Source organism: Antennarius striatus, chromosome 5, assembly GCF_040054535.1.
Source record: "Antennarius striatus isolate MH-2024 chromosome 5, ASM4005453v1, whole genome shotgun sequence".
Classification (NCBI taxonomy): Eukaryota; Metazoa; Chordata; class Actinopteri; order Lophiiformes; family Antennariidae; genus Antennarius; species Antennarius striatus.
In genome coordinates this window covers 14,680,557-14,807,750 of record NC_090780.1, presented here as the reverse complement: position 1 = coordinate 14,807,750, position 127,194 = coordinate 14,680,557, and the positions used below count along the sequence as shown (strand labels likewise).

Here is a 127,194-nt window from a genome sequence, read left to right as displayed (position 1 = left end):
AGGTCGTAACCCCTGGTCTTCCTGACCAAACACATAGTTTGGGGTGAATAACCTAACACACACAGTCTCATGCCCCGGATGTCAGTTGCCAACAGGTGTGTTTCCTTGATGGAGACTTTGTGTAGAATGACAGGCCCAGTAGTAGGTAGTAATGTGACCACAATAAATGAATGACATATGAGGGCCAACATTTTCTCATTGCCTTTTGTTCAAACACCGACAGAAAGATCTCTGTTCCCTAACTGGCTTCAAGGCTTCTAAGCTGATACATCATATCACCTTACCGCTCCATTATTTCTGACACAATATTTTGAAGCTTCGAATAACATACTCACATGTCTGTGTTATCCGTATTTCACAAAGGATGAAAACACAGAAAAAGTAAGAAAAGGAGAGAGAGATTAGGGAAGCTACCTGTGATGCATCCATCACAAATAAACAACTTGCACAGATAGATCAGCTGAGAAAAGCTCCATGTCCCTGATCAAAGCATTTCTGTGACACATTATAATTACTAGAAAGGTATTTTCTAATATTTCTAGTATTTTCGGCCTCCCAAATGAAAAAAGATGCTCTGTTGTTTTAAGGACAGCTGGTGACAGTGTCCTAATTGGTGTCAGTGGACAATTCTTACTGCCTTTGAATATTACCCTAAACCTCCAATAAAATCTTACTTTTTTACTTGGACTGTTTAAAAGTTTTAGCTCTAAATTATTAAGTAGCCATAACAAATTAACAAACTCTCTTAGCTCTTACTCTGCAGTACAATAGCTGAATTAACTGAAGATGTTCCTCATGGATCTTTTTGATTGCAAATAGTACATATTGAATCTTTAAAAAACAGCCCTAAAACATCTTAGCAGGACAGTGTCTTGGCTTTAAAATGCCACCACAACTGGTTCCTATTCAGTTTTTGAAGGAAACCACAAATTACTGATTCTCAGTTTTTCACTAAAACAGATTATTTCTGAAACAATATAAAAGACTGATGAGAGCATGTGAGCCACCCATTAAATAAAAACAGGAAAGAGGACAAGAGAGTTATCATACCTTGTGATGTCTCGATAAACTTTTGCGTCTTTACATCCAACTGCAAAGGGAGAATCAGCCATGTGCTGCATGAATTCAGCTCCTTTTTAAGGCCGACACTGGAGGGCAGGCTGTAACAACATGCCATATCTTAACAGGTGTAACCTGGGATGAAGGGTGGAGGCAAAGAAAGAAGAAGGGCTGGATTGCATTTGGTGTGGGGGTTATTACAGATCCTGCTTTTCCAAAAACGGGTGGTCATACAACACCAAGCCTTACTTTCCATTGTTCAAACATTTTCATTCAGTGTCTTTTTTCCCTATATCTGAACATGCTGCATGTTGTTTCTGTCACCGGAGGATAATTTAAAGGCCTAAAAATGAAATGAAGGCTTAATCCCCAATTTAAAAACCATTGAATATATATATAGTCTGTGGCTGCTGCAGATAATGTAGGTGAGCATAAGTTTACAATGAATTTGCTCTGATCACCTACGGAACTGAGGACATCAAATGACCTGAGTGAGTGCTATAGATACCTTCTTAAAATAAATTTTCTTCTGAGTGTATCCTGACTTTGGAGGGGCTCTTTATCTTTTTTATTGTTACACCATGCTAATGTATATTCGTCGATAAATAATTAGTTATTTCTGTATCTGTGATAAACTAGATTTGTACAGGGTGCGCTCACTGTGTTATCTGGGATAGACTCCAGCCTCTTGGAAACCCTTCACTGCATAAGTGGCAATGGGTGGATGGATGGATGGATGGATGGATGGATGGATGGAGATGAATGGATTTACAGTTTATGTTTTTCTACCCTTATGATGAACCTTGAAAAGATTTTGAAAAATTATCCATGACTAAAATTATAATTAATATTTTTTATTATTGTGGTGGCGCAGTGGGTAGTGCTGTTGCCGCGCAGCAAGGAGGTTCCCGGTTTGAGTCCAGGCCCAAGCCCGTCTGCGCGAGAAAACTCCTCTCTTGATGGATAAACGACGTACATCCTGAGGTGAAGATTAGTATGTCCAACACAAAGTGTTGGACATCTCGCTCAGTTGTTGTACGATCAAAACAAGTGTTTATATTCAGTCAAAGAAAAACAGACGAAACTGTGGTTGTGTTTCATTTTTACATTGGTCCATGCTACCATTAGCCATTTCTTCTCCATGAGAGGGACGTGTAACAGGTGCTGACAGACAGACCTCATTGGTATTTGACGGTGGAGGCCTGAAACAGGCTGTTCTCAGTAGATCTAACTTTTTAACAGCTGATATTTGGGAACACAGATCACTTTGGGGCAAAACATTTCAAATACAGTGTAGTTGGACCTCAGACAGCTGTGGGAAATTGATTGAAGAAACAGAAAATGAATAGAAGAAAACAGACACTGAACAGATGTACCGTGGACTTTGTTTCAAAACATACTCATTCATGTTCTTAAAGACGAGACAATCGTAGTCTTCTCATCTTCAGCCCTTTATCCAAGATATGTTTGACAGATTATGCTGAAGCCTATGTTAGCTGACTACTTATGGTAGGTGTGGGGTACACCCTGGATGAGTCACCAATTAATCTAAGGCCGCACAGACCTATGGATATTTTTTTTCTGGATTGATTCACCAAAGTTTGTTTTTGGTGGTGGGAGAACTCACACAGACAAGGGAGAACATAAAACTCTGACCAGAAAGATGTCATTGATGTAAAAAGCTCCACTAATCACAGAGAACCGACTGGAACTCTTGCGATGACTTCCTGGTAGTGAGTCTCATTGGTCTCTGATTTTAAGGACTTGGGCGCCCCCTGCTGTTAGCTTCCTTTATGGTCAGTTGATATTGTGCGCGCTATTTTCAAAACACTGCACTGTCACAGCAACTGGTTTTTAATTTAATCTTGCTTTTAGTTTTAAGTGTATGTTATTTTTGGGAGCCGAGTGTTTGTTTACAACAAAACGACAGTCCTCCAGGTGAGGTCCCTTCACTGTTTGTCACCAGTTCATTTATTACATGTTTTAGGTGGGAAAGCAGAGGGAAACACATGCAAACCCCAGATAAATAAGTGCTTCTGGGAAAAAAACAATACTTCAAATACAAATGTAAATACTTCAATACTTTTATGTACTCTTATATATAAACTTAATTATTTCAAACAGTTTACACTTCCAAAAAAGCTGATTATGATATGCCTGTAAACCAGTCAAAAGACTAAATGAAAACTATCATCTACAATGTACGCATGTAAAATTATTAAAATAAAACTAAAAATATGTCACATCTGGTGCCTTGCCCAGTATGTAGCCGCACATGTTTTGAACATACAAGCATTCTGTGAAGGAAAGGAGTGGAATGAAGGTTAGCCGCAGTAAGACAGAGTACATGTCTGTGAATGAGAGGGACCCAAGTGGAAGAGTGAGGTTACAGGGAGAAGAGATCAAGAAGGTAGAGGATTTTTAGTAATTAGGGTCAACAATCCAGAGCAATGGAGAGTGTGGAAAAGAGGTGAAGAAGCATGTACAGGCAGGATGGAACGGGTGGAGGAAAGTGTCAGGTGTGATGTGTGATAGAAGAGTTTCAGCCAAAATAAAAGGAAATGTGTACAAAACTGTGGTGAGACCAGCGATGTTGTTTGGTCTAGAGACAGTGTCACTGAGGAAAAGACAGGAGACAGAGCTGGAAATAGCAGAGATGAAGATGCTGAGGTTCTCTTTAGGAGTGACCTGGATGGATAGGATCAGTAATGAGTACATCAGAGGGACAGCACATGTTAGAGGTTTTGGAGATAAAGTCAGAAAGGCCAGACTGAGATGGTTTGGACATGTCCAGAGGAGAGATAGTGAATATATTGGTAGAAGGATGCTGAATTTTTGAACTGCCAGGCAGGAGGTCTAGATTTGATTTTTTTAAAATACATTTATTCATAAAAGCCAAATTACAAGAAAATCACGTTGACACAAAATCCAAAAGAGATTCACACAAAAGGAATTCCCATCAAAAACATTCCTAAATGAAGAAAACTAACATTTATCAAACTAAAAACAGAGGCTCTTGTCTCCATGTTGAATATGCCCCATTCATATTCAAAGTACAGGACTTAAAACACAGAAGAAGAAGAATAGATTAATAACATTCGTTAAAAGAGTGAAGAGCACTGCAAAGAGGAAGACCAAAGAGGAGGTTTATGGATGTAGTCAAAGAGGACATGAAGGTAGTTGGTGTTAGAGAGGAGGATGCAGAAGATAGGGTTAGATGGAGGCAATTGATTTGCTGTACAAATCCCTGAAGGGAAAAGCCGAAAGGAAAAGAAGAAGAACATGTAGCTTACTATCACAAAGTACAAATGAGTCGTGAATGAATAATGGATCCACCTGAAAGCGACTTTGAGTATCCAGAAAAGCGTTATATTCATCTAATTCATAATTATTATTAGGATCCAAAATTTTAATAAGCAGACTCCCACCCTCTAGGAATGGCTCCCGCTGTTCCAGGTGGTTCAGAGTGGTCCCAATTATTTCCTCTGAGAAGAGAGTTTGGTTCAGGATGTTGCAAGCTGGCACGAACAAATTATTCTCGTGGCCATACCCCTCCCAATTTACAAGATACTAGATGCCCCGGCCACATGGGGTCTGATTAAGCAATAAACAGTATACTGGGGCTCCATCAATCAGTTGGTGGAGGTCTGGGGGAGGTTCAGGATTGGGTTCCAGGACAAGATCAGGCTCTGGGACAGAGTTGGATTCAGTTTCGGGTTCCAGGCTGGACAACTACAGCTCAGGCTCAGGCTCTCGGACAGATTCAGGTTCCGGTTCAGAATCAGGTTCAGGCTCAGGATTGGAATCAGGTTCAAACTCTGGTTCAAGTTCAGTCACAGGGAGTTGGACTTGGCCACATGTTCTGGTTCGTTCACTGTTTCAGAGATAGGTTCTGGCATTTTCTCTGGTTTAGGTTAGGATTTGGAACGGGTGGAGGAAAGTGTCAGGTGTGATGTGTGATAGAAGAGTTTCAGCTAAAATGAAAGTAAAGGTATTCAAAACTGTGGTGAGACCAGCGATGTTGTTTGGTCTAGAGACAGTGTCACTGAGGAAAAGACAGGAGACAGAGCTGGAGGTAGCAGAGATGAAGATGCTGAGGTTCTCTCTGGGAGTGACCAGGAAGGATAGGATCAGGAATGAGTACATCAGAGGGACAGCACATGTTAGAGGTTTTGGAAATAAAGTCAGAGAGGCCAGACTGAGATGGTTTGGACATGTCCAGAGGAGAGATAGTGAATATATTGGTAGAAGGATGTTGAGTTTTGAACTGCCAGGCAGGAGGCCTAGAGGAAGACCAAAGAGGAGGTTTATGGATGTAATGAGGGAAGACATGAAGGTAGTTGGTGTGAGAGAAGAGGATTCAAAGGACAGGGCTAGATGGAGGAAATTGATTCACTGTGGCGACCCCTGAAGGGAAAAGCCGAAAGGAAAAGAAGAAGAATAAGGTTAGGATTTGGTCAGCTGGGTTCATCGTGACCAGATTGTCCAGGGTTTACTCTGCCTGTGTCCGGTTGTAAACTGGGATAGGCTCCAGCGTAACCATGACCTAGATTGTGATAGAACATCTTGTACTCATGACAACGAATGATGAATTCAGGATCTTTATGTTTCAGGTGAATATTAAGTCAGAGTCTGAATAAATTCTACATGATTGAAAAGGACAAAGTGTCTGTTCCAGAAGTCAGCATCCCACAGCTCTGTGTGGCTTGTGAAAATAAAATATAAATATCCAATTGAAACGTATTTTTTTAATTGTAGTTATAAAACTGGAAGATTGTGAATTTGAAAAAAAAAAATTCTTGTCAACAATTGGCGCAGAAGTCCCATTAACCAGGTAAAATAAACATTTATACTGATATTTTTCAAATATTTATTTTTCATTTTTCAGTGATGTAGTACTATTCTATTCCAAAACTGGGTAAACAGAGAATCAGGCATTCACATCAAATAGGGAGTGGGTAAACAGGTAGAATCCAAGAACAAAGCAAAATCAGGTAGCCAAATGAAGTCACTAAACAATCTGAACAAGAACTAAGTTCTGAGCAGAATATTTTTAACTTGGCGGTTGGATGGAAAGTGAGCTGCAGGCGTTTGAGCAAGACAGGTGACAGAAATGAACTGATTGCTGATGGGGTGTGGAGAAGTGTGTGGAAAACACAGACGTTAAAGATAGAAAACACTAGCGTGGGTGAAATACATGAATGAACTCCAGTAATGGCAGGGGTTGTGTTATGTAGATAATTGAAGTTCAGCTTTTTAATTCATTAGAAAGGGACCTTCAACTCAGCATGTTTAAATTACTATTTTAAGGGTTCAAAATGTGTTAAGTAAATACATTTTTCACTTTCTGTGTAGCAATTCATGGATTTCGTTAGCTATAGAACACACTATAGAACACACTACATTTATTACTGTTATTGTTACTATTATTGTCGAGTTGTTAATTGGTATCTATTGCCTCGTCTGTCAACTCCTGATAGAGGGGTCGCTGCTCTGTAGTCTTCCTGAGGTTCCTCCAATCCATTTTTTTCCCTGTTAAAAGGGTTTTGGGGGAGTTTTCCTTATTTGAGGGTCGTACTGCTCACAGTACACAAGGATCAAAGGGATACCATCCATGTGCAGATTGTAAAGCCCTTTGTGACATTTTCTGTGAATTTGGGCTGTATAAAATTAAATAAACTTAAGAGTTGTTTACACAATGTGCAAAGGTTAAAAAAACAAAAACAATATACTGTATGTGTTATCTTCATTTTAGATTGCTTTATATTTGTGGCTCCTAGTGTTTTCTTTCCCACAGAATCCGGGTCCAAATGACTATATGAGTGTTAAAGGTTGTCGACACCTGGTCTGGTCAATAGGATCTATCAAACATGCCCTCCATTTGCCAGTATAAAATAAAAGAAAAAAAGACACAATGTCAATTTCAGCCTTTTTACTGACTATCATTCAATTGGACAAACAGTATTTTGTATCATTTTGAGCTCCAGCATACACAATATATTCATTGTAAATATAATCAATGTTCTACTTCTCCTTTTGGTTTTTCCCTTCAGGGGTTGCCACAGCGAATTAGTTGCCTCCATCTAGCCCCGTCTTCTGCATCCTCTTCTCTCACACCAACTACCCTTATGTCCTCTTTCATTCATTCAGTCATTCATTTTCATGTACCGCCGCTGTATCCACCGTAGCAGGTGACAGGGAGCTGGAGCCACGGGGAGCTGGAGCCTATCCCAGCCGGCAAGGCCGTGAGGCGGGGGACACTCCGGGAACGACGCCAGTGCACCGGGGAGCCACACACATACAAACACGCACACACTCACTCACTCCTACGGGCAATTTGGGACCGGAGAACGCGTAGAGAACCCACGCGGACACGGGGAGATGCTCGAACCCAGACCCGCCGTGTTGTGAGGCGACAGCGCAAACCACCGCGCCAACCTTGTCGTCTTTCACTACATCCATAAGCCTCCTCTTTGGTCTTCCTCTAGGCCTCCTGCCGGCAGTTCAAAACTCAGCATCCTTCTACCAATATATTCACTATCTCTCCTCTGGACATGTCCAAACCATCTCAGTCTGGCCTCTCTGACTTTATCTCCAAAACCTCAAACATGTGCTGTCCCTCTGATGTACTCATTCCTGATCCTATCCTTCCTGGTCACTCCCAAAGAGAACCTCAGCATCTTCATCTCTGCTACCTCCAGCTCTGTCTCCTGTCTTTCGGTATTCCCATTAATATTTCATTGACACTTTATTGACAAAAATAGCATTGTTATGTTTTTATTGAGTGAAAATATATCTCCACAATCACAGTTTTCGTGTGTACCTGTTCTACATCCCTCCCAACGTATATATACTGTACCTGGTCAATGAGTTTTTCCACCATAAAGGAAACAATCCATCAAATCACACTCAGTGTCATCATTTCTACATCTGCTAAAATTAATACAACACTATCATATACAGTACTGTACTGTAATTCACCGCTTGAAGAAACGTCGATTTATTTTGAAAATCCCAACCGGATTTGAGTAATTGGCTGCCATTTATGCGCGCACACTTACCTTCATGAGTGCGCATATTTCTCCATTCGCTTCAAGAAGAAGCAGAAAAATGTCGCTCCTGATAAGACTTTGTACGTTGGTCGTTAACGTGTTTTGCCTGCCGCTTCATTTGCTTGAAGCTGTCGGCCTCTACAAAATATATAAACATTTCTTTCCGAAAATCCTATACAACATCACCAAACAATACAACCGAAAAATGCGTGTCAACAAGGCAGAACTGTTTGATCAACTCCCGGAGTTCGCTCGACCCGGGGGGCAAGTGACGCTCCTGGAGATCGGCTGCGGCACCGGCGCAAATTTTGAGTTTTATCCCCCTGGTTCTAAGGTGATCTGCACGGACCCGAACCCGAATTTCCAGAAATATCTGAAGACCAGCATGGACAAGAATGATCACCTCGTATATGAGAGGTTTCTGATGCTGTCCGGGGAGGACTTGAGCCCTGTCAGAGACGCTTCGGTGGATGTGGTCGTCTGCACCCTGGTGCTCTGCACCGTGGACGACGTTCAGCGAACTGTGTGTGAAATTCATCGCGTCTTGAAGCCGGTAAGTGACGAGTCCTGGAAAGGAGAGGAATGAAGGTTGGCCGCAGTAAGACAGATCAGATGTGTGTGAATGAGAGGGACCCAAGTGGAAGAGTGAGGTTACAGGGAGAAGAGATCGAGAAGGTGGAGGATTTTAAGTAAAGATTAAAGATTTTAAGTAGCTGTGGCGACCCCTGAAGGGAAAAGCCGATAGGAAAAGAAGATTGGAATTGGGCTTGAATCTCACCCGAAGGACCGGCGGATGGTCGCCCAAAAGAGTCTGGGTCCTGCCCGGAGTTTCTTCCTCAACAAGGGAGTTTTTCCCTCATCAATTATGCTTGCTTTGGAGGGTTCATTTGGGTTTTTCCTGTCTGTTAAAGCGCTTTGAAACGTCTGTTGCCATGATTAAGTGCTATATAAATAAAACTTGATTAAGTCTGTGTAGGTTCTCAGTCATCCAGGTCATGGTTATCCAAAAGCTGTTGAGTCGATCCACTGGACGTTAAGAAAGTTCTTCAAGATGTTTCGTCTCTCATCCAAGAGACTTCTTCAGTTCAGAGAGTGGCTGATAATGTCCCAGCTGTGGGGTGTGGACAGTGCTTTTCACATTCCAACGACCGTCATTAAACCCGTCTGGCTTGTTGGTGGGGATGTCAAAGTGGGTTGTTGAGATGTGAGTTACACCTTTGTATGCTAATGAGGGTCATTAGCATGAGACCCATCACCTGGGTCAATCCGCTGAGACAATCTTTTTGGGAGTTTCGAAAGGACATGTTTATAAATGGGAGAAAGGTAATGTAGCAGACCACCCCCTCTATTGAGAGATGGCTTCTCCACTTTGACGTGGATGGCCTCTTTCACTCCTCTCTCAAACCATTTATCTTCCCTGTCCAAGATCTGAACACCTGTGTCCTGAAATGAGTGTCCCTCTTCCTTGAGGTGAAGGAAGACTGCCGAGTCCTGACCTGATGTGTTGGCTCTTCTTTGTTGAGCCATGCGTCTGTGTAGTGGTTGTTTGGTTTAAACCAAACAACCACTACACAGTTTAAACTCATGCTAACTTTCTTAACGTCCAGTGGATCGACTCAACAGCTTTAGGAAAACTTGATTAATTGACCCTTTTGGCAGGTGTCAACTTGCAACCCTTCTAAAGAAATTATACTCCAACCCGTGTGTGTGCTAATAATTCTCCTACGGGTATCAGTCAAGTACAGTATTTTCTGCACTATAAGGTGCACCTTTAATGAATAGTTTATTCTACATTTATTTCATATATAAAGCGCACCGGATTATAAGGCGCATATAATAAAAAAATTAAAATAGATTTAAAAAACTAGTGGCTGTAGTTGCACTATCCGTCCACTAGCTAGAGGATTCATGACTGTGAGTATCTTTAATCAGCTGTGAAAGAGCCCTATTGTTATTTCAATGAGGCCATTCTGAGTGTAGCGTGGTGCAGAATGAAGCCGACCTCCACAACACATTTAATTTTTAAAGTATTTTTATTTTTCTCTGAACACTCGTACATCCAATTTTCACTCACATACGGGCGCTCGTCTCTCTTCTTCCCTGTGTGTCTTACCTTTTCTCTGCAAACACAGTCTAGCGCACGCGCCCACGGCTGGTCGGAGTTAAACATTGCTAGGTAACTTTTCAACCCGTTAACCAGCCTTTAACTTAATAGAAAACACGTAAAATAATCATCAAACTCAGAACATGAGCCTTACCAAATAAAATACAAATTAAACATAAATCATATTAATTAAACATTAAATCATATTCACGTAGGTATAATCAACCCACTGATGGCTATTTATGCCACACCCCCCCCCCCAATAATAAATGTCTCCAGACATTTCAGACACTCAAAGTTTACCTTTTTTACAACACATTGAATTTGCTTACTGAAAATATGGCATTACTTATTTAAAAGTGGCATTTGACATTTAATTCAATTAGTACCCCTTTATCAAAGTATCTGGCCCATTTAAACCTATACCACTAACCATCAGTTACTGTACTCTGGATCCCAGTCAGATCAACTCTCAGGTGTAACAGAACTCATATCGGCCTCAGTTCTTTTAGTCTGCTACCAGTCTCTTCATTTGTACAGTACCAGTTCAACATGTTCTCCCGAAATTGTCTCTCCTTCACATCCACAGTCCATACAGTTCCACCACTCTACTTCTCAGAGTACATTTTCTCTGAACTACCGTCATGTCTGTGAAATGTGAGTTCAACCCATTACCTCAGTTCCTGGTGATGCCCACGTTCACCACATGACCGGTGGGTTGCAAGCTGGGGACATACAACTCGTAGACTCTCTGCGCCAGCTTCCACCCACATCGGCTCACCCAAGGTATTGTAGGTCAGCATTCGGGGACGGTGCCTGTGTCGCTGCAGATAGCTGGTCGCTGGAGAAGGCTCCTCCTCTGATGACTCTTGTAGAGTTCCTCCCGGCTCTGCTGTGTCATCCTTACCATCTCCATCAGCTGTGATGCTTCTGTTGTCAGCCTCTGCATCCTGTTGAGCAGCCGTTGCATTAACACTCTGACATCCATTGGTTCCGCTTTCAGAGCTCTCCTGGATGGATGCTGATTGTCTCTCTTGTAACGTAGGACTTGGCCTGTAACAAGGTCTCTTTCCTGACTGTCTCGTATCTGCTCTGGTGTCAGGGACTTGGTTCGAGGGTATGCACTTGCGTCTCTCACTAAGTCTAGTGTCTCTATAGGGACTGCTGCTACCCAAACCGGCGGGGTGTCTCGTTGCACACTGACTCCCTGTACTGTTGCACTGAACACTTCCTGACCCACCTCCTCTGTGCATTGTGTCATGAATGCATTTGTCTAATGGCATGCACGAGAGGCCATCCACATCGGTGTTACACTTTCCTGGTCTATACTTAATGGAGAAGTCAAACTCAGAAAGCTCACCCACCCACCTATGACCTGTAGCATTTAGCTTAGCTGTTGAGAGGATATAGGTTAAGGGATTGTTGTCAGCATAAACGACGACATGTGGAGCATGATAGATGATCCCGGAAGCGTTCACATATTGCCCATTTTAATGCTAAAAACTCTAATTTCCCTGAGTGCATGTGATAGTTCTTTTCAGGTGGTGTGAGAGTTCTGGACCCATAGCTTATGACTACCATCTTGCTGTTCTATCTCTGATAAAGTACTGCTCCCAACCCCTCCTGGGATGCATCTGTGTGGAGGACGAATGGTTGGGTCATGTCTGGATATCCCAGAATGGGAGCCTCTATCAGCTTGTCTATGAGAGAGTTCAATGTCTTTTGGTGGCTCTCAGTCCACTGTATAGGAATGTTAGGTGGGAGGTTACCTTTCTTCCTGGTGGTGTCCCTGGCCTTCCCTTTGTTCATTTGATCGGGTGGTGCTGAGAGCAGTTGGTACAGGGGCTGGGCTATTCTGGAGAAGTTTGGGATGTACGTATGTTCGTTAGTATGAGAGGTATCTCATCACTCTTCTCTGCTCTCCCACAGTCGTCGGCACTTTCTCCTTTAAGGCTTGGACTGGGGCCACTTCAGCTGGGTCCATGGTGTAGCCTTCTCCAGACAGACATCCAGACATCAAACGTCCCAGAAACCTCACCTTCCTCTTCAGCACCTCACACTTATGGGAACTGAGTTTCACCCCGTGCTCCTGATACCTCTGTAACACAGTCCTCAAAACTTGGGCTGTGGACCAGATTGTCGTCCAGATACGGTTGACACATGACATCTCTCAAGCCACACAGACATTGCTCCATTTTTCTCTGGAATTCGGCGGGTGTTGGACTCAATCCAAATGGGATTCGGACCCACTGGTACAGGCCCCAGGGGGTTATGAAAGCTGTCAGGGGCTGGCTTTCCTCATCCAGGAACCCTTGGTGATAGGCCTTCCCGTGGTCCAGTACGGAGAACCAGGAGCTGCCAGTGAATGAGTCAAGCATATCTTGGATTCTGGGTATGGGGTGGCGATGTGGGACTGACCTTTTGTTCGGTTCTCGATAGTCACAACACAATCTTAGAGTCCCATCTTTCTTTCACACGCACATGACTGGTGAAGCGTACGGAGAGCGTGAAGGAGTAATCCAGCCCCGATTCAACAAGTCCTGAATATACTCTTTCACTTCCTGATGCAGTGGCTTTGGGACTGCCATGTATGTTCTTCTTACTGGAGTGGTGTCATGTAGCGTGATGTGGAGTTTCAGTGAGGGGATTGAGCCGATGTCATCATCGTCGTAGGCAAACGCGTGACACTCCTCTCTCAGCAGCTGTTTTGTGGTCCTCCTTTGCTCCTCGTTCAGGTGACTAAGATCAACCGGAGGGTCCTACCAGGCTGGTTTCTGTACTTTTGAGTTGTCACCGCCTGCAGCTGATGCTGTGTTAGTTGGTGACTTTACTCGCTGTCCTCCATTCGTTTGCTCAACGCTGGCGGCATAGGCTGTCTTGACTGGTTGCAGGTGGCCATGTACAGTGCGCTGGGTCAGGGTTACACTGTGATTGTTTGTGTTAGAGATGGGGACTGGCACATAGCCTGACCTTTTCCTGGGGACACTGACTAGACCCTCACCTACCACTACACCCTCTGGTAATGTTGGCTCTTCAGTTGGGACTAGAAACAGGTCTTGGCCACAATACTGCGCCCCAGTGTTGACATTAACATACACTGTGGTGACTTGCTCAGTGGCTAAAGTGAGTATTCTTTTTCCTGTGTGTACAATTCCCACATCTTCCTCAATAACAGGGGCATGAATAAGCTGAAGCACTTGTTGTGCTGTCTTGACTGTTATCTGGAAAGCTTGACACACTGTGTGGTTAGTCTCTGTCCTTGTTGTCTGACTACCCTCTCCTGTTATTTTCTCTATCACGTTGTAGCCTATTATTGGTTCTGCTGCTACCTGTGGGTCGCTTGACACTAGAATAGGTACTAAGAGTGGCTTTGTCATTGTGGAATCGTTCCCTAGCCTAAACTCTACTTCTACCCAGCCCAGGAAAGGAATTTGTTTGGTTGGCTGCCACTCCCATTAACATGTCTGAGCCTAACAGTTCACTGAGGGGTTGTACCTTGCTGTGCGGTAAGTGCAGCTTTCTCCATTCTTCATTAATGATGGTTGCCTGAGCGCCTGAGTCCCATAATGCTACTGTTGGAACTGTGTCCTGTGTGCAGTGGACAGTGTGTCTCTTTGCAATCAACTTGATGAGTCTTTCCTTGCGTCGTGGTGGGAGATAGTTGACTAATGAGGTTTGAGGCAGTGTGGGAGGTGGAACAGGTTGCTGCATGTTGGGACTGGATGATTCACGGGCTACCGGGGGTCCCGGCTCGGCAGCCCCGTCTCATTTCCCTGCTGCTCTCTACCCGTCGGCATCCTCTGGAAAGATGCCCCTCTTGTCCACACTTGGAGCAGTGTCTGCAGGAGTCACCTATCTGCGCTTCCTGACAAAATCTACAACCCCTGGGCCGGATACGGCTGGGTGTGAACGTTTTCTCTGGTGGTCTGGCTTTTGTAGGTTCCACTGTTTGTAACATTAACTTTTTCATTTCTAGAACCTCAGCCTTCAGTGCTTCTATTGGGTCTACCTCGATCTTGGATCCCTGACTTTTCTTACCTTTCCCCCTGCTTTAAGGTTAGTAACAGTGTCAACTGCTGCCACTGAGGCATCCGCTGGGTAAGCCTCCGCCTGCACTTCACTGACTTTTGGGGGTTTATTTATCATGGTCATTCTCCGTTTTTGCTGTCTTTCTTGCTCTATATTTGCGGCCTCACTGATTCGTTCAATTAACACTTCATCTGTGACAGTACGGTTATGGAGATATGGCTTGAGCTGGAATTTAACGGCATCACTATAAAGACCAGTCTCTATGGAACATAGGAATTTTCTCTGAATTAGCTCTGGACTGAACTGCTCACCTTCCTCAGCTGCATCATCTTCACTGGATTTTCTCATCAGCTTCTCTTTCAGTTCTATTGCTCGGAACAAGAAATTCTGTGCTGACTCTTTTGGGTCTTGTGTCACGGTCATCAGTCGATGCAGCAGGTCAGAGGAGCAGTCCACCTTGTAGTGACCCTTGAGTATAGTTTTGAGGGTGTGCAGTGTCAGTTCTCGCTTTATTTCCAGCTTCTCCCGCAGATGAAGACCTGGACTCACAGCACAGGTGACTGCTTCAATTATCTCTGTTTCTTCATGTCCTTTGCGCAGTCCAGCCTCTATCTGGTTTATGAGGCTTGTGTACGACAATTTATCCTTTTGACCCGCTTCACCAATCTGTCCAATTATCCGAAACTCACGCCTCAGGGTTACCCCGGGCAGTCTGGTTGGTGTCATGATGGCAGTCCTTGTGTCTTCTTCCTTTCCAGTCATGTTGGCGGACACAGCGTCTCCACCTGCTGCTTGTGTTTTCTGCTTGATCTTTTCCTCCATTGCCCTGAATTCCTCTTGCATCTGCCGCTGTAACTCCTGGTACTGCCTTCTCAAGTTCTTTAACTCACTCATTCCCTGAACTCCAGTCTCAGACCGCAGTTCCTCCTGTGCCCGCTTCGGGGAGGCCAGGAAGGACAGTACACTCTGCAGATACTGCTGATATGCTTGTGTGGACTCTTCATCTGCCTCTATTTCATCTAATGTCGTCTCCACCAACCTGATTAGGGCGCGTCTTGCTTTGCAGGCAAACCCCTCGACAGGTGCATTACACTTTAGATGCTCACAGAGAGCAATGAGCTCTGTCTCCTCCAGCATCAGTAGTATCCTGCTAACTTCGTCCCTAACTTCCTCCATGGTTCTCGTCTTCTTATTCTTCTATGCGACTGAGCCGTGGGCTAAATCAACCATCCTCTGCTACCAAAATATGTAGCGTGGTGCAGAATGAAGCTGCCCTCTCTACACATTTAATTTTTAAAGTATTTTTATTTTTGTCTGAACACTCGTACATCCAATTTTCACTCACGTACAGGCGCTCGTCTCTTTTCTTCTGTGTGTCTTACCTTTTCTCTGCAAACACAGTCCAGCGCATGCGCCCTCTGCTGGTTGACATTGCTAAGTAACTTTTCAAACCATTAACCAGCCTTTAACTTAACAGAAAACACTCGTAAAATAATCATCAAACTCAGAACATGAGCCTTACCAAATAAAATACAAATTAAACATATAAATCATATGTTTAATTTCTCGCTTTAAACATTAAATTATATTCACGTAGGTATAATCAACCCACTGATTTATGCCACATGAGCCTCAAGGAAACCTGATCACTTGATCACTTTGCCATCTTAGGCCCCGTCCACATGATGACGGATTTTTTGAAAACGCAACTTCTCTGTTGTGTTTACGCCTTTCGTCCACACGACAACGCAGATATCCGGAACGAAAACGCAACTTTTTTAAAACGCTGGCCGAGGTGGATTTTTTTAAAAACACTGGGCCTGCGTTGTCGTGTGGGCGGCCTATCCGCGACGCTGACGTCTTGCCTGCAACGAAAACCGCTGTGACGTCATATTTATGGGCCCGTGTGTTGTGACAACAAAACACGGAGGATTCCTATTGGATAAAATTTGACTCAATACTGCCACCACATGGTTTGGCATGCTTATAGCAGTCTTCGAAAACGCACTGGTGCGTTTACGTGTGGATGGAGATTTTTTTAAAAACGCTGTTGTGTGGACGCGATTCGTTTTCGATGTGTTTTTAAAAAGTTCAGTTTTTAAAAAAATCCGTCATCGTGTGGACGGGGCCTTAGAAAGAAGTCAACACGCGTATTAAAAAACCTGACATTAAAAACTGGTTAAATTAATTACAGTGGACCGACCAGTTCGAACAGGGCGCATTATTTCCTGATCGGAAGTTTGAAGCAGATATTTAAGCTCCGATGTTCGTCTTCGTGTATTAATTAAATATTGTTTCGGTAGTCCAGTCGGAGATGAGGTGCAGCTCTTTGCTGCTGTGTGTCCTAAACAATTTTTTAACAAGTTTTTAATGTCAGGCTGCTAATTTACTGGAAAATGCGACGCTGTTGTACTCCTAGAACTGACTTTAACGTCGGTGTCTCACCGCCGTGAATCTCACAGCACGTCGCTGTAGACAGGTTACACAAGCCTGAATGCACCCCCTGCCCCCCCGTAACGTGTTGTTTCAGGTATCAACAACATTTGTAAATCAATTGCAGCACACTCTTTGGCACCTTTATCTAGCAGTGACTGCTCTTGAAATTTCAGAAAAGGCTGGAAGTTCAGCTTTGAGGGTCTTTCATTCACCTTTATGCCACTTTCTCCGTTTCCACAGACTAATAGAATGGACCGTCACTAGATTCCAGCACAATGGCATTTTTAAGACCAATTAAGTTTAAAGTTATTTCCGACGCCAAATAGTTAGTAAATACTGAGTTCAGTCAGTCAAACTTTATTAACAGAATTGTTGAAAATTCCCTGTTTTGCTACGGAATCGTAGCCAGGTACCGCTGCTAACCCCAGGCTCAAGCTGCTCTGCCGTCAGGTCAGTGAGTCAGCACTTCGGCGATGCCCCTTGACTACTGTCGTTAGGGGGCGTAGTGCCTTCTGAGGGTGCCTCCTGGTGCGGCATGACTGCCGGCCAGACTGCCGGCTTTTTTTCTGCGATCTTGTTTTTAACCAATACTAACATTTATATGAATCCATATACAAGGCGCATTGGATTATAAGGCGCACTACAGGATTATGAGAAAATTATAGGCTTTTAGGTGCGCCTTATAGTGCGGAAAATACTTTAACTTGTTCGTACTTGGGTTAAAATTAAGATAATCATTAGACATTTATCACTGAACGGTGGCACACACATAACCAGTCCTTGCTTTTGCTTTGCAGGGTGGAGCCTTCTTTTTCATGGAGCATGTTGTAGCAGACACTTCGACTTGGATGTACTTCTTACAGCATGTTCTGCAGCCCCTCTGGTATTACTTTGGGGATGGATGCAGACTCCCTCAGCCCACGTGGAAATATTTGGAGTCAGCTGGATTCTCTGAACTCAAAATAAGACATATCATGGCACCGTTGTTCTACCTGATCAAACCGCACATCACTGGTTATGCTGTAAAATAGCCATAACAAGTGAATGACATTACAGTACATGAGTCTCTTCTGCTCTGTGAACTTTGATTGATTGGTAGTACTAGCAATAAAAACAGCTGCTTACTTATTTTGAATAATCCAGCTTTTGCCTTAAAGTAATTATTTCAAGACAATTTTTCTATAGAGTACATAGAACAGAGCACTAATCTTCTGTGCAGCTGATTTGGAAAATATGTCAGCATTTCTTTGTTTTATTCATGTCAGTTTATGAATAAAGTCAGTTGGAGTAAACAACACACTAGGGTAGATGTCTGTCATGCATAAAGAGTACGATCATGTCATCTTCTGAACTCAAGATGCAACTAGCCATATATTACATCAAATGGGCCTTTTCTCATGAAATGCAGACAACTTCGTTCTGCACTTTCGACTTGCTCTCAGTAAATGTAAATAAAGTAAAACAGTATCGCTGCTAGTATGGGGTTATTTCATGGGTAAACGTCAAATTTGTTAAGGCTCCTTAATGATGAATATTTATGTTGGAGTTGGAACATCTACTTCTTGCTTATTTCATCAAGAAAATAAACTCATTCTTTTCAATGATTTTCCAATCATTGCATTCTTATTTATATTTTCAGTCTGTTTGTGGACAAGGGGTTTGGCATTATGATTAAATGACTGCAGACGGAAACGAAGGTCTACAGTATTTTCACTTTCTGCTAAATTGTTAGATGTTAACATTTTTCTTAACAGAAATGTGATAGCCACACTGCATTTACTGAGTGAAAATATATTTATTTACTTACAGAATCAACAACATTCCATTGTGTTTTACTTCCCCACCCCTTCCAAGATGTACATAATAAATATAACCTGGACCCCCCCCCCCCCAATTGTCCAAGAAACAAACCACACTCAATATCATTGTTTCTGTTACCCTTTATATTCCATTGCATAAAAAAGGAATGACAATTGTAACATCTTGTAAGGAAATGAGGGGAATTACTAGTTCACTGAATAAAAAAAATTATTTCTGTGTAGCAATTTTACAGTAAAAATTTTGCAGATGCTGTTAGAATATTAAAAATACTTCCAGAAGCAACAATTTTAAAAAACAGACAAACAAAAGAAAGGGACACATTAAGTAACTGAGACTCATTTAAAGCTCAAAATTCCAAACATCCCAGTATTAAAATTCTACACAACTATAAATGTTATAGTATCAGCGATTAAAAATAACAGCAGGTGGAAAATGGCCAATTCCTTTTTTTATGTCAAGAATATCTTACTGCCACCTCAAGTCACTTTCAGATTTAAAAAAAAAAGAGGATCTCAGCCTGAATTTAAGTGTTCCCAGAAACCCAGTTCATGTTGAAACAGCTGAATTTTGCTCCTCCTTATATGTCAACCCTAATCTCTATTCAAGCAGTTTATCCCGTTTTAACACAATAAAGATCCTTTAAAGTTTTCAGTTCTTCGATCAGGGTCTTGTTTTGGTTTTCGAGGACTGCTACACGATTTTCCAGGCATTTAACATATTCCTTTTTCTTCCGTCGACATTCACGGGCTGCCTCTCTAAAATGGAAAAAGGTGTTTATAGTTCAACTGTAAGTTTGAGGATGTACCGCTTCAGACATAAATTACAAATGCCCTGACAGAGAATTTTCTTCATGTCATGTGTTACAACCTTATCAGTAGAAAGTATACAAGTAAAAAATATAGCAGAAAAAAGACACTTGTTAATCTGAAAAATTAAATATATGCTGTGCAAAATTTCCAATCACAAGAGTTTTCCTTTCCACTGTATGCAATTAATCAGCTTGTAAGGCATCAACAGATTGAATCTGGCTACTTGAAATATTTTGTAAGTTTAACATTAACATCTTATTTCCTATGAAAGTTATTTGATCATTTAAAGTCAAGTTGTTGGTCCGTATTTTAGTTTATCTAGTCTTAAATAATAAAACACCAGAGGCAGCAATATATTCCAAAAGGTAAAACCAATTACATTACAAAAACAATAAATAGTTCATCAGATAAAAAACCCCACAAATAGATACTCATAAGTAGTAAGAATACTTCAGCTGCTATACCATGACAGCCCACTAAAGTAAAAACTGTGTGTTGGAGTGAGAGAAAGAGAGAAATTGTGTTTACAAGTATAAATCTGACTTTAAAGACATTTAAAATATCTCTTACTGTTAAAACTACTACTGTATTCAAACTAAAACACATCTGAGTAATACATAATGTTCAGTGTACATCACTGCATTGATTTCTTTGAAAGCCAAATTTAAAATAAAGTTAGGTCAGTAGTCCTAGTCCTAGTTAAAGTGTATCTTGAATTCACCCTTTTCATGGTGAACAAAGACAAAGCTTTCCTCCCTAACTCTCGGAGTCCCTACTCCTCACCACTTCATTTACATTCTGCTCCTGCTGCTCCAACTTTGTCCTTCAACCCTGTCGTGGTCACTCTGACCAAGTTTACTAGAGCAGAAACAACAACAATTGGAGTCTGACTTCTGACAGCTAGGGTAGCACAAGTGCTTTGAAGACTTCAGTTGCAGAACAGCACCTTTCAACCCACTCTCTCAAGATTTAATATTCTCCAATAAACCTGTGCATATGAATACCATGTCAATCATGGCATGAATATGAACTTTAATATTTTACTCATGGTCGAGTCTTCTACCATCTCAATGTTGGGGAGAATTAGCTATTAAATGCACAAATAAGTGCTGTAATGGTCACTACTGTAGAATACAGGCTGAAATATCAGGAAAAATTAAACAAATAAAATGAAAAAAAGACATTGATGCATTCTGCTCGGAAAAAAAAACTTTGACAATATTAATACATTTTTTGTCCCTAAACAAAATTTATAGTGTTCAAATCTTATTAAAGGATCCGTTGGTAGCCGGTTAAACACATAACAATGAAATCAAGGCACAACAATGATAAAAACAGTTTTGGAGGAGATTTAAATCTGAGCAAAGGTAACAAGTAACTGATTAGCAGATCTGCATAAATGCATAAACCATGTTTTCTGGCTAAATCTGGTGCTCCATGTTTTTGCATGCAATTGGGATTCATTTATCTGGTATTTTCAATCATGATGAAAATGAAAGCATGATTCATTCAGCAAGAGGTTAGCCATTACAGCAATTACATTCAAAAAGGTGCTCAATTAACAGTATTTTTAATTGATCAATTTAACAGTGGAGTTTAATAATAAATAGATACTGTTTTATTATCTTCAGAGGCCCATCACATTTGAATGTTTCTGACAAAAATCTGTACAATTACCTGTTTTTGGCAAGCCTGATTTCCCTCTTCACTGTCGGATCGTCAGTCTTGCCCTGAGATTGTCCAACAGAAGAGGTCATAACAACGGTCTGAGGCAGGGAGACGGATGATGAAGCTGTTCGGATCTGGTATGTCTGTAGCTCTCCCCCTGCACCTGACGGAAACACAAGTCAAACTAACACATACTGTACCTATGACAAATGAATGTCTTAACTCTACAATCGCAACACCATTACCCTTCCTATTCTGATGTTTTTCCACTTAAACAACTGATTATATGAGAAATGTCATTTTTTTACACACGTCAGACGGCACTGACCTGCTGTCTGTCGGTGACGCCCCTTGACTACCGTTGTTAGGGGTCATAGGCCCGAGTGCCTTCTGAGGGTGCCCCTTGTGACGTAATGCGGCATGACTGCCAGCCAGACTGCCGGCTTTTTTTCAGCGATAAGGTTTTTAACCAATATCAATCTGAATATTAATCCATATATAAAGTGCATCGGATTATAAAGCGCACTGCTGGTTTACGAGAAAATTATAGGCTTTTAGGTGCACCTTACAGTGCGGAAAATACTGTAAGTTATTTCAGATGTAGTGACTGAACATATATACAACATTTTTCATCAAAGAATAGTTCAAAAAACATTTGGATATGTCAAAAATGGCAAAGCCATTGAAGACAACAAAACAAACAACAACAAAAATCAGAATCAATTTTTTGTCATCACTTCAGAATTATATCTAAAAAAAACATTTGACACTGAAAAGGATGGGAAAAAAACTAATGAGCAAAACTCTGTTGAACATTGAAAAATGTGAGGTGTTGAGCAACCTTTTAAAATATCCTGAAAAAGAAATTCTGAGACATTTAGATAGCTTTCATTACAAGTTGAAATGAGTTGCTCACCTTGTACAACAACCTGGTTGCTAGGCACAAGAATCTGTTGTCCATCAGGGGTTTGGGCATACTGAAGGACAGTGGTGCCTTGCTGGCCTCCACCAGAGTTGGCCATAGTGACAGCCTGCAGACCCTGAATACCCTCAGACCCTGGACTTGCCAGCTGGATTGTGCCATTAGGAGCTATAGTAACTAGAATAACATAGAAAATGGTAGACTGCATCAGAAGTGGATGAAGCACAGTTAAAATTTAGATTTAAGGTGACTAAGTTTACTACAATTGCAGACAATTATTTTTCCATTTGTTGATTTGTTTGTAGTTGTCTGATGAGCATGTAAACATAATAAGATAGAGACAGACAGATACTGCATTACTCCTATGCAGCTTGCATATATTCTTTACGTCAACATACACATACATTTTCAGACACTAAAGAAAGTTCATACTGTACTGGCCGCTGCTGGTCTGGTAGATGGGGGTTGTTGGTACTGTAACACCTGCCAATCCTGTAGAAGTTAGGCTGTTACTCTTTCCCTCAGCATGTGTCAGTTCTTCTGATGAAAGTTCATTTAGAATTTTTCTACAAGTTGAGAAGAGGAGGAAAATCACTTGAGTTAATAATCTTAGAAGACTTTGGTGTTGTGCCTGTGTGAACAGTTTTCTTTACCTGTATGACGGCCGTCTTGCCAATATTTCTCTTGTTTTTTGGGCCGTAACATCGCAGTCTGATGAGTCCTGTGAGTTTTCACTGTCTGTATCTGGGGCCTTGAAAGATGGAGGTGAATTAATCAGGTGCATATGAGTAATTGTTACAAATGGCACACTGATAGACAATTTCTACATTAAACTTAACAGAATATTCAAAGTAGAAAATTGTATCATCACAAAATAATAGCAGAATGACATATTTGGATAAACATGGCTAAAATGAAAAGAAAAAGATAAATAAAGTAATTATGAGATAAGCATCAAAGTGGCCTTTATAAACCACATGTGAAGGTTGTGAAGCATATGAAGCAGTGGGTAAACCAAACTCCATCAAACCTGTTTAGTAGATACGGTTGGATGTCAATGACCATTTACCATTTACTGGTTGGGTATAAAAGGGTGGAAAACCAGCTGGTCTCACCTGAGCAGTCTGTGCCTGAGGGGACTGAATGACTGATGACTGTGCAGACTGTATCACTCCATGAACCTGAAACTGACCGCCAGGCAGCTGTACAACAGCAACCGAAGAACCACCCAGGGACATCTAGAAAATACAAACAGGTATTTAAATCCACAAAATACAGTGTTTTACTTGTGTAAAAAAAAAACAAGAAAAAACAAGATTTAAAGATTCAGCCACAATTACTCATATGCACCTGATTAATCCAACTCAATCCTTCAAGACCTCAGATTTGACAGTGAAACTCACAGGACTCATCAAACCGTGAATGATCAGATCAATTTACCCAAAATACAGATCATCTGATGCCTACAAATATGTAGCCTTAGAGATAGTCAGAAGAAGAGGAAGTAGAATTAATCTTAACTGACTCCAGTTATTTTGTCTCACACACACACACACACACACACACACACACACACACACACACACACACACACACACACACACACACACATATACACACACACACACACACACACACACACACACACACACACACACACACACACACACACACAGGTGGTACAGGCCCATAAAACACACACACACACTCACTCACAAGGGGCCTGTAATGGGAGATAGAACAATATGCAGCTCCTTATTGCTGCGCCCAGTAAGCAAATTGTAGGGGGCCAGTGTCTTGCTCAAGGTAACTCGGAAGTATTCAGGAGGGGAACTGACACCTTCCACTAGTGGACTACGCTAATGCCACCCCAGTTACTGTAAATACTGAAGCTTTCAATCATCAACACGACAATACGGGAGTTCCAACGTCATGTACATACCCGATATTAACAATTGACAGCTGAGCTGATCATATGTAGTTAAGTCAGTAATGTCATACATGGCGTGAATAGATTTGGCTTGGCTTATTTGCTGAATTTGTTAAAAAAGTCTTCCTTTATATTGTGAAAATTCTGAACAACCTTGTATTAGTGACAGCCGTTTGACACAGTCGCTTTGTGTGACTTTTGTTTACGCTGAGATTGGTAGATCATTAAATAAAACAAAATTTCTCTTAGTGATAACAGGCATTATATGGACAATGAAAGCAGCATGCCTACTTAAAGAATTAAATCTCCATTCAGAAATCACATATTTAGAATTGTTTTATGAATGAATAGCATTTACACAAACCAACCTCATATGCTGAACAAAATAAAAGCCATACTAATGTGTTTTTTATTTTAAATATAAGCCTTCAAAATGTGTGAAGTAGTCTATTCATTGTCTATAACTATGTTAGTCTGGATAGTTTTTCGGCTAAGGGGATAAGGTACCTTCAAGTACCTCATCTTTCCCTGGATGTAGTCTAAAATGTAAGGGCAAGTTCTCAGTGCACAATGTTAAAACCTCAGCTATGGTTCTATTCATTGTGTCAGATCCAGCGTTACTGAAGAAATGAATCACAGCAGGATTAATAAGATTTATTTAATGGAAGGTCGTGACAGATGAGTCTACTGGTTACCTGCTGGGCTATCTGTGAGAAATGTGATGTTGTGACGGTAGTGGGAATGACGGTAGGCTGGGACTCGGTGCCATTGCTGCCCTGCTGTACGTCTTCCATAGTAACTGGGCACAAATAGATCAATTATCGTTTTAAATGGGCACTAACATTACACCAATGTTTATGGCGGGCTTGTCTGCCTGTAATATGTCGTGACTGCGCTACTCCGCTGTGGCCTGCGCGCTAATTTATCTCGTAATGTCACGTTTAAGAACTTTTTCACACAACCATAAGACGATATAAGAACGACGTCAAATTGAAGTTTCCTAAATTAACAAATTGCTTGTGCAAAAGTCACGGACGTGAGTTTTAAGTTGACCAAAAACCCACTTCCTCTTTGGTCCAATCGTGCCAGTCAATACAGCGTTAACACGGAGTTAATGGACACAGCTAGGCCCGACAGTCAACAGTTACCTTTTGAGGGCTTTCAATTTTACTAACTGTATTTTTGTGTGCAGACAGGTCCATCTCAGACAAACATATACGGTGGAAATAGCAAATAACGATTTAAGTTATTTACCCTACGTCATTAATATTATTGCTAGTTAATGGTTGCTAACCTTCAATTAATCGTACGTTAGCTAGTTTTAAATCTTTAACTGTTTTTTTTGGTAACTATTTCTGAACAACACAGAAGCCATGTTTCGTTACTCCGCTTCTCCAGATGGATGAGGTTTTGTGTCAGTGAGTAAATAATGTCTGGCTGTCACTGACACGCAAGTTACCGCGTCAATAGACGTCAGCGGAGGGTCCATTAAGCTAGCTACACCTTCCCTTTTCGTAAAACGCCGAGGAGTTGACGAAGCAACAGCCGCCATAGCCACCACAGCGGAGCAGCCAGCCGTAATATCACCACTCAGCCAGCAACACTTTACCTTTTTAGACCGTGTAACTGCTCTTGTTCACAGCGTGGACTTCTTGTATTTACTTTGTCACAATAAATACCTTGAAAAGTTACTTAGCGCTAATGGCTAGAAGCTAAAAATACGAAGATGTCAGCAAAAAAAAAAAAAAGGAGCATTTTTTTCAAAGGAAGTGGGCGGTGCCGTTTGAACACCGAGGCATTACGTAATCATTCGTGTGGGCGTGGCGAATCAACAGAGCGGAAGAGTCGCCGTTCACTTATTCAATGACTGGAGTTACTTATATGGGCTGACGGAAAAGTGTGGTCAATTTGAAAGGCAGCGGGAAGAAATCAGGAAGGGATGACAGAGACGACGCGATAGGGACAAAAACACAGACGCCAAAACACAAACGCCCCCAAAACTGAGAGTAGAATTTTATTTATTTATTTTGAGACTTTAATTTGACATCATTCAGTGAAAATAATCCTGACTCTATACACAAAAAGGTTTGATTATTGAATTTAGCCAGCAGAGAAACCCTTCAATGCTACTGTTCTCATCTCCTTGTTCATGAAATTCTGTTTTTATGTGCAATGAAAATTAAACTTCATTCATTCATTCATTTATATTTTGAGATTCTGAGTTTTCTTCCTTTGTCCTTGTCTATTATGACATAATAAATATCTAAGCACTATAAAGATGCAAGTTCTGTAATAATCTAAGTAAATCACGTTTCCCCTAATTTTCAAATATAAGGACACTGGAAGTGGTTAAATGCTTTTTATTCTGTTCTATTTTTACATGAAGTAGAAAAAAATGTACAACAAACTGAAATATAAAATAAAAGAGAATATTGGAAGGGGGTATGCCACCTTGATTTTTTTAACTGCATGACTTGAAACATTAAGATTCATTAGTGGATCTTTTACATCATGTTGCACTTTAGAATTCACCAAATAATGTGAAACATACCAAGAGTGAAGACACAAAATATTAATACAAAACTGAAAATAAATTCATAGTAGTACACTACTGTTAAAAGTTTATCAGCCATCTGTTCTTGGTTACAAAAATGCATGAGTTTCATGTATATTTCACAAGACTGTGCAAGGTCTATATTAAATTGCACTGTCATTAGTTTTGCATAGTGTAAGAGTGAAAAACCCAAGGATGCCTTCGTTAGCCTCACAACAAAGCAGGTAAATTTTGCTGATTATGTTTGCAAGGCCAGCCATTCTCATTTTGTTTTGATGTTTATCTGTATCGTATGTCTATTATTTACAGACTGCAACAAGGGAACACCCAGCCCGGCCCTGTGCAGTGAGTTTCCTGAATTTTTTATTCCATGCATGCATATCTTCCCCACTTGCACATGGAAATGAGATATTCTTCAAGCTGATTTCCTCTTGTGCTCGGAGTTGTGGAGTTCTGCAGATGTGATGAAAGCTCAGATGTACTGATATTTCTGTTTTTATTTTGAAATGGGCTCAAAACTGCTCAAAACCAAATGGCAAGCATTATATTTTTCACTAATCATTTTAATTTAACATAAGGCGGGGATAGCATATTCCTGTCGCTCTTGAAAAGACTGAACTTTTTTCTAATACGGTATTGAGGGGTTTTTTTATGTTAAGGTTGGACAAATGCAAACATAAAAAAGAACTATTTACATGTTGACATTAATGGTTTATGCATTAAAATGAAATACAAATAACGTACAAATTATGGCAAAGAGTACAAGGAAAGATATTAGGAAACCAAATACATTTTGCAAACACAACTTTTTATAGTTACATTACTTGCAAGTCAATGGTGATGGTGCGGCTCAGCTTTGCAACTGCATTGACGAATGCCCATACCTCCAGTGACTATATACAGGAAATAATCCTGATACGTGTTGACTGACCTCTTTTGCTCCCAGGCTTACAGTACCAAGAAAATTCCTGTTGGAACTCAATGTAATTTATTACAGTACTGCACATAAACAAAACAAGTTTTGAATGCACTTTGTGCACAGAGAAAAGAAAAGCTGAAAATAGATCTGCTATGTAATTATAAGGAGAGGGAGGAAGTACTGAGTAAAAGTACAATGGCAATGGCTATTGGACGAACACTAATGGATCTGTTTTATTCAGGTTTTTACCTGGTAGCCTGAAAACAGTCAGATTTTGGTTTTAGCCTTCTCCTTGCATTAATTTTAATTTCATTTGGCCAAAAGGAAAAGTTCCTGCAATTAACAGTGATAGCCCTCCTAGTAAATTCTAAAAGCTCCTCAAGCAGGAATCCACAAAATAATATATTCTCCTGAACCATTTGTAAAATGCCTCATTGTTATAATAAAATAGAAATTTTTTTAGTGAAAGTGCAATCTTGTAGCTATCCTGACTAACAATGTTTTTATAGATATTCAATATTACCTTCCATTCTCCTAAAGGGATATTCCACTTTGAAAGTACTGTCAAAAATGTTAAATCTTATTTACAGTTTCGTTTATGCTACCGTTACCTCCCAGATTAATCGTTCAGAATCCACCGAGAGACAAGTCAAGCATCTATACATTTATATGATTGAAAATATTTACACATTAACATACAGTATCTAAAATACAACCTCTCTAGGTACATATAGAGAATATGGCCCGTTTCCTCTTTTACTTTAAATCCTTTGGATATCTGTCAGGGTTTGCATTATGAGTTAAAACCAAATGAGACTAAAGAGCCATCAATGTCAAATTCATTCATACTAAGACAGGAATGTTTAGCTGAACATTAATAAGGCAGGACTTATATTTGAGCAGGAAAGATTCAAATGTCTATTTGGCTTCATTATTACAGATCAACATAAGCTGTTTAAATAAAGTGCACAAACAGAGACTGGCTACACTTGGTTTGCTTTCTTCTGCCCATGTCTTGTATCCTTGTTAGAAAAGAGTCAGCACGTGCACTTGTGCGCATTTGTTGAAATCTGCATGTAAAAATATTTCAAGTTGTTGATTGATGAGGATATTAGAAGCTTTTGGAATCTGTGTGGATCAACAAGGTACATTTTTATGAGGTTGGTGATGGGTAGGTACAGAATAAGATGGATTTACATACATTTATGTAGAACTAATTCACAAGTGATTTTATGTGTCATTTTATCACCTCCATAAAAAAGTGCAACAGGGTTTTTTTTTCCCTCTTTGCCACATGCAATACATGTTTCTTCATGGTTTTATAAAACACAGTGAGCAACTCCAGACATGGCAGGTCCAGTCACAGACATGAGGTGGACAAGATATGCTGGTGACACACAGCTGGGTGGCAGAACATGTGGTTTATTCTTTTCCTTTCCACCTTTTGCTTTTTACTGTACTGTAGGCTGAGAAAGCCCAGACTGACACAAGCTCACATATTGTAGGCGACATAAATGGGGTCCAGCTGATCAGCGAGGAAAGAGTCACGAAGGTGCATGCGTTGCTTCTCTCCCCTGGAGTTGATGGGTATAATCCCAGGGTCCACTATAACGACCACTCCCACAATTAGGTGGTGCTCCTCCAGGACCACATTGGTTATCAGAGGCACCAGATCCAGTGCATCCTGCTCTGAACCACACAGCTCCGACACCACCACCAGCAGGTTGGTCCATGTAAACACAGCACTGTAAAGTACGACAACAGATTGATTTAATCCATTTTTTGCCGTTGTCATGGAATACAAATATACAGGGATTAATGTGATGTCAAAAGCACTGACAATAAATCAGCTACATACAGTTAAAGTAATACTAAGCATGTCTGTATAGCCAGATCATTCTCACCTCTCGGCAATACTGCGGTGAGCCCGAGACACAGAGGTTTCGATGTCGATTGGGTGGTAGCGCAGCCCTCTTAGCTCCAAGGTCTCATCCAGTGAGCCCACCACAAAGAGAGCGTCATGTCGATCTGAGCACAAAAGTGAGGGAAGCACAATGTACAACAGCAATTGCTGTGCTCACTTCAATTCAACAGTTCAAGGTTTTCATCATATGATTTTCCCTTGTACATTTTATTCAAAACCCAAAATCTTTCTCACTTTAAACTCAACAAGAGAGGCTGAATTAATCTCGACTTGTCTCTGTATTTACCCCCACTGGCATCCAGTAGCTCAGTCCTCTTCACAAAACCCAGATATCCCGTCCTGGCCCATAAGGTCAGTGGGTCTCCAAAGCTGAGCTTGGTGTTGAAGTGGTTAGCCTGAAGACTCTCCTCTCCATAGATGGTGTAGTATCCGCTGGCACTGTGAGGGCTGTTCACCCAGATCTAAGACAAAAAGCACACAGCTGGTTTCACACAGACAAAGGCTTTACCTTGACGATCATGATGATGAATCTGTTATGGCTTCCTCTCACCTCTCCAAGATGAGAATCACCCAGTGGACCTCTTGTCTCTGGATTTACAATTATCACACGAACACCTGGTAATATCTGTAGATTAAGCAACAGGCACTGTCAACTTGTACCAGTTTTTGTCATAATTTATTAACAGAATATTACAGGTAGTAGCTTACCTTGCCAGACTCCATCAGCGGAAGACTCTGTGGTGCTCCTCTTTCCACCAGCCTCACCCTGAAAAGTCATACAAAAGCATGCATACACAAGCATTCATCCAAAGAAGAAAACAGTACCTTTTTGTTAGACATCCAACTAAATAGATGAATATTCTCCATAGCATCTCAAGTATCTGATATTTATTGATCACAGTTGCTGGGTTTATGTAAGATTTTCATTGCCTGCACCAAAGAGCTGTTCACTGTTCCTTCAATGTGATTAGAGGAGACTTGGGTTAATATGGCTTTTTAGTTTAATATAATCAAATATATTTGACGTTTTTGCTTTAGAAAAAAATCCCATTAAAAAAGAGACTATACATTGCAGTAGAGTAATCCTTTGTTACTCGTGGTTAATGTGTTCCAGAACCATCCACAAAAAATGAAATTCTGTGATACACAGAATTATTATTTACAGTAATTTAAATGTTCATGAACCCTCCCCACACTGATATTAAACCACCTTCCATCTGTATTACCTTTTCCCAGACTATTATAGACTGTTTAAAGCACTTATGTGTCTCAGAGAAGTGCGCTGGGTTCCATGAATCTCAGAATCTCGAAGCCAATACAATGCGTGTACGGTATCACGTGACTACCTACTAAAAATCAGCAATGTAGAGAAGCTGGGTATCTTGAAGCGCGAATAAGCGAGGGATTACTGTATAGCAGCCCTGATATAAAAGTACTTTATTTCAAAAACCTGCATTTATGATAAATATTCTGCAGTTGAAGAGATCCATGATTTTCTACCTGTCGTGACGGAGAGACTTCATGTCCACGTAAACTGTGCAGGGATCAGGACCAGTGGTGCCCTGCAACACAAAGAACAGATGCAAACCTAAACTGGTTCTTAAGGTGTGCAACTATGTAAAGCCTGCTAGGATTGGTTGGTGTACCTGCAGACAGATGGCCAGGTTGACCCTGGAACCAAAAGCAGTGCTGACGGCTCTGGACGACAGTCCAACATCCTTAAAAAGCTTGGAGAAGGAATGTGAGAGAGAAAGGCGAGGACGTTCCTCTGCGATCACCACGCAACTCCGCACGCAAGAGAGGTTTACTCCACGGGCCTAAAATAATGATATAATAGCACAGCAATCACAGGAGACGTAGTTATTTATATGTTTTTTCTGTATATTTTACTTTTAAATAGTTCACTATATTTTCCTGCTTGTACTACAATACAGGACCTGTGAGCAGTTCACAGTTTGATATTAGTTCCTTCAGTTGAAGCATCTGATCCTTCAACAACTAGAGTTAGAGGAAAGATCGGGCCTAAAAACTCCAGCCCAACCCGACCCGAGCCCGAGGGTATTAAAGCCCTACCCAACCCGACCCGAACGTAATTACTGACATTTTGAGCCCGACCCGGCTCATAATCCAAGGATTTGGGCTTAAGATCTTACCTCTACTTTCAGTGCGTACGATCGGAAAGGTAAAGTGACAGGACAAAATACAGCTGATGCATGGAGGGAACTGAGCAGGTATTGTAGATGGATGTTTCTCATACAGCACCTTCTGTTTTACCTAAATTATATATTTTATAAGGGTATTCCTTAATTTAATATCCATAGATCGTTTGAGATACATAATGTATAAATATGTATTTATTTTAAAAGTTCAGGCCGGGTCGGGCTTGGATCATAAGATCTTAAGCCCGAGCCCGACCCAAACGTAATTCCTGACTTTTCAAGCTCGACCCGGCCCGAATTTCAGGTCGGGCCAGGCTTGGACTCGGGCTCGGGCTAAAGGTCATACCTCTAACTAGAGTCACTCATGGTTCTCGTTCTGTGCACACATCCCTCACCTTGAGTAAGTCCGTCTGAGTGCCCAGGCCTTTAGTGCAGAGCTCCATCACGGAGTAGGAGCAGAAGGTGTCTCTGATGCGGTACTGACTGAGTGTGCTCAGCCACAGGGACAAGCAGCTCTCCAACTCAAACGGAGGAATCAGGATGGACTGGTGACCTGAGTAAACGCTAAAAATAGAAGACATCGAGGGTAGTTAGAGGATGAAGGGATGAGGAACAACTCAGCAGAGGCTGTCGTGGGTGTTGCTTGTTCGGTGTTTTACTGTACCTTGCGAGGCACCATAAAACAAAGCCCAGACCGCAGTATGGATCCAAGCAGATGGCTATTTGACGAGAGGAGTACAGTTCACACTGCAGCTTTATAGAGCGGCAAAGTGCACTGACTGCTGCATGAGAAATCTGTGACAAACCAAACAGAAAACAGGATGATTGTGAATTCAAAGGAAAGTGTCGTTCCGAGAATGGCTTTTTCTGACTCTATTCCTCATCTACTGACATTTTGACAGCAAGTTTTTATTGGTTTCTACTTTCTCATGTATTTTGCATCTCATCGCAAAAACTTGTTTTGTAATGTAATATAGACTCAGAGGCTGGAACCACCCAGAGATGATGGATCTGACTCCAGAACAATGTCACAACATCAGGAGAGTCATCAGCATGAACACTGGAATTTTGTCCTGTTCACTTAATGAGGGTTTATTTTATTTAGGAAGAGATAATGGTTGGAAGCATAAATGGAGAGAACATTACTCCGCCGCTTGCCCTCAACAAATGACCCAAGTGTGATGCTGTGGAGACATCTCTGGTAACCACAAAACATTACTTATCATCACAGGCACAATCTTACTGTTCGGTGTTATGGATGTGGCTGTTCAGTACACGATGTTCATCATGTTTATAACAAAAAGCTTCCACCAGTCTGTTGTTGCCCTTTCTTTAAGAAGTTTGATGAAAGACAATGCCTCATGAACATTCTGATCTTGAAATGATAAATAAATTTCTTTTTTTTCCTCTAAAATAAAAGATATTAAATATTCAATCTCCTATAGAACTGCTTTGCTCTCCTGTGTAAAATACCCTGCTTTTCAGCTGCTAAATGTGAAAAAGTGTGCACCATCAGAAGGTAATTTTAAGATGTTCACTGGGTTCATGGCAGCTTCATGTTGAAAATGACAGAGATATGGGACTGGGATCAAAAAGAAAACAGCAATATTTAATCATGGATCTCATGTCTCACCTTAACCCCTGTAAGCATGCCTGTAGTGGAAACACTGAAGTCCAGATAAGCAATCATCTCTGCTGTAGGCGGTTTGTAGATCTGTGGGGGCCGACGGCGAGGAAGGTCATCTGTGAACAAGAACAGCTAACATTTTTAAAGAGGGGAAAGTAAATATTGACTCATATTTCATACTGATGTGATACCGCAAACACTACTCATTACCAGATTGTTTTCACAGGCTCAATCATGCATCTCACATAGTGGTAGTAAGAAAGGGCTACAAACACACACTGAGTTATTCTGGGAATTAGTGAAGCTTTCCAGAGACTTTTCTACTTCCTGTTTATCCGAATGCTGACTGACCTGAACTGACCTCAATTTCACTGGTCATGGTAAAATGTCACACTATCATAGCTTACTGCGACACAAGGAAAAGGTCACTTTAATTGTTATTAGTGACACTAGTGGGTTTCCTACTATAAAGAGTCTGAATGCCTGCTTTACAAAGACAGGTCCTGATTTATATAACCTGTATCGATGATTGTTGGCCATGTTTTAATGTTCACAGAGGCAGCAGCCTCTTTGGAGCGCAGAGTCCTCATGAGATGCTGAGTGGTTAGAATACAGGCCGCTTTACTGACCTGGAAAGAAAGCACAAAAATGAATCATCTGAATGGAAAAGGCTGCCAGTACAATCTGAAAAGAATGGGACAATGACTGACAAAAAACAGTCAGGAGCACACATGAACACAACATGATGTATATTCATGTAGCTCAACAGACGTTAAGCTTTTGAAGCAGATGCAGATAGAAATTTGAGGATGAAAATTTTGGAAACGGAATTTTTCTTTTTTAATAGAACATGAACAAACATTTCCACAGGGATCCCCCAGCTTTTATTTTGAAACTTGTTATGATGGGTTTGTGGTGACTGGAATGTTTCACAGAAAATCCAAACCAAATCTGGCTAAATAATAACATATTAAAAAGTTATTTTCAGAAGCGGGGTCATTATGAGAGGCTCAAAGTCCAATATCTCTAAAGTACTAGATATTAGGATTAAATGAAAAACAAATGTTTTCTGGTCTCTACATATACATACATTTCAAATACAGTATATTTGGACATCTTGCAGACATGAGAAATTATATCAAAAAGAGTATAATATCGGACTAATATGGTACCATAAAGTAATAGCATGTAAAATACAGCATATATACTTACATCAATAATCATACGAACAGTAGGCAGTGTGGCTGCAAGGTTCTGAGGGTGTGGAGGTCTGACATTTACAGGAACACAACCAGCGTACAGACAGCCATAAAAGGCAGCTATCAAATCAATGCCTGTGAGAAGTTTAGAGTAACAAGACCAGTTTTAATAAATGGAGAATAATTAAACACATCACACAAGAATCAATCTTAGTGGGTGGTATTAATATGTAAATGCAGACAGGAGATTAGAGGTCAAACCCACTCGGAGAATAGAGCAGCACTACGTTCTCTCCAGTGTTGATGCTGCCTTTTTCAGTGAGCGCTGCAGCTATCTTTTCTGCTCGCTTGTGAAGCTGCACACAGGTTGCAGTGCTTACTGCTACCCCCTGATACACAGGAATAATGCACAGTGATTATAGTGATTACCTGCATTTCAGTCAAAATATTTATCACATAGATCAGTTTGGTACCTTGGCATTAAGAAGAACAAAGAGGACATGGTCTGGGTCTGTCTGTGCTCTCCAGTGTAAAGCTTCTGTCAAATACTGATGCTGCAATACAAAGAATAAACTAGTTAGATGCATGTTCTATCTCAAGGCACGTGCCAGTCATTTCTATACACACAACCATGGAGGGCGTAAACAGGGATGAGGTTTGTGCCGATGGACAGACTTCATATCACAAAAATAAAACAAATTAAAATTGTAATCTTTAAAACTATTTTGTCTGGTGTAATTTTAACGTTTTAACAAGAAACACAATAAATACCACAATGCAACATATTTTACAGATGTCCTGAATGAACAAAAGAGTGGAGAAGATGGCATAAGGGGGCCATGTTTCTTACCATCACAGTGGGCCACATACAGAGCTACATCCACAGGAGACGAGAGCAGAAAGAGAGATTTTTTTCACATCAGTAACGCTGAGTCGGGCCGTTCTTACACTGGCAGAGGAAAGTCTTCAAAGTTTTTACTCTTCTAATCAGGATTGGGTAGCAACAGACTAAAATGATTTATTAATATATATTATGTATATATATTATAAGTTACTCTTCCAGGGGTTATTTGACTTATTTAAATTCAAAAAAAATTCCTATTCTGATTTTTTAATAAAGATGAATGAATGAATGTGAAAAGCTCTGCTGCATTCAGAAGCAAAATACTGCTCTCAAGTTTCCATTTTGTAAACGGCAACTTTCGTTTAATTGCAATGGTTTTTATACCCTTTGTATTTAAGTATGAGTAAAAGCTCCTTCTTTGTGACAAGAGCAGTCATCTGTGTGTCCTGTGATTAAAAAAGCCACAGTCAGCAAAAAAATGTACAGCAACTTTTGTGTCTGTATCCGGTGTCTGTATCTTGCCTCGTTAGCAACATTTAAATATTTGACATGAAGTATTCCATAATAGATTCCTTTTTCATACTATACTGACATTAGTATGACAAACATTTCATTCATTTATCTGATTGGACACTGGTCATGACACACTGCAGGCTCTGGGTTCCTGCTGTTTCAAATGGGGAGTCATGTGACACAGAATAAACGGCTGAGCATAATGAGTTATAACAGTGGTCATAATACCTTCCTGACAAGATCCTGGTCTTCGATCATGCCAAGGTCTCTGCCTGCAGCCTGGGCAATCCTTTTCCCTGCCACCAGGTTACCGACCATCACGGATGCTGGACCTACACCAACTGCACACAAAATAGAATATGAAAAATAGATGAGTGAAAAAAACAGCTTTAGTTACAAAACTACCCTCACAGGTCAAGTTTATGAAAAAGATCTAATTTCTGCCATTCTACCTCAGGCTACAAGTCTTGACCTAACTGGATAGTACAAATACTAGACAGCATTATTAGTTTGTGAAATATTGTGCAAGATAACAAAACTTCACAATGGGTTGGATGCTGTATCACGCAAAAGTGTCTGCAGTGCAGCAGAACACAGGAACTTTTATTTTAGATTGATTTAAGGGACCACATTTCCAATTCACACATTACTTATGAACACATTGCTAATAAGTTGTCCTACTTTTGCTACTTTAGTTGCTACTTTAGCGCAGCAGAAAAGAGCTCACTACACATTTAATGAGCCTCATTTAAAGATGTGCTTCGTTACCAGGCTGCTTCTGACGGGGTTTGGGTAGGTTTGTGACACATGTATGGGGACACATCAGTATGTTGCAGGGGTGCAGGTTGCCATCTAAGAAGAACTGCTTGGCGTCAGAGATGTGGATTCCACCCAGGGGCGTTTTAGGTAACGTGTTGGCTGGAACCAGAGCCAGACAGTAGAGGCCCACCTGATGGATGCTGTCGATAGCCTACAGAGGAAGCCAGACATTAAAGGTATTTGCAAAGTGGGAAATGTATTTAAAGGGTAAAAAAAATCTGGTTTTAGGGAAATGCCAGATCCACATAATAATTCTGATTTTTGTTGGCAAATACTGAATGGAAATCCTCAGTATCTATGTGCAATCCTGTAGAAATGTATTTTTTCAGTGTCCTTGATATTTTGTACATGTTTCCTGTTTACCTGAAGAACCCGGCTCATCCATTGGAAGCTGTCCTCCTCACTGGCATCTGGCCTTTGCTCTGCCACAATCACAACCCTCTCATCATAGAAAACTGTGACTGAAAACACAGCAATTCTGAAACATCCCAAGAGACACAAGAACAAATATATCAAATATTATTCAAAGGTTGTGAAGGTCAGATGTTTTATCATAGTGAAATAAATGCACCTTCATCAATGACCTCATGTTGTTGAACTCATTTTTAACCTGCAATGCTTACATTGTACCACTAGATGTCAATAGTGACACATTAGTATTCACCCTCAACCATTCATTCATTTATTTTCTACCGCCTTGTCCACTGCAGCGGGTCACGGGGAGCTGGAGCCTATCCCAGCTGGCATAGGGCTTGAGGCGGGGGACACTCCGGGCACAACACCAGTACGCCGCGGAGCCACACACAAAGACGGACAACCACGCACACACACACTCACCCCTACGGGCAATTTGGGACCGGCCAATCAACCTGAAGCGCATGTTTTTGGAGGTGGGAGGAAGTCGGAGAACCCGGAGAGAACCCACGCAGACACAGTAGAGCATGCAAACTCCGCACAGACGGGACTCGAACCCGGACCCGCTGTGTTGTGCGGCAGCAGTGCTACCCACTACGCCACCATGCCGCCCACCCACTACCATCATCTCCTTAAACACAATTTTTTTTCAGAGGAACCTGCTGGTCATCTCACCTTCCACGGTACACAGTCTTAACTGGCTCAACAGCAAGAGCGGTGGCCACCAGGTCATCAGCATTGTGTCTCCGCCCACTCACCATCAGCAGACCCTCGATTTTCCCCACCACAAAGATCAGACTACCCTGTGCAGAGGGTGCAGAGCGAGGATACACAGAAGTCATTAAACCGGGAGGAGGACGGTTTCTAGGTGAGCTGCTGTTACTACAGTTGTTGAACAGCAATGAAATAGTCCTACTTACTGGACCAACAAATCCCAAGAGTCCTGACCGCACAAACGGAATCTCACCAATGGGGACTCCGTTAGCATTAACCGGTATCACCTAAACACAACAAATAGATAATAAACCACAAAAAAATAAAAGACTGACATTCTTTTTTCAGAGCTTGTATTAGCAGAGGCAGGTTGTCAGCTCGACTCTGATTACCGACCTCAAAAGTGTTTTTGGTGAGTCCAGGCAGCCCGTAGTACATGTTGCCTCCAGCTCTGGAGTTCACTATAATCTCTCCGATTTCATCAGTTTTACACAACTGAGGTGGTCCGTCTGGCCTGACGATGCACATCAGCGCTGGAGACACACAAAGGTTACAATAAGAAAATGTAATTTAATTGATTTGATTTGATTTACAATTTAAAACTTTCAAATGATCTACATTGTGATGTTGCGGATGACAAAGATCTGGGCTGCACTAAAAATGGATTCTTCTTTAGCTTTTGAAGTGGATGAATCAAAAAATATTTAGAAAAATTATAGACTGTCTTCTGTACTGTATACACTTTACGTATCAGTCAGATTTGACCAAACCTTTCTGGTGGAGAGACAATGAAGACATTTGATGGCTATTTAATTGTGATGTTTTTAAGGACCTAAGTTCAACTAATGAAAAGGTAGAAAGTTACTCACACTATTCATTTGCCTTGATTTTTCACTTTCAATATGACTATAATTCCTGGATCAGTTATATCATTCACTTACAAATTTTGTATAGTGGTTCTTCATGCTTTCCTTGTTGTGTTATGTATTTTTCCTTCTGCACTCACCTCCAGGCATGACATGTCCCACATCCTGTACAGTCAAGGCAGAGTTCTTGTCCTCAGTGTTGACCCTTATGACTCCGTGGCTCAGGCCGCCCATGGAAAGAATAGCACGGGCGGGGAGGGGTGTTCCAGGGACCCCCGGTCTGCACAGCAGACAGTTTAATCAAACAAGAATTTTTCCAAGGACCCAAGTCCTTGTTCTTACTGTCATCCATCTACTCATACATCCACATGCACCACCACATGAAACACATTATGTCTTCATCCACCCTACTTTACCAGAAAACATAAAACTCAGGCCTGAGTGAAGAGCTGCGTCTTGTTGTCATATGATTTAATAGAGAATGAAATTCCTCCATGGGACTCAGGGTGGAAAGAAGGATTGGAAAGACAGAACTTTCTTTTGTCTTACATTCTTGACTTTTTTATCTTAACAGAACGCTTAAAAAAAAGAAAACGTTTCTGGTGACATACCTGCGTATAGCTACTGTCATGGCCTCAGGGGAGGTGGCACAAGGACAGATCACCTCTGGTTTCAGCCCGTGGGACTGAAACACATTCAGGAAGGCATCGCAGGAAGACACTGACCCTGCACGGCCAGAGATTCAATAATTTATATAATTTAACTAAACTAAGTTTTAAAAACCTGGGAGCCACTGCGTACTTACAGGGGTTAGCACCATCAGCCACAATCAGCATACGTAATGAAGCCAGACTGGTGTCTCTCTGTTCCCGATGAGCCATCATGGCCCAGTGTAAATCACGGCACTTCACCAAGGCTAAACGAGCTGCACAGGAAATAGCATTTTTTTTTACATTTAATTTTTATATTATTACATTTCACAAGCTGTGAGAGCAGTATAATTTACCTTTGTGTATGTGGACCCTCTGGACCCAGGAGAGAGGGCAAGCCTTCATTACTGCGTAAGGAACACTGATAGTGTGAATCCTGTTCATCACAGCCTGGACACAAACAAAACCTGATGAAGCAGCTGATTCAATATAATAATAATTTTATCAGATCATCACAAAAACATTTCTTACAAGATGTACTTAAATTAAAATACAAAAAGAACAAAATAACTGAAAAAATAAATTTGAATCTAACAGCTTATGGATCCAATCCCTCACAATTTAGTGCTTTAGCAGTCATAATATAGTTACTTAATTGTGCCTGAATCATTTCTGCCGCTTCATCCGCCGTAGGGGGTCACGGGGAGCTGGAGCCTATCTCAGCTGGCATAGGGCATGAGGCAGGGGGACACTTCGGGCACGACGCCAGTGCACCGCGGAGCCACACACAAAGACAGACAACCACGCACACACACTCACTCACTCCTACGGGCAATTTGGGACCGGCCAATCAACCTGAAGTGCATGTTTTTGGAGGTGGGAGGAAGCCGGAGAACCCGGAGAGAACCCCCGCAGACACGGGGAGAGCATGCAAACTCCGCACAGAGCAGGACTGGAACCCCACTGCACACAGGCTTACCGTGAGCACTCCATGCCAAAGCCCCATATCCTTCTTAAAGTCCAGGACATTCACTAAAGTTTCACCTTACAGTGGACAAAGAAGTGGCTTCAGATAACAAATATTGTACATTAATAGAAAAACCTTCAGACGATGATGACCTGAGTCCTGCCTCACCTTCGCAGTAGTTGCAGGCTTGGGTCAGTGCTTGGCAGTGAGTCAACATGGCAACTTTAGACACAGCCACACCCACCACTGTGCCCTCTTTACTGGCCTTGTACTAAACATAAGGAAACACAAGAACTCTCATCACATTGCATCATGATGTAGGAATGATCAAGTTATAGAAAATGCATGGATGGTTGATGTAACCTCCAGTGCTCCTTTACCTCTATATATGCAGGGTCGGTGTTGGCGGTGGGGATGTGCGGCTGCCAGTCTTTAGAAGGCTTCGTCAGGTATTTTGAGTCTGTCACAACCCACTTTAGTCGAGGCCAGCCTACCAGAGAGAAGCATCAGGAAAAGGAAAGTCAATAAAGTAACAGTGACTTAGATTATACTTGAGGATTTGAAAAATATGAACTCATTTCCACCCCTTCACACAGCAGAATACAGAATACACTGTACTTAATACTGTCCAAAAATACTGTCTGAAGATGAACAGATAGTACCCTATGTGTTGGACATCCAGTAATATTTAATGAAAAGGGAATTTGTTTCTTAATGACCTTTAAAATTCATAATTTCTCCAGTCGGTGTCTTGGGTAAACCCTTCAAACAGATCTCACTGGTCAGAGCCAGACCAACACCACAGCTACCCAGCAGAAACCCCACCTGACTGATCCCTGCATCCTGAAACACACACACACACACACACACACACACACACACACACACACACACACACACACACACACACACACACACACACACACACACACACACACACACACACACACACACACACACACACACACACACACGCACACACAAAGCATATAAACAAATTTATGATTACAACAACAACAACAACAATGCAAAATGCATAAACTCCTGTGAGGGTTTCCTGACCTTACGCGACAGTGGGACTTCAATAGGTACAGGTATAACTTCAGCCAGGAGGCAGCCATAGAAGGCCACCCAGAACATCCCGGGGTCACTGTTGGGGTACACCAGCGCCACCTAAAGAGACATTAAAGTCGATGATTAGGAACTTCACTTTGGTGGTGGGAGGAAGCCAGAGGACCCGGAGAGACCCGCTGCCCTGTAGTACTTTAATAACTCAATTTTATACAAGAGTAGAGGAGATGAAATTTCATGTAACGCATTGCACAAAGACATCAGCAGGACAGAAGTTGCATACATCCACTTTGTTTAAGGGCTACAGCTTGTTGTACCAGTCAAATGCTGCATTCTCCTGTACTTATTAAAAGTGTCAGGTTGACTGACTTTTTTCTCTGTGCATGGTGCGTGTATGTCTGGTTTCCATCCATGTGTCAGGTTCTTACCCGATCTCCAGGTTTAAGGATTTGTTCATTCTTGGCACCAAGCTTGTTCAAGAGGGTGTACGCCAGCTTCACACTGCGACTCCACAGTTTCCCTGAAGAACAGAAGGTGGAGCAGTGAGGAACAAGTTAAGATGTCAGGTTTAAAGTCTAATCACTGCCAAAAGAAATTCTGATCACAAATAACACACATTTCTGTAATCAAGATGAACCTTCTCTGTTAACATAAGTCATAAGTCTGGTGAGTTATTAGTGTTCCTGATCTGACTATAAGTGAATACGAGTCTCTGCACACTAACAGGCTAATGCCTCACCATAAGTCAGTGTGTACAGCGGTTTGCCTGTGATGTCAAGTGCAGTGAGGGCGGGACTCTTCCCCTGAGTTGCTCCCCAACGAGCCAACGCTGCCTGCAGGGCTGGGGGCCAGTTACTGACCACACCGAGAGGTTCCCCTTTGACTGGAATGATCTGACGACCTTCTGGCTTTGGTGTGTTGGGGTCTGGCTGGGGTACTGTAAGAGAAATTCATAAGATCTCAGGAATCATTGTTGATACAATTTGATCATTGGTTTGACCTGAATATTTTGACGTTAGAATGAAGTTTGCATGGTGAAGCGTGTGTGAGGCATAAAATAATTGACGCAGTGGTGTAGAAGGTATATACATATCAAATAGGTACCACTTTCTATAAAGGAATGCCTTATCAATATAAATTTACTGATCAATTAATGTTTAAGAACAAGATTTGTATTTTCAGAATATGATAAATGCCTTTGATTGGTCAGACTTACCAAAACCATTATCAGCTTAACATAATAAAAACCCTGAAAGCACTGAGAGCAATGATTGTGTTAAAGATAATGTGATAAATTATTTGTTCTTTAATTATCTACTGTATAAGTTTTAATAAAGTCACCAGTGACAATTTATTAGTAAATAAAATGTCTTAGTTGATAATCATTCAAAAAACGAAAACATGACTGAGCTAATGAAGCAGATATGAAAATTAGCATTTTTTGTCATTTTAGATCACACATGTCAAACTCATGGCCCAGGGGTCAAATGTGGCCCGCCACATCATTTTATGTGGCCCGCGAAAGCATAAAAGTTCAGAGTATCTAAAGATAAATCGGTCAAAAGTGTGCTTTGACCAAAACTACATTTCCCACAATGCAGTAATTCAGCCCATTTTAACTTTGACACAAACATTTTTAACAAAGTTGAAATGTCCTGGCTTGTGTTTGATGTTATTTTTCTGTATTCTCTTGAATTGTTTGATCCTTGATTCTGTGGGTTTCTTAATCTGACAAATTAAAAGGATTTATGTTAAACAAACAATACAGTTCTTTGTGCAACTGTAATGTTTGTAACTTGAATAAGTAATAAAATCAGAGTTATTTAACAGTAAGGATTAGTTACATTTATGTTACATTGCATTACGTTACATTTAGTTGTATTTATAAGTTACATGTGGCCCTTTGAGGACAGCCATTATGCTGATGTGGCCCTCGGTGAAAATGAGTTTGACATCACTGTTTTAGATGCAGCACCGTCTTGGGAAAACGTGAATGTTCCGTGATGCTGCACACCTTCTACTATCTCCTCTGAATCGTCAGTGAAGAACTCGCTGAGGGGGGGTCTCTTTGGCCTCTTCAGGGTGTTGAGCAGCTGTTGGATCTTCGTGGACACTCTACTGCTCACAGGAACTCCTACAAATACCAACAAGTTGGAGAAGAGCAGGCATGCACACGGTGCAGCGGTGCACACGGTGACAACACACTACACTGTATGTTTGAACTTCTCACCATCTCAGAGTTTGCTGCTCTTCATCCCGTAACACAAGAAACCATCTTTTTCATATTTGAATGGAATGAGTTAACTTTTAGAAATGAAAAGCAGCATACTTAGGTGGCAAGGACACAAGGAAAACAAAACAAGATCTGGGGTAAAGTTTGCTTTTTGGTTTTGGGGTCACATGTGAGGATTCAGTTCATGTGTGGGTGTAGCTCTGGTTGCATTTATCTCTATAGTCATTCAATACAAACAGGAGGGAGAGTAAAGGAAAAACAGGAGGCTTTAGACATTAAAGGAGTTTCCTTACTCGGAATATTACCTCTTCCTATAAGCCAGTCAAATAAGAAAAGATCAAGAAAAAAGATAGCATTGATGTCAGATTAATGATATTTCATATTCACACATTATTTTGAGGAGAATTTCAATGATGACGGAACCAGGAAGAGGCTCCCACACAGACAAGTAAGTGTGTTTTCATGACCAGTTCTTACCATCTGCAGTCTCCATCATGCTGGAGCGGCTCTGTCCACGGCTCATTCCTTTGACCACAGCTTTGGAGGGCAGGTCCACCCGCGGCCCTCTGGCTGGGGGAGCCACAGCTGTCACATCTGGAGGGGGGGCACTGTTCTCTGAAGGGGCTGCAGGACCAGAAAGGACAGCAAAGCAATTACAGTATCTGGAAGGACATTACGATGAGGATATAATGAGCTTGTAGCAGAATGGATTAGATAGTGTACGGCGTGATTTCGGAAGAGATCCAACATTTACAATTCTTTTATACAACAGAGTCTACATAAAGATTTGATTTAATCCCTTATGTTTAGGTAACGTACACACAATAATAAACTAGTTTATAACACAGGATCAGTCAGTTTGGTTAAACTTCATGAAGCTAAAATCAGTAGCGTGACCTGTGAATATTTTATACATCTGATCCATGCAGTGCCTCACCGTGGCGACTCTGAGCATGCATGTCTGTCATGGCTGCAGGGAGAGGCTGCTGCTGTGGCTGGCACTGAGGCTGGTAGTGGGGCTGATACAGAGGTTGGTACTGCGGTTTGTACTGAGGCTGAGGTTGAGCCTGAGCTTGAGCCTGACTCTGGGGCTGAGGCTTGGCCTCTCCATGGGACAGGGTGGAGGAGGCTGAGGATGACGTTGATGAACCCTGGACAGTTCGGTTGATCCAAGACTCTGGACTCTGGAGGTTTGGATTGACAGGAGGCGGGGGGGCGACTACCGACGACTGCCTGGTTACGGGCGTCTCGTCTTCAGAACCTGATGAGGAGTCTGAGAAGACAGAACAAAATAAGTATCATCCAGGTGTGGATCCTCCCAGTCAACCTGCTGGGCCTACCTGGCGGGGTGCGGGTTGCGATGGGAGATTGAACATAAGTGGAGCGTCTCTTCGTGGGCATAGGCAGTGCCATCTTCTCCTCTTTATGTTTAGCCAGTGCAGCTTGGACTGCCTCAGTATGGATATCTGCATAAACAGAAAACAGTTCAGTTTGATTTAGGGAGTCCTCAGATGATTGAAAGCTTGAACTGTTTCATCATTGTTCATTAGTTTATTCAGTTACACTGAAACTGCATTTATTTCCCTCATTGCTCAATGAATAGTTGTTGATTTTAAATGTTTTATGGTGCTTTGGGTTTGCTCCCTTTATCATCTGCTCGACTACAGTACGGACGAGCATGGGGTGGTACAATATTGGTAAATAACAACACTGCAACATACTGTATTTTAATTAAGCAATTATTTTATGAACAAATAAAAGACACGCAGTCTGTTCATGCATGTCTGTTAGCTCAATCCTCTGCTACCCTTTGGCCACTACTATGGACAAGTGAGAGTAGAACAGGTAGGGGAGTATTTGGGAATGGCATGCTTATTAACTACTTTACACAGTGACTGGTCTATGGTGAATAATGATACTAGAAGGAAGACAAATTGGCTTTAAACAACTTTACAACATGCTGTGTTGGACACAATTTTACTTTTTAATATTGTGATTCCTGGCCACGGGAACATGGCAGTGTCAAAGCTGAAACAATATATTCTGAGAGACAGAATCTCTTGGCTTGGAAACTACTCTGGCTTCTGGATGCTAGCACCTCAAATCAAAAGGCGGCGATCCTGTAATCATGGGGTCAATATAAAAGGTCACGCAATGGAGTGAACTACTTGTTCTAAATTAATTTTAATTTCAAGACACTTGTCTCAGCACATAAAAACAGTCAGCTGGTGAAAACTTGAAGGGAAGCTCAATACGATCTAAATGATGAAGAGCTGAAATGTTTCCCAACCATTTACAGTATATGAAAAGTGACTATTTGTGATGATTTGGTGACATGACATTGAAAATTTCAGAAATATCTTACAACAGAAATAAAGTTTAATGTCTTCCAATAACATGTTAAGATTGAATTATTGAATTTCAAAATATTTCAACAAGTACTCAATAAAAGGCTAACCTCTGATCCACTTACTGAACAGCAGCAAAGCAGTAAAGATTTTATAGGAAACACAATATTAAAATGTTAAGAAAGCTACAAGTGAACCAGGTGGATAAAATCCAGAGAGTTTGACAGTGATTGACATGATTGATGAAACAGGACATCAAGAGAGAATAGAAGCTGATCATTTAGCCCACACACTTGCCTACACAAATGTATGCAAAGTCACACGATAATTAATGCAGAGATACTTTTGCTCCATGACTCCCACAGGAGAGTTGAACAGAAGTGTGACAATAGCCACACTTTCAGACTACATGAGAGCATGAGCAACAAAGAACCACTCACTGAAGAATCACATCTATTAACTCAGTGGATGCAAATTCCATTGATTCATTCCGTTCAACATCATTTAAATACATTATCAAGTGTGGTTCATTACATTACACAGCAGCAGTGGGAGCCATAATTACACAACTTGCACTCTGATGAACCATTAGCTCCAGGCTAAATCATCTTCTCTGGTGATGTACATTGTCCACCCCTGAGAGGATGGGGGCCACCTCATAGGCCATAAGCATTTATGAGGTGTGTGGATGCTGGCTGTGATTCACAACCCAAATCAGCACCAACATGTATGCATAAAGAGCTTTAAGCTGGTATCATATCTGAATCAGAGCAATCACTTAGAGAACCAAGAGAAGAAGAACATGTAGTTTGTTAAACAAATTATTCAGACACATTAGTTTTCAAGCGTAATAAGTGAAGGAGGCTCAAAGAGATGAGGATCAATTAATTCATGTTGTTCTACATGTTCTCTACAGTCCATAAAATGATAATGTATTCTGTTTCCCAATGATGCAATGTATTATTTCTTATTAGTTCAAACCAGGCCTCTCTCCTCTCCCATTCTTTTATTTATTTATACTAGCAGCATGACTCTACAGACAGCAATAGCTCATCAACTTGAAGAGACGCCTTACTCTATCTAACCAACTCAACATTATAAAGTGCCTTTAAAATAAACATTTAAAAATATTAATGTATATGTCACTTGCACTAATTCTGGTACACAATGCCACAATGAAAATCATCAACCTAATGGAACATGACAGGCAGTTGTGGTTTAGGAGATAGTGTTCTATGAACTCAGTTCTTTTATCAATACAGGAGCAAGATCTCATGTTACATCTTATCACTGAGTAAACTATTGATTGCATCTGGAGCAGTGAAAAAGTGAATGTGGAGGGATATCAGAGAAACTGATCTTCCTGCTTCCGTTTGAGTGCACTGTTACTGCACCCTCAGTCCAATAAAACTGCTGCAACAGAGATACTCACGTGCTTCACGCTCATTCCTCTTACATATGTCTCAATGTATGTACATTACTGCACAAATAATTATTGCATTTTTTCTAGCTTTAAATCTTTCTCAGTTGAATCCTCCTCCCTGATCTCATACTGAATCCTTCATTCAGATAAATAAGATTCTGTTATTGTGTGGTCTGACTTTCTGTTTCACAGCTCTGCCAGACTCCAGCCTAGCAGACTTCAGATTAGTCAGCCTTGTATTTAGCAGGCTGGAGTGTGAGGGTGTCTCATCTGAGAAACTGTTAAAAGGTCAAGATGGAAAAGATGGGAAAAATAAGAAATGAGTGTGCGCCAGTCGGGACAGAGAATACTTTAGGCGCCTGAACTTTAGTTCGTTTTTACATGCTTGGTCTCCTTGTAATTTGACACCTCTGCTCTGTTATCCTTTGAGGTCAAATGCAGTGGATTATTCCTTCAAGATCCACTTTAACCTTTCCCTAACAGCTTCAAACACACACACACACACACACACACACACACACACACACACACACACACACACACACACACACACACACACACACACACACACACATACACACATACACTTCTTTATTCGACCCACAGCTCAGTGCTGAGCTTAAAAGTAGCCTAATTTGAATACTGCATAGTTATAAATGAGTTGTTACTGCATAATCATCATAGGGATTTGCACTGTGGGAAAATGTTTCTCCTGAGCAGAGGATATTTTGATCACGTTAACCTGATCTGTAGCGGTCGTCCCTGGTTCCTCCACTGCGATGTGTTTTACGGGAGCGACGCTCTCGGTACCGGGAGGAGCTGGATGCAGGGGGGGCATTACTGGAGGAGGAACTGGGGGCAGGAGGCTGTGTGTCATTCTGACGGGGCAGCTCCACTGTTGAGAATTTAAAAAAAAAGAAAAGCATTAATTTAATACATATGAGTCTTGCTTATGGTTTCCCACAAGTATCATCTCAGTTCTGCCTAAACAGTTTTCAGATTCTTTTGGGGAGGTTTAATAGAAATATTTTAAGGAGCAATGGTTGATTTCTTTTTATTTAACAAAAAAGTATAAACTGAATAAATGCTTGTCTCAGAATATCCTTTTTCTTGTAAGCTGTCAATAAATATAAGAAATTAAAATTAATTTTAGGATTTTAGGATTCTATAATTACTGAATAAGATATGTAAATACAGTACTTAAAGACTATATTTTATATAAAATTGGACATATTTTATCTGTAAATAAAGATCTATTTTTAACAATAATAGACCTGTTATTCAATCTTCCTACATCCTGAAATAACCTGTTATTAAAAGGAGACGCTGCTCCATCCAGGAGGCTGGTGATGATGTTTACCTGGGGTGTGGATGATGTAAGGAGCCAGGACCTTCGTTCTTTTCTTCTCATAGCCCTTCTGCGTAATGTCACCTGTAAAGCATTGGAGAAAAAGATTCAGCTCATTCATATTATAAACAGCAGTCAAACATGTCGGTGGACATATTCTCCTTTTTACATGACAATGTAGATATTTTAATTTGTATATTCTTGAAAAACAAACATTAAAATAAAAACAGACCCCATGAAAACAATGAACTATTTGTAGTTTCACTGAATACTGAAAAAAGAGACATGAGGACAAATGGATGCAAACACTGTGCAGTACTCTGCAGAGATGACCGTGGGCCATTAAAGATGTGGCTCAGCTACTGCCTCAGGTATGGAATGAAGGCAAAAACTGAATATGGTCAAATTTGGACGGCAGAGTAAAGACATGGGTTCATTTACAAATATAAAAATAGAAATAAGATATTGTTACAAATAAGAATGCATGCAAAAAATGGAAACATACAGAGCAGGATGTATGAGGGACAAGACAGAACACCCGTAGAGTGAACTCTGCTGGCCATGAAGCAGTGATTCTCAAATAACAGGGCACACCCTCTAAGAGGGGTGTGATGAGGCGCCTGGGGGGGCATGTGTGACACTGGGGGAACTACTGTTAGCTCATTCATTGAGGTACCAGATTAATGTGTGTGATTTCATATCCACGACAGTAGGTGGCGGTAGTACTTTCATGAATGCATGTAACGTACCATTAACTGTAATTAATAGAGCATACTCAGGGAGTATTGCTTCCACAGTTATGGCATAGAGTCTTTTCTCACACACGCACGCACACACACACACACACACACACACACACACACACACACACACACACACACACACACACACACACCAGGGCTTGACAGAAAACATTTGAGAACTGCCCTAAAGCCATGAGGCGACTCTACCGAACTCCTCTGGGGACAGACAGAGAAGTTTCACACCAACGTTTATCTGATCCTCTAGAAAATGCAGACTAAATGCCAATGTCCTAAACTTTCATCTTGAGAACCATCTGTTTTTCATCATGTTGTGTGGTTCAGTCTGTACACAAGCAAAGAGGATGGCAGATACTTAGATGAGGATATCCTGGATTACTGACACAGGTTAACGCTACATGAGGTGGAGACGTGTTCCTGACTCACTGATTGTTTTAGATTTGATATCTGGGAAGAGAATAGAAACAAACATTGATTAAGCAAGAACCTGTCGTCAGGTGGCCAAAAAATGTTCAAACAAACGAAAAGAAAACTTTGAAAAGAATGAGTTCTAAATTCTAAACCAACACTCACAAGTCTTTACAGGGTTGGGACAAAAAAATTTAAATTTCCATGACACAGCAGAAAACTCCCCCTGCAAAGGAAGATCATTCCATATGATTCAAAGCCACTGAACTTCTACTACATGTGCTGGCTCATGTAGAATATAGATGGAAGTGACACACTCCAGCTGCCATCAGCTGACAGCCGCTGGTTGGATCACACCCATCTCTGCAGATCACTGCTGTATGAATGCTGCCTGTCCTAACGTGGATAAAATGTTAAAGATGAAATTCACTGTGCTTTCTGCATTGGACTCTCTGTTTTAATTTATTGTGCTAAAAGCATGTGTTTTATTTCTGGTAATAAATGTTTGAACCAAGGTTTTCTTTTTACTTATATTACGCCCTCTTTAGCAAGTTCAAGTAAAATCTTACAACATGTATTCAATCAATATTTGGGAAGCAAGCACTGTAAACTGATAACATGGTATGATCCCACCAACGAAGAAGAAGAAATAACGTTCAACTCAACACCAAGGCTTTACATTTCACATCTTAATAGCAAATTGATCACAATACTCCAAAAATATTCCAGCAAACTGGACATCAGCTCAAACAAACCAAACTGTTATTAACGGAAATGTGGGCTCATGTTTGAAGAATACTGCCCACGAACACAATACTGTTCAGGGATTGGAGCCCCTTTTTTCAAAGGGAAAAATGGAAGAAAAGCAAACACTTCCATAAGTAATGCATGAATGGTACAGTTGGCTTCGCTCAGTCACATGATTTATTTTTAGCTCATGAGAACAGGCAGTTTCTCTGCAGAAAGACTCACAGTTACACAAAGAGAGAAGGATGGTGGGGGGGTGAATCAGCGATGGATGAGGGGGGCCAGACCAGCATTAAATAAGAGATCACTCGTCCATCTGGATGATCTCAAATTCATGTGTTCTTCTGGTTGCATCATCAGAGCCGAGCTCAGAGCAGCGTGAGCTGAAAGGGTTAAACTTTGCAAGGGGCGATCTGATCAATAAACTACAGAACAAGAGGACAAAACTCCATAATATCAGACAGGAAATGAAAAATGTGTCTGTGCACTTTAAACGGCCTGAGCTGCAGCTTGTGTGGGAAAAGCAGTATACAAATAAAACTCCTTCATTTGCTGTGACATATTGCAAAACCCATAGAGGGAATCAGTTCTCAAATGGACGCACGAGGTGCTTAGGAGGCAAAGCACATCTCCAGTGAGGTGACGAGGGCCTCCCTCACTCACACACATTCTCACAGTTACCACGTCACGTCTGTCTTTATGTTGGAGGTCTCGATCAAATCCTTCAGCAACATGAAAACAATCTTTTTTTTGCATGAAGCTGTTGCAGCCCCTCTCTCTCTCATCTCCGTTTGACAACCATTCTTGAATGAGACTCATGTTCACCTCCATGATACACCAATCTGGAAGTAGAAATATCAAAGCAGTGCCTTTTCTCACACTGTGTACGCTCTCACAGTCTTGATCCTTGGGTTATTTGAATTTGAGTAAGACTGCTCTCTCTGCTATTGCCTCACAGGCACACCATCTGAATAGTAATTATCTGTTGACCTCCATCCTCTTTGCCTGCTTTTCCCACTCGGAAGAACAGCTGAAAAACACTTCAATATCTGCTCAATAAAAACGATGCAAAGCCTACAAATGCTGATAATTTCCAGCTGTTATCTTGTGAAAAATAAAATAAAGTAGATATATTACATCACATTTCATTCCAGATATTTCAAATGCACGCAATCCAGTCTGAATGCAGACATGCAAGCTCACATTCAAGGGATTTAGAACACAATGCTGTGTGTACAAGGTCAGTTTATGTATGAAAATATCAATGCATATTTTTTTCCTTATTATGTATCATGATTTTTTGTCTCAGTCTCTTACAAAGAGAAATAATCAGCACAAAAACAAAGAACGTCAGCATCACAGGGCAGCATGGTGGCCCAGTGGGTGTGTTGAGCATGTGGTCCTGGGATGACCCAATCACACAATCTGATTTACGTATAGATGGACAAGAAGTTTTAATTCTTTAGGGAGCATTCGTCAGATTGGGCCTCCGTTAATCTTCCTGTTAGGGGAGATAACATCAACGATTACCAGAATTCACTCTTTTTCCTGAAGGACTGACAAACCAAACAAAATCCAGACGTTTCACTGTGTTGAGAAAAACAACATAAATATAACAGACAGCTTGCAATAAAGGTTAGCGTGTAGATTGTTCAAAGTAAAAGTGAAAAGAAGCTTGAAAGTAAACTAAGGCTCGTATCTAATAACCTATATATGTAGTTTGACAAGTGTACATCTATTCAAGCTTGTACTTGCTGTCTTTGTTAACGGCCAGAAACGTGTCGATACAGGACTGAGTCAACAGGTAAACGTATGACTGACATAGAGCAGGTTGTGTATGAATGATCGTCCACGCCCGCAGTTTGAAATCTATTATTAAGTGCATTTAAAGTTTGGACTATGTAATTTCACTCTTTCAAACCGGATTGCACACATCACAACTGCTGAAGGACATTTTCATAAAAACCTATTAGTATAATTGCAAATTAGTACAAAATGATGGACACAAACACGCACCGAGGCCCCTGATTGGTTCCTTGTCTTACCACAGGATACAGGAGGCAGGGGCTGGGAATCGGACCAGTGACTTTTTCGACAAATGATTGACCAGCAGAGAACAATCATCTCTGATGAGCATCGTCTCATCACTGTTCAGGTCAAGCCTGTATCAGGAACTGTCTTTGTGCCAACCTGTGATGAATTTGTTTCCCTTTCTTCCATTGATGCTTTCATACAGTAACCCACTATTAAAATTAACGCAAATGTCTACTAGAACCAGATGGATAAATGTATACAAGTAAATTTCTAGTACTGCTCAGGAACTGGCAGCTTGGAGTAGGAAACAGCTTTTACACACTTTCTCTGTAGGTCTCAAGTGACAATCTCTCTGGAGGGTGTGGCTAACTCAGGTAACATGATTGTATAATACAACCTCAACCCACTCCAACAGGGAGTGACAACACCAAATACACACCATCTCACACACACAAAAGCACACATAGAGGCCCCTGAGGGCCAGTAGAGGTAATGACAGGGGTTTTACAAAGCAGGGGAGCAAAGAAATGCAGGGAGTTGAAAAGAGGGAAGAAGTGACTCAGCCAGTGGCTGTCTTCCCTCTCCTGTTTATGGCTTTTTCTTCTCTCTCTGCACACGGCAGATGGAGTGAAAGAGGAGGGTGTGTCAGGCAGACACACCTGACACACTACACTTCAAACAGACTACACTTGAACACTAGTAAATGGAGTAATGTGCTACCTTACTTCAAGGAGAGCATATCCTTCTGTGGAGTTTCGCCTTTCACAATCAATACTCTGGTATTATCGCTTATCCATCCATCCATCCATCCATCTTTTTTTTTCAGCCGCTTATCTGCTTTGCAGGCCGCGGGTTTGCAGGAGTCTGCCTCAGCTGGGTATGGGCGAGAGGTGGGGTACACCCGGGTGAGTCGCCACCTTTTCGTGGGGCCACATGACAGTCAAATAATCACTCATGCTAAAATGTAAAACTACAGACAGTTTTACTGCAACCAATTCACCTAAGCTGCATGTTTTTGGTGGCAAGAGGAAGTTAAAGAAACAATACAAAACCCACGCAGACATGGGGAGAACATAAAAATTCCACATAGAAAGGAATCAAACCCAGAACCTTCTTGTTGTTAGGCAACAGCGCTATCCATCATGCTGATTGGGAGGATTGGGATTTGGGTTAGTGCACATATAAAGCGACATGATGGAGTCCAGATGCCAAATCAATTATCATGACTTCTACTCAAGTCCTGAAAGCCAATCTGAACCTGAACCTGAGACAGAAACCAGAGCTGCAGCTGATTGGTCTCATCTGCTCATCACAGAATGTTTATCACCAGAAGTTGTAAAGATTGTAGATGTGACATCATGCACATATCCTGGAATTGTATTTGTCAATTGTAGTTTGATATTAACACAGAGTATATTGTCAAATGAAGACATTAAATAATCTGTTTGATGAGGAAGGAAGACTGTCAAGAGAGGATTTTAAATAACTAATGGTTCATCCATCTTCTTGTGGTATTTGTGGTATTGTGGTATCACAAATTTCCCCACTGTGGGACAATAAAGGTCTATTATTATTATTATTATTATTATTTGCTGGTTTAATAGGTTATCTATGGGTTAAGAACTACGACAGCCCGAACAACATTGTTTAGGTCTGCTCCAAAATGACTGAAGTCCAGTAAAGGAACTTATGTTCCCTCTGGGAGACTAAAGTGAAAAACAAGACCAAGACTATCATCGGCCAAACTCTTCATGTTTTGTCTTGTGAGTTTGCAGGGATGCCTTCAGGCCGCCACCACCATGTACCTTTAAGGAGAACTAACCAACACCAATTACATTACGAAACGCAAACAGTCATCCCTTTAAATAACATTTTACTTGTTATGTCTCTGTCTTCTGAATGATAAACTACATACCAGTGTTTATTATCTATCCTTTATTTATTGCTATTAATTTTACCTGATTTAATGGATTTTTTGTGTCCTTCACTGATGTCCTTTTGCTGGTTGTCCACTCTTTTTAAGATGTAACATACTGGATGTTTTGTTTGTGTGTTTAAGAACGGGATAAGCTGTAAATGCATTGCCCCTTTTGGGTTCAATAAACTAATTGACTGAACCGACTGAATCGGAATTTTTTAAGTCCATTTTACTACTTCAGATGATTCACCTGATATTGTCTTGGTCAACTCAGCAAAAACCAGAGAACATTGTTTAAATGTATTTATCTAGACCACCTCTATTTATTTCAAACATGAAAATAACTGACTTTAAATATTAACATCCTTATCATTAAAAAAATAATTGCTACCTGAGCTAAGAATTATGTGAAGCCTGTACTTGCTTGAAATGTATTATGGGATACTGAGGTCTTGCTTGGAGCAGCCTTTGGGAAAGGGGAGCAAAGGAGTGAGGGAGTGATTATCGACAAGTTACAACAGGGTGGTAGAAATCCTGTGATTCCTCTGCAGTGCCTTTAAGAGCTTAGCTCAACATTCAGACAATGTCTGATGAAATCTAGTAAGGCTTTATGGGAAACACACGGAGTAAAAGCATTTATGTCAGTGAGTGTTGGGGGCCGAGTGTGGGGGCACCAAATGGGCCGTGTCCATAGCAACCAGATGTGGTGCTACATGAAGGCGCATAGGATGTAAAACCATGATGATGAAAAAGGTTTGTAATAAAAATGCGTGGTCAGGGAATGTATTAGTCAGCACCCAGAAGTAAAACACAATTAGTTTGTTGTTGCTCATTTTAGCGTTGACCAAAAAAACTAATTAAAACAAGACCAAAGTTCCTAAAGCTCAAAGTGAAGTCCATCCATCCCTCATAGCTGCTTATATCATGTCAAGTAGGGAGGTGATGGGGGTGGGGGGTGGGGTGGGGGTCAACATCACATCACTGGGACAACACATACTCTACCAAGACAAAGTCTGTAAGTGTCAAGTTCTGTCAGACAAGAATTCCGACCAAATTTTACTTTGAATCGACAAACATATAGCTTGCCAAATAAACATTTGCAGAAAAAAATGTTTTCCACATTTTTACATGATAAAACATTCTATAATTATTCAAAAAATATGCATTTATTTTCAAACTGATGGGAACTGTTCACTGTATGTATGAAATATTGTATGAAATATTATGAAATATTCCAACTGGAACAATGATTTCCCCTCGTCTTTCTTTACACAACAATGGACAACCAAATGTAAATGAATGTGGTCTGTTGGGAGTACAGAGTAACACAAGCTAAGATGGAACAACTATTAATAAGTATTCCACTCTGTGCTTTCATAATTCAGTGAAGAGGATGTGTGACCTGATCACTGCTTATTCTTTTCCCTTCATTGCTGGCTTTTCTTTGGGTCATGTTACTTTTATTTGCTGCTGCTGAAGTAAAAGTACAGGTCGAAGTAGATTGATTTTAATGATTGAAAGGCATGTTGAAGCTAGAAGACGCTGGGATCTCGTCTGCAGTTCACTGTGAGATGGTTTATCTGAACAGATCATGGTCTGTTTCAGTAAGGAGGTGCGCTCGCAGGTCTCAACTGAATTATTCAGTTGTTTTTGTTCACAAAGCTTCAATGTGTCCTGTGTTTATGTGTGTGTGTTAGGTGACACCAGATACTTTTGAGGCCAAAACCACTGCGAGGAATCTAGGTGTCATCTTTGATCAGGATGTGTCTAGAACGGCATTTTTCCATCTCTCAAACATTGCTAAAATCAGGTATATTTTAAAACGGAATGATACGGAGTTGAAGTGTCACTGAAGACACTTCGACTAATCCAGAATGCTGCTGCCCGTGTGCTGACCAGGACCAGTACCCGAGACCATATTTCTCCTATGTTGGCTTCTCTCCACTGGCTTCCTGTGAAAGTTAGGATAAATTTTAAAATACTCCTCACTTACAAAGTCCTTCATGGCCTGGCACCGATCTATCTGAAGGAACTTTTAGTTCCATTTAATCCATTTAGACTAGAGCATTACACTCTCAATATGTTGGACTACTGGTGGTACCTACAACATACAATAGTGGTATGAGGGCGAGATCCTTTAGCTATCAAGCCCCTCTACTGTGGAACCACCTCCCTTCCTCAGTTTGGGATGCAGACATTCTCTCATTATTTAAGACTAGACTTTCTTTTTCAAAAAAAATTACAATTAAGGTGGCTTAGGCTGCTAAGTTCTTTTTCTTATAGTCCTTCTCTGCTGGAGACTCAAGATCCAGACTCACTGAGCTCCTCTCTCCTCCTTTCTTCTCTTTGACCCTCTCTGTTACTCCTCCTCTCTGACCTCTCTCTCTCCTAGTCTCCAATCACACCCTACTAACCCAACTTCACCCTGGAGTCTCTGTGCTCTATGTCCTCACATGTTTTTTGAGGTTCACACCTCATCCACCCATCCGCTGTGGACCTGCTCCTCCCACCTCACCAGTATCACCCACCATCTAACCATCGGTTGGGGTCCTGCTTCGTTTCTTCCTCTATGCCACGATACAGTCATCCATGCTGCTTTAATTGTGCTCTGAACTTATCACCTAGATGATGGTAAACATGTATTGAAGACAACAACCCATGAGTCGGTGAACACAGCCTGACTTTCCTGTCCCCACCTCAGTGCCTGCATCAAATCGCCTAACCTTAGCCATAAAGACAGTGACTCCATCTGGCTTATCTGCCACTCTCTCTCTCTTACCCTGTTTTTGTCTTCCTTTCATTTATTTTCTACCCAACCGATCAAGGTGGATGGCCGTCCAAAAGATTCTGGGTCCTGCCCGGAGTTTCTTCCTTAATGAGGGAGTTCTTCCCCGCCACTGTCGCTCATGCTTGCTCTGGAGGCTCCATCAAATCCATTATTTAATAGCCATAGTTTGTTAGAAACTATGGAATTTAACCATTTTTTTTATAGATTTAGAGAAAGACAAAAACACTTTTTAACTATAACATCTGTGGGTTTGAGTGCTGTGGACAAGGTGGTGAAGCTGACACAAAACTCATGCATTGTTGGTTTTAGCCTTTTCATTGAATGGAGCAGTAAACAAAGTCAAGTCATACCCCTCACCTGCAGGCATTAAAATAATAAACCAATAATGCCGCATCAACAGAACTAAAACCACACAGCGGTGGAGGAAAAGAAGCCTTGTCGATGTGGGTAGCAGAGAGATCCCCAGCAGCAGTCCTGGCCCAGCGTGACTCACTGGCTAAATGAGCCGGCATGCTGCCCCCTGATGCTCCGTGACCTAGATTGATAAACACAGGCAGGACCGTAATCGCTCGCTCCTCTCCCTTTCTCTCTCGGTATGGAGCAGACTATGGAGATGAAAATCTGCTTTTTCTCCACAGCACTGTGGACAGGAAGCAAGACGTATAACTAGAAAAATCTGTGTGTCCACTTATCAGGTCAGACAAATACAGAAGTCACACTCAGGAATACTGAAAACTTTGTAATCTGTGTTATTTGACTGAACAGGAAGCATATTTGTGGAATGTGGACATGTGCACTGTGGGAAAATGCAGATCACTTGCTCTGTTAGTTATAAATATGACAAGGACTTATTATAAAATGAATTCTAATACTATCTTTATCTTTATTTTTAGTCATGCTAGCAGCGTGGACCTAAAATAACAATGTCTACGTTAAATAGATTGGGAGGAAAACTGTTTGGCACATTGCCTTCAGGGTGAAATGACTCTGGTGATATTCTGACATTTTCTCTCATCTACTCAAAATGCAAACACGTCTTCTACTAGCTACAAAGTGTTAGCATGCTAACCCTCCAGATAGTCTCTGGAAGCTGGTTCCCTCAGAATAGCCTGATCACAGTTTTATCTGGTGCAGAAATTATCAGAGGTCTTGTGGCTGCAACAATCTGGATCTACTCTTAAATATTAAATAGTAAGAAACAATTTTCTGGGAGGAGCTGGGTGTGGTTCAAAATAAGTATGAAAAACAGGACCTCTTCCATATCTCCAGACACCCTCTTCTGGGCTGCATTCTAAAATACCAGCACAACACCCATTCCAAACATGCATCTTCAAAAAAGACTCTTTTCTTGGCCTGTGGTGCTTCTGATTGCAGTTCTTGTTTAAACATTTGTAAGGTTCTATCATACATCCAGCATCAAATCTAAAAATGACGACAATGCTGACTAAATATAACAAACGACAAAGATGTATATAACAAAAAACTAATACTAAATAAACAGAATTCTGTTTGTGATTTTGTGATTCCGAGTGGCTGTTGGCCTTCGCCAGGGCTGCACTTTGTCACCAGTTCTGTTAGTGATTTTCATGGACAGAATATTGAGGCGTAGTCTTGGTCAGGAGAGTTTAAAGTTTGGTGTGCTGAGAATTGCATTGCTGCTTTTTGCAGATGATTTTTTGCAGATCCTGTTCGTATCATCGGCCTGTGACCTGCAGCACTCACTGGTCCGGTTTGCAGCTGAGTGTGAAGCGGTGGGGATGAGGATTAGCACCACCAAATCTGAGGCCATGGTCCTTAGCAGGAAGCCGGTGGACTGCCTTCTCTGACTGGGGAATGAGATCCTTCTAAAGTGAAGGCGTTTAAGTATCTTGGGGTCCTGTTCACGAGTGAGAGAACAATGAAGCGTGAGATTGGACGGAGAATTGGGGCAGCAGGAGCAGTATTGCAGTCACTTTACCGAACTGTTGTCACAAAGAGGGAGCTAAGCCAAAAGGCAAGGCTCTCCATCTACCGTTCAATCTTTGTTCCTATCCTCACCTATGGTCATGAGCGATGGGTCATGACCGAAAGAATGAGATTACGGATACAAGCGGCGGAAACGGGCTTTCTCAGGCGGATAGCTGGTGTCTCCCTTAGAGATAAGGTGAGAAACACTGCTGTTCGCGAGGGGCTCAGAGTAGAGCCGCTGCTCCTTCACAAAGGACTAAGCTGAGGTGGTTTGGGCATCTGGTGCGGATGTCTCCAGGGCGCCTCCCTAGGGAGGTGTTCCTGGCATGTCCAGCTGGTAGGAGACCTTGGGTCGAACCCAGGGACCGCCCCGAGGTCCTGGGTCTCAAAACTGGCTTGGGAACGCCTTGGGATCCCCCAGTCAGAGCTGGTGGAAGTAGCCGGGAAAAGGGGAGTTTGGGGCTGCTGCCTCCACGACCCGACTACAGATAAGCGTTAAAAGATGGATGGATGGATAAAACTAAATAACCAGGAGAAATTGAAGATGACTTTCCAGAGCTGCCAAGCATAGATTTCAGAAGACACATCTATGTACCATTATTAATAATACCTTATGTGTGATGCTTGATGAGTCTGAAAATTAACATATCCATGGAGATTTTGAGAAAGCTAGACTGATAAAAGCAACAACCAATTACCATGGCTGATTTATGTATGAAGTTTGGTGAACCTAGCATGCATGTTTTTTGGGGGGCCAATACTTTCGCAAGGCACTGTATGATTTGCGAGATATGCTCCAGACAGAAAAACCCACAATGGTCAGACAAAAAGATGAACAAACAAAAACTATATTACCGTTTTTTATGGGCAGTAAAAACATCTGAAAAATTTGCATTTAGTTGTGCATAAAAGACACGCACTGGTTTTAAAATGGAAAGGTCAAAGCAAAAGAAAAGGTTAATACTGCTAGTGACCAAGTCGAAGGTTTCAGTGTGAAGGTTGTTAGCTTTCACTTTGATGCTGTTGCTGTTGTTGTTGCTGTTTTACTCCATATGAAAAGATGAAGTAAAACATCTAAAACAAGACCTGTGCTGACAGTCAACATCAAGTGAGTCGGAACAGAGCGACGCCAGCTTGTGAACATCAAAACCAGTCCTAGATTAAAACAGTGTTGGGGGTTATGTTGGTACAATATGATCGAGGAAATCGAGCTGGAGTGACAGATTGCATAATTAAAGGATCATCAGATGCCAAAACACTACAGAATGGTGTGTAAGTCTATATGAGAGCAAGATTTTTTCTTCTCCATGAAACTCCATGAAAAAGTTCCACATCTCAAATCTGACCTTAACGTAGAGACATAAAAAATATACACTATTTATACAAATATAATATACAAATATAAACAAGAGTTTGATTCCAACTTTTGAATCTCGCCAGCTCTGACAGTCTGTGTGCCACAGCTTTGTGAGACTGACACCATCCAGTGTCCACCCCCTTGTGTTGTGTTTTTGGTACGAAACACAACATCTCTGATCATTCTCATGTACTCACTAACACAATGTAAATAGAGGAGCTGCCAACACTACAGTGTTCTTGCACCTCCAAGTTAAGCAGCTTTAATAGTTCATAGTAGTTCAGGGCTCGAAATTCCAGTCAGGCTCAATCACCAACTCTTTGATCCCTCATGAGGCTTTTCTTGTATCCATGTATTCTCCCTCTCATGCAAATATATATTAAAATAAGCCCACACACGCACATGCACATGCACACACACGAATACACACACACACACACACACACACACACACACACACACACACACACACACACACACACACACACACACACACACACTATTCCCAGTAGTACTGCTTTGAAAAAGTGCTGATGCATATTTTCTTCTGTTCGTTGCTAGGGAAATCCAGCACGTTGAGACAACAATGGTGTGACTGTTGCCATGTAAAAGATATCCATGAGAACATTTAAGATTCACTGGGCAGCCAGCTGCTGCTCGCATCGTCCTGTCAGCATTAACAGACAGCGATGGACCCTCACTGATGGAGGGACGAGGAGACAGGAGATGGACGTCTAATCTAAAGCTGAAGATGACAGTGGCTTCACCCACTCCAGGGGGGGGGGGTCTGTCCCTCTGGGGGTGTCACCTGACATTTGCTCACACTTGAAGTTTGAAACCAGAACCAACTCAGGTGACTCAGACTGTACTCAATGGGTTTTTTAGTCAATAGACAAGTATTTGTCACTCCAGTCAGACAACCTGACCCAGGTGATGCTGTAGCTACTGCCTGCAAGCTGTTTCACAAAGAATGACTGATTACAATGATGAGACAAGCAGCTCACTAGAAATGACCTCCATCTTGACTCAAGATCAGTTTTAACGGTAGACCTGGAGAACTGAGAAACAGTGATGAAATAATGACTTGATCAACAGGATATTGTTTTAAATATTATTTATAAAGGAGTAATTATCTTTGTTTCTAATAACTCTAAACTGAGTATCTTTCCGAAAATGTGACCTTAGGTTCTCTAAACATTTAAAGTTCTTTTTCAAAGGAAATTAACAAAATTAAATTAAAAAAAAGTGGTTTCATAAGTTGCATGCTTGTGTTCCATGAAGTGACGTAAGAAAGTTAATTACAAGAAGTCTGTAAAATCCATCCATCTAACTCACAGAAACCAAGTAACCAAGTGAAGCCACATAGAAGCTGATTACTTAATTATTGGTGGCTTCTTTTCACAATCATCAACATGGGATGGGGCTCAATCAAGGGGCTGAATAAATATTGTTATTATTTTAGAGGTGTTTTTTTTACATTACTACAATGCATATTGTACTCACATTAACATAATTCGCTGCTTCCCACGCAGTGAGGTGATTCAGGACTATTTATCATGCAGTGAATCAGTTTATATTATTTACCAGAAAAATTTCACTCTTCTGCACTTCAGGACAAATCGTTACCAGCCACACTCTAAGAAAGGAGAGAATTTGATAAATAAATGATTTATTTATTGTTGTGGTTATTTCCAATCTTTAAAAAAGCTAAAGGAAAGAAAAAAGACTGCAAGCTAGTTTGTCTATTTACATCTGACACAATATTGTTGCAACTGTTTCTACTACAAAAAATAATAAATCTGCACCGAAGCCAAACTGTTCCAACTTAGAGTTTCAGGTGTGGGGTCAGGTTTCACCTGTCCACCATCGTGCACACTGAGGAGGACAGTGTCAGGTAACTATGCCCACACCTCTGATGTCAGAGAGGCTGAGGCGTCACCTCTGGTTCATACTTACCCCTCCTCTGCTCTCTATGTGAAACATGACATTACTCATCCACCCCCACACATCTGAGAGCTGCACAGCACTGATCAAGCTGCTGCTCTGATTCACAATGCCAGGAGAGACTTGCATAACAGCCAGCACCATATTCCTATTTACCAGTCATTCTCCTCATATAAATAACACACACACACACACACACACGCACGCACGCACACACACACGCACACACACACGCATGACCCAATTTCTTCCACAGAAGTGTATATGGTTTCTGCATGCAGCTGTGTGAAGGATATGCATGCAGTGAATGGTAGATGCTGTGGATCCCCACGAGAGAATAAAAACATGACAAATTAGTAAAGAAAAGATATTTCCCTTACAGCATCAGTCACAGTCAGTGTGTGTGTGTGTGTGAAGAACAAGTGACCACACTACACGGAGAAATGACAGCTACGGAGAAGCGGGTCAGAGTGATTAGATGAGTGGATGTCGTCGTGAGTGGATCCACTGCAGCAGCCTCGTCTCCCCCAGCTGACACGGGACTGGACTGCGTGGCTCATTCCATCAAAACAAGCTAAAAGGACTTCACTAACATTCCCGTCCACTACCGCGGCGGCCCACGCCGTTAAGGCCCCCGTGGGAACGGCTTACCTTCGGAGAGCTCCAGATCCAACTCCGCCAGCTGGTCCCTGACCTCTTTAGGCAGAGCCGACGGATCGACGCCGCGGTCGGCCATGGTTGTGGAGCGGAGCCGCCTGCTGGGTGTTCGTGATGTCTCGGGTGGCAGTGGGGACGGTCCAGCATGAAGATAGGAATCACAATCACGACGTGCTGATGGTGGTGTTTACTCCATCACCGCGACTTTCCGACTCCGCCATGACCGTGTTAGATGGAAAAAGTGGCCGGAGGAGTCTGACGATCACGTGACGTGGGCTGACGGTAATCGCTGTGACAGGATGGAGCGTGAGGAAGACTCTCGGCTCCCTCTGCTGTTGTTCCCACATCCCACACAGGGCCGCTGCTAGAAATAAAGCTCTGCTGGGGCGCAGGCCCCCGCTAGTCCAGTCACAGAAAGGGAGTTGTGCTACATATGAACGACATACGAGCAGGTGCGATTTGTTTTTACATCTCTACCTCTGCTGAAGGAATTTTAAGCTCGGGGGACAACCCTGTCAATAATTTAAAATATATATATGAAATAGCAGGCAGGTTGTCACAGAGTTTTTTTTTAATTAAAAAGTTAATGAAAATGAAAAAAACTTTTTTAAATTAATAATAATAATAATAATAATAATAATTAAAATTTAATACATTTTTAATTTAATAAAAAAAATTCTATTAAAACAATAATGAAAAATGAAGAAAATTCAAAGAGTTTTCTCAAAAGTACCCTATAGTTGACTGCTTTTAATTAATTAAATTAATTTCCCTGACAGAACCTCCTGAAGGGATCAATAAAGTCCTACTCTACTCTCTCTACTCTGCTGGTGCAAACTTTCAATCTGACCTGAATTGTCATGAGTCGATGTTCATGATCGTTTCCATGCAAATAAATACATTGTGTGTTCGTTACCTGCACAGAAGTTCACAGAGATGTGGATAAAAGAAGGACGAAACGCTGCAGATGATGCACCACAGGAAAGCCAAAAATGGTCAGATGAAATCTGATATCAGATCAAATTGTTCGCTTAGTCTGATATTTACTGAGTTGTTTTGACATGACATGTGAAATCTTAATCTATAGGATGTTAATGTTACGTTTTTACAGAACGTTAGCATTAGGCTTCCCATGTTCACGTGATCGGCCCCTCATTCATGGTCCTGGAGCCTGATTAGGCTATCTTCAACATCTTCATTTTCCACACCATGGCCGGCACAGAAAATTAAATGTTTCATGTTTGTGTTGAATATGAATGTTCACCTGTTTGGAATTCAGGCTCATAGAGCTACCGTTAACCGAAAAAAGAATTACCGGTTAGTCTTGATTGCTTATTTTTTCATGTTTTTTTGACATAGCTCAATGTTGTTACCACTGCCAGATAGAAATTTTAACTGTATTTCAGCATGCATGGGAAACATTCTGAACATTTACATTAAAAATATTACTTAGAAGTAAGGATTTAAATTCACTTTTCACCATTCTAGTTCATCAGTGACAGACATGATCTCAGATGATTGATGATTAATCCTACTACAGCTTCCTAGCAAATATTGTTCCCAGTCAATGTTAGTTAATGTTAGAGATCAGTGGGGTCATGTTTATACATAACACAAATCTTTAAACAGAGCTCAAGCAGGCAAAAGAAAAAACTTGGGGGGGATCATATAACTTCTCCTAACACATACTAATTTGCTTAAATTTCTGACAAACCGGCCCACATTTCATTAATGTGGTTTATGAAGGTGCTACGTGAAGAATATAGGTTCAGTACATACAGAGAGGTACTTGCATAACAAATCAATATAGGCCTAAAATTAATTGGGACTGCTTGAGTAAAACACAATATGTCAGATTTGCTGTTTGAGACTTGATATATGAATTCACGCCCACTTAAAAAAAGGCACTGTGATATTTGATTTTAAATGGTTTAACAACCATTAATACTGCTCTGGAGGTATTTACAACATCTTTGAAAAATCTTTGAACCACTAGGATGAAAACCATTCCTCTACTGAAATGTTCTTCACTATGAGTGTTTTGGCCCGTGTTAACAAAATGGCATTGAAAATTACAGATGAACAAGTTTATTTGACTATAATTTTGCCTGTTCTTAACAAGTGGCATGTTACAATTCGTTGTGCCATACAGAATTAACAAGAATATTGTTAGAATATTATTTTATCAACTTTTAGGCCTGATGTTCTTAACATTAATATCTGTATGCTGTATGTGTATACATTTTCATCTGTAATGATCTTTCTCCAGAATTACATCCTACAGGTCTCAGTCAAACACATACAGATGCAAAACATTAGCACTCATTCAGAGTCTGTTACTACATGTAATAATATAATCTCCTTCTTCACCAATACCTGTGAGAATCATGTGGAACGTTATATCCTATGTTAATGAGCTATTGGCTAACTTTGGATTTCGATTTGGGCAGATTTTTTTCCCCCCCTCTGAAAACAGATATCTGGTCTGGCCAAGCGCATACAGACTTGGAAAGATGCTGCATGTACATCACTGTTAGCAACCTATTTCACATACATTAGTAGACCTATGGTTATTGATTTAAAAATATTGATTTTTTCAAGATTTTTCAGTAATAGTCTTGGAGCTCAGATGTGATTCTGATCAGGACAAAGGAGGGCGAGGTGAAAGCATACCGTTGTACTTTTCTTATCCACTCTTTATTAATTAGCTATGCACAAGTATTTGCCTCAACGCAGTCCTTAGAAGTATATTTTTTTATGTGTTTTAACTTGTTAAACACAAAAAAATCTTTCCTTAAAATAAAGTCACATACTGTACAACCATATTTCCAAAACAGTTGACATGTATAAAACAATGTGATAGTTTGAGAAACAACATTTGGGAAAACTGCATACTTTCCTATTATTCAGAGGTGGTAACCCACAAAGAACTAGTATGCTATTGTCCAGCTCCTAGTTGTATCCAATATCTGACTTTTGTGTAAAAAAACAAAACTAAAAACTAACTAAACAAAAACAAAAAAATCCTCCATATATTTAGATGGTGAAAGATTTCACTTGAACTTCTTCACAGAAATAAAAGCGCTGTTCAATCCACTTTTCGAAAAGGACAAAGTACTGTAACTGCTGTTAGTCTTTTGATAAATGATTAACAAACAGCATTGTGCTGCCTTATTCATTGACTTTTCTAGGGCGTTCGAAACAGCAGGTGACAATTTGCTGCTGTAATTTTCCTAAATTTGTCCTAAAAACTTTAAGAATGTTTTTGGTAAAGACATTAAAGCAAAAACATATTCATATGCAGATGACTTTCATGAATGCTTCTGCTTTAGTAGTGGCTGTGCTAGAGCATCTGACTTGTCCCAGTCATTAGAATTGACTCTACAGAGGTTGGTTTTGAGAGTTCATGATCTTCTAAAAAGTTTGTAACAATGACGATTTTAGAAGTTTTACACATGAGAGCAAATTTGACATATGCCGTAAATCTCGTCAAGAATTCCAAATGAAGATTAGGTTTTATTGAAGAAACAAATCTTGTTTTACAGAGCTGAGAAAAACTTGGAGCCTTCCTTGCTGCCTGTAATTAGTATTCTACATGCACTCACTCACATCCACTTTACACAGCCTTGATCTAGTGTATCATTCATCTCTATGATTAATGCAGAGACCCTCACTCATCACTGCATTCTGTACAGTGTGGTGCTGGTACATTTACAAATGTCTCTGTCCTCTGTAAGGCCACCATGCATACATTTCATGTTGTTTAACTGAGGATTTTAGTACAATAATATAATGTGTCTGTTGTATTTTTTTAATACCCACTGCCTGAACCTATCATGACACTGTCAGTCTGCCCTCTTGTACTTGTTTGCATGTCTTTGTTTTTTGACAGATTGAATGTTTTAGTTTGGTCAGACTTTTCTGCTTCAGCAAAACAGCAGAAAGGTATGAGAAAAAGTATCTTTTGTGACTTTAAATTCAACATAAACAATATGATTGTGTACTACTTAGTTTTACATGTGTTTTATTAGTCCTTTTACTACACTTTAATGAGTACTTAACATTGTTCTGTGGTAAATAATGATTAATATGACTTTAATACATTTGATGGACACATTTATAATTATAATTTTATATTCTGTTTTAGAACTACAGATGAAAATTTGTCTCTTAGCTAACACATTTACAAGAATGTGCCTTTATGCGTATTGTCCCCATCAAATAAGCAAATAAGTAAAATAAGTAATTTTTGTAAATGTATATAATTTGAATTTCATGCCAGCAACTTATCTCATGTAATTCAGGATCTGTATCAATGACAGGGAAAGTTTTTGAATGCTCCAAAAACAGACCTACTTTTACAAAGAAACAAACTTGGCCAGTTTGAACATTTAATATATTCTCTTTGTACTGCATTCCATAGAATATAGGTCAAAAATGATTCGCAAATAACGCGCGTTGTTTTCACCTAAAGTTACACAGCCCTCTCAACTCTTTTGGAACTTGGGTTGTATTATCAAATAAAAAAAAGGAGCTGAACATGCCCACAGAGAAAAATAACACATCTTTAAAAAACCAGTGACAAGAGGGAGAAAAAACACAATACTGGAAGTACAATGCAGTATAAAATAAAAAGCATTACGAAACATAAATTTGAAATAGCACTTTGCACAAATATTACGTCTATTTCATGATACAAAGCGGCTTTTCAAACATTGGAAATCATTAAAGATCAGGACATCTTTAATTCTCTTCCGATTTGCATCAGTCTCATCATCTTCAATCTCATTCACTCAAGAATACTCATCTTCACATTTTATGTAGCCGACTCATAACTTTAGCTTTCAAATGAAATAGACCAAACCCCTTAAAGTGGCTGGACATGTCAGATATTCAATAGAAAAATATATTGCACTACTCTTCCCTCAAATGAAATGCCAGGGTAAATGATTTAAAATCATAAAAACAGAGTATGTTTGATTATCACTAAAAGAGCATCTTAAGTTAACCATTTCAACTGTTACATTAGGAGGGAATCCCTTACATAACAAGTACAATTTCTGCATTTCATGTTAAGGGACAGAGGGAAAAAAAGCAAATCAATAGACAGTGATAGTATGACAAAGCACAAACAGTGGTATTCTTAAGCCTTGAATAAACCATGCAGTCGATAGGGTTCGATACATAGAATACTAATATAATGACAACCATTCCAAATGGCTTTAAAACGGTGGCAGAAAGTCAGGCACATACTCACAGGGTAAACTGTATGCACATCTAAAATTTGGTTTGTTATAAACTTCACCCACTAATCAGTCACTTGTATTTTAGGGGAAAGAAATTAAAAAAGGGGAACACAAAGAGAAAACTAAACGACAGGTTGAAAAGTAAACATCAAATGTTTTCCAGGTTTTCTTCTCCAACTGCATTTTAGTGCTTAGCAAAAAACAATGTCATGAGCCATTATCAGGCATCAATATCCGTTCTTGCAATTGAAGAATACCAGTAGAACTGCCAGCCTGGGAAGTGACCAACGTCATGAAAACCAGAATGTCGGAGAAAGCTGGACTGAAGTTCCATTTTAAGTCAAATGAAAAGAAATGATACATGATTCCAACATTTTCATTCATGTGATTCATCCCAAGCTATAACCGTCACAAATGGACAAAACTGACCCAAAACCCTGCAGATTGTGTGTCCAACGTGCCATTCATATTTACATTCAGAGAGAAACGAAGTGTCTCTGAACAGGGAGCCTGCTGGCACTGGAGGGATGATGGAGGCACTGTGCCATGTTTTTGTGTGATTATCGCTGGCTGTGAGGGGAGGAAAATATCATAAGCTGCGTTTCCACCAAGCATGTCATTTCATTACACGTAAGAATGACTAGTTTTTGCACTTTTACTGGTATAAGTTGTCAATGGTAAAGGCAGAACCACTTCTTCTCATCCTGTTTACCTTAGACTTCAGTTAAGTTTCAAGAGAGCTGATCTGATTTACAACACTGCCAACAACTGAGTGTTTCAGCTCAACACAGTCATCTTGTCATCTGCACTTGAGGATTTTCCACATTCTCTTTTTTTTTTTCAGTAGTCTTTTGTCTCGCTGCCTGCAGCCTTTTCTCGAACAAAGCTTTTCTTTGTTGACATAAACAATCACATACCAAAAAGGAGACCAAACATTCGATGGGCTCCTCTGTTCCTGTTGTTAGAAGAGGAGCTCAGCCTGGCGTGTAATGTGTATGATCAAGAAGTGTGCCACTCTGCAAGCAAAGGAACAAGTCTGCAGAGCTGACGAAAAGGTTGATAGTGAGTTATTAATCTGGAAGTAACTGTAATACACATTACAGTGTGTCAGTTAATAGATACAACTGTGGATTCCCTGTTGATGAAGTGAAAGGAGCTACCAAAAAAAAAAAGCTCTAGGTTTTAGGTACATGAAGGCATGAGTTGTAAGAACGCTATACTGTAAGTGTTTGGTGGAAACGCGGCTTTATTCTGGGGTGGCGGTGAAAGGCAGGTCCCTCTTTTCAAACACTGAAATGTCCAACCTCCAAATGCCACTCAAGTTCATACTGACTACCTGCGTCAGCACATCATCTTGAGGCTGACTGTGACTGCGTCACCATGTCGATCCCTCCTGGCTGGCCTAATCCCATGCCGGCCAAGACTGACATAGCCACCGCCTCGGCAGCACGAACGCTCAACCCGTTGATGGTGGCCCCCGGACTGGGGGCTGGGGCCGGAGGTGACAGACCGTGCTGAATAACTGCTGCCGGTGAGCTGATGGATTCAGTGGGAGTATCCCTGGAGGTTTCCTCTCCTCCTGCAGCTAGAGACAGAGACAGAAACATTCACCCTTAGAGAGGTGAGCGAGTAAAAAGAACAAATTAGATGGATGATATGATAGATGGATCCTAACAAAAGGAAGTGACACGGTGTGGAACGTTCGGACAACCCAGGACCTTAAATGTTTACCTAAGAAAGCTGCCTTCTTCTGCATTATAGTGACCGGGCAGTCTTTGTGGGCCAGGAGCAGCTGCTTCAGCTGTGCCACCTCATTCCTCAACAGGGTGACTTCATTCTGAGGGTTGCGCAAACATACACAAGTCATTCTCATTCTCATGAGCATGTTTACATCATCAACACAGCCTGGACTGACAAGAACAGGTAACACTCACAGACAGGGAAACATTCATGTTGGCCAGATCATCCGCTTTCTTCTCTAAAGAATTAACCCACAGCTTTCGTTTTTGTCTGCAGCGGGAAGCAGCAGCTCGGTTTCTCTCCAGAAAGCGCTGTCTCCTTTCATCGGGGTCCATCTCTGTCGCTCGCCGCCGCCGGCCTCCTGTTGGCTGAGCAGGGGAGACCTGAGGAGTGAGGAGGGGGTCGAGACACGAGTTTTGTAGAAAAAGATTTAAGTAGGTGCATTACAGTTATATACACACACTTTCACACATTGCTCAAAGCACATCATCACAGTGTAACACAGGGTCCAATCAGATTGCACAAGTTGACCAATTCCTCCAGAATGACATCAAACATGTTGTCACACGGTTTGCTGTGCTTCTGAACACAGTCTCAAGATCTCAGTAGAGATACCAGGAGAACAGCTGTTATGCTAGAAGAGCTGGACGGGGCTGTAAAAGGGAATTAACCCAGCAGCAGGACTAGTATCCGCTCCTTTTTGCAAAGAGGAACAGGAAAAGCAGTTCCAGAGCCCTACAGATTAACCTCAAGGAAGCGACTGGTGTGCATGGACAGTTAGACACAGACTCCATGGGGGTGGGAGGAGGGCCACACATCCTCGAGTAAACAAAACACACCATAAGAACATACGGCAAACAGATCTGTACATTTTCTTGAACTTTTTATAAAGGTGACCATTCAAAATTAACAGTACAGAAAATAATGATTTACAGCCGCAATCAATACACTGCAGACTTGAATTTCGTGCAAAAGGCTAAATCGTGTAGCTCCATCTGAATAATTCACTAAAATCATTAAGAAACTGTAATGCCACACTTAAACAATTCAACAAAAAAAATGATGAATGCAAAAATCCAAGGCCCAAATAAAGCAAGTTTGAAATTTCACTGAATTCCTCTCCAGCTGTTTTTGGGGTGTGGACAGATCAAAACTATTATGTGTGGGACGTATAGACGGAGAGGGCAACCCTCAACAACACATGAACTAACGTTCAGAAAATTTCCTGAAATTCCAGCTGCTTAGGTCTGGTGGGCCACAGGGATTGCAGCACACTGGCTGAATACTATGTATATGCTCAATGAATTGAAAATAAAACTTGATTAATTGAAGAGGTTCAAAACAGAAGGAATATTTCAGGGTTTAATCTGTATAGTTTCATGTCAGCACTCTGTAAGGTTGATTATACATTTACTATATGGCAGATGTAGTACCTGAGGTTGGGCAGGTGATGGAGCATCAGAGTTCTGAGAAGGTTGTTGGCTCTGTTCCTGCCGCTGGGGGACAGCAGGAACAGATGATCCTGCCGTCCCACCAGAACCATCTTGTGCACCCGTGCCCTGATGAGTTAGAGCTGCTTTGAGGCGCTGCAAAGACACACAATATAAGCTTACAAAAAAGGGCTGTTCAAAACAGGGATGCAAATTTGTCCACATGTAAAATAACACATTTAAAACGTAAATACTTTTACAATGTTCTTACCATTTTGGTCTCAGAGTGCAGGTTATATCCAGATGGGGAAGAAGAACCACTGCTGACTCCGCCAACTGGGGGTCCTGGAATCCCAGGGATGTTGGGCACTGAGTTTACTGGCCTTGCAAGCTCCACATCACAAAAATTTCCACGACAGGTAGATGGAGGATGAAAGAGAGTGAGACAAAAAGAGAAAAAATGTTTAGAAAATTATGAGGAAATAGTTGAAATAGTACCAGAACATATTCCCATCATTTTACAGACTTACAGATATGACAGAGGTCATCTGAACAGGACTGGGTAGGAGAGGGACTGTCTGTCCATTGGGGAGGTGCCTCACCAGAGGAAAAGAGCTTGTTGGGGAGCTGTTTACACAAACAATGTACTTTTAGATGGCTGCTCTTCCATGCTGTGTCTGTTTACAAAATTCAGACTGAGTTTTGTTTCCCCCTTTGGAAGCTCTATCACAACATGCTAAAACATCTAGCCTCTCTACTCCCCACAAAAGAGAAGTTACAACGATAAAAGTGGTACTTAAGAAAATTAGAAATTAGGTGTTGATGAGTGTTTCAAACCATCAATTTAATTCAAACCACCAAACCAGACTACAGAATATTTCCACTAGGTGTCACACTTGACTCAGCAGCTTCTCCCATTCCAAGAATTATATAGTGACAGTGCGATTCATTAGAACTGCGAAAGATCGCATTTATATTTCTGCTAGTTCTTAGTACTCAATTGCCAACATTACACAAAGATTTGTTTTAGTAATCTACCATAAAATGTGATCTTACAGAATACATCTCTTTATGTGAATGTAAACGGCATAAGGAGTTAAGGGAAGAGCAGTCTTTAATCAATTACTCCACTAAATCAGAGCTAGAGGGTTGACAATTTCCTTTTTGTTATCTAAGGTGAATGAACAAAGAACCGAACCATTATGAGTACCTTCCATGGCACAAATTCAGTTTCATGATGCTAAAAGAATGCCAATAAGAACACGCTGCAGTTTACCTAAGCTGCCTGTTGGAGGGAGGAGCTTGAGTGATGACAGATGTTGGAGAAGGCAGAGTCGGGTGAAGTGGGTCATTACTCAGGTGAAGGGGAAGAGTTCCCGGACGCACAATTGTTGGAGTAGGGGCAGCGCTTGCTACCGGCTTTGTGACAATGTCCTGTTGACAAATTAAAAATACCGTTTATTTTCCATTTATATATTCATCTATGAACCAGATTTATGAGACACCAAAGCAATGTTTGTTTTAATTCATCAAAACTTGCTGCTCACGTTTGACTCATCGTCATCTTCCGACATACTGGATGAAGAATCTGGACTTCCAGGAGAGGAAGAATCAACTTGTAAAGGACCCTCATTCTCAACTTTAACTTCAGATGGCGTTTGTAAAGGTGCAGCCTTAGATCAGATCGGACATAATTAATTCAATTAAAATCAGTTAATATAGCCCAGAATCAAAAATCACAGACTTGTCATTCATACCATGTGTACACTCATCCTTTCGCTCACCGGGTGTTTCGCCCTCTGCTCATCTTCGTGTGCTTTCACAAACTCCTGCTCAAAGGAACTGGCCAGCTCATTGAAAAGTCCAACCTCTTCACAGTTCTTCAGAAAACGTGTGGGTGTAGGGGTCTGGTCTGCAAAAACAAATAAGTTAATAAATCATTAATTACAGTATTCTTCCTCTGATATTCCTCACTTCAGAATCATTTATGAAATACCAATGTCAATCATGAAGCGATTACCTGCAATAATGACAGAGTCTGTTCTTGCAGGACCAAATTTTAATGTCATTTCATGCTTGTGTTTGTGGACTGATAGATGATCTTCATTTGTGAATCTCTAAAAAGGGCAAAAAATATATACTGAAGTACAAATGTAATGGACATAAAGTATAACAACAGTGTACTAACAGCAATGCTGACAAACAATTTTTGTGGAAGTAACTGATTTTGAAATTAAGTGAGATGGACTCTCTCACTCTTTCTCTTTGCATTAACTACCTAAAAGTTAAGCTAAAGTCAAGTACAGTCATCAGAATAAAGAGTCCAGGGTTTGTTTTACAGGACTACTCATAAATGAATGTGAAATCATACCTGCCCACATCCAGGGGCAGTGCAGACAAAAGGTCGGTCATCCCCCATCTCAGGTAAATGTTCTGTAAAGAGAGAAGTGAGCTTTATTCAAGGGTGCATTTAAAACCCCTCAATGAGCTAATGTTCAAGCTACAAGTTTATCAGATTTATGTAAACACCTGCTGATAACCGAGAAGCAATTGGGTTGACAAGTAAGCTTCAAATGATCACTGTCCGCAAGACATATCATGCACCTGTTGGCAGAGGGAGAACAGCCCCAGTAATTTAATGTCCTTATCTGTTTAGTGTAACGTAGAACAATCATGATGGTACAATCCCTGGTGACAACTCGTTAAGAGGTAAGCAGGCCGAAGACCCACGGCCTGCTGGGGGCATTTGCTACGGACAAGGATCACTGGTGAGAAGCGTTAAACGGGATCGATGAGGCAGCAGTACGACAGCCATACACCGTATAACCAACACTACCATGTCATCAAAACATCTTCTCCTTCATTACAGAGGTCGTTCGTCTGTGAAGATAGCTGGGTGTTTCAGGATACAGACAGGTGAAGTGGAAATCATTTAGCTGTGACTTGATGAGAGTTAGGCCTCAATATAGCACAACCTTATCGGAAACCGTACCAAAGCATTTTCTATCCAAAACATGACAACCGTGTCATCACAACAAACGTGACGAAATCACCGTAGATCGCCAGTTACTGAAAGTAAACACATGGCCACACCTCGAAAAGCCTGTATGACAGTGTGGCTACAAGTCACAACACGGCTAAACTAATGCTACATGCTAGTCGAAGCGTCGCTTGTCTCAGCCCGTTAGTTGACACTAGTAGGTCCGCCAAATCAGTAGCTAACATAACAGTTAGCATGCTAATGCTAAGAAAGGAAAAAGCCAGTCCACATAATCCATGCAATGGTAGTGTGTAAACGACTTTCTTGAATATTAAATAAAATGTGCATTGCAAAACGACACTTTTTACGTTGGATTATAAACCAATGTGTCAAACTCACCCGATATTCAGGTTGCCTCTTCTCTCCTCCCTCCCTGCTCCGGACAGCGATGCTGCCTGACCGTTGTTGACACTCTGACACTTCCATTACCAAAACATCGCGAGACTTGACATTTGGGGACGGTGTTACGTAACACGATGACGTAAACCAACGCACCGCCCACCAAGACCTGATAGTGATGCAATGATACAGTATTTGACGGAATTACACGCCGTGTTTGCCTTCCACAGTTGTTTGAAGCCCGTTTTTTTAAGTAGTTTCACACGATAGTTATGATTTTCAAACATATTATTCAAAGTGGTTTTTTTTCTCGATAGACTGAAAAAAGTTTGGAATACAAACCTGTTAGAATATCTGCAATACACAAAGGTTTAGCATACAATTGAAAGGATCTGTGCACGTACAGTGATCATGGTAGAGTAGGAGACATCTTCTGCTCAGTAATCCAAAGTAAATTTAAAAAACAAAGCCTAAAAAAAGGACTTAAGGGGTTTGTGGCAAATATTGACACTGAACAATATTTGCAGAACAGACCAAATTCCAAGTCTATACAAAACAAATTCAGCAGGTGACACACTCCAGGTTTCTGATGACAATTCAATCATTTTTGTGGTACATTAAACTGTGATGGCATCAGACTTATGGTTATAATGCAGAGCAAACAAATACGAAGTGTAACAGAGTTTGAAAATAAATTTTTATTGTCATACATGGGCGCTCAGCAATAAAATACATTTAATAAAACCAGTGTGCACATGGATGAAATTGTAAATTGTATGGTAAGTTTGATTGTGAAGGTTATAAGTCATACACACCATAACCAAGCAGGGTACGCAACACACACACAGACACGCAAGCATCTCAGCCAAATCCAGTGCACCAGCACCTACATTGCACTAAATAGGACCAAGTATCTGTGTGTCATGTTCAGATATCATTGGATTTTGCCACAGCTCCTTGCAGGAGTTTATGATGTGCATAAACTCTTGCACTTTTTACTGAAATAAACCACTGTCGAGGCACGGAAGGTTTGAAATAATAGCTCCACACAGTCTGATGCAACCTCATACTCTTTCACCTTCAGGCATAAAACAAATGCAAGAGACAACTGAACTCCTGATTCCAAAAAGGAAAATATTTTACAATGCAGTTAATTCCATTAAAGCATACACATGTATCTAAAAGCAAAACTATGTACTATGTCATTCCTCTAAAGAACATTTAAAATAATTTACTTTACCAAATCAATTCAGTTATATCTGCAACACCAGACTATGATGACAAAATTAAAAAAACAACAACAACCAGAAAACATCACAGTATCACTTTGTACACCTTGTAGCACAAGGTCAACATTTCCATCTTTTACTTGTATAATGATTCAAGACATTGAGACCAAAGACTAGTGGATTTCATTTCATACCACAGTAGGTGCAGGCATGATGGGTTTTTAATTTACTTATCAATAACAAAGAACATTCCCCTGACCAGTTTACACACTAACCTTAAAGTTCTACAGAAAAAAATTAATAAATGAAAGCATTGCAAATTTACTTATTTTTCTACAGCAGAAAGACAATTTCATTGGAAATCAAGTTCAAATTTAAATCTGAATATAGACACAGATTAGACAAGCTACTACATAACAATTACCAAAATAACACTCAAAAGTGATCTCATGTTAAAACATTTGTCCTTACGCATGCCATCAAAACACACAGAGATAATGAATGTCACCAAGTCAAGTCAAGACAAAGGCAATAACATCAAGCATCACTTTCATCGGGTGACAATTCTGATACAGTAGAAAATCATATTTCTGCTCCACAGGACCCTCAGTCCAACATGCGTATTAAGGTCTCCACTGAAAAGATGATAATCTACAGAAACTGCACCCCATGTCGCCACGACATGCAGATGAACCTCTGAATTTGGCCTTGAACATTTGGCCACTGTTAAAACAATCAGCGTTTGAGACCAAAAGTCAGAGCTGAAACAGGGAAAACACCCAAAAACATTTTAAAAGACAACTTCCACATTTAACAATTCCAATCATGATGTGACACAAAGACATGTCATGATTGGTAAGGAAGGTAAATACCGGTGTTTACCTTCCTTAGTGATCACCAGCATCACTTGTAGACCAAGTTTCCCAAATTATGACGTCAACTGTATAATTACACATCCTAGATTTCCATAAAATAAATTGATAAACAAAAACAAACCAAAATTCAAAACTCAAATTAATTTACAGGCCAAAAATAACTAAGATACAAATCAAGTTTGCCTTGTCACTCTGAAACTTTCTTTCTCTCTCTCACACACACATTTCTCATTTATGAATGCATCATTCATTTCCTTTTATATATATATATATATATATATATATATATATATATATATAAAATTACACAAAGTGTTAATACCCTAACATTGCCTCTCTATCATCAGGCTAACGGCAACATTTTTGAGATTCTTTGCATTCTTTTCAAAGAATTTAAGGTCTATAAAATGTTAAGAGAATATGTGACAGTCTGCCAACTGAAATATATTTATCTGTATATTTACATATAATATTTACATGTTTACAGTTTTAGTTCACGTTGCACCGTTTTGTTTTTCTTGGGTTATTTTGGTGATCCTGGGGGAATGTTCTGTTCTTTGCCACTGCGTCTGCCTCCCCGCTGTGGGGAAAACAATTTGCCGTTACTCAGGCCTCTCTGTTGCTCCCGAGTCTTCAGGCTCCTGCCTGCAGCTCCGACTTTAACTTGGCCGTTCGCCCCTCTGAAGGATCGTAATGGTTGGCGAGGGGGACGGCAGTCTCTGGATTTAACCGGTTTGTCTGCAGCACACTTGGAGCAGGGCAGAGGCTCCTCAACCCGGTTCACCTTGAGTTCTTTCAAGGGCTGGCTGTGTGACAGCGCTGGAGGGGAGGAACAAGACTTCTGTGCTGGTGGTGGGTCCTTAACCAGCTTCTGACACACCTCTGCGTAGCTGAGCTTTCTGGAGACCTGGTTGAAAAAATGGTGGATGGAAATTAAATTAAATCAGTGAAGAAATTTAAAAGAAGACATTCACCATGATATTCACATCAAGGGTGTGTTTGTTTTAAGACCAATGATCCAAAACAGTAAAGTACCAATAGAAGAGGAATGGATTATGGTGGTGCAAAGTTTATGTGGATGTTTTAACATATTTGACCTGCTTTTTTCCTCTACACACAACAGTCATTTTAAAGTGGGTTAACACAAGTTTAATTCAAGGCATTAATCAAAGTTCTGTTACCTTTATTGTAGCTAATTGTGACATGAATAATGTTCACTTTTAACACCCGTGTTTATCTTCCTATTTCTAGTCAAAATGATGGCTATGAGAGAAAGTTTATTGAAATCTAAACAAAACGTAGTAATACAAGTTAAAGTTGTAAAGTGCAAGCTTTTGGAGGGCAGCAGGAAATACATATTTGATATCTCTCAATATCTGAAGGTTAGCCAATAGGGATTTCAGTGTACATTTTGTAGACTTAATACAATTTGCTACAATAAAAAAATCACGAATCAACAGGCTACATATAAGCCGATATCACCGATTTACAATGATACCCCAAAGGGCAGAACTTACCAAGTCTGATGTTGGGCTTGAGGAAGGTGACGCAGGCACTTCTGCAGACTGGCCGCAGATGGAGGGGGCAGATTCTGACGGTGTTGGAGAAGCAGACGGTGGGGGTGAAGAGACTGTCCCCTGTGGAGTTTCAGCCTTATCCTCTTCTTTTCCCACAGGAGATATACTGAAGTGACAGAAGTTAGAGCAGATGTTGTTTTCCATTCATACACACTTTTATTCACAGATGTTACAGAAGTAAAACTTACCTTGGGACTGTTGGTACCCCAGTCTGTGTTGTCACAGGAGCAGGTTTAGCAACCAGAGCAACACCATCAGATCTGCCCGTAACGTCTGCTGGGATGTTTGTGTGTTGGGTCTCGCTAACAACTTGATTCACCGTCTGAAATAACAGAGGATTTAAAATTATGATAGGCATCCATACACCTGTAAAGTAGAAGGTATCCAAGAGAACAAGACACCTACCTTAACCTTCAGACCACGAACGACATCAGAAAGGCGCATCTCTGGTGTCGTGTCTCCCTGTACGATGACTGAAGACCCCGGCAGAGGAGGAAAATTAGAGGCTGCAAGGTCAAACTTGGGCAAAGATGGAACCTTAATCTCCGTCTCAGGAACAGGCTTCTGCAATTTCATTACAGTTAAATTCAAAAGTGAGACAGAAGCCAGCATGTGAAGTGTATCATAAAAAATTTGACTAAAAGAATGTCTTCTGATAAGGAGATAAACTTCTTGGTCTATGAGTGAACAGATTGTTTGCGGTCTAGACATTGAGAAAAGGATTGACCGTGGTGTGTTCATCTTCTCTTTTCCTCCTTGTGCTTCTGTTGCCACTTCTTCTACAATGATGACAGATTACAACAATAGTTATTCAAAAGCACATCCAGTTCAATGCACATTAACCTGCTGTAGAATTTCCATTTCTACATTAACAAAAAAAGCAGATTACTATTCACTCACCTGCCCTGTCCCGCCCCATTCACATATCCAGTGGGCGAAGAGTCTTTAAAGCAGAAAGGAGTCACTAAAATGGTGCTATTTGGTGACCCTGAAGTCTGGAGAGACTGTGAACCCACAGGATCAGGAACTCCATCCGTAGAGGTCCCCAGAGAAGAAGGATGCATATCGCCAAACCCAGAATGACCGTTAACATGGTCGCTGGATGTACACAACGGACTCATACTTATTTCTGAATATCAACTCTACTACAACAAGCAAAATGATACTTTAGGCCTGTGCAAGTACATCAATAATACCAAAGTAACATAGGTAGAATTATGAGCTATATTTAACTATATAATAAGTTGCTTTATGATGTAGCATCACTAATGATCATTAGTCTTATATTTGCATCAATGAGTGATTTAAGCCAATGCGAATCAAATAAAATTCAATGGAATCTTATGACACATGCATTCATCTTAACTCACTGGCTACTACAACGATAAATGTCCAGAGTGTCGGAGAAAGTCGGCAGAAGACGTACCGGTTCTGGCTCATGTGTTGGAACATGACCTGATGTCTCTGCTCCCTGAGTGCATTGGAGTTTCCTTTGTAGGTCCTCGGACTGCTGTAACCATTCATGAATCTAGCATTGGGGAAGGGTGCCTAGATGTGACAAGAACATTGATAAGCCAAATTAACACAACTGTTTGATTTCTCTGGAAAAAGTAAGCAGTGAAGCTCAGAACATAAAATACAAAAACAACTTTTCTTGAGTTTAAAATGATTATTGATAATGAAAGGATCTCACCACTGGTGTTTCAAAGAAAGACATGAGCGATGGGTTCCAGGAGGAGGACACCACAGGGTACACAGGGTACTGCTGGGGAGGACTGTACACCTGCTGCATGTAGACTGCCGAGCCATACTGGGCCTGAGGTTGGGAGTGCTGTCTGTACATGTTTGAGTCCACACTGCCAAAGCCATTCTTACCAAAGAAGGTGTTAATGGCCTTTATACGAGCCTGTTGAGGAGAGGGGGGGGGCGTCAAAAATTAGGTATATTCTTCAGCAGTGAAGATGAAACAACACCAATACTGTAAGTACAATGAGTAGAGTTATTGATGAGTTATTCTCAAATCCCCTCAGATCTAAATCAACGGTCATCAGGCCATAAAACACTGCACTGACTAGGGGAGGGAGAGAGAGAGAGAAAGAGAGAGAGTGGGGGAAGGAGACAGCAAAGGCAAAGACGAGGGAGAGTTAAAGAGGATAAAGACGAGGAGCGCAGAGCTACAGCAGACTGAGAGAAGGCTTCAGATGAAACGAGTCCCAGCCAGCCACAGTGCTCATGGGTCCTTCCAAGCGCGATACTGATCATCACTGGGGGTCTAAACAGAACCATTACATCATGACCTCTTTTTTTTTATCATGGAGGACAAGGAAAGGCAAAGTCAAATAAAAGTCCAGCAGGAAAAAAAATTCTGTTGCCTATCTGAAAAGCAAAAGGTAAATTTCATAGTGCGATAACGGGCAATTTAAATGTCTAGAGATATGGGGTGTGCGAAAGTTCTGATATTCAACTCACTGCTTATCAAATCTCTGAACAAACAATTCCCAAGGGCACTCTTAAGGCTACGGCTTAGTCCAACAGACTAGTCTTGTGACTAGTGACAAGACAGCTGACAACACAACTAGTTTGGGGTCACACAAGACATCTCACATCTTGTGCTCAGTCCAGCAGTGTATTGCATTGCGTGCTCAATAATAAAGTTTAATACTGTAATGTATTTCTGAACTCACCATAATTGGTTTTCCCTGGAACATTTTCACTTCCTCTCTCAAGTATCTGAAAGCCTGAAGAGAGAATGGAGCAGAATTATTTATTAACTATGCCACAATTTCCAGACAATAAGCCACTACTTTTTTTCTTTTTTTTTTTACAAGCTTTGAATCCTGTGGCTTAAACAGTGATGTGGCTAATTTATGGATTTTTTTAACGTGCTAACGTGTTTCATTCCACCAACGCATTAAGTCTCGTCACATCCGCTCAATGAAATCACCAAGCAGGTCACAGTGGACCAATGAGACTGTCTGAATGACATCAAACACACTCACACTGAATAGACTGAGAAAGTGTGTGACGTAATAATTTTGAGACTGTTAATTCTGACACTGAAGAAGATTACTTTAGTAGTTTTAGTGTGCAGGAGGAAGATGAGCATAGTGAGCAATGACTTTTACTAGTAGGCCACTGTATTTTTTAAACCAACCATGTTAACAATATATAGACAAGTGCAGCCTTTTTAATATGCACAATTTTTTTTCTTTTTAAAGTTATTTGACGTGATCTATATTTAGGTGTGCTCAGTAGTCCGGAAATCTCTGTCATTCCTTGTAAAACTGAATTCTGTTCATATGTTCAGTGGTCATAACTTCATTAATTACATCCCGCAAAGTGGTGATGTAATTGTCAGTGTTCGTGTGTTCCTCTGTTCGTCCGTCCGTCTACCAAATATCTTTACAACCGGCGTTGCAGATAGAAAGATGAAAGAAAAAGCACATTACTCGGGCAGCAAAGGGGATAAAATGAGATGATGACCTTAACTTTGAGAAAAATAGGTCAAGGTGAAATTTCAACTTTTGTACATTTTTTTGCTGCATATCTCAGGAACCGAATAAGACAGAAAGAGAAAACGAAAGGCGTTATATTTATGGAGGCAAGGGGATGAAAATTATATCACAACCTTGACCTTGAAAAACTAGGTCAAGGTTAAATTTTCACTTTTATACCTCTTTAGGTACACATCTCTGAAACCTGATGAGATATAAATCACAAAACAAAAAGCAACATTTTCAGGAAGCCAGAGGCACAAAAATGTGTAGGTCAGGGTAAAATTTTGATTTCAGGGGTGTCGTGGGATGTTGCAGTCTCTGACTGCCATGTTCGCACAGACTGAGATAGAATTTCTGCAGTAAGTCATGAAACAAAACCTTGTGTGCATCTACCCTGAAAATAATGTTCAGCAGCATGTGCAGGTGAACTATTGCAAGCCAAACCACAGTGTTAAGTCTTTGACACACACTGAGGTCATAGGATCACCTTAGCTTTAACTTGGTGGAACCAGAGAAAGAACTACGGCTGTCAGGAACTGTAGTCATTTGACACCTACAGCAAGGTGGAGCTTGCTACCACCATCCTCAAACATGTTGTTTGTGGATGTTATGTTTTAACGGTGAAACTATGGGAGGACATACAGCGTGCCGTATGACACATGCAGACAATAATCAATGTTCAGTCACTCTTGTGTCACTGCATACAGGAGGGACACCCAAGGCTACATGGGATTTCTTTTGCATGTGTGTAATAACTATTACTGTAATCATTTGGATTGCATACTTTTGATAACTACAGATGACTTTTCATTTTCATGACTTTTCAAGTATAGAAATAAAGTAGACAAGACATCAATATGAAAGGACAAAAATATACTGTAGTTGCTGTTGGATTTTAAATGGCACAATCTTTGTTTTACCAAAATGTAACATCACCAACTGGGCCATGTTTTGGGATGAATGGCACAGCAGAATAAGGCTGTTAGCAGCACTGGTGCTGGGAAAAAAAAACCTTAACATGATCAACAAGATTATTTCTTAAAATGAGTCATCCTGCTCCAAGCTCCTAATAAATAATGTTCACCTCATCAGAAGGTATTTTTCTTAATCAAAAATCCCTGGCATGTATCCAGCTGCTGTCAACGACCAAAGAGCAGCGCAATTCCGAGGCTGAAATGGTTCCATACCTAACTAGAACCAAGGCAATGTGTTTTTGTTTCATCTTTCTATCTGCAACAGTCGTGAAGATATTTGGTGGACAAACTAAAGAACGGACGGACGAACATTGACAATCACAATACATAACCGCTTTGAAGAAGGATGTAACTTGTTACCTGGTGGTAGAAGTGCTCATAAAAAGTTAAGAACATTATACAGTACTTGTCTAAAGGTGTGATAATCAGGTTCATGCCCCCCTAGGGTTCTCCAGGCAAAAAATACAGTATAAATTTCCCACAAATTTCCCCCTATGGGACAATAAAGGATTATTATTATTATTATTATTATTATTATTATTATTATTATAGACAAAAAAGAAACCAGGCCTCACTACACAGCAGCACAGAAGAGCCCATAGACAGTTACTAAAAGTATATCTGCCAAAAGTAACTGACTGACATCCCACCAGTAAAAATAACACGGTTATATAATTCCAATACTTTGTAAGATTAGAAAACAAGGGAAAGGGAAAGACTGTTTTTAGTTTCAAAATGGTGCCTGCGCTCAGTATTAAGAGAAGGCTGCTTTTTGTTAAGCAAATTGAGGCAGCGGGCTGGCTAGTCCAGAACACATGACAGTAGTTTACAACGCAAATGTTAACATTCACCACTTCACAAGACAAACAAATTTCTTAATGTAACAAAACTTAAATAATTAAACTATCATGAAACATATTGAACAGTAAGACTGATCAATTGTTATACAAGTAAAACAAGCAATTTTAATGGGGGATGGTCGAAAATGGAATTTAAAATGCCACTAGAAAGTGACATAATTGCCCATGAATTTACATTGCCTTGCAAAGGTATTGCCCCCCCCCCCCCCCCCAAGAACTTTTGACGTTTTGCCACATTTCAGGCTTCCAGTTTTTTTATTTGTAAACACAATATAAAATGTTGAATACATTTGGTTCCACTTCACGATTGTGTCTCACATGTAGTTGATTCTTGAAAAATAGTTTCAGTTTGTTATCTTTAAGTTTGAAGCCTGAAAAGTGGCAAAATGTCAAAGAGGCTTGGGGGGTGGCAATACTTTCGCAAGGCACTGTACATTTCTGAACAAATGACTGCAACACATTTTAAAGGTTGAGTCAAACGTCGGCACCTTCAGTTAACACTTTACTTTTTACTATTTGTTATTCTGATACAGTCTACTGTATGTGGCAGTGCTAGACAGAAGAACTACAAATGACTACAGGGTAAAAAAAAAAAGTGACATTTCAGTTCACTTTCTCCTGAAAAGACAAACAGTTATTTCTCTGTAGGATAATGTCCATTTTAATGGTGTAACACTTAATGAGGTAGGTGGTGAAAACAAGTGGTTTATGGTCATGGCACTGCCGTCACACAGATTACATTTTACGACTTGGGAAAAACAAGACAGGAGTTTCTATCGAAATTCTGATTGTAAAATGTTTCATTCAATTTTTCTCACGCCCACAGCAACATTTTTATTTGTTCTGTTCAATGAACTCTACCTGTGGATACAGCCTGTTTTGTATATCTTATTGTTTTCTTTAAAAGATCCTGTTCTACGTTAACTGCTTTTCCAACAAGATATACACAACTTTTATTAAATTTTGTATGGTAGATATTTTCATTATACTTTCACTTAACCTGCACAAGTGACCATTGTCCAATGTAAAAGTTGTGGTGAATGAATGACAGCTGTAGGATTGAGTGCAATTTATCAAGAATATATTCCAGCTCCTCTTCACCCTGAATGAGGTCACCCTCTCTAAAATCTGAGAATTTATCAAAATTGCGTGAAAATTTTAAAAGGTTAAATTACATGCAAGTTTCTCATTGAAAGTATAAATGATGACTATAGAGCTGAATGGCAAGCTGTCAGACTGAACTATCGATTCATCTATTTGGGGAAGGTTGTGAAATTTGTAATATTTTGCCAAATATGAGATGCATGAATAACAAATTCAAATAAGAAACTAAGTCTTACTGCACTTACATATTAATACAATAATATGCATACACAGTAGCACAACGTGTTCTCAGAATATGTTTCTGCTTTGTAAATATGGAGACGTACCTGCTGCGCATCCACGTCTGATCGAAAGGTTATGTACCAGTTGCTGTTGTGGGCAAACTCAGCACTGAGCACTTTTGGACAATTGTCACTCTTAAAAAGAGCCTCCACTTCCTGTAAAAGAGATGTAAACACCATTAAAAATGTTCGCCTTCAGCAATGAACTCATACAGTCGTAGGCAAGGAGCCATGACACAAGAACTACAATTATCGGAACCACATTTTTTAATTTTTAGATGGAGGGAGTAGGTAGTGCATCATATAATTTAAGTGTATGAGCTTAGCATGTACTATCAAACTTTACCTCAACTGGTGTAGTCTCTGGCACCTCTCTCAGAATAATGATGCAGCGACTGTGGTTTGGCCTGACTTTCTCTCCATTTTCATCAACTTGCACCATGGGAGAAGCTGTAACAAAAAGTGTTCACCATGTTGAAGAAACTGACCCCTCCTGCACATACACCTGCATAGCATTCTGAACCAGAATATGCTTATTTTGCCATGCATCTGTAGCATTTCATTTTTGTTTGAATAAAAAAGCTACAAACACTTTGAATCATCAGTGCAGATGAAATAATTTCAAACATGTATGAAATCGTGAGTATGACCGTATATAAAAGCTACTGCTTTGATCTATCAAAGCTACTGCTATGATCTATGAAAGTAGGTCGGAGCACTAACTTTGATCTTTGACCTATGCAAGTAGGTCAAGGTAAAATTTGGAATTCAGGGGTGTCGCCTGATGTTGCAGTCTCTGACTGCATTGGTTCTTGTTTTTATTAGTGACTGGTAATGCTGAGTGACGGAGTCTAAATACAGGTAGTCCTCAATTTACCAACACAATTGGTTCTGAGAGGTTGTTCGTAATCTGGATTGTTCATAAATCGTTATTCATTAAATTTCAATTTATAATCACAATTTGAGGTCATTTAAATGCCATTACTACTCTAAATGCAAAAGTACTATTCGCTAAGACGTCTCAAAAACAATCACAGGATATAAAAACAACACATTAACAACATAAAATACTGAAGTACCATAATGTAGTTTTAACTTATCTACCAAGCTTTAAGCCACTGCGGTATTCCATTGCACTTCCTTGTATGACGCGCTGATGCGCTTCCTGATAATCTTAAGTCCAATACAACACTTTATGATTGATTACTCTGTTTCATTTCCATTTAATTTCTCAGATAACTCAAACAATAGTTAGCATCAAATAGAAAAACATTAAGAGTACAGCATCGTTTGGTTCTTACAGGCGGGCAACCCCTTCAACAATTAAAAAAAAAGAAAGAAATAACAAGCAGGTTGGGATAGTTTTCTCACAGGTAGCCTATTGTCTACATTATAGGCACTATCTTTCAAAATGACCCGAACTGTCGGCAGTCTCCATGTTGGTGAACGTCCCTATGAACATAAATATATTGCGTTTGTTTGCTGCTCAGAAGTTTGCAGAAAAGTGGATAAATCAAGGATTAAACACTGCAGATGATTCACCAACAGGAAAACCAAAAAAGGTCAGGTGACCTTTTCTCCAGAGCAGAACAAACTATTCACTTAGTCTGATATTTGCTGAGTTATTTTGACATGACGGGAGAAATCTGAATCTATGGGGTGTTTAGGTTACTTTGCCCGGCGTGGGTTGCAACAGAAAGGGGAACTACAGTAGTCGGACGTGGTGAAGTGCAGCTGTTCGTATCTACGAATGTTTGTAAGTCGGCTGTTCAGACCTTGAGGACTACCTGTACAATCTTCAGATATTACATGCATCTGCATCGGTACCTTGCAGAACGTCCTTTATCAGATCCAAGTCTGTGGTGAGAGCTTTGACGTCCTCAATGCAAGCAATGGTCCAAATGGGAACAAAGTGATCACTGTCCATTTGTGAGATCAGGTACAGGTCCTTGGATAGGTTTTCTCTGCAGACACCCAAAATCAACATTGAACTAAAAACTAAAATACTGTAATAATTCTACAGTTGTGCACCAGCTTTGATGAACTAAAAGACATTCTGACTCATTTCACATTGAAATTCTAATGGAAAAGAATAGTTAAAACATTTCTCCTATTCATCATGTATGAATTGCTTGATACTTTCATGGTTTAAATACTGTAAGTCCTCCCAACAGTTCAAGTACTTTGTGGTGGTTTATGTAAAACCAGTACAGGTGTGCTGATAAAAAACGTATTTCACAGTTCAAACTGGTCTGTCTATGCTGCAGAAACAAGCACAATTTGTTTATCTGTAGGAGCTATTAGTTAAAATAAAATTCTTTCAAAGTTATGCTGTACACAGATTTTGTTGTCTACTATGCAGATAATCATTACTTTTGTTAAACTTAGATGGCATTTTGAGAGGGTGGCCAGAGAGGTTCTCCGACTGAAACAATGCTACAACTGCTCATCTGTTGACATTAAATTTTCCCAAGCTACAGCACCATAACTACTGTATACTGTGGCTTCTTTAAGGGCAGCATGTATGGTTCTATAAAAAAACATGTCACACCATTGCAACTCAACTCAAAATAGTTAAAAAGATCTGAAGCAATTCTGAACTACTTACCTAGAAAAGCAGAACTCCAGCTGTCTCTTCAGTGATTCTCTTAGGCTTTTCTCAGACAGTGGTTGATTCTCTGAAACATAATCCTCGACTGCTGATGTGAAGTGTGGCTCATAAACTGAATAGCTGGAGTCAGGATGGTCCACGCCATTCACAACGCCTTCTGAAAGTACGGGAGTATGGCTAGCTTCGCCGTCCACACATTCAGTGTTCAATTCTTTTTGTTCTGAAGATGGCATATTCAAGTTTACTAAAAAAAAAAAAAGAGACAGAACGCAACATGTGAAAGAATTGTCTTTAGATAGCAACATCTAATTCATTCATTCATTTTCTGCCGCTTCATCTGCTGTAGCGGGTAACAGGGAGCTGGAGCCTACATCTAATGTTCAAAACAATTCTTTTCAACTTAACCAAAGCAACAATGATTTCCTAATCTGCAGTATTCCTGGTTAATATAAAATTACATTTTTCATACATCATATTTGTCCTCACACTTTCCAGCTGTACCGCTGGAACAGATACACCCGTATTTTTTAAATTAACATTTAATAAACATGGAAAGACAAATTTACTTAGGAAAACTTTCACTGCACAGAGAACTGAAGACATTTGTACCATCTGTCATGTCAGCAGTAGGAAGGTATGTTAAAGGATTTTCATGATTTTGACCCTCATGCCATTCCGTCCATTCTGGGACGTCTATCTGATGGTTCGGCATCTCCTGCCACACTTTGGCATTGGGGTTCAGACCTCCTCCCTTTGTGGTAACCTGTGGTACAAAAATGTATAGATAGATAGATAGATACTTTATTAATCCCGGAGGAAAAGTATATCACAGCATATAAACTCGACATCAGATTGAAATGCATTAACTCAATTTACCCCCATGTTTCACAACTTGGATACATCCTCTGATCTGGACTGAAACAGCACAGACTAAAATATCTAAAACTACACTTAATGTTTATTCTGAATTCTATTTTGCGCTCTTATCTGCTGTTTCTACTACACTACTCAGGTTCTGAAACAATAGTCTCCATTGTGCATTGTGCATACAGTAGATTAGGACTGTTGTTGTAGTTTTGTTTTTCTCATATGTTTGATTGTATTTACATTTTTAGCTCTTAACTTTTACATTTTAGGGTTTCAAGAGAAATGCAATTTCAGTTCTTGGTATGTGTACACATGTAGCAAAACCAACAATAAAGATAAGTTTGAATTTTACAATAAAACTGTAGCTGAAAGTGGCAGAAAATCAAGATGCTGATTCAGCAGCATGATGACTGTCACTTGGACTTAGGGCTTACTTTGAAATGCGGAGCCTGATCTCACAAGTCCACAGAAGCAATTTTGAGGAAGCACCTCTCTGTGAGTTGGTCATGGTGGCCTCACAATCTCCAGGGTCTGATTGTCCCAAACTCACGTCTGAAACCACTCAGTGATCTTCACAGTCCGCAGCTAAAGGCATGAATGAAGTTCCACAGTGATCATATACTGTAAGCCGGCTTTCCGTTTATGGAAGGACTGGACTGACTAACTCGCTCTCTGGGTGGGGAGTTCTCATTGGCTCCCTCACCACTCTAACCCCGCCTCTTTCAAGATCACGTGGAGCATAAACATGGCGCAAATCCCCACGAGTTGCCCTGCGACTTCAGTACAACAAGGCAGAGTACACAGTGGACACTACATGTCGTCCTTTGAAATATTGAGTCTCCGGCCCGGTCACTAATATTAAAGCAGTATATTTCTGTAAATGTCGCCACCTTTTAGTCCAATCTGTTTATAAAGCACAAGATTGCGAATCTTCCGCGTTTGAATGAATCTACGGAGCGTGACTGCCGGGGTCGTCGGGAAATCAGCACATGGTTCCGACGTCCCCATCCTACTCTACCCTAAAAGGGAGAAAATTGTTTTACAAAATCATGCCAACAAGATACGATTCTTGATTCGCTGCGTTGATAGTCCACGGATTACTGAGTCAAAGTTCGAACTTTTGGTGGCTGTGGCGCACAGCAATGACCTTTATCACACTTAATAGCATTTAGCTACAATTGTGTAACAGCTAACGTTTGACATGTGTTATAACTGCTAAACATAAGGGGATTCGTTTTTACAACCAATATATAGTTGAATTGTAAATTTGGCGACATATAACAGTAGTTTTCCATTTAAAATATTATTACGTTTTATGCTCCAACATATTTTTACTAGCTAAACCAAGTCTTCGTGTCTTTAGCGACCTAGCTTAAGTTGGGACAAGTCAAAACGTCCTTTCTCCACACTACTGAGCTGGTTTTTGTCACTGAATAATTTATCAATGTCCTAAAAATTGAAATATGTGGTTAAGATGCTGAACAACGACCACAAAATAACACACAACTCAACCAGTTACAGTGTAGTAACTTAAAGCAGCTCCGTCCAACAGAACGAGTCAAACCGGAGTAAGGACACAAACAGGTTGTTGAGCTAGCGAGAACAAACTTCAGGCCCACTACTTACCATGCTTGTTTGATCCTCGTCTTCTTGTAATGCCTTCTTGAACTCCTAGAGATTTAACTGGCCTGATTAATTAAATCCCTTCCGAATGCTTTCGCCGTTCAGTTGCTGGCCGTCCTTCAGGCGGACTGTCGTCGCTTTCTTTGCTGAGTTACCGTCTCCTCGGTAACGCTCTGCAAACGGCAGAACGAGCTTCTGCAAACAGCGCGACCTCCGCAGAGTACAACTTACAAACACCTTCTAGTTTCTACAATAACTTCCCTTTTCACCGTTATTACTAAAAAAGTTTTTAAAAAAAAGAAAAAAAAAAAGATCCCTATCAGTAAAACGTGTCCCCTGCTCGGAGCCTCTTCCAGCCGTACAGCATCACCCAAATGACAGCTGCCTGCTCGGCCACCGTCCGTCGCTCCGGCTGCGCCTCGCCTCCACCTCCAGCTGCCTCCACCTCCACCTCCAGCTGCCTCCACCTCCACCTCCAGCTGCCTCCTCCTCCAGCTGCCGTGTTCACACTGCAGTGTTATCAGATATTGACTGCAAACCGACATTACCGTCGCTCGGGGCGGTGCTGCACCGGGGAGATTGACTCAAGTTTCGACTGACAATGCGAATAAACCCTTAAGATTCCTCTACAGCAGTGACGTCAAAGTCATTTTAACCGAGGGTCACATCAGCATCATGGCTGTCCTCAAAGGGCCAGATGTAACTTATACATGTAACTAAAGGTAACTCACTGTAATGTAACGTAGATGTACCTGCCTGTACTCCTTAATGTTAAATAACTGACTTTATTACTTATTCAAATTACAAACATTAAATATTCTCTTGAGACCCAGGAGGATATCCTGGGTCTGTTTGGTTCTGTTTTGCACTGAAAACAGAACCAAAAAACGTTTGCTTGTTGCTCTGTTATAACAAAAATTCTATTGTCAGGTAATGAAACCCATAGAACTCCATCAATCAAGGATCAAATTATCCAAGCGAATAAAGAAAAATATCATCAAACAAGTTAGGACATAAACATTTTATCAAAATGTTTTTTATCAGAGTTAAAATGGGCTAAATTACTGCGAAATGTTGTTTCTGGTCAAAGCACATTTTTGACCTATTTATTTTTAGACACTCTGACCTTGCCATGTTCTCGCGGGCCAGATAAATAGATCTGGCGGACCACATTTGGACCCCAGACATTGAGTTTGACACATGTGCTCTACTGTCTCCATATTGTTAGTATTGTTGTCTAGCTGACTGGAAAGGTCTTTAACTCATGCATCTAACTATAAAACAATTCCTGGTCAATCCAGTTTAAAATGCTTGCAGCTAAATGTTTTATAAATTGTGCTATAAGAGCGACATTGCAATGATCCGATGTTCCTGCCATTACTATGGTGTAATGGGTGTGCTGAATACTCCAAATGCAAAGTATGATTTTCAAAAAAATATTTATTTCAACATACTATTAGCATTTTCTTCATGTTTTATGGTAATGTTTGTTACAAAAAGGTGCTAGTGTACCTGTATAATTTTATTCCAGTTTACACCAGATTTAACAGCAATCGTCCTGCTTGCTACTCTCAATAAAGCTCATGTGATGTCCGCGCCATTCCTGATCATGCAATATAGTAAGTTTGGCATAAACCCCACCAGCAGGTCCGCCTTAATATAAGTTAAAGTTGAATCCAATTCATTTGGGTTTTTACATTTCACATCTGCAAACAGGTCAGCTACAATAAAAATTTTGTTTTATAACCAAAATAGGATGACTAGTATTATTTGGAGGATTTCTTTTGTCCGGTTGTATTTTTAAACCTAAATCCTGATTTTTATTGCTGAGTGAACACAAAAATTCACAAACAAGTCCAACGTGGTACATGACAATGATTTTGTATTTATGAAAGGAAAACTTTTTTCTATTGTACTTAGGGGTCTTGGTGGAAGTATGCACTTTGAGTTTTGCTTTATTTGAATTTGAGTAAGAGTCAAAGAGAAATAAGAGTACCATTGAACTCATGGCTGTGGGATTCATTGCTATGACTCAAGGAGCCTGGTTTTCTTGTTAAATGTAGGTGTTCACAAGTCATTAGCTAATCTGTCCTGAGGCAGGTATTACCATAGAGATAGAGGTGTATTCGCATTAGCCAACTTCAAAATTTAGGCAAATATTAAGATCAACAGTTAAGCTTTATTTTTCACATTGTGAGGAACTTAAATTTTCATACTTTGTCACATGGAATCAACACTGAGGCTTTGTTTGAGTCTTGGGACGGAGACCTAGTGCAAGTGTGGACTGAACCTGTAATGAAGATATATTTGTAGAAATAGTTATGAGATTAGAACTATTTGCACAGCATCCTCTATGCACTAAGTACATTTTTACTTAAACTTGCAGGCACAGCTTTTATTGCTGATTACACTTTTGCTCCAGTTTGCAGAACTGTACACAGACTTGACAGCCTTAGAAAAGAATTCATAGTTATTCATAGTATATGCTGTAATAACAGTCATCCTTACAAAAAAATTGTAAGTAGGACTTAAACTCATGTGAAGACATTCATATTTATTGTAACGGACCCCACTGAAGAATACGCATTAAACATACATGGTCCTTGAATGCACGGTGACCTTTTTAATTATGCAGACATGTTGGACACCCACTTAGTTTAAAACTGACCAAGTACAATACTTTTCCCACAGAACAACAGCCAACTTCTTTCCAGGTGACAAGATTAGACAGAAAAGAAAAAAAAATCATTAACCGGTCATTTTCTAGTCCCGAAACAACATATGCTTATTTTGTGTGCAAATGTAAAAATTCCACTCCAAACACTAAGACTTCAACTGGTGTCCTCATTAAGCCTTGGTGGTTCCAGACAGCTGGGATGTCTGCTGACTCTGTTGCAGTTGCTGGAACTTCACGTTCATTACATCAACTACAGCTGCAAGAATGAAAACAAAGTAAAAAATGCAGTATATACTACATTCTGCATGGAAAAGGTTATTGCTGACAGCCTTTAACATACTTTCCTCTCAGAATTCATGTAAATTTCTAGTTTGCAGTTATGAAGTCAACTGTAAAGAGCAATTCTATAGCCAAAAATAAACACACTACTGTTAAAGTATACTGATATTTCACCGTAGGCAAATCCTCTGACAGGTGCGGTTATTATTCAATTTGGTAAAAATTGCACAGGATTTGGCTCATCTTATCCAGTGTTTGTACCAAGATAAAGAAGATTGTAACATAACAATATGTGGCTTGAATTTCATAAAAAGGAATTACATTTAATAATTTAAAAAAACCCATTAAGGATATTGAGACAAAGACAAATGCAGCACTGCTTACCTTGTTTCATGGCACATTTTTCCTGAAGGGCTGGTTGTATTTTCTCTATCTGCTTTGTAAGGAAGTCTATTTTGCGTTTGAAGAATGCCTTTGAGTCTCCCACTTTCTGTAGATGCAGACAAATTTAAAGTATAAATAAAAATATTCTACAAACTCTTTAATTGCTGCATCAGTAGTAGATATTCAAATGTAGATATAGTTGCCTTTTCCACATAGTATCCTGTCCCTATATCCACCAAAACATTTTCCACATCATTTAATGATCCAGGGACATACATCTGAGAAGAAATGTCAAGGACGAGTATATATAGATATCCAAAACAAATAAATTTACACACAACATCAAATGCTTGTTGTTATACAATAGTTAGGATACAGAGCTGGTCATTGGCACAAGCAATTCTTTTCCTGTAAAAGAGGAGAGAAAAAGTGTTTCATTCAGTTTATAGTTTTAAAATTCACTGGTATTTCCTTCATGAGAGTGTGGCTGATGATAAATTATGGTCAATATTTTCAAAAAATAGAAGGGGGTGTAAATGGCTTAGTGAGACACAGATTCCTGAAACGAACACTCACCTTTATTGTTTTTATTCAGGACGTTCAAACTCTCTTTTGCTTCAACATACTTGGATTGGACAACTTTGAGCTGACTTATTGAAGACGTCAAGAACTCAATCTCCTGCAAAGCATAAGAATTACCAACAAAATGAGGGAAGAGTCAATAAACAATAAAATAAAATAAATCCATTAACTCCATGTTATACCATACCTGAACCGTCAGAATTAACGCTGATTCAAACACACAGATTGTTGAATAAAAAACAAACAGTGAAGTCTTGCACTTTGAATTACTGTTAAATTCAGTAATCGGGTGAGGGATGGACAATGCTAACCAGTTTCACACCGAATGGGCCGTTAGCATCGGACGTGCTGGCTAGTTACCTGTCCTCTTGTTTCCGTCAGCATTATCACCCTCACAAAGCCGACACTTACAGGCATCATCACAACAAACATATAATAATAACAACCTCTCTCTCACCTGATCAAGCTGGCTTTTCAGTCCCTCTAGTTGAGGCAGGGAGAGGTCTGTGAGATTGGCAGCCATGTTGACAGCGTGACGGTAATCGACCCTTCGTGTTTGTGTTTCCGGTTGCTGGAGCTGGGCTGTCATTGGCTGAAATATCGCCCCCTCGTGGACAAAACACAAGCTGCACCAGCTCCGTCAACGCCTTTTAATTAAGTATCTCATTCATCAAAATGACTTGATAATCCCTTTGTTATCTAAATCCACTGGTTTGGAACAACCAGTTTTAATGACTCTAAGGATACAATCTTTTTCTCACCTTATCAAATCAAATCAAATCCGCTTTTATTCGTCCACACAATGGGGAAATTATGTTTTCCACTCCAGTTTTTTTGTACATGCATATATATACTGTATATATGTGTTAGTCAGAATACACACACACAAATATCGTATACACACCAAATGTACACACAACACACACTAGGGGCCTGTAGGCATGCAGTTAATGACAACTAGCACAAGAGAGGTGGAGGGACGGGTCGCGACTTGGGGGGTGCGCCCCAATGCGCAGCTTGCGGGGGGGACGGCGCCTTGCTCAGGGGCGCCTCGGCAGTGGCTGAGCACCTCCCACTGTCAGCTCGCACTCCGAGGATGTCTGGCTGGAGTGGGAATCGAACCGCCGATGGCTGGACGCTGTCTGGTCCCAAGACATCTGCTCTACCGCTGAGCCACTGCCGCCCCATATATTCATATATGTGAAATAAATGAATTTGTTTAATGGGCATGTAAATGATGCATGTCAAAGAATTAAACTGATTTTGTTTTCGAAATACTGTACATTGTTATCATCAAAAGAAATTTCTGTTAATTAATGTAACTAATGTAAACTTAAATATGGATCTAGAACTATCCAGATGTATGACATTACCTTTTTCTTGAAAGGGGTCATATGTATTGGTCATGGTACCATTTTGGAAAAGGGTAGAAACATGACACTGTCACCATTCTGTGGCTGTATTGTGATAGGGATAGTCAAATCTCAGACCTTCTGGTTATGTAAGGGCACTGGAAAAGTCGATCAAAATAAATAGGGCTCTGTGGAACAGAGGGAAGGAGGAAAATCTGTATTACATTAGGACAAAAATGAAGATCGTCTATTGGCTCCTAACATTATTAGATTTCATTTCAAAAATGTCTGTAGACTCCTCGAGACTTCAAGATGGATGTTGGATCAATCAGTTGTAAAACCTTAACAGAACAATTACCATTCATTTGCCAAAATGCAAGTGACTCAAGGGCCGAAAAAGCCTTCCTCATAAAAAATAACAATTGGTGAATTCATTTCACTTTTGATATAGAAATTTTTGCATGAACAAAAGTTGTCTAAAACTAAGGGAAAATAATACTTCTTCAGATCTTATGAGGTGCTGATAGACCAGCTAGAGCACATATTACATTGTAAGCCTCCAAAATGATAAGAGATGTTAACTAGTGGCATTATATTTGTCATGCATCGGTGCCATTAACACAAATGCATAATCTCAGAAAGACCTTAATGGAATTTCTTCAAATTTAGCACAAATAGTTACTTGAATTTAGGGATCTGCTTAGATTTTAGAAGTCAAAGGCAGTCAAGGTCACTGTGATCTCACATGAGACTCATTCTCATAGTTTGTCTCCTCAGTGTCTTCAGGGAACTTGGATGATTAAATAGTTCAATTTAGAGTAATCTCTAATATCTGGATGTTAGGCAGGATCCAACTTGTTCCTACATTAAATTTGTTCATAATGATCATAAGTGACTTGTTTTGTTTTTGGTGTCTAGAAAACATTAATATTTTAGGCCCTTTACGGACGTACTGGACAGACCCAGTACGTCAGTGTGGGGGACTGTTTGTCTTCTATGGTGACCAGCAGCACGGGGGCGCCACAAGGGACCGTGCTCTCCCACATTCTCTTCACCCTCTACACATCGGACTTCAAGCACAACTCGGATACATGCCACATACAGAAGTACTCCAATGACACTGCAATTGTGGCATGTATCCGGGAGGGTGATGAGGGGGAGTGCAGGGCATTGGTGGCTGACTTCGTGGAGTGGTGCCAACAGAACCAGCTCCAGCTCAACGTCTCCAAGATGAAGGAGATAGTACTGGATTTCAAGCGGGCACCCCCCTCTCCACAGCCAGTGATCATAGAGGGCAGTGAGGTGAAGGTGGTAGGAAACTATAAGTACCTGGGACTGCAGCTAGGCAACAGACTGGACTGGTCACTCAACTCGGACTGTGTGTACAAGAAGGGGCAGAGCAGGATGTACTTCCTGAGGAGGCCAGCCTCCTTCTACATCTGTCCTAAGCTCCTTCTCATGTTGTATCAGTCCGTAGTCTCCAGTGTGCTGTCATAAGCCATTGTGTGTTGGGGTGGCGGGGCCAGGAAAACAGATATGGACTTAACAGACTCATTCGCAGAGCGGGCTCAGTGGTCGGGCTGAGCCTGGACTCTGTGGAGACAGTTCTGCAGAGCAGGACCATGTCTAATGTTAAGGCTATCATGAACAACACCAGCACCCTGCACACCACCTTCTCCCAGCAGAGAAGCACCTTCAGCGGCAGACTGCTGTCACACAGCGCCTCCAGAGAGGCTGAGGTCCTCCTTCGTGCCCCGTGCCATCAGGGGGTACAATGACTCTCTCAGGAGGAGCGGGGGGGGGGGGAGGCAAGGTCAGCACGCAGTTGAATGGAGGGGAGGGGATGGCATGTCAGCCTGTGCTGCAGTGTTGTGTGGCCAACGTGTTGTGATGTTTTGATATTAGTGACACCTTATATTTTTGACCATTGTGAGATAGATATTAGATGTTGTGATATTAGTGACGCATTACATTGTAAGAAGGGTGTACCTTATCCACCATGTGGGCCTCCTGCTAATTTTCACTTATACTTTTTATTTTTGTCATTTTATTTAATTTTATACTGTTTATATTTTAGTGATAATTTAGTATATGTCCTGTTAATGCTACATGTGTCTGCTAGATAGATAGATAGATAGATAGATAGATAGATAGATAGATAGATAGATAGATAGATACTTTATTAATCCCGGAGGAAATTGCATATATCCACTGCTCAGGCATTACTTAACAAATAATACTGGATAAACACCAGGAGAAAAGGAAACACTGACATCACAGGACATACCACAAGACATACATTACACTAACAGACAGGCACATGCAGCACTAACAGGACTTATATACTAAACTATAACTAAAAATATAAACAGTATAAAATTTAAAATATTACAGTATTAAAATATAAACAGTATAAAATAAAATCTAAACAGTATAAAATTGAATTAAAATATAAAAACAGTATAAAAAATAAATAAATTTTATATATATATATATATATATATACAACAGTATAAAATTACATTTAAATTAAATTAAATCCATTTTCAACCCCGTGCTGACCTCGCCACCTCCCCCCCGCTCCTCCTGAGAGAGTCATTGTACCCCCTGATGGCACGGGGCACGAAGGAGGACCTCAGCCTCTCTGTGGAGGCACTGTGTGACAGCAGTCTGCCGCTGAAGGTGCTTCTCTGCTGGGAGAAGGTGGTGTGTAGGGGGTGCCTGGTGTTGTTCATGATGGCCTTAATCTTAGACATGGTCCTGCTCTCCAGAAGCATATCCACAGAGTCCAGGCTCAGCCCGACCACTGAGCCCGCTCTGCGGATGAGTCTGTTCAGACGGTCCATATCTCTTTTCCTGGCCCCCCCACCCCAACACACAATGGCGTATGACAGCACACTGGAGACTACGGACTGATAGAACATGAAAAGGAGCTTAGGACAGATGTTGAAGGAGGCCAGCCTCCTTAGGAAGTACATCCTGCTCTGCCCCTTCTTGTACACACAGTTGGAGTTGAGTGACCAGTCCAGTCTGCTGTCTAGCTGCAGTCCCAGGTACTTATAGTTTTCTACCACCTCCACCTCACTGCCATTGATGATCACCGGCTGTGGAGAGGGAGGTGCCCGCCGGAAATCCAGAACCATCTCCTTTGTCTTGGAGACGTTGAGCTGGAGCTGGTTCTGTTGGCACCACTCCACGAAGTCAGCCACCAATGCCCTGTACCCCCCCTCATCACCCTCCCGGATACATGCCACTATCGCGGTGTCATCGGAGTACTTCTGTATGTGGCATGTATCCGAGTTGTGCTTGAAGTCTGATGTGTAGAGGGTGAAGAGAATGGGGGATAGAATGGTCCCCTGTGGCGCCCCCGTGCTGCTGGTCACCATAGAAGACAAGCAGTCCCCCATACGGACGTACTGGGGTCTGTCCGTTAGGTAGTCCGTAATCCAGCTCACGAGGTAGGGGTCCACAGCCATGGAGGTCAGTTTATCCTGCAGGAGCTGGGGCTGGATGGTGTTGAAGGCACTCGAAAAGTCGAAGAAGAGCACTCTGACGGCACACGGCGCTAGTGTAGTGTATGTCTTGTGTTATGTCCTTTGGTGTCAGTGTTTCTTTTTTTTTAACCAGTATTTATTCATTATGTAATGCCTGAGCAGTGGATATGTGCAATTTCCTCTGGGATTAATAAAGTATCTATCTATCTATCTATCTATCTATCCTTTCCAATTATTTGAATTAATGTGACAAATTACAAAAGAACACATGTAGACACTGACTAAATGAGAACAAATTTATTTAAAAATTGTTGTTCAATTAACATTAAAAGTCCATTAAAAACAATAGAGTTCAAATTGAAATCATTCACCCTATAATGAGGAAAATGGGTTTAAAATGGAAAAATTTGTTTAAATAAAAATTATTTACTTTAATCCTAAAAAAAACAATAAATTCTAATCGTCGTATCTTTCATTATATTTGCTTATATGAAGCTAAAACACTGGTGAGAATGTTTACATCCTGTTTGTATATGAACTTTGGCTACCGCAGATGGACTGGTAATCCGTAGACCACCGGTGCTGCTCCTATGAGGTGTTTCAGGTGTGTGGCCTGACGCGATGGACCCATATAATCAAGGAGGGGTGCTCCAGACCCAGCAGATAACCACGACTCCAACAAAGCTGTGGTGAAGCGGTCAATGTCTCGGTCTGTCACATCCCATAGGTTTCCCAGAACAAAGGGGCTAAAGTGGGAAAAAAAGTAATGCTGATTCAACATTTGCCATGTGAGGACTAACTGATAGTGTTTAAAGAAACTCCACATAAGCATTATAATAAACAAAATAAGCCATAATGTACTAATAAAATGTTAATTAATCTTTTCGTTTCAGCTCATCCTGATATAAAACTCTGAAAGAACCTTAACTTTGAGGTGACACAGATATTATCTTACCATCCTGCTATGAGGTAGTTGAGGATGATGCCCTGTCCTTCCTGATCGCCACGCACTGCCAGAGCAGCACTGCTGCAACCAAAAAGCAGAGATGCAGCTTTCATCTGCCGTTTCAGGACTGCCTGGCCGTCCAGGAATCGTGCACCTGCACCGTGTCCCACATAACTAAAGCAAAACAGACATAAACAGAGAATATGGATTATAATAGATTATATTGAAAATAAGTTGTTTGTCAAGTTTTAAATAATCCCAAAACAAAAGAGGTTTTGTTAAAACACTGTCATGGAACAACTGTTGAGAAATTTGATAACAAATTTCAGTGTCAAAAATTGATGGTTTGGTTAATGGCAGAAAAAAATTGGAAAAATATTGTTGCAGTTTGATGTTTCAGATTCCAGAATTGTTGTCATCCATAATTAATAATCTCATTAAGGACACACAAGATCAGAAACTCACACATATAGATCCTTGGTAGCAACGGCCTCTTCCAGCCGACCTGACTCAGGAGCGGCTCCACACACCCCTTCCCAATCAAGTTTACTTCAAAAGAAAATATTAATGAGGTAAAGGGGAAAAAATACCAGTGATAGAAAATTAAATCAGACAGTTCTCCAGTGGTCTCAAGTTAACGTCTTACCTGCTGAACCATTCCTTAAATCGGTCTTGAGAGTTTCTTAAATTGGAGTCAGGGTCCAACACATAAAATGCCTGCTTTGTGTCCACACCTCGTTTAAGGATGGACTGAGAGTCAGCCTAAATGGGAATATTTACAGTATAATGTGTAGAACTACATGAACCTAATGATCAGAAAGGACAGGCGCAGTGATGGAGCCGAATCTCACCTCTTTTTGAATGCTTAGCCCGATCAGTGAATGCAGTGAAGGCATCCGACTGACGGAGCGAGAGGATAAGATGGAGATGCTCTCCCATGGCAGCTTCTGGAGGTGCTGCAACCATAGCAAGACAGAACACATTTCATTTCTAGCATTAACTAGAAACATGACTTAATGGTACTGAAAAGGGAATGTGGTTTATCCACAATGGGGAAAAATAATTTCCACAATGATGGAATGTGGGATGAATAAAGGTGGTAGTTGCTGTTTGTCTTCTTCTAATCAACTCAAATACGTGTAACACTATATGTGTCTGGCGTATAACATGTGCATATCGACATAGTCACAAGTCAATAGACTGTTGTGCGTTATTCAGTAGCAGTAGGTGATGCTAAAATTAACCTTGTCCAGGATAAGAACCACATGATTATTTGGCTCTTGTCGGTCAGCAAGCAGGGACACCGCTGTATGGAGAAGCTGGTCACACTCTTTGGTCCACTGTGGAGAAACTCCAAGACCAAATCTTTTAAGGTCTTCATGGGAGAGCATAGGAGAGGCTGACAGCACAGCCTGAAACACAAATCAAGCAGTGGAGGTTGTCATTTTGTCTAGTCCTTGAGACAAAAAGTGAATATAAGGTCAGATTCTGATGTTAGAGTGGAGTAAGGGAAAAAACCCACCTTTAATGCATCCACATTGACCGTCACTCCCTTTGCAGATAAGGATTTGCAAAGGTGCTGAGCCTGTTTGGAGAGCTCAGGATCCAATGACAGGGGCTGCAGAAGACTCTTCCAGCATCCTAGCAATTCCTCCATCTCCTTTAGGAGTTGCTGAAAAGCAGGAAAAGGGGCTTGAAGAAGTGTAATTTCTCAAAGAGAATTACGTTTTCGAAGCCTTCGAGTTTGAGCAGAAATGTAAAACTTTCCCTACAGCTGCCTCAAGTCATTGTAAAGATCTCCCCCGTGGGACCTTCTTTCCACCGCTCACCTCAACTCGAGAGTCCAGAGCCCGGCGGCCTTCCCACCACTTGGCTTTCTCAGACACACAGCTCACAACCTTTTGTTCCACCTGAATGCTATCCATCTCCTGCACTAGCCAACTGATGGGGCGCTGCGAAAACAAAAGACAAAGACTATAATGACATTTCAAAGTGATGCATGCTTTTATAAACCAAAACCCACAGATGCTGACACACAAGATTCAGAGTAATGGTCCTAACCTGTCGCTTAGAGGTGGGGATGTGAGCAGTGACTGGGCCAGATCCATTTTCAAGGCGAGAGAGTATGATGTTGTCACCAATCCCCCCAGGTTTCACTCCATAGACAGACATCACACACACGGTCACCCCTAACAGGAAATATTTCACAGCTTTCATTCAATTTACATTTCACTTTATAAATAACAACAGTATCAGATTACCTAAATCACATAATTTCATATGAACAACAAAAAACACTCATCTTTAGCCTCCAGCTGAACAGCATAGCAAGTAGCAAGAGAGTGACATAACAGAAGTTTAACAACAACCTAGTCACAACTTGCCGATATCGATAAGCCCCCAAGTAATCAGTTTTTAAAAATTTTCCCCCCTTATCACTTATGTGTTATTGACAAGTAAACAATTACAATTCTACTGAAAACAAGAAAACATCTAAATTTTCCTACAAAGATCCAGATAGTGATTAATACTTTACCTTGGGGAAGGTGCTGAATCTGTTGCATGAACTCTTGACAGTGGCCATTGGTGAGCTCAGAGGGGTCAGTGATTGGGAAGGAGAAGACGTTCTCCAGCTGTGACAGCAGCTGTTCGGTCTTAGATGTACCTGAACTGACATCATCGAGACTCAGAGCATCCATTTGGCCAACCAGCTCAGTGGACGTCTTTCTCAGCTTTCTGTGAAGAACACAGGACAAAAGGAATGGTCAAAACATTTGCAACACAATGTTCAAATCCATCTGTAAAAAAATCATCTTGAACTATCAGATGGTGAAATATGGCAAAAATCTGACTTTGAGATTTGAGATTATGTTTTGCTTACTTGAGAAAACTGGCCAAATGCCTGACTGTGCGATGGCGACTTGTGATGCCCAGAGACTCGGTATGGAGCATTGCTGTCGTTAAGGGATCCTGCTGTCCAATGGTCAAAACCAGAAGGGAACAGAGGTCTGTGTAGCTGGTGGGACAGGGGAGGTGCTTCACAGACAACCAGGCTGAATGGAGCAATGACTGAATGTCTTCCAGAGAAACAATTTCTGGTGGGGGTGAAGAACAATTTGGCGTTTACAGCTGCATTTTATACATTATAAAAACATACTTGAGTATGAACTAGATCAATTAAGACTTTAATAAAACAATTTAGTCAATTATTCAGGCAAACTGGCATTCTTCCGTGAAACGGCAAACCTCACCTGGCCCGGTGTCTGACTGAGAGAGGTGCGTTTGTAAACTATCCATCAAATGACTTCTGCTATTCAGTTCAGACAAATCTTCTCTCTCCAAATCACAACACAGATCCCTCCGCGGCACCTCAAAATCAAAGTCTGGAAAGGAGATTAGATCCAAAGAGATTAGAACTCTTCTTTAATGAAAGAAGATTAGAAGTCTGGTCTTCAATAAAATCTCTGATATACTGTGATTATTTTTATATAGTTATGTTATTTTCTTAAATTCAACATAATTCACACATCACCTGTTTTGACATCATTGGATATATTTTCCTCTTACAGAAAGCTTCAAAAATTAGCTCAAAATACACACCGATATCTTCACTCGACGCAGGATTGTCTTCTGTCTCAATGTCTGATGTCCTAAGTCGCTCAATGCTCATGTCCAGAACTTCGATTGTTTCCTCCTCTATGGTCCTCATTTTGTCTGGTTCCTCTACTGAATCAGCTTCTGCTCTGGAAATCTCCTGTCTAGTTCTTCCCCTTCTGGTTGAGACAGGCTGACAGATCAAAAACTCTTCATCCTCAGAGGAGGTGGTGCCCCTCTTACCCTTTGCTTGCTTCTTGACTGAGATCTTCTGTACAGGCGGATCTGATGCAGTTTTGTTCTTTTGGGCTGCTCTTGTTGAAGTGGATCTCTTTTTAGTAATGGCTGTTTTCTGTTTGGACGCTGCCTGAGTGTTGGTTTCTGTGTCACTCTCATCACTAAACTCCACCTGTATTAATGAAAGAGGATGACTTCTTTCATTAAAAAGACAGAAGGTGTATATTTTACAACAAGCCCACTACTCAGATTAAATGCATACCTTAAAGCGTGATTTCTTTGTGCGTCTGGGGGCTGCAGGCACAGGTTGAGCTTTGTCTTGAGCTGGTGACAACTCCTCATAGACATGAAAATGAAGCTTAGAAGTAGATTTTGGTGCTTTTTGTACTGAGGAAGGGGCTTTCACCCTTTGAACAGGAGTAAAGGCCAAAGTAGGTACCACGCTATTAAAGGCAAAAGCACCAAGGTCAGAAGGCTTTGACTTCACCATCACTGGTGTCATGGGAACCAGGCTTTTTGATTTGGTTGTGGATCCTGTCACTTGAATTTTGGGCTTAACAACCATTGCTTCCTTAGTTTTGCAGGAAGGATCCGTTTTTTTGATGGACCGTTTAGGCTTATTGAGAGAAGATGAGGAAGTCACAGTCCTTTGTTTTGATATCAGCTTTTTATCCATTTTGGGGGGATTCCACGTCCAAACATGTGAGAAGAGCTCCTCTGGGGTGCAGCCCTTTTTGGCAGCCAGGGTTAACAATGACACTATGGCTCTTGTTGCCATTAGACCAGCTCTCACCGGTCTTAGCTCAGGAGAGGGTGTGTGATCAACAAACTCCAAGCCAGCCTCCAGTAGTTTCCATATACCGAAGATTTTGTTATGTCTTGGGTCCAGTCCAGACCGGGCCATGCTGAGGTACACACGGCCCACTATGTCTTGCATCAAGGTAGGTTTAGGGCAGCCTTTAGTAGGGCCAGAGGGAAGGAATATTTTACCCAATTTTGCCCCAAGTTTGGCAGAAACACTCTTACAACGGGCTAATGTTGCCCATCGTAGTTTCAAGATGGCTCTGGCTTCGTTAGGATCCTGTTGGAGAATCAGATCAGCCTGAGTAGCTGCCCAGCGAGCTGTGGCGCGGCCCAAGCAGGGCTCAGAGCAGCAGGGACACTGGCAGTCAGCGTCATGAGACAATGAAGAGAGTGAGCAGGAAGGCTGGGCTTTGAGAGGTGGAGAACTTGCCAGATCGCTCACTATCGGCTCTTTGGAAATCCACCTCGTGTTCAACAAATCCTTAAAATCATCGTCAAGTGTGGGAAGGGGGGGCTGAGATTTCTGTACAGGACGACCTTTCCTCGGTTTGATTTTCACCTCTGTCTTCTGCACTTGATCAGAAAAATCTGAGACGACATAAAAAGTCTATTTAACGGTTCAAGGATAATGTATGTATGAAATGGCAAAGCATTACTTAAGACAACAACCTTATCGCGTTTGAAACAAAATTTAACAGACCTGTACAAAGCTCTAGAAGTTTTCTGACTTTATCTAAGTCAATTCCACTCTCTTCTTTCTCTCCCTGCATCAGCTCCAATTCAGCTTTCATCACCAGCAGCTCAGCACATCTGGAAAAAAACAAATCAAAAATAAAGTGAATTGTACTTCTAATGATAAAAATACAAGAGTTTGTGAGTGAATGTGGCACATTAGGTCTGGTAACATGTGTATCTTTCATATATCGTGCTGTCATACAAGACCAGGTAAACAGCACCTTAAAGTTTTACTGCTAAGACAATAGATGAAATTAAATGACTTTCTAAAGCAGCACATAATAATGGGGGGTGGCCAGAACACAACAGTAGTCTAAGGTGATGTTTCCTATTAAACAGATCTATACAGTACTTCCTTTTGGAATTCTGCACACAGGTTAGAGTCTCCCACCAGTGACTAAGGAGTGTGCATCGGAAAATATGTGGTGCAATTTTTAGATATTGTAATGCGATAATTCACATATTCTCTTTAAATACAATATTATTCAGTTTGTACACACGTATCATAAAATATTAAGAGCAGATTTACAAACCAAGACTATAAAACTTAAAATAAACAAATAAATAATTCTAACAAATAACCTTTACGGCCATTGCAAATAGATTAGGATTTATTACAGAGCTGTTGTGCTGGATTGCAGTGGACTGTGAACTCAGTTACACTATAAAAATTTTGCAAGATACATAACATTAATATATTTTTGTTCATCGCCATCTTGAACTAATTAACAGGTGGATATTTGCCAGTAATAGTAATGTTGTACACTGAGAAGAATGGCCAACGTGAGCCATGTACACACAGGCTTGGTGCTTGCAGCTTGATGGCCAGTTTGAGAGCCTCTAGGCATTGGAGCCTGGCGTCATTTATAGCCCCACAGCCACTCCTCACATCCACCACCTTCATAGAGCAGCTTAACAGCTCTGAGAGCAGCTGCCACTTCAGCATCAGGCTGTCTCCTGCGCAGAGCATGGTAAAGAGGGACCATCAAAATGGTGGACAGAACTCAAATTAAAAGTCAGAAATTGGTAGCTTTTTTATGCACTGTCAGACCGTGTGTATAGACAAATGTACCTTGGTCAATGAAGCGGATGTCTGTGCTGCTGCCAGTAGTCCCATACAAGCCCTTCCCCACTAAAGTGACCAGCAGGCTGCAGAAAAGTTTCAGACTTTCGTATAGCGCAGTGTCTGCACTGCTTATACCTGAGTGACCAAAAAAAAAAAAAAAAAATTCAGTAGACATAGATTCTGATAATATACAATATGAAAAAAGAAAACGAGCACTTTTGCATCTTTTCCATCAGGATTTGGCTTCAAATGACTAGGAAGAAAAGATATTTGTGACTAAATGGTTAGACTGCCAATTTCTTTCAGTTTCTCATGTGGCATGAATAAAGTGTAATCCTTTCTTTTATCCCAGCAGGCTTTCGGCCCTCTTTCAAGACCAGACTCACTCTCAGACAGATTGCGCATGTTTAGTTCAGTAAGCATTCTCAAACTGATAGGGTAGTTCTGATTGTCCCACACATTTAACATAAAGAACACAGTAAACGGTAAATTCTAACAAAGAAAAATAAAGTTTTTAACATGAAAAATGCATGATACTGCCACACATTACATTTATTTTAAGCTCAGTTATTCCACTATTAAATAGACAAATTAAACTACAAAGAATGTTTGATGTTTTTAAAAGCAAAGACTATTTATGTTAAATAATCATGATGTAACCAAAGAGTAATGATAAGGATATGCAAAAAACCCACAACAACATCAACAAAAGAATGCGTAGCAAATGCTTTAACTGACCATACTGTGTGATGAGGCCTCGCTGGGCTTGGGGCAGCGCAGTCGTGTCCAAACTCAAATAGGAACTACAGGTCCGAAGGGTCCGGGCACGCAACAAGTACCAGGTCTTTGACTGCCTCCGCTCATTCACTTCTTTAAGGACTGTGCACAAGTAAGGCACTCCAAGATCCACCTGACACGTGACAAGAAAAGAAGAAATCTGATAACAACAACCCTCTCCTTTTCCTTACATTTTGTCCTGTTAAGGGGTCACCACAGCATGTCATCCTTTTCCAAGTCAGCTGATCTTCTGCATCCTCCTCTCTAACACCAAGTCTTCCTCACTACATCCATCCGCCTTCTCTTTGGTCTTCCTCTTGCCTGGTAGCTCCATCCTAAACATCCTTTTACCAACATGCTCACCATCTCTCCTCTGGACCTTCTTGCCACACTCACCAATGCTCTTCACTGTTTAAAGTCCTCCACCTTTGCTATCTCTTCCCTTGTGGCCTCACGCTTTCTTTTCCACTCTCATTTATGGACAGATATTCTGTTTAATTTCAGCTAATTTTTATTCCTCTCCTCTCCAATGCATACTGCCACCTTTCTAAATGTTCCTCCACCTGCTCCTCGCTTTCACTGCTGATCACGATGTCACCTGCGAACGTCATGGTTCATGGGGATTCCAGTCTAACTTCACCTGTCAGCCCATCCATCACCACTGCAAACAGGAAGCAGGTGGGACTGATCAGAGATCAGCTCTGATCAGTCCCACCTCTACCTTGAACTCCTCTGTCACACCTGCAGCACACCGCACCACTGTTCTGTTGTCCTTGTACATGTCCTGTACCATTCTAACATACTTTTCTGCCACTCCAGATTTCCTCACGCAATACTACAGTTTCTCATGCAGTACCAACAACCCACAGCAGAAATAAACAACAACAAAGCAATATTGAGAAATACTGACACTTACCTGCCCTGTACTGTAGCAGTACTGAGCCTTCAATAGAATGGCCAACATAGATTGAGACGAAGGTTCCTCAGCACTGGAATCTGGAGTCAGAAACTTTTCTGCTTGGTCTAGCTGTGCCTAAAATGGTATAACAGTCACAATGCACACACAGTGATATAACAATATATTGAGATATACCGAGTTCGCTAAAATAGCTACTGCAAACCTGCATTACCAAAGCCAGTTCAGGTGCACCCAAATCCAGGAGGATGCTGGCAGATTGATAGAGGGAGCTGGCACATCTGTGGGCATCAGCAAGTTGACGTGAAAGTCGAATAACAAGTTGGTATGCCTCCAAAGCCTTCAGAGGCTACATAGGACAATAAAGAGATTTGGTATACATATAAGTACTGTGATGATCCATCCAGCAGATAAAGCGACATCCCTGCCACAGCATTTACCATATAAAAGACACCAGTCATTCTGATAGTACAAATTTAAATTATCAGTATGTTTTTAACAGAGTTCTTGAATCGACGCCTCAAACATATTTGTTTTTTTAGCTTCACTGATAAAAACATTTAGTAATATGAAGAGAAGTTAAAAACAATCAAAGTGAATATTATCAAACTGAACCAATTCTGCAGTTACCTTTCCCATGAGTTTGAAAAGAGCTGCCATCACAGCAATGGAGCTACAGGTCTGTTTGGGGTTCCTGACACGAGGCACAACTTGACTCTGTAGGAGAGTGGACCACTCAGCTAGTGCCCGTTCCAAAGGCTTACACAACTCTGGTAAAGAAAAAACAAATGTGGTTAACATCTCATTAAGAAAGCAATACCAAACAATTACTGTACTGTATATTTAAGAACTAATGGCTGTTGATGTTTTGGTCAGACATATCATATAGTAAAGATGTCTACATTAGGATGATTGATGATACAATAAAAGTGATTATTACCGTTTTCTGCAGCCAGGTTGAAATGCAGTCCTTCATGGACCAGGTTGCTGTCTTGTGTCTTCTGCTTGTCTTCATACTCAAAATCATTGGTTCCAATGGGAGTGGCCGTACACAGTGTCTGCTCTCGTAGTTTTTTGTCCCCTTCAATGGCCTAGACAAAAACACGACATATTTACAAAACAACAGAATTCATTACAGGACATAGCCAATTATAAATATAAAATATGTACTGTATCCTGACAGACATGATGGAAATCACCTCCTGAAGATTCTTCTCAAGTTTGCAGATATAATGCCAAAGTAAAGTATGGGCCTTGTCATCCTTCAGGCTATCTGCATTGTCTGCAGTCTCTGATTCTTCTTCAAGTAGCCGCAATGCTTCATGTGTAAAATCAACAGCCGTGCTGTGAGGTTACAAATGAACACAAGGAACATTGAGACAGCAGGCCTTCTCCCATGTCAGTGTCAACATGAGTATGCACAACAAAACATTTTAATCTACATTGCAGGGCTTTAAAAACACTGCATCATATAGAGGATTATGTTTTCACACACGTTATTTGTTTTTTTTAAATGAGAATTTAGATCAAACGGATGAAAAATTTGGCAAGACTACTCATAAAAACCAGTCAAACATGAACAAAACCTTCTATGTTGAGAATTATCAAAGAATTTTTTTCACATACATACAATATGCACTAACAATGTTACATTATACAAAAGGGCCAAAAAATGAGTGGTGTGCTTTTAAAACTCCATTACTTGTTGCCCTCCAACAACATCTCCTACCAGTCAGTCTGCTCACTGAAATCCTGGTAACACACAACTTGGGCCATTTCACAGAGGTAGACGGCACGTAGATGCGTGTGGGAGCTCTCCTCATGGCAGATATCCAACAGATCACAGAGAGTGTTGTAACGCTCTTGGGCCGTGTCCCCTGCCACCTCCTTGTAGGCACGCAGCTCTTCCTCCAAAAGGCAAAGCATTACTTGTTCGTCAGGGACATCCCGACCAAAACCATCACGCAATGTCCTGTCACAAATCAGGACAGAACAAGTTGATAACGTGTTAATCCTTTTCCGTAATTTTGCATCATACTGTGAGAAGATCTTTGTCAAAAAGAAAAGAAACCCAGAGTCCATTTATTTGAATTTGCATTTACCTGAGACGGATATCGTCATCGGAGTTGCGAGCAGCATCAGTCTTCGTTTTCACCCACAGAGAGACTGGTTCAGCCATATGAGTAGTGATTTTGTCCCCAAGAACCTTAAGCCACAGGATAACCCAGTCCAGTGCTCGCTCTAATCGTCCTGCCCTCCGAGAAGTCTGAACAGCCAGCATGAAGGGTCGGCTCAACTAAACATTCAGAAGACATTAGAGACAGTAAAATTTCATGAATGCTGACCCCAAAGCCCATGATGTATAGTGTGCATTTTCTAAGATGACTGCAATGCGATGTATAAGCACACAAAACACATTTTAAGAACTTACCCTGTCAACAGAGAGTGAGACAGGGCAACTTTTGCAGAGGTCCTTGCAAAGGATCTCAACTAGCATGAAGGCCTGGTCATAGAGACGCCGATTGTACAAAGCACAAACCAAGTTGCTCACGGCAATCACTGCAGGACAAGTAATAATCACAAAATAAACAAAGTGATAACACAGTAGAATTTTATAGCATATTTATACAGTAACTTGTATCTGACTACTTAAAATTATACTGTTCTCACCTGCTTTGATGAGAAGATTCTCATTCAACAGCTTATGAAGTTCAGTCATCATAAGTCCAACTGTGGACTGACAGTACAGCAGCACTCTGTCCAGTGTGTCACTGTTTTCCAGCTTAAAACAAATCACAATCATTAAATCAACCTACATTAGATAGAAACATGAGGAATTGTTGCAACTGTGATTCAGTAATTATTTTCAATCATATTGTTGCTTCATAAACACAAAAAATCATATCATAATAACAGCCTCACCTGTGATGCGAGCAAGCTCTCATAAGCAAATACAAATCCTTGGTAAATATTGAAGCAGAGAGCCTGTTGCATTCTGTTGCTCTCGACTTGGCATATCACACCCTGTCAAGAAAGCAAGCCATACGTTTTTAATACTTACAAATTCTTAAGAAAAAAAAACAAATCTCTAAATGGCTTTTTGAAGGCAACTACAACACGAAACATACAACTGAGTGATGATTTTCTTCGACATACGTACGTACACATCCACACATAATCTGGTTAATAATCAAAACTTACTTTCTTCAGCGTCCCTAACATCAGTTCTTGGTGCTCCTCAAGAAAAGAGAACCAAGCCAAGAGCACAGTTCCACTTAATTCCTTGCTGCGGCCTCTTTCGACAGCCCACACCACCAGCTTGCAACCTTCAAGAACTGAATGAGATTCTTTATCCTCCAGGTCAGATGAAAGAGCCCTCAAGGCCCTGGAACACTCAGTGAATGCCTGTGCTTCCTCCTGTTCTGCCTTCATTCTAGAATGAATTTTTATTGCCCATTTGCCAAGAAATAAGGCTGTATACAAGCTGTTAGAATAGTCTCTGAAGTTGCTCTCAATTTCATTCATAAAGGCTAAGGCTGCATCATAGTGGCCAGCCTTACAAAGCACTTTCACTAGAATCAACAACATTTCAAGAAGCACATGTAAAACTGATGTCTCACAAGACTGCTTGGAGTTGCCAACCTCAGCATCTCGACCACCAGTCCAACATGTATGTAAAAGTGTGAGCATTTCTTCAATAAGAAAAGCAGCATGGTCCTTAGTTATGACTCCACAACTACTCTCAAATTCAGAGATGGCATCCTCTGTGTATATGGGTGCTTTGAAGATAGAGGGACCGGAGCCTTCTGAGTCTAACAATAGGAGGAATCTCAGGGCTTGCACCTGGTAGCGGAGCTTATCATGAGGGTTGACATTTTCTCCTCCTTTGTTGGCAGATAGTCCATTCCAGAGTACAGAGAAGCAGCTCTGTACTACAACATTGTAGTCCTCAACCTACGGTCCAAAGAACAGTGACAACTTTCTTAATGCTGACAGTGAAGAAACAATCAAACAGTGTCAAGAAGGAACACAAAAGTCATGAATGTGAACTTCATGAATGTAATTACACATACCTGCTTCTCTGCTGTAAGCCTGCTGTAGAGCAACCCAGCTATACGGCTGCATAGACTGTGAGCTTCAAGGGAACTTAGCTTCTTGACAATATGGAAAATTATCTTTTCCATGTACAGAGGACTGCTCTGTGCAACTAGCGCTGCAGAAATATCATAGCCCTGCAGGGAAAGCTCCACCAGCTGCACCAAGTGACTGATGTGCTCAGAGGAAGTGGATCCAACTCCAAGGTGATGGTTGCAGGCCCTGATGATCCTGTCACACAGCGTGCGGCCCTGAAGGTCTGCTCGCTTCTTCACATGACACTGCAAAAATACAAGTTTAGATTCTGTTTTCGAAAAAAAATATTTTCAAGAATACTGAAACCAGTCTAACACAAACGATGAAACTCATTTGAGGCCTGCTGTGCAACAGTCATGTTTATTAAAAATAAATTCTTCATCATGTTACTCTCCAAACCTCTAGTTCTTGACGTAAAAGCTCCGTCTCTTTCACTGAAGCAGTCCGCTTGATGTATTCTTCTACTTTCAGACACTTCATGTCGATAGCTGCACAACAAACACACATGTCAGTTGATAGTAATCCGTGCTCATTCCAGCGAGTAAATTAGCTTGAGCTATCACCTTAACGACAAGAAATATCTAACATAAACGTTGGCTGCCAGAAATGTAAAACGTGACTTACTTCAAACGAGGTAGTTCTGTTGCCACGCTTTTATTTACAACCAATAAAAACACTTACTTTCCATCATATATTAATTTAGCGGCGTGGTAGCTGCAAAAATAAATGAAGCCTCGACTTTTCTGTGGAAGTTCACACCCGCGCATTGTTTTTGAATTGTGTTCGTTAACCAATCCAATAACACTTCCGGGTTTACCGGAAGTCAGTAATTATGGGAAATGTAGTTTTCTTATCATGACAAAAACCGCGGCAGGAATAGCGTAAAAAGTTATTCACAAAGAATTGTCAGATTATTCACTATAAATACCTAAAATATTTCAAAATTTTATATGAATTTCTATTTGCCCAAATGACAAACAACTGTGAACAAATAACATTGTTTACCATACCATACATTCTTCTTCTTTTCCTTTTGGCTTTTCCCTTCAGGGGTCGCCACAGCGAATCAGTTGCCTCCATCTAACCCTGTCTTCTGCATCCTCTTCTCTCACACCAACTACCTTCATGTCCTCTTTCACTACATCCATAAAACTCCTCTTTGGTCTTCCTCTAGGCCTCCTGCCTGGCAGTTCAAAACTCAGCATCCTTCTACCAATAAATTCACTATCTCCCCTCTGGAAAGGTCCAAACTCAGTCTGGCCTCTCTGACTTTATCTCCAAAACCTCAAACATGTGCCCATGGCCTCCTTCCCCCCCTCCGCAGCAGCAAAGTGGCCCCTCTCCACCCACCCACCCCCTGCCCTTCTCGCTTCTCCCAGTCTCCTCCTCCTCCCATTCAACCTCCCCCCACAGCCTCCACACATCTGTAGGTACAAGGGAGCCTCTCACCATCCCTCTTACCCCAGTCCCTCCTTCTCCTCCAAACCTACTGACACGCTCTCTGCAGCAGCGGAGCAGTCCCCCTCAGCCTCCCTTCCCACGAGCACTCCTCCTCCCCCCATCCCACCACCTATTCTATCTCCCTCAACCCACCTACACCTATCCTAGCTACTCAAGGCCTGTGCCGCTGAACTCGGGGAGCCGCTAGAACGGGTCTTCAACCTGAGCCTGTGTCTCAGGAAGGTGCCCACCCTCTGGAAGACGTCGTGCACCGTTCCAGTTCCCAAAAAGAACCGGCCCAGCCAGCTGAACGACTTCCGACCGGTGGCGCTCACATTGCATCTGATGAAGACTCTGGAGTGGCTCTTCCTCAGTCTCCTCAGGCGTCAGGTGAAACATGCTGAGGACTCTTTACAGTTTGCCTATCGGGAAAAGGTCAGCATGGACGACGCCATCCTCCACATACACTGAGCCCATTCACATCTGGACAAGGAAAGCGGAACTGTGAGGATCCTTTTTCTGGATTTTTCAAGTGCCACCATCCAGCTCTGTATCCTACAGGAAAAACTCCTACAAATGTGAGTGGACCCCGACTTACTTGGTTACTTGGATCCAAGACTATCTCACTGACAGACCAAAGTTCGTCAGGCTAAAGGACACCACGTCTAATACTGTGGTCAGCTGCATCGGTGCTCCACAGGGGACTGTCTTGTCTCCAGTCCTCTTCTCCCTGTACACGGCGGACTTCTGCTACTGTGTCACATCCAGAAGTACGCATATGACACAGCTATCGTGGGATGTATCAGGGACAATGAGGAGTAGTATAGTTGCCTGGTGAAGGACTTTGTTGACTGGTGTCAAGCAACAGCCTGCAGCTCAACACCTCCGAAACTAAAGACCTGGTCATTGACTTCAGGAGGGACAGACCCCAACCTAGACCAGTTCTGATAGGAACAGAGGAGGTGGAGATTGTGCAGACCTATAAATATCTTGGGCTGTGGCTGGACAACAAGCTGGACTGGACCAGCAACACGAGGCAGCTGTACAAGAAAGATCAGAGCAGGATGTACTTTCTGAGGAGGCTGAGGAAATTCAACATCTGCAGGAAGCTCCTTTGGATGTTCTATCAGTATGTGGTCGCCAGCGTCCTGTCGTTCGCTGTGGTGTGTTGGGGAGGGAGCATGACCAAGGCGGATCTCTCCAGGATGGAGAAGCTGATTAGACGGGCCAGCTCGGTGGTTGGGATGAAGCTGGACCCTCTGGCTACGGTGGCAGAGAAGAGAACATTGGACAAACTGCTGGACATCATGGACAATGTCAGCCACCGTCTCCAGAGGGTGAAGCCTGAGAAGCCTGAGAAGCCTGACCAGCCCAGAGGCTGCGACTTCCAACATGCAGGACAAACAGACTTAAGAACTCCTTCATCCCCCGAGCCATTAAACTGCTCAACTCCTCTCTGGGGGAGTTGAAGAAGAAGAAAGTCCACACAAGAGCCGAGGGATGACACAGACAATACAGCAAAAACAATATAAACACTATAGACATTTCACTATACCCATACTTAACCAGGCCTGTTTATTTTTTATTTCTATCCCTATTTATGATTTTCTATTTATATATTCTTGATGGGTTATTTATTACTCTTTCTATTTGGTGTTGTACTACTTTCTATGTGCTGGTGCTTTCTGTGTGCTTTTTCTGTGTTTTGTGTACTTACTATGCTGTGTGCGACAGAGAAATTAATTTCCCTGACGGAACCTCCTTAAGGGATAAATAAAGTTATACTCTACTCTACTCTACGCTACTCTACTCTACTCTACTCTACTCTACTCTACTCTACTCTACTCTACTCTACTCTACTCTACTCTACTCTACTCTACTCTACTCTACTCTCTCTAACTTCTCCTCCACCTGTTCCCTGCTCTCACTACAGATCACACTGTCATCTGCAAACATCACAGTAAATGGGGATTCCTGTCTAACCTTGTCTGTCAGCCTGTCCATCACCATAGCGAACAAGAAGGGGCTCAGAGCTGATCCCTGATGCAGTCCCACCTCAACCTTAAACTCCTCTGTCACACCTACAACACACCTCACCACTATCTTTCAGTCCTCATACATGTCCTGCACTGCTCTAACATACTTCTCTGCCACACCAGACTTCCTCATACAATACCACAGTCTCTCTCTGGGCACCCAGTCATAAGCTTTCTCCAGATCTACAAAAACACAATGCAGCTCCCTCTGGCCTTCTCTGTACTTCTCTATCAACATCCTCAAAGCAAATACTGCATCTGTAGTACTCTTTTTTGGCATGAATTGATTTGGCAAAAGTTTTACGCTGGATGCCCTTCCTGACGTAACCCTCTGTATTTTTTTGTGCTTGGGACCGGCACAACAAGACACTGGCTTGTGTCCTCTTGTGGCTACATTACCATACCATACCATACCATACCATACCATACCATACCATACCATACCATACCATACCATACCATACCATACCATACCATACCATACCATACCATACCATACCATACCATACATAATAAGAACATACTGTATATTGACCAATATTTATCACTGCAAATTTCTGTTCAATCTTTCATAGGGACCATTTAAAATTCTAACCTTAAAAAAAGACGGAAATTTTAGGATAAGGGTCACTTGTGCACAAAAACTAACTTAATAATATGTAACCACAGTTTCATTTAATGCCAATGATGCAAAGTGCGATTATTTTGTGTTCTACAATATTCATTCATTCATTTTCTGCCTCTTTATCCGTCGTAGTGGGTCACGGGGAGCTGGAGTGTATCTCAGCTGGCATAGGGTGTGAGGCGGGGGACACTCAGGGCACGACGCCAGTGCATCGCGGAGCTACACACAAAGACAGACAACCATGCGCACACACACTCACTCCTACGGGCAATTTGGGACCGGCCAATCAACCTGAAGCATATGCTTTTGGAGGTGGGAGGAAGCCGGAGAGAATCCACGCAGACACGGGGAGGGCATGCAAACTCCGCATGCCCTCGAACTCGAACCCAGAACTGCCGTGTTGTGAGGCGACAGCGCTACCCACTGTGCCACCGTGCCGCCCTGTTTTACAATAATACACTTAAAATATTTACAGTTACAAATACATGACATCTACTGTGATTTATTGTAATTAAGCAGTAGACATCCATCTGAGTGAAAACAAGTTAATGTAGTTTGTAAGAAAAAGTCACAAACAACTTACACTATTTCACTTTCCTTTTAACAAATAGAGTCGAGGTTTATATCAATTTGCAATTTCTGAGTAATGCCACAGAGAATTTACTAAGACTGCAAGGTTGAATTTTTAAGCAATATATTCCTGATAAAATTGTTTTCAATACAGTAATGCCCAAATTGGACAGTGTAAGATGATGTATATTGTTCACACAAAATGTAAATGTACAAATGATCTGACTGGAAATGACAGAAAAAAATTATTTAATCTGGAGTCGGCAGAGGAATCAAGAAATATTTTTATTTGTTTTACAGCCGCAACAGTGGGAAATTATCTGATTAGAGTGAATTGAGTGAATAATTGAGTGAATTCTTTTTCTTAAATGAATAGTTACTATTATGGCATTTGAGTGTTAATTATGACTTTTGTTGTTTGTCTTTCAGTAATATGATATCTTAACTTTTCTCACTTACTTCTCAAAGACATGTAACAATTGTTATGTCTTTTAATCAGTAGACACTCAAATCATGCGAGGTCCGGTAGCAAGACTAATGACATAAATTAGCTACTGAGGAACTAAGCCTCTCTTCTTGATGACATGTTCCACTGCAGTCTTTTCAGTAGTGTCAAGATTGATTTTGTATTTAGCTAGGATTTTGAGAATGGGCCTCAGTTTCAGCCACCACTGGGTCTTTGGAATACGGTGCCTGTGGAAGACAACATTTGTCAAAAAAAAACAAACTGAAAGTGAGAACAATGCAACTCTCAAAGCCAAAGCAATCAAAATAAAATATTCAAGATATTTCAATTATAGATGGAGTAAGTTAGTGTTTTTTGACCACTTGGGGGCGAAAAGACACCAAAGTAAATTCATAACAAAGGATCTTTAGCTTAAAGTTAACCTCTAGCCAATCACAGTATAGTAATTGTCATATCATCTTTCATAGCTGTAAACCCTAGTTGCAATACTCATGGATGTGAGTAGATGTCAAACAATGCAGAAAAGAATAAGTGGCAAGAAATGACTCATTGAGATAGAACCGAAATCTTACTCAAAGTCAGTATGTGGTTTAAGTTCTGCCAGAGGCTGGAAGACCAAAGCCCTTTTCCTCATGCCGAGTACACAGGCTGAATCTTGAGAGTTTGCAAATATGCGACCTGAGGGTTAGGCATCATACAATCATACAATTAGACAATCAGACTTCCATCACACAATTATATGCAATACTTTGTGTTTTTCAGCAACATGTCCTTACCATGTCTGTAGCATTCCTTCAGTTTGTCAGTCAACCATAAAATAGCTTTAATTCCCATTTTGGTGCCGAAATTTCTGTCAAAGGGACTTGGAGTTCCACCCTAGTATATAAAATAATGTTTTCCTTCTGTTAATCAAACTGAATCTGATGGTGTGCAACATGCAGATCCACATCTAGCAGCTCACCTGCTGCATATGTCCAAGCACATTCTTCCTGCAGTCAAACACACCTTTTCCTTCCTCTGTGTACACGTTGAAGATGAAATCCGTGGTGTAATTGGCACTGCAGTTCTGATTTCTGAAACACATGTGAATATTTGATGAGATTTGAAGCCACCTTAAAGTGAAGGGTGTTGAATTCATTAGAACTCCCACCAACCTAAGAATCAATCCTCTTTTAACTGTGGTCTTCATCTTCTCGACCAAATGTTCCACATTGACCTAAAAACAAAGATTTAAAATATGATCCATCCATCCATCCATCTCTCCAACTAATGTATTGTTGCACATTCATAAGTACCCACCTCTAGATCATGAATGTTGAAAGGTTCCTCATAAATGTAAGCAGCATCAGCTCCAGATGCCAAACCAGCCATGGTTGCCAGGTAGCCGCAGTATCCTCCCATTGTTTCAACAATGAACACTCTCCTCTTCGTGCCAGCAGCAGATTGTTTGATTCTGTCACATGTCTAAAAAGTAAAAAGAAACAAATGAGTGCAAGCATGAAGAAAATGTTCTTGGGTTTATCTGGTTAGCATGATTTGTGTTTGTGCTTATCTGGTTAGCGTGATTTGTGTTTGTGCTTTTAAAGTTTACCATGGTTATTGTGTTAAGGGCAGTATCAGCACCAACACTGAAGTCAGATCCAGGAACATTGTTGGAGACAGTAGCAGGAACAACAACAAGGGGAATGCAAAGCTCCTCGTACTTCTCTCTTGCCTGCACCAACTCCAGACCCCCAGCAAATGCCTGGTGAAGTCAAGACAGAAGGATGGAATCAGTAGATGTGTTTAGGCCGTGCTTAATTCAGACAAGTAAAAATATCTACTGTGTATAAGCTGCCCACCTCAAACCCTCCAATGATGACTAGAGCATGGATATTGAACTTCATGATGTTCACACTGATCTCCTCTATGAACTCACGTGGCATAGATCTTTATCAGAAGGGAAGTGCAAAAACACAGCATATTAGGTCTTCTCAATGTTAAAAGAAGAGCGTGTAGGATTGGTTTGCAAGGGCTTGTACACAAAACCAGATCCTCTTGCTGCCTATTCACAGTCTGAGAGTCCTGCTCTCACAGCTTGCAGATTGTAAATACAGGAACAAGGAAATACAAGCAGAGGGGCGGGGCTTCCACAAATGCAAACGCTATTGCACACTTGTAGGATGTCAAAAGTGATGACAAGAGGGATTCATTTTGTATGTGTCTACATATTTTTAGCAAAACTCATGCACATTTTGTCTTATGTTAAAAGTAATCCAGTCAGTGTTAAGTCATTATACACTCCAGTGACTGAAACAAAGTGGTTTGTTGAAAAACGCACCTTTTTGTGCCCAGTATGGACCCCGCCTTTCCAGTCCATCCTGCCACTCCAGACCAACCAATAGGCTCAATCTGTACAGAGACAAGCGCAGACTCTATTATTATTTCACACATTTTAGCCAAGTACTGTACCAACATGTTGATTAATTGTCATGAAAGCTAATGCCTATTTGTTTTGTTTGCATGTCTGTTGCTAGAACTTACCATTCCATGAGCCAAGCCTTCAAAGCCGTCATGCACTGCCAGCATCTGGTGACCCTGGAGGATTCCGATCCTGACAGCTGAACGAACTACGGCATTCATTCCTGCACACGGAGCTCCCACATTCAGTACAGCAATGTTGCTGTTACTCTGATGTGGGAACATTCACAAAGATGTTTGTCAGAATAACTGTATTTTCCACTAGGACAGTAAGACCTCTCAACAGTCAGTTCCTGACCTTTGAGTCTGGGAGGTGCACGTGAGCCAGCATCCTGTAAGTGTTCCAGTTGTTCTCAAAGCTCCTGTTGCCCAAATTTAGCACAAATGTACAAGCGTTTGAGACTCAACACAATACATTATCAAATAGTTAACTTAAAAGTGCATGCCTCACTTTCCCCTGAGTCTGACTGCATCTTCAAATCGCCCCTCTGCCATGGCTTTGGTTACATCTTTAGTCTGATGTGTAATTATATGAAAGGACAACAAAGTGTAAAGTAATTCAGAAAATACAGAGAACAACAACAAACTCACAACATGTCAGTAATCAATAAAAGTTACCATCCATCGTATTTACAAATGGAAAGAAGATAACCTGTATTCCATATGGAAGAGTTTTGACTGACCACTTGTACACACTCCATGAGAGGCAGTCTAACAGCCATGTTTCCAGACAAGCTGACCACGCATGCAGGAGTGTCTGGTGTGGCCTCCAGCAGAGCCATCACAGCTTCCACGCCCATTCTGCTGGCCTGCAATGACAAAAACGCAAAGATTTGAGAAGTGGGTAGATTTTTTTTTTTTTATACTGTCAACAAGAAATGATCTTATATAGATTATATACAGGCCAGTCATTATACCAGTATTCTGTCAAAGGCAGAAGGAGTCCCTCCTCTCTGGATATGTCCCAAGACGGTGGTACGGGTGTCAAAGCCTAGTTTTGTTGTTACCAGCTGGACATAAGAGTTTATGATTTTAGGTACAGTCAACAATATGTGATGGAGTACTGGAGCTATTCTGCTGTTACTGACCTGCTTGACTAGTTCACATGTGATAGGTTTGCCATTGCGGTCTATTGCACCTTCTGCAACGATGATAATATTCAAACGGGAGCCACGACTTCTTTGCTGGGATTGAAGAGAGAAATGTGTTCAGATCACTAAACAGACTTTTTCTTTAAAATCTACATTAAAAGTGTTCACTGAAGGTGATGTATGACAAGACATTTACATCTGCAAGTCTTCTGCACAGATGTTCCTCCCATCTCTCCTCCGGGGGCATCTCTGGGATGAACACCCAGTCGGCACCACAGGCCAGAGCTGTCACCACCGCCAGGTAACTGGCAGGGAAGAGTCACTAGCTAAGGTTCAAGTGGCCTAACATATAAACGAAGAATCCTCAGCTGAATAACATAACATTGATGCTTGTTGGCAAATCAATACTTTAGATGCCAGCAGGACAAGACAAAAAAACAATAGCTTAGTAAACAATTTGGTAAATATGATAGACATTATAAACATCATGGTAGATCCCTGTTGCATTTCTCACCTATATTCCTCACCAAGACACAAACATACATGTTTCCATTTGTTCACTAGGTTGATTTAACATGCTAAAGGTGTTAAAGCTTCACAGAGCTACTAGGATGGGGGCAAAAGTTTGTATGTACTGATTCAGGTTGTACTCACCCACAGTGTCTGCCCATCACTTCCAGGATGAAGGTCCTCTGATGACTGCCGTACGACACATTTCATGTTCAGAGTCTGTCCATTACATAAATTTAAAATTTGTTTTGCGCATACCTGTGTGCTGTGGTGGTGATAGCGTCCACTATCTCTGTGATGCGATGCAGAGCAGAGTCTGTCCCGATAGTCATGTCAGTACCACAGAAATCATTATCAATTGACCCCACCATGCCAACGATGTTTAGATGGGAGGAACTCTTGGCCTCGTTTGATGTGATCTTTTCTGGGTGGAGATTAAAATGACAACTCTATCAGATACCGTAACTGGATGGGGCCTTGGGTCGGGCATTAGTTCTAATTTCTCCTGTAATGGAGTCCAGTTTTATTGCCAAGTGTATGTACACATACATGAAATTTAATCTACACATAGCTGTAACACCCCATGTTTTTGCTGTTTGGAACTACATTTTGGTGTGTGGTCTGGTCTCTCACCAGCTTTGAGCAGGTCTGCCAGAAGTACACTCCACTCTGATCTAAACTGGTTGGCACCCGTCAGACTTCCATCACCACCAATCACACATAAGTTGGTAATGCCCAGCTTGATTAAGTTGTAAGCTGCCTTGGTGCGTCCCTCCTTCGTCCGGAAGTCCTGACAGCGAGCGCTACCAATCACAGTCCCACCCTGGCATAAGGGAGGGATTCCATTTCCAAAGAAGAATCACCAGTAGGTACATAGAGGAAAATGAACAAGACTATCTAAGTATAATTATTCCCATTTAGGGCTTATTTATTTATTTAGTCTAGTATAACTGGTTATCTGATGTACAGTATCATCCTGCAGAGAATGGAAGATGGAAAGATTAACACCCTACTTACTGTAACAACTAGTTGATCACAAGTTAAAAACAGGCTAGATATGATAGTGTTCATATAAATGAGCCCTTTCTGTCCTCATTGTTGTTCTCACCATCTGCAGTGTCATTGACACACTCTCCCAGGTAGCAGGACGGATTTGATCTCCACCATCCACCAGACCTTGGTAACCCTGCCAACCACAAACACTAAACAGCATGACATCACATTCTTTAAAAAATTAAATGCAAAGAGGTGTAATAATCCAGGCAATTTTATTCACTGGGATGTGATATGTTGAGACCTGCTGGTAATTCTATTGATAGATGAATCTGAATTTATGTCAGGATGTAGAATAGTCAAGAAAGAATTTGTTGAAGAAAAGCAAATCATTATTAATAAATTGTTTTAGTTATGTTAGGTCAAGGGAAAATGCCCCCTCACACATATACATTGATTTATTTCTGTTTATGTTAACTGGTTTTGGATTGTTGGACAACTGAAGACAGCATATACGGAAAGCTACTGCAACATTCAGTAATTAGGATTTGTATGTACCAATTATATTGGTAATTTAAAGAGAGAGAACGAGAGGGAAAGAAAGGAAAAAAGATAGAAATAAAGATATCTAACAACCAAACAGAAAAGCAAACAAACAAACAAACAACAACTAAAAATTCCGAAGCTGTATTTACCTCATATACAAAGAACACTTTGGCTCCAGTGTAAATTCCCACTCGAACTGTTGCCCTCACGGCAGCATTCATACCTGTAGAGACAGATTTTTGGCCACGTAAGCTGTTATTAATGACAACATAGAGGAGAAAATGACTTGTCACCATATTTAAAAGCTTTTCTTCATGTGCTTGCACACATCCTGCAAAACTTAAATCTGCTCCTGTACATGTGTATTTAACAATGATATACTTTAGATATCATTACGTTTTAATGAACAGTGTTTCAAATGGTTGAATTTTGTATGATTATACTGTTTCTCTTCAAATTTCTTATCTGTTTCTGCACCTGCTAAAACAAATTAATTATTTAAGATCTTTTATCCTTCACAGAGTCATGCATGTGGGATATTGTTGGAACAAATCTCAAATGATTTTGGACCATTCCAGGACAGACATCCTGGACAGGACAGTTTACTAGTTGATCACAGATACAGCAAGCAGCAAGAAAAACTCAACAATTCATGTTGGGAATTTTCTACTTTGGAAGGAAGCCAGATTACCACGTGCAATCTCCACACAGACAAGCTCTAACATCAGATTCAAGCCCAGACTGTTCAGGTGACAGTGCTAACCACCACACTACTATGACACCCTGCAAAATCAAAAACAACATGCGCTTAAAGTAAAGACAGATGCTGAAATAATACCATGGCACCATTTGAATTTTCACTCTAATTTAATTCTGGGTAACTTGTCAGTGATAGTATTTCAGGATAACATGAGGGTCCCTAAACAGCACCAGTGGGTCATTTAAAGGACAGGATGGGGATAGATTAGCTGTTAGGGTGCCAAGAGTATCTCCACTTACAGCTTATAGCAGGAGAGTCTGCTCTAAAAGTGCAGTCCACCAAACCACTTTTCAATACATGACAGAAAGGTCATCGTGCTCCTAAAATTAGTCTAAAGAGATACAGTAATGGAGAGGAAGGATGAGAAAGAAGAGACTTTGTCTAATGTCAGACTAATGTAAGACAGTAATGACATTTCATACTATGGATAGAGAAAGCAAAGTATGAGTCAGCCAGCAGTGCAGTTTTGCATTAGCACACTTGTCCCTGTGTTGAGATGCCCAGAAAAACACACAGATGAGAAGTCCGCTCCTTCACTCGACGGGGTTATGTGAGGTCAATGACACTCATCCCAAAGGTAAAGGGGGGTTAATCTTCATCAAGTTAAAGGTCAGTCTGTCTCAATGATCTCAGGAGGAACGCATGTGGCCATTTTCACTAAGTTGGCATTATTTGAAAGAAAAGTATAGTAAATGAGTTGCAATAGAGAAATAATGAAAGAAAATTTGATAAAAAATGAGAAGAATTGTCAAATTTGATATAGAAAGTAGCAATAAAATCATACACTTTTTTAAAGGGAAGAGATATTTTCACCTTCAGAAAGCAATTTTAATGCTAAACTCAAATGATCTAAACTACAGAGATCTGTAGACTGGAGGCCTTTCTAGATTAAAGAAAACCAACCAATCATTGAGTCTTGTTGAGGCAACAAATGCAATCCTCATTTCTATGTTTCTAATTCACTTCATTCAAATATTTTTTCTTCACGTGTCACTACACCTTGTTATGGAGTGACCAATTAGTGATGATTTCAAGACTAAATCCTCTCAACCTCCTGCTGAGGCAAACAAACAGCAAACATGCTGTGTCTTGGCACTCAACACTCACATACCACACTGGAAAACCTTCAGCTTACCCTGGGCATCACCTCCCGAGGTCAGCACAGCGATAGCCCGACCCGCTCCCATTTTAGTGGGGTCTATAGGAACTGGGTGTGCCATTGTCTTGGAGATAAAGCTGGCTGAAAGACAGAGGCTTGGGTGTAAAAATCCCTTCCACCCCGTTGCACCGCATGGAATACAAGCAGCCTCTTACCTTTAAGTCAGTCTGAGAGTCAAGGAAAGTTATGTTGTAGCAGTTGCAAAAGTGCACAGCTGAAATGCCCCCACCCCTACACACACACACACGCACACACACACACGCACACACGCACGCACGCACGCACGCACGCACGCACGCACACACACACACACACACACACACACACACACAGACGTACTGTGTTCCGAACGGTTCAAAGCACGAACAGAATGCTTGTTTCTTTGAGTGTGTGAAGAGTTTTCAAATTCAGCTCAGGTTCAACAGATGATTTTTAGCAACTGAGAAAGAAAAGGCTTTCAATCTTAACACTCACAACTTATGTAATTAATTTATTCACCTTCAGTCAAATACCTGAAGTACAAGTCATGGGTTACGAGCTAATCCCAGCTGGTGGGGTATAACCTGGATCAGTTGCCAGCGCATTGCTGGGTCAGACATCAAAAAACAAACACTCACGCTCACACTCACACATACGGACAATCAGTGTTTTCAATTCATCTAAGCTACTCTGACTGGTCAACGACTCATGCATTCTGATGAAAGTAAAGCTGTTTGTATAGATTTAGAAAAACAGTGAAACATCACTAGTGATATATAGATGGATGGATGGATGGATGGATGGATGGATGGATGGATGGATGGATGGATGGATGGATGGATGGATGGATGGATGGATAGATAGATAGATAGATAGATAGATAGATAGATAGATAGATAGATAGATAGATAGATAGATAGATAGATAGATAGATAGATAACTAAAATATAAACAGTATAAAATTACCACACCCCCCCACCCCCGCTCCTCCTGAGAGAGTCATTGTACCCCCTGATGGCACCGGGCACGAAGGAGGACCTCAGCCTTTCTGTGGAGGGGCTGTGTGACAGCAGTCTGCCGCTGAAGGGGCTTCTCTGCTGGGAGAAGGTGGTGTGCAGGGGGTGGCTGGTGTTGTTAATGATAGCCTATAGATATACGTAGGATCTATAAAGAAAATGAATATAATGTATTGCTGTACATTTATCTATAACAGCTTTAGTAAAGCGATGTGTTCCGTTCCGTAGAAGTCACATCTGTTTTAGAGAAAACACACACCTCTTTAGCACAACATATCAGCACAATATAGATGATATTGACACATGTGAATACCACCACACAGGCATCTACATATAGAGTACCATGTCTGGAGACCCTCCGTTACAACTAGTGCATTCTGGGAGATGCTGCCTATACTGAGTTGGCTGATTTACAGGAATGGTATTAAGCCTCTCCAGGTGAAGTAGTGTTCTCTAAACCAGTCAGGATTTCTTTTTTCCATCACTCTTCTGGTATAATTTGTAATTACAGATAAATTAAGCTCAGAAAATAGAGGGAGAGTCATCTTTTTACTAGCTCGCTAGGGTTAAGGCAGTCCCTTGGAAGCTGAATGAGGTGATATCATTGTGATCTCTGCTGGCTCTTTGTATGCAAGGAATCATGGGTACTGCAAGAGTACTTTTCTTCAGCACCCCTCTGTTTGTGGCAAAAATGTCAGGCTCTTCTTCCTCCGCAGCTGCTGACGTCACTCCCTCTTGGATTCAGCTTTATGTGTTAAGGAGCACGCCTGGTTGTCGCTGTCACTCTTGTCGAGGTTGGTGAGAAGCTTGCTGAACTTACGCAGCTGCTCACTGGCTGTCGGGTTAGTTTCACATTCACACTACTTAGAGCTTATCTCCTGGATTTCTGTTGTCACCTTGTGTATTTTTGAATTTTACGCAAAAGGTGATTGCGTTCAGTTTTCTTCTCTGCATCTGGGTCCTGGCTCTCTGTGAACATTATTCTGCTTGTAATTAGCCATTATACTTACTAACACTCTCTATTCTTTGAAAGTGGATATGGAGGTAAAAGGTTATCCGGCAAAATGGCACCATGATTTTTTGATACTTTGATATTTCAACATTATCTGGTAAAAATCCAAAGAGACAAGTTGCAAGGTTTTTGTTTAGGTATATTCCACACATCTTACTCAAACAAGAAAATATTTCATCCCATGGTACTCATTTCATCACACTCATTTAACATACAACTAACATAAAATAGAATATAATATATTACAATATATGATATAACCAGAGTTACAACTTTTTTAT

General features: G+C 40.9%; 8 protein-coding genes across 17 annotated transcripts; 1 reads left to right on the top strand and 7 right to left on the bottom strand.

Annotated features, from left to right (window-relative positions):
• The first annotated feature begins 8,128 nt into the window (after positions 1 to 8,128).
• On the top strand, positions 8,129 to 18,266 carry LOC137595753 (thiol S-methyltransferase TMT1A-like). Its single transcript, XM_068316019.1, has 2 exons — positions 8,129 to 8,664; positions 17,478 to 18,266. The coding sequence occupies exons 1-2, from the start codon at positions 8,170 to 8,172 to the stop codon at positions 17,709 to 17,711; spliced, it is 729 nt and encodes a 242-aa protein (XP_068172120.1). The 5' UTR covers positions 8,129 to 8,169; the 3' UTR covers positions 17,712 to 18,266.
• Positions 18,267 to 18,567: 301 nt separating this feature from the next.
• Positions 18,568 to 26,042, bottom strand: atf1 (activating transcription factor 1). 3 transcript variants are annotated; one of them, XM_068316017.1, is made up of 7 exons: positions 24,526 to 24,639; positions 23,016 to 23,138; positions 22,554 to 22,651; positions 22,333 to 22,466; positions 21,895 to 22,077; positions 20,988 to 21,135; positions 18,568 to 19,256 (listed from the first exon to the last, which is right to left on the bottom strand). In XM_068316017.1, the coding sequence occupies exons 1-7, from the start codon at positions 24,622 to 24,624 to the stop codon at positions 19,112 to 19,114; spliced, it is 930 nt and encodes a 309-aa protein (XP_068172118.1). In that variant the 5' UTR covers positions 24,625 to 24,639; the 3' UTR covers positions 18,568 to 19,111. The 3 variants fall into 3 exon arrangements, with proteins under 3 accessions (XP_068172118.1, XP_068172117.1, XP_068172119.1); XM_068316016.1 differs by having other exon boundaries at positions 18,570 to 19,256; positions 20,988 to 21,141; XM_068316018.1 differs by lacking the exon at positions 24,526 to 24,639 and adding an exon at positions 25,440 to 26,042 and having other exon boundaries at positions 18,575 to 19,256; positions 20,988 to 21,141.
• A 132-nt stretch (positions 26,043 to 26,174) lies between these two features.
• On the bottom strand, positions 26,175 to 63,275 carry dip2bb (disco-interacting protein 2 homolog Bb). Of its 2 annotated transcripts, XM_068316014.1 has the most exons (39): positions 62,978 to 63,275; positions 48,435 to 48,506; positions 47,817 to 47,969; positions 44,644 to 44,769; positions 44,241 to 44,576; positions 43,781 to 43,927; positions 43,085 to 43,204; positions 41,810 to 42,007; positions 41,499 to 41,590; positions 41,062 to 41,172; positions 40,719 to 40,842; positions 40,380 to 40,489; positions 40,168 to 40,270; positions 40,012 to 40,076; positions 39,389 to 39,482; positions 39,188 to 39,307; positions 38,994 to 39,108; positions 38,523 to 38,662; positions 37,913 to 38,049; positions 37,723 to 37,803; positions 37,478 to 37,605; positions 36,752 to 36,866; positions 36,338 to 36,539; positions 35,798 to 35,910; positions 35,063 to 35,086; positions 34,686 to 34,766; positions 34,478 to 34,601; positions 34,226 to 34,347; positions 33,531 to 33,642; positions 33,020 to 33,129; positions 32,051 to 32,181; positions 31,782 to 31,950; positions 30,874 to 31,044; positions 30,728 to 30,789; positions 29,936 to 29,993; positions 29,778 to 29,852; positions 29,514 to 29,688; positions 29,208 to 29,331; positions 26,175 to 29,048 (listed from the first exon to the last, which is right to left on the bottom strand). In XM_068316014.1, the coding sequence occupies exons 1-39, from the start codon at positions 63,060 to 63,062 to the stop codon at positions 28,796 to 28,798; spliced, it is 4,878 nt and encodes a 1,625-aa protein (XP_068172115.1). In that variant the 5' UTR covers positions 63,063 to 63,275; the 3' UTR covers positions 26,175 to 28,795. The 2 variants fall into 2 exon arrangements, with proteins under 2 accessions (XP_068172115.1, XP_068172116.1); XM_068316015.1 differs by lacking the exon at positions 35,063 to 35,086.
• A 4,086-nt stretch (positions 63,276 to 67,361) lies between these two features.
• atf7b (activating transcription factor 7b) lies at positions 67,362 to 74,857 on the bottom strand. Of its 3 annotated transcripts, none has more exons than XM_068315709.1 (12): positions 74,779 to 74,857; positions 73,771 to 73,832; positions 73,420 to 73,516; positions 73,157 to 73,311; positions 72,947 to 73,072; positions 72,676 to 72,833; positions 71,930 to 72,026; positions 71,671 to 71,790; positions 71,403 to 71,555; positions 70,164 to 70,352; positions 69,961 to 70,066; positions 67,362 to 69,814 (listed from the first exon to the last, which is right to left on the bottom strand). In XM_068315709.1, exons 2-12 carry the CDS (start codon positions 73,816 to 73,818, stop codon positions 69,579 to 69,581), a joined length of 1,485 nt encoding a protein of 494 aa, XP_068171810.1. In that variant the 5' UTR covers positions 73,819 to 73,832; positions 74,779 to 74,857; the 3' UTR covers positions 67,362 to 69,578. The 3 variants fall into 3 exon arrangements, with proteins under 3 accessions (XP_068171810.1, XP_068171811.1, XP_068171812.1); XM_068315710.1 differs by having other exon boundaries at positions 73,184 to 73,311; XM_068315711.1 differs by having other exon boundaries at positions 69,705 to 69,841.
• A 610-nt stretch (positions 74,858 to 75,467) lies between these two features.
• Positions 75,468 to 90,636, bottom strand: larp4ab (La ribonucleoprotein 4Ab). 4 transcript variants are annotated; one of them, XM_068315238.1, is made up of 15 exons: positions 90,280 to 90,636; positions 88,396 to 88,549; positions 87,784 to 88,030; positions 87,003 to 87,139; positions 85,522 to 85,625; positions 85,221 to 85,331; positions 81,144 to 81,197; positions 80,153 to 80,365; positions 79,886 to 80,007; positions 79,360 to 79,557; positions 79,187 to 79,238; positions 78,865 to 79,023; positions 78,648 to 78,781; positions 78,400 to 78,565; positions 75,468 to 77,789 (listed from the first exon to the last, which is right to left on the bottom strand). In XM_068315238.1, the coding sequence occupies exons 1-15, from the start codon at positions 90,280 to 90,282 to the stop codon at positions 77,406 to 77,408; spliced, it is 2,238 nt and encodes a 745-aa protein (XP_068171339.1). In that variant the 5' UTR covers positions 90,283 to 90,636; the 3' UTR covers positions 75,468 to 77,405. The 4 variants fall into 4 exon arrangements, with proteins under 4 accessions (XP_068171339.1, XP_068171340.1, XP_068171341.1 ...); XM_068315239.1 differs by having other exon boundaries at positions 79,187 to 79,235; XM_068315240.1 differs by having other exon boundaries at positions 87,784 to 88,006.
• A 2,174-nt stretch (positions 90,637 to 92,810) lies between these two features.
• Positions 92,811 to 94,757, bottom strand: pfdn5 (prefoldin 5). Its single transcript, XM_068315584.1, has 6 exons — positions 94,656 to 94,757; positions 94,193 to 94,295; positions 93,993 to 94,024; positions 93,820 to 93,894; positions 93,617 to 93,722; positions 92,811 to 93,209 (listed from the first exon to the last, which is right to left on the bottom strand). The coding sequence occupies exons 1-6, from the start codon at positions 94,719 to 94,721 to the stop codon at positions 93,124 to 93,126; spliced, it is 468 nt and encodes a 155-aa protein (XP_068171685.1). The 5' UTR covers positions 94,722 to 94,757; the 3' UTR covers positions 92,811 to 93,123.
• Positions 94,758 to 99,450: 4,693 nt separating this feature from the next.
• Positions 99,451 to 113,002, bottom strand: espl1 (extra spindle pole bodies like 1, separase). Of its 2 annotated transcripts, XM_068315582.1 has the most exons (32): positions 112,875 to 113,002; positions 112,650 to 112,738; positions 112,193 to 112,495; positions 111,321 to 112,073; positions 111,042 to 111,143; positions 110,790 to 110,901; positions 110,551 to 110,678; positions 110,222 to 110,415; positions 109,849 to 110,091; positions 109,319 to 109,463; positions 109,060 to 109,210; positions 108,750 to 108,889; positions 108,334 to 108,468; positions 108,120 to 108,236; positions 107,165 to 107,336; positions 106,433 to 106,561; positions 106,161 to 106,317; positions 105,326 to 105,435; positions 104,084 to 105,213; positions 103,591 to 103,993; positions 103,242 to 103,373; positions 102,872 to 103,085; positions 102,527 to 102,726; positions 102,052 to 102,179; positions 101,820 to 101,942; positions 101,513 to 101,662; positions 101,235 to 101,402; positions 100,842 to 100,946; positions 100,637 to 100,752; positions 100,456 to 100,539; positions 100,000 to 100,164; positions 99,451 to 99,790 (listed from the first exon to the last, which is right to left on the bottom strand). In XM_068315582.1, exons 2-32 carry the CDS (start codon positions 112,728 to 112,730, stop codon positions 99,589 to 99,591), a joined length of 6,492 nt encoding a protein of 2,163 aa, XP_068171683.1. In that variant the 5' UTR covers positions 112,731 to 112,738; positions 112,875 to 113,002; the 3' UTR covers positions 99,451 to 99,588. The 2 variants fall into 2 exon arrangements, with proteins under 2 accessions (XP_068171683.1, XP_068171684.1); XM_068315583.1 differs by lacking the exons at positions 99,451 to 99,790; positions 100,000 to 100,164; positions 100,456 to 100,539; ... (4 more) ...; positions 101,820 to 101,942; positions 102,052 to 102,179 and adding an exon at positions 102,202 to 102,305.
• Positions 113,003 to 117,164: 4,162 nt separating this feature from the next.
• On the bottom strand, positions 117,165 to 125,041 carry pfkmb (phosphofructokinase, muscle b). Its single transcript, XM_068314818.1, has 22 exons — positions 124,883 to 125,041; positions 123,137 to 123,210; positions 122,557 to 122,634; positions 122,082 to 122,271; positions 121,707 to 121,872; positions 121,593 to 121,637; positions 121,135 to 121,243; positions 120,936 to 121,031; positions 120,765 to 120,857; positions 120,531 to 120,656; positions 120,299 to 120,363; positions 120,146 to 120,209; positions 119,911 to 120,057; positions 119,708 to 119,778; positions 119,229 to 119,316; positions 118,979 to 119,131; positions 118,687 to 118,851; positions 118,542 to 118,603; positions 118,349 to 118,460; positions 118,164 to 118,263; positions 117,960 to 118,065; positions 117,165 to 117,614 (listed from the first exon to the last, which is right to left on the bottom strand). The coding sequence occupies exons 1-22, from the start codon at positions 124,965 to 124,967 to the stop codon at positions 117,473 to 117,475; spliced, it is 2,337 nt and encodes a 778-aa protein (XP_068170919.1). The 5' UTR covers positions 124,968 to 125,041; the 3' UTR covers positions 117,165 to 117,472.
• Between the last annotated feature and the right edge of the window lie 2,153 nt (positions 125,042 to 127,194).

Excerpts from the sequence above, each read along its gene's own strand:
- LOC137595753 (XM_068316019.1), top strand. The coding sequence starts at position 8,170 with ATGTCGCTCCTGATAAGACTTTGTACGTTGGTCGTTAACGTGTTTTGC. Across the intron at positions 8,665-17,477 it reads TTCATCGCGTCTTGAAGCCG|GGTGGAGCCTTCTTTTTCAT; the intron begins GTAAGTGACGAG and ends TTTGCTTTGCAG.
- atf1 (XM_068316016.1), bottom strand. The coding sequence starts at position 24,624 with ATGGAAGACGTACAGCAGGGCAGCAATGGCACCGAGTCCCAGCCTACC. Across the intron at positions 23,139-24,525 it reads TCTCACAGATAGCCCAGCAG|ATGTCCCTGGGTGGTTCTTC; the intron begins GTAACCAGTAGA and ends TGTATTTTCTAG. Across the intron at positions 21,142-21,894 it reads CAACCAGGTTGTTGTACAAG|GTGCAGGGGGAGAGCTACAG; the intron begins GTGAGCAACTCA and ends TGTTTCCGTCAG.
- dip2bb (XM_068316014.1), bottom strand. The coding sequence starts at position 63,062 with ATGGCCGACCGCGGCGTCGATCCGTCGGCTCTGCCTAAAGAGGTCAGG. Across the intron at positions 40,843-41,061 it reads AAGTCCCACTGTCGCGTAAG|GATGCAGGGATCAGTCAGGT; the intron begins GTCAGGAAACCC and ends TGTGTGTTTCAG. Across the intron at positions 31,951-32,050 it reads GTTTTATGGTGCCTCGCAAG|CGTTTACTCAGGTCACCAGT; the intron begins GTACAGTAAAAC and ends TTCTATTTTTAG.
- atf7b (XM_068315709.1), bottom strand. The coding sequence starts at position 73,818 with ATGGGGGATGACCGACCTTTTGTCTGCACTGCCCCTGGATGTGGGCAG. Across the intron at positions 73,312-73,419 it reads AGACTCTGTCATTATTGCAG|ACCAGACCCCTACACCCACA; the intron begins GTAATCGCTTCA and ends TTGTTTTTGCAG. Across the intron at positions 72,027-72,675 it reads CCCTCCAACAGGCAGCTTAG|CTCCCCAACAAGCTCTTTTC; the intron begins GTAAACTGCAGC and ends TTGTGTAAACAG.
- larp4ab (XM_068315238.1), bottom strand. Across the intron at positions 85,332-85,521 it reads CAGAGACTACACCAGTTGAG|GAAGTGGAGGCTCTTTTTAA; the intron begins GTAAAGTTTGAT and ends TCTCTTTTACAG. Across the intron at positions 81,198-85,220 it reads CAGACGTGGATGCGCAGCAG|GCTTTCAGATACTTGAGAGA; the intron begins GTACGTCTCCAT and ends TTCTCTCTTCAG.
- pfdn5 (XM_068315584.1), bottom strand. The coding sequence starts at position 94,721 with ATGGCTGCCAATCTCACAGACCTCTCCCTGCCTCAACTAGAGGGACTG. Across the intron at positions 93,895-93,992 it reads TTGTGCCAATGACCAGCTCT|ATGTATGTCCCTGGATCATT; the intron begins GTATCCTAACTA and ends ATTTCTTCTCAG. Across the intron at positions 93,723-93,819 it reads CAGGATACTATGTGGAAAAG|AAAGTGGGAGACTCAAAGGC; the intron begins GCAACTATATCT and ends CTGCATCTACAG.
- espl1 (XM_068315582.1), bottom strand. The coding sequence starts at position 112,730 with ATGAAGTGTCTGAAAGTAGAAGAATACATCAAGCGGACTGCTTCAGTG. Across the intron at positions 102,727-102,871 it reads CATTTGGCCAGTTTTCTCAA|AAAGCTGAGAAAGACGTCCA; the intron begins GTAAGCAAAACA and ends TGTTCTTCACAG. Across the intron at positions 101,943-102,051 it reads TCCCCACCTCTAAGCGACAG|CGCCCCATCAGTTGGCTAGT; the intron begins GTTAGGACCATT and ends TTGTTTTCGCAG.
- pfkmb (XM_068314818.1), bottom strand. The coding sequence starts at position 124,967 with ATGGCACACCCAGTTCCTATAGACCCCACTAAAATGGGAGCGGGTCGG. Across the intron at positions 121,032-121,134 it reads TGTGCAGAAGACTTGCAGAT|CAAAGAAGTCGTGGCTCCCG; the intron begins GTAAATGTCTTG and ends CTTCAATCCCAG. Across the intron at positions 119,132-119,228 it reads TCATCATTGGAGGGTTTGAG|GCATTTGCTGGGGGTCTGGA; the intron begins GTGGGCAGCTTA and ends TGACTTCACCAG.